The sequence below is a fragment of the Chiloscyllium plagiosum genome, chromosome 20 (assembly GCF_004010195.1).
Source record: "Chiloscyllium plagiosum isolate BGI_BamShark_2017 chromosome 20, ASM401019v2, whole genome shotgun sequence".
NCBI classification, from domain to species: Eukaryota; Metazoa; Chordata; class Chondrichthyes; order Orectolobiformes; family Hemiscylliidae; genus Chiloscyllium; species Chiloscyllium plagiosum.
The window spans coordinates 25,487,233-25,631,411 of NC_057729.1; the positions used below are offsets into that span (position 1 = coordinate 25,487,233).

The 144,179-nt window shown below is 38.9% G+C and overlaps 2 protein-coding genes across 6 annotated transcripts; both read left to right on the forward strand.

Annotated features, from left to right (window-relative positions):
* Nucleotides 1–2,331: 2,331 nt before the first annotated feature.
* Nucleotides 2,332–70,109, forward strand: hnf4a (hepatocyte nuclear factor 4, alpha). Its single transcript, XM_043710303.1, has 10 exons — nucleotides 2,332–2,574; nucleotides 26,899–27,073; nucleotides 35,131–35,225; nucleotides 49,302–49,408; nucleotides 54,216–54,371; nucleotides 58,449–58,536; nucleotides 58,672–58,824; nucleotides 59,890–60,126; nucleotides 63,952–64,074; nucleotides 65,201–70,109. The coding sequence occupies exons 1-10, from the start codon at nucleotides 2,460–2,462 to the stop codon at nucleotides 65,332–65,334; spliced, it is 1,383 nt and encodes a 460-aa protein (XP_043566238.1). The 5' UTR covers nucleotides 2,332–2,459; the 3' UTR covers nucleotides 65,335–70,109.
* Nucleotides 70,110–93,136: 23,027 nt separating this feature from the next.
* ttpal (tocopherol (alpha) transfer protein-like) lies at nucleotides 93,137–138,110 on the forward strand. Of its 5 annotated transcripts, XM_043710304.1 has the most exons (6): nucleotides 106,917–107,406; nucleotides 109,239–109,391; nucleotides 119,237–119,714; nucleotides 122,698–122,891; nucleotides 133,888–133,998; nucleotides 136,885–138,110. In XM_043710304.1, the coding sequence occupies exons 2-6, from the start codon at nucleotides 109,353–109,355 to the stop codon at nucleotides 137,161–137,163; spliced, it is 1,101 nt and encodes a 366-aa protein (XP_043566239.1). In that variant the 5' UTR covers nucleotides 106,917–107,406; nucleotides 109,239–109,352; the 3' UTR covers nucleotides 137,164–138,110. The 5 variants fall into 5 exon arrangements, with proteins under 5 accessions (XP_043566243.1, XP_043566244.1, XP_043566239.1 ...); XM_043710308.1 differs by lacking the exons at nucleotides 106,917–107,406; nucleotides 109,239–109,391 and adding an exon at nucleotides 93,137–93,219; XM_043710309.1 differs by lacking the exons at nucleotides 106,917–107,406; nucleotides 109,239–109,391 and adding an exon at nucleotides 106,107–106,125.
* Nucleotides 138,111–144,179: the final 6,069 nt, after the last annotated feature.

Genomic DNA, 144,179 nt, shown 5'->3' on the forward strand with positions numbered 1-144,179 from the left:
TGAGAATATTCCACACCGTCTCCGAGATGTCCTTGATCTTGGCACCAGAGCGGCAACACACCATCCTGATTTTTCGCTGCTGGCCACAGTCTGTCTGTGCCTCCGACTAGAGAGCCCCCTCACACAATTGATCGCTTCGAACCTAATGTACCCCTCATTACTTTAGAGCCATTCTTGGCACCAGAAACCTGGCTCTCTGTGCTATATTCGCTGAGAGTCTCTCACCCCCATACATTTTCCATACCAGTATACTTGTCTGAGATGGGGATAGCCACAAGAGACTCCTTCTCTACCCACCTACGTTTCCTAACTTTCCTGGAGATAGCCCTTCTACCTGAGTGTATCTGCAGCACCTTGCCCCAACTGCCATCCATCACACCCCCTGGCTCCTATAAATTCCTCATTGCCTCTAATTACTGTTCCAACCAATCCAAGCGATACAACAGGATTCACAGCCAAACACATTATCTGCAGACATAATCATCAGTAACATGGAAACTCTCCCTAATCTCCCACAACCGACAGGAAGAGCACATCACTCCACTCAAGGCCATCTTTGCACCTTAACAATCTGCAGATCCAGAAAATATGCTGCATGAGGTATCACGCAGAACTGTACACAACTCTCCAAATGTGGAATAATCAGAGCCTCCTATAACTATAGCAAAAATTCTTCCCCTTTCTGTTCAAATGGCTAGCCTTCTGGTTTTATTTGTGTCTGACTATTACATTTTAGTGATATCTGGTAGGCCACTAAATCACCCTAGACTTTTACTTTTCCTAATTTTTAATATTTAAAAAATATTCTGATCTAACCTACTTTGGTTCAAAATGGATTACATTACATTTAACTGCATTGAAATTCATCTGCCACAATTTTGCTCTCATTACTTACGTTTAATTGATTAAATTTCACCTTTGTGGACTGGTTTGTAAACTCACAGACTATAACAATGAAAATGAGAAGCAGACATGTTTTGAAGTCAGCTAACAATACATTATCCTAGGCAAAAAATTTCCTTCTGATGTTCGTCACAAATATTTGGAGCTGTTTGCAGATTTATACTTTAAATAATAAAATGAACAATACATAATAAAATAAAAATTCGAAATGGATTTACGAACATTGACACATCAGGGTGAAGATAAAATCCTTCAAATGGAGATAATTTGACTGAATGATAAAAAAAATTCTGCTTGGCAGTGATTGCACCATTAAAGTTGCAATCACAAAGCACTTCTGACAAATACATTCATAGCTGGAGGAACCTGCACTAGTTTTTAGGATGTGTGATTTCTTCAACTTGTCTAAACAGCATGTTTTAACAGTAGAACCAAAATAATTCCTACAAGATCATCTTTCTTCAGTTGTTCCATTACTGCATTCAGGTAGAGCAGAAGAATTTTTTTTCATTTTGGTTTGCAACAGGGTAGAAATACCTCAGCACCAAGTTAGTTACATGACAGAAACAATTTATCACTAAGACATTATGTCACATGGAAGTGGAAAACAACCACTGTAAGTCGGAAAAGGAAATCAAATGAATGTGCAATGGGTGGGATTGTTTGGATAGTTAACAAAAGCAAACAGCCACTGGAAGGCCAATTAAAATTTAGTCATTAATGATTACTGCAGAAGAGAGAAACTGTGCTGTTAAAGACATTGTTCCATGGCACATATTTCACTTACATAACCGCCACAACTCCTATTTACAGTTGGAAAGATATTCTATGAAATATCTGTATTGTGGAGACGTTTTTTTTAAGTTGCTTCACCAAAAACCATCTCAAGAGAATTCTGTAAACTCATTACATTGCAAGTTTATGGGAAATTTGTGTTCCAAGAAAGCAATAATAAACAGCTACATTGTTAGTTTTATTTCACATGCTCCATTTTGGCACAGCAACATAGGTTCTCTGAACTATGAGTAGTTTAAAATCATTGTTGTGTGTTAATAATACGGCACAAACTGTGTTTCAATGATTGCCAGCCACAGTAGAGCATTCCACCCAGGTATAGTACTTCAGAGTTTTGTTATGGGCTCGAAAGTAAATCTTTTTTTCTTGGTTTAACAATTCTACATGAAAGTAAGGATTGGCTGTGGAGAGCAAACAGTGATATAATAACATGTACTCAGCCCAATCATCTTTTGCTAACAATTATTAAGCAAACAGTAGCTGAGATCAGCAAACTGCATGTCATTAAATAATAAGCTGCCTCGGAAATCAGTGCTTTCTTTTTTTAAAAAAATGTATTGATAGGAGACGAGATTAAATATTAACATGAAAACCCCTCCACCCCTCATCAGCATATAGCTCCACTAGCTAGCACTTCATTTCAGTAAGATGCTTGTTAAACATCATAGCTGATAGAGATACTCAATGTAAGTCTGGTAGAGTGGTCGTCAACCTTCTGAGAAGTTCAGTGAAAAGGGGGATTGGTGGAGTTTTTGGTAACAATGCGCTTGTCGAAAGCTCTGATAGAAATGGACTTGCCAGATTACACTGCTGCCTTAGACCCTGCTTATACAACTCTGGAGTTTGAGAATATGCAAGTGTTAGCCATGGGTAATGGTGAGTTCCAAAGATTTTACTGTCAGACTACAGGGTTTAAAATGGATATGGTGTGTGATTTTCCAAACAAGAGTTTCATTTCACTTCTGCATAAATAGCAAATGCTGAAAACAAATATAAAATCTTTAGAATGTTTGTAACAGAAGCTGTACTTATTTTGGTGTGCCACACAGTCTAGATGATTTTTAAGCAATACACAAGTAAAAGGCTGTTTGATATTTTCACAAATATAACAAAGACTGTTTGGAAGTTAATTTGTTTTTGTGTTTTTAAAGCTGAGGAAGTCAAGACAGTCAAAATGCATTATTTGTACATTCAGATGTGTTAAAAATCACGTACAACGTATTTGTCCACTTGTACATTTTAATTAACAATCAATAGTGAGAGTTTTGCAACAAAACCATTATATAATAATTTTTAATTTCTAACATTAATTCTGAGAACTAACTTTTAGAATAGGATAAAATATTTATTTGAAAGTCATGTTACTTTTTCAAGTATTCTGCAAAAATGAGGTTGCTCCTTATAAAGTTGCTTTCGTTCACACTCATTATATTTCAAAATTATCCTTTTGCTTTCTGGTGAATTTATTATTGCCTCAGAATATGAGTAACTGGAATAGGTGGTGTTCTGCATTTTGTCAAATGCAGTAAAGATTATTTACAAGAGACACACTGGTTCATTCTGGTGTTGAAATGACAATCCAGCCTCCATTTTAACTACTACCTCATTTAAGAGAGAAAAATCAAACCTCAGTGAGGATAATTTTTACAAGTCATTTGGAATAATCTATGCGATAATAGATCTATAGTGGACCCTACTGACTTTAAATAATTATTGTAATTACCCTACTGACTTAAAAGCTCCATTGCAAGATGTTTAGAAGGATTTTTCAGTAAACAGAGAAGCCAATTTATGTACAAATGTTTATGGGAGCATCTCAGTTGGAAACTGTCCCTGTGTAATCAATTACCAAGATTAGAACACAATCCATTAGAAACTATCAATACTGCATAAATCATCAAGTAATGTTTACGGATAAAAGTAATCAATGTGGACTGAATTTCATGATATTTTTGCTGATATTGTTTTCTTAAATCATTTCTTAAAAACTATGAAATTCTAATTCCTCTCATTGTTTTAAGATACAGCAGTAATTAACAAGATTGACATTTATGATTGATCAGTAACCTGTGCAAATCACTTTGACAATAACAGTAAATTACTATTTAAAAATAAACCGAACCCAGGTCCTAAATCTAGGATGAATGCCACCTTTTAAGGTTAAAATAACTTTTGCTGTTATTTTTATTATTTAGGTGCTTCTATATTTTTGGTGGAAGATTTTTAAAAATATTTTTGGATGCAGTCAAATATGCCTTTAAATTCTCACAGATTGTTTGATGCCTTTGCTTGACTTAAATCTCTTCACCAGGTAGCTCAGTCTAGCTGAAAGCTGTAGGCAAGGTAATGCTACAGACTGCAGCATTTCTATGGCATGATAGAATGGCTTAAAAGATGTATAAACATTCTTTAAAAAAATACATTTTCACGTGCTAACAATATTCAAAATTCTCAACTAATTTAAAGGAATCAATTGAGAAAAGCTTTGAATCCTAAGCCTATTCTATTGAATAAAACAAATTAGGGAAATTTGTATAAATCATAATTTTATCCAGGAAAACTTTCAAATGATTCCAATTACCAGATTTAGCAAGCTAGCCCTTTAAGAACAGTATCCCATGTCACATGCCTAAATCTATTCTGTCATTTATCCATTCTACAATAGTTCTTTGTCAATAATGACAGTTAACATATCAAAAGGCTGCCCTCCTTCTCGTCTTCCCCTTTGTCTCCATAGCTTGACAATAAGACCTTTCCAAACAGAAGTTGATGTATATTGCACTCTTGTTTTGTGCATGAAACAATTGTATAGCATAATAAATTTAGCAGTGAATCAAATGTATCCTATCTGATGTTGGGTCCATTGCTGAATATGTCAGGCCCATTTTAGTGCATACCAGGCAGCTACCTAAAACAGGCAGTGGGTTCTATTAAATATGTTAATCGGTAATTTGTTGACCATTAAAGGATCCTTGTTTAACACACATTACCCAAACCCCTGCCACTTCCAGATTCAGAGATATTTAGATTGTTTGATGCATGCCAATGATGATTAAAGTAAAACTGATTGTTTCTGTCTCTGTAAGGCAGGAGGAATCTCACACAAATACTTTTCAATGGCTAGCTTGAAAATCTCAAAAATAAAGCAGCAAGTTTTTTTAGATGTAGGCAAGTTTCTGTTGCATTTTTATTTACAGTAAAAATTTCAAACTTTTTAAACTTTAAATAACACATTGGACATATGTATTTTAAAAAGTGTGCACTGCTCATGATGGGATTTGTATATCCCTTAACTTGCTTGGTGTTATAATTTGCATTTCTATAATGGAGTAATGTGCTCCCATTTCACTATGAATGGAAGTTTTACTAGCTGAAGAATGTTTAGATTCCACCTCAATGTTTATTCCATGAAAATGGTCATGGTGTTTTTGTGGCAAAAAAAAGAAAATTTAAGCATATAACTTTATATGCAATAATGTGGACCATTCTACTGCTACAAATATCAGAGTAACATTTTGCTACAAATTTCAATAATGGTGTTATTGTGTTTCAATATTTCTTGTCCATGTACTCACCTAAAGGATTTAGTTATGACTCTTGAACTTTGAAGTAGAATCATAAAGATTTGAAAAGAAAGGCGATAGGTTGCAAAAAATAGGGGAACATGCTGATCGATATAAATTAATCTGACCATAACTGTCACATTGCATATTCCGTCCACCTACAAATAAGGCAGTTTAAAAGATTTTTATCATGCCCCACCTTAAGTATTAGCTGAGTGGCTGGGATACAAGTTTACTGTATCCACCCAATCCATGGAATAACAAACAGTTGGATTTCACCAGCACACTGGAGATGAGCTGGGGAGCAGGTAGAAGTCATAAAATGGTTAGATATTGCAGGATTGCCTGCCCATTTTCTTCTCATCATTACGCCAATTTTCCAGCTCTCTCCAATGGCATCAAATGCAGCATTGTGGAGTTTGTAATGTATTTGAATATATAACAAAATGACCCCAACACAACACCACCTTAAAGCCATTTTTTAACATTTCTGTGGAATTTGAGAATAAATGAATTGTGTTCACAAACTACCATGCTTTTTCTCTTGATACTTGTTCCAATATGACCTTTCAAAATATGCCCTGTTGCTTTTGAGAACCACAGTTTTATTTTTCATTTCAATTTCTGTTCAGTCCTATACCTTTGCATTCCGAGCCGAACTAGTGACTCAGCAGCCTAACAGCTTTCTGATCATGGGAAACATAAATGTTATACTATACTGTAACTTTCAATTTAAAATGTCTGTTGTCAAAGAGTAAATATTGCAAGTACTGAAAAAAAGATTAGTTTCATGTTGTTTTTCATTTATGGAATATTCAAGGAAATATAAGAGTAATAGGCATGTGTAGAGAAAATCTCTGACATTGCCCATTTTGAATAATTTTATTCTCTTCCTAATAATTCTGAAATTTTGCACAAAGATCCCCATAATTTGATAAAAATGCCTGTCAGAGAAACCATGAAGGTTACTTGTTTCAGAAAGTCTGTTGGTGATGTTGGTGATGAAACAAGGGATAATACACATTACTGAAGCAAAGAATAATGCAGTATTCCGTGCCCTAATGATATTTCAGGCATACTGGAACACTAATTTTGCTAATGAGCCAAAATGTTGAAACTGTCCTCTTCCTAAGTTGCTTCGTTTTGAAAAGGAAGGAAAGTGTAGTACAAGTATTTTGAGTGGAGAAATTGCTCTTGTTGAATCTCCCTTTATTACAAATTTGTGTGATATGCAGGTGAGCAGTTTTGTCAATGTGACAATACTCTGGCTTCTGACCCTTTCTCTACAATTTTAAGTTTAATGCCACTTGGAAGGCAGTTAAATCTGATTTTTAATTTCTGCATCTAAAACCCATTAAAGGCAATGGTTAACAGGATGCAGTTATGCATATTATCCATGCTAATAAATTAACCTACACAACATAGATTTACTTTGATGCAAGAATGTCTTTCATTTGTATGTTATCTAGGCCTATTGTCAGTATTAAAAACCACAAAAAAAAATTAAGGTTGGATTCTTGTCAGATAATATGTTTCTCAATGGTTTAATGCAGGATTAATGCATGATAAAAATTATCAGGCTGTAGATATTATGAAGCTTTTCTCCAAGCATTTAAAACACAAAAGGTTTGTCAAGAATCTCTCGCAATATCAATTGTGATTTATTTCAGTTAGCCTTAAATATTGTGTTTTGAAATAGATTAAAAGTAGCTTTCAAAATGTTGCAAAAATTGGATTATAACTATTTGGATTCCAAGTATGTTAGATTTAATTATTAATATATTTATGAGATTTATTTTTGCTAATTTTCAAGTTATTCTGCACTGTTCGCTAGATAATTTTCCATCAAGTCTGATGAGAACATGGTAAAAATGTGACTGGAGATATTCTTTGCTATATTATCACCTCCTTGTCTTTCCTTCCACTACCCAGAACTTAGTCCTGTCAATAAAGATTATGCACAATTATATGTGGAAAGGCATTTGCCAATAATATGTAAACTGCGGCATTATACCCCTTAACATGCCTCTGAAATTGAACTCTCTGGGTACAATGTTCCACTCCCTGGAGATAGTAAGGGAGGAAATTGCTTTTTGCCAGCGGGCAAGGGAACTTTTGTAGCCAAGTACTAGCACTCTTGAGGCAGAACATCTTGACAGAGTCTCAGGGACATACTTTGGTATATTACTGACCCCAAGACTTATAGCTGGCTGGTAATTGGATAAAATACCACAATTTCTTCACCAGAGACGGGCTTGAATCAAGTAGGAACATGGGAGGAGTGCTTAGCCAAGCAGAGCAACTGTATTTATTGGCACATGTCCACCATTGATCAGTGGAATCTTTTTCTCATTAAAGTCCACTCCCAAGACTTGAGCAGATAATCTAGCCTGGTACTGCCCGAGTCTGAAGCCTCAGAACGGCTGCTCTCAGGTGTTGTGTTTAACCCTGGCACTGTCTGCCCTCTCAGCTGGGAATCAAAGTGTCTGTGGCACTGAAGATCAGAGGGGGAGTTCACGTGTCATCCCAGCCAATGTTCTTCACTCAACCAACCAAAGCAAATCAAATCACCTGGTAATTATCTCATGTATGACTTACAGTCTGCAAGATGGTTGTCACAGTTGGAATATCACAGCTGTTACACCCAGAAACCAAGTTGTTACAGTTCAAGATGGGATTACAAATTGTTAAGCTCCCCAGTAAGAGGGATGAACTGGCTCCCTTTCTTTATTCACCCTAAAACCTTGGTTACAGCAGGGATAATTTTAAAAGGATTCTTTCCCTTGTGGCTGATTTTCTTTGACATCCAAATGAACAAATATTTTAAAAGGAGTCACTTTAACCAGGTTTCTTTAATTAACAAAGAGCCAGTTTATTAATTACTAAACATGAGAAGAACTCATAATGCAACACATATACATTCAAAATAGATACAAGGTGAGTCCAAAAAAGTAAAAACAAACACAAACGCAAGCAGATCAGTCTTGAAATGTTCACAAACAGCAGATTCTTGGAAGGGAAAAATCATAAATGTGTCCATAGTTTGGTACATGAACCATAAGAATGGTTTGCTGTTAGGCAGGAAGTCATCAGCCTCTCATTATCTTTATAGTCACAAGAGATCACAGTCCATTTGATTCCACACCTTTTTCCCCCTTGACAAATGTTTTGAAGTTCCTTTTGCATCCACAGGTTTCATTTCCATAGGTGACATTCAGAGGATGTCTCTCTCTCTCTCTCCCTGTCCAGACAGCCACTTAACTTGCATAGAACAACTGTTTTTGACTATATCAGTCATCTTTTAAATTATAATTTTAAAATTTCTACTATACTTTGGCGCTCCTGATGCATGGTCATGAAAACATCATAGAATTTCATTGGCAGCAAAACACTGGAGGGTGATCAACTTTTTTCAGTGATTACTACTTATCAGAAAATGATTTGATTTGATTAAGTGAATATATCTCCTCACGTCTTAAGATCATTACAGTCTTAGTTCACACATGGACAAAAACGCTAAACTCGAGATGTGGAGGGACTGCCCTTGACTACTCACAAAAGCAGTGTCAATAGGAATCAAGGGGAAAACTCTTAGCTGTTTAGTCATACTTGGTTGTCATTGTTGGAGGTCAATTATCTCATTTCTAGGACACCGCTGTCGGACATGATGGGTGAGCCCTAAGCTATTCAAACACATTGCCATGAAGCAGGAAGGCAAAGGTTCATGGCTCTGATTTTTCATAAGGTTCATTCTTTGAATTAGTCAGGTTGAATTGAGTGAACTCAGTAAACTCACTTCAAGTCCAGTCGGTCAAACTGGACTGCACTTACAACTCAGAACATCTAACTTGGAAAAATAAAGATCTAAAACTTAAAGTTATTATTAACAATTCTGGTAAATAGATTTGGAAGGTATTTTTTTCTGCCATTTTAGTAGCTTTTTGTAATTTAAAATAATGGAGTTAAAATAGAATAGGATTGGATTTTCCTTGTAGTGCGGATAATAATGAAAAGGTCAAGGAATTATTGTCAGTATGTGAAAGCAAAGCAGAACCTCTATGTTGAGAAAAGATTTGAGTAGTTCCCTTATGCTTTAAATAGGAACTAGCGATTCATACCATTGAGCAGAAACTACCTTATTTATGTCCACTTGTATACCATTGTTAGCCCAACTAGCCTTACTTCTATACCACTTCCAATTCCCTTCTCCTTTGCTGAGAAACTTGGTGGCACAAATTCCTGACACAAAGTCAGCAATTACTTGGCAGCAGCAACCACTTTCATGGTCCTGTCATCCTCACTGTACAGGCAAGGAGGTGGACATTTTGCTAGGACTAGGCCAACATCAAACCTACAGCATGTAGATTAGATTAGATTACATTACAGCGTGGAAACAGGCCCTTCGGCCCAACAAGTCCACACCGACACGCCGAAGCGCAACCCACCCATGCCCCTACATTTACCCCTTACCTAACACTACGGGCAATTTAGTATGGCCAATTCACCTGACCTGCACATCTTTGGACTGTGGGAGGAAACCGGAGCACCCGGAGGAAACCCACGCAGACACGGGGAGAACGTGCAAACTCCACACAGTCAGTCGCCTGAGGCGGGAATTGTACCCAGGTCTCAGGCGCTGTGAGGCAGCAGTGCTAACCACTGTGCCACGGTGCTGCCCACTAGCAAACACAATGCATGTGCTTCAAGCAAATATTCATATCTGCTTTCTGAGTTGAAGTGGGACCACTGTCAGTCAGAAGGTATCTTCACACCCAGTCAAGGAACTCATCCAATTCCAGTCTGGGCTGGCCATGATCAGTCTAGCGCTTGGTCTTCCCCAAGTCCAGTAATCTGTGACCTTGTAGTCCAGGTATTGTGCCACAGTCATCCTAGGAGTTGGTTCATAATGGTGAGGGAGCTTATTAGGGGATAGACCATGGAGGCCTGTGAAAGCAGGAGGCTCATCTGGGGTTGAGATAAATGGACTGTATCACAAAGGGAACAAAACAGTGAAAGGTGCAATTTGAGATAAATTAGTGGGAGTACAACAGGGAACTGGGAATTTTTATTTTTATCTAAGCTTGTTGATTGCAGCCAGTGTGATCTATACTTCTCAGAATATTTTGCTAATACAGTTTTATGGCAATGTAGAAATTAGATTAGATTAGATTAGATTACCTACAGTGTGGAAACAGGCCCTTCGGCCCAACAAGTCCACACCGACGTGCCGAAGCGCAACCCACCCAGACCCATTCCCCTACATTTACCCCTTCACCTACCACTACCGGCAATTTAGCGTGGCCAATCCACCTAACCTGCACATTTTTGGATAGTGGGAGGAAACCGGAGCACCCGGAGGAAACCCACGCATGCACGGGGAGAATGTGCAAACTCCACACAGAGAGTCGCCTGAGGCGGGAATTGAACCCGGGTCTCTGGCGCTGTGAGGCAGCAGTGCTAACCACTGAGCCACCGTGCCGCCCCAAAATAAATATAAAAAGACATTTAAAAATTGAGAACTTTAAACTTCTTAAAACATGTTTTTAAAGATATTTATATGTTTTTAGAGATATTTATAAAAAACATCTGTAAAACAATGTAACAAGATTTGGCAATATTTTAAACTGATGTTAGGTATTTCTGAATGATACTTATAACTATATGTTGATGCTGCACTTTACACTGTAACCCATTGTAAAGAAGGACCTGTTTCTGCAATAAGAATATTCTATTAAAATTGGAAGCTTCGTTTGACATGAAATTTTAAAAACTCATAGTGAGCCTACATAGTTGCTACACTTTTCTTAATGGGTAATACACAGGTTTTGCGTAATATTCAGTATTTATACTTGTGTCCATTTATTTGTATAGTATTTAGGCCATGTGTCATTGCCCTGTACACTATTTGAGTCTGTAGGTTCAGAGTGTATTGCAAACAATGCCTTAACTCTTTCCAAACAAACTAACAAAAAAACTAAGCATATGCTTTATGCTGGAAACACTCTGCAGGATTTGGCAGAATCTGTGGAAAAAGAAAAATCTTAAATTTGAGTTCAATTGGTCTCTTCCTCGGAGCTAAAGCAAGGCAGAAATATGATGGGTTTACGCCATTGAAAGAGGTGAGAGGTGAGGACGAGAAAAAGGAAAGACCCGCGATAGGGCAGAAGGCAGGAGAGATTAAATGACAAAGTTGTCATGTAACGAAAGGTAATGATCATAGGTAAAAACAATGACTACAGATGCTGGAAACCAGATTCTGGATTAGTGGTGCTGGAAAAGCACAGCAGTTCAGACAGCATCCGAGGAGCAGTAAAATCAACGTTTTGGGCAAAAGCCCTTCATCAGGAATACAGGCAGAGAGCCTGAAGGGTGGGACAGTGCTGAGCTGGAAGTTTGGAACTAGGGTGAGGTGGGGGAAGGGGAAATGAGGAAACTGTTGAAGTCCACATTGATGCCCTGGGGTTGAAGTGTTCTGAGGCGGAAGATGAGGCGTTCTTCCTCCAGGCGTTGGGTGGTAGGGAGTGGCAGTGAAGGAGGCCCAGGACCTCCATGTCCTTGGCAGAGTGGGAGGGGGAGTTGAAATGTTGGGCCACAGGGCGGTGTGGTTGATTGGTGCGGGTGTCCCAGAGATGTTGATCTTAGTAAAGAGACAAAACTCTTGCCCTGTCTGAATGTGAAAAGCAGAATAATGAACTCTTCTGATCAAAAGTAAAAACATGAAAAACAACATTTAGATAAGTATGTGACAAAAATCATACCAGAAGTCAGATTTTGTGGTTTGAAATGATTTAGCATGAATCAAAATGAGAAAGACCCCGGTGTCACATCCTCGGTCAAAAATTTGGAATGGGAGTCAAAAAGCAAAGCAGGGTGAAAAATGACCACGTTCTACAAAATATGGAATGAACTGGTCGGAATTGACAGGCAGAAGTACCTGGTGCCCCTCCAACTACGAGAAAATAAGAGGTAGCCATCCACGTATACTATTAAGACTATTTGTTCCTAAGATAATATAACAACAGTATTTCTGCTCAATTACAATCCTACAATGAAGCAAGCTGCCAAAGGAAATCGGCACAGCTCCAACACTCAAAATCTTCAAGACCCATCTTTAGATTATTTCCATTTCATAGATGTCACTCTGTGGAGGTTATGGCATAGTTGTAATATCATTGGACTAGCAATCCAGAGTCCCAAACTAATGTTTTGGGGACATGGATTTAATCCAACTATGGCAGATAATGACATTAAGAGTTCTTGCCTTATGATGACCATATAATAATTGTCATTAAGACTGGGAAAGCAGCCTAAATAATCAAAGACCCCTCCCACCCTGGTTATATTCTCTTCCATCAGACAGAAGATACAAAAGTTTGAAAGCATGTTCCAGCAAATTTAAGAACGGATGGATCTCTCATATACTAGAGCTGATCTTTCTCTGTAGCTGTAACATTATATTTCACATTCTGTTCTATTACCCTGATTTACTTACATAAGGTATGATCTGTCTGCTTAGCATGCAAAACAATACTTTACACTGCATCTGGTACATATGACAATAATAAATCAAATCAAAATGAAGCCTCACGTCATCATGATTGACATATGCAAGGAAACCACCTGCAAGTAACTATGTCAATTTCCCTCAGCTGATGAATCAATACTTTTTCATGCTGATCACCACTCGGATGAAGTTCTGAGTTTGACAAGGATGTGGGGGACCTCAATGTCCGTAGTGAAGAGTGCCTGTGTGGCACCACTGCAAACCAAGCTGGTTGAGTGAAAAAGGACATAATTGTTACACTGCATCTGCTGCAGGTAGTGGGGGCACCAACCAGAATGAAAAGCTTACTTGAAAATCTCCATCTTCACCAATCGCCAATTCATCTGTTCGTGACAATGTTTGTAGGAGGAGCCACTGTACAGTCATTGTGGAGACAAAGTCCTGACTTTACACTAAAGATACCTTCCATCATGTTATGGGGTGCTACCACACCACTAAACAGGACGGAATTCAAATCAATATAATGTCAAAACTGGGCATCCATGGAGCACTGTGACCACCTCCAAAGGTCCCCAGCATCACTGATGCTAATCTTTAAACAATTTGATTCACTTGATGTGATAACAGGAAATGGCTGAAGATACTAAATACAATAAAGACGATGGCCCCAATAATATTCTATAATAGTCCTGAAGACATAGGAACATAGGACAGGAAGGAGTGTGTAATTCAGTTTGTTGAGCCTGCCACGTTATCAATACAGTCTTGGCTGATTGAAAACTTCAATGCCTTTTACCACAATCTTGTACACAATGGTAATCAAAAATCTTTCACTCTCTACCTTAAGCTTCCACAGCTCTCTGAGATAGATAATTCCAAAGGTTCACAACCCTCCAAGTAAAAATAAATCCTCTTTGTCTAGGAGAGTTTTTTGAAGATGTAACAAAGAAGATTGATGAGGGCAGAGGAATTGACATGATCAATATGGACTTCAGTGAGGCATTCGACAAGGTTCCTCACGGTAGACTGGTTAGCAATGTTAGATCACACAGAATAGGGGGAGTAATTTGGATGCAGAATTGGCTCACAGATACAAAGCGGATGGTAGTGGAGAGTTCCTTTTCAGACTGGATCCCTGTGACCAGTGGTGTACCACAAGGATTGGTTCTGGGACCACTGATCTTCGTTATTTATATAAATGATTTGGATGTAAATATAGGTGGTATGGTTAGTAAGTTTGCAGATGACACCAAAATTGGAGGTGAAGTGGACAGCAAAGAAGGTTACCTCAGAGTACAGAGATCTTGATCAGATGGGCCAAAGGTCTGAGGAATGGCAGATGGAGTTTAATTTAGTTAATGTGAGGTGCTGCATCTTGGAAAGGCAAATCAGGGCTGAACTCATACACTTAATGGTAAGGTCATGGGGAGTGTTGCTGAACAATCATGGTTGTTCAGAAAAGATTTCCAAGGATGTTGCCAGGATTGGAGAGTTTGAGCTGTAGGGAGCGGCTAAATAGGCTAGGGCTTTTTTTCCCTGGAGTGTCAGAGCCTGAGGGGTGACCTTAGAGAGAGTTATAAAATCATGCAAGGCACAGATAGGGTAAATAGACAAGGTCTTTTCCCTGGGGTGGGGGAGTCCAAAACCCAAGGGCACTGGTTTAACGTGAGAACGGAAAGATTAAAAAAGGACTTAAGGGACAAGTTTTTCACAAAGATGGTGCATGTATGGAATGAACTGCCAGAGGAAGTGGTACAATTACAACATTTAAAAGGCATCTGGATGGGTCTATGAATAGGAAGGGTTTAGAGTGATATGGGCTAAATGCTGGTAAATGGGACTAGATTGGGTTAGGATATCTGGTTGGCATGGACGAGTCGAACCAAAGGGTTTGTTTCCATGCTGTATGTCCCTATAGCTCTATGATTCTAGGACATAAGGGACATCCCCTTTACTTTTAAATTATACTCCCGGGTATTAGACTCCAATCGGGTGAAACATTTTATTTACATCCACTCTGTCTTTCCCTTTTAGTATTTTGTAAGTTTGAATGATATCATCTCGCATACTTCAAAACTCTGGAGAATCTAAGCTGAGTTTGTTCAATCTATCCTCACAGGACGAACCTGCCATCCCAAGAATTAGTCTGATGAACCTCTGTTGCACTCCATGTATGGCAATAATGTCTTTCCTGAGAAAAGGAGACCTAAACTGCACACATTGCTACAGGTGTAGTCTAATTAAATCCCTATAAAATTGAATCAAACTCTCACCACTCCTGTACTCAAATCCTCTTGCAATAAAAACTAACATTTTATTATCCTTATCTACCGTGCTGCCCGTAATAATCTGCATTTCTGTAACTCATACTAAAGTAAATAACCTCACATTTATCGACATTGTATTCCATTAGCCATTCATTAAGCCTGTCCAAATCATTCTAAAGCTGCTTTGCTTCTTCTTCATAATACATTTCAACTTAGCTTTGCATCATCCAAAATTTTGAAAATATTATATTTGACCCCAACTGCGAATCACTAGTACTCAAATCCTCTTGCAATAAAAGCTAACATTCTATTATCCATCCTAATAGCTTGCTGCAGCTGAATGTTAGTCTTCAGTGACTTATTGACAAGGAAACCTAGGTCCCTTTGTTCACCTACACTGTCTAACCTCTTACTATTTAAGTAATCATAGAATCCCTATGGTGCGGACACAGGCCATTTATCCCAACAAGCTCACACTGACTCTCCAAACAGCATCCCACCCAGATTCAATCCCCTACCCTATCCCTGTATTTCCCATGGCTAATCCACCTAACCTACACATCCCTGGACAATTCAGCATGACCAATCCACCTAACCTGCACATCTTTAAACCGGAGTACCTTCAGGAAACCCATACAGGGAAAATGTATAAACTCCACGCAGTCATCTGAGGCTGGAATTGAACCGGGGTTCCTGCTGCTGTGAGGTAGCAGTGCCAACCACTGAGCCATCATGCTGCCCGTAATAATCTGCATTTCTGTAACTCATACTAAAGTGGATAACCTCACATTTATCAACATTATGTTCCATTAGCCATTCATTAAGCCTGTCCAAATCATCCTGAGGCTGCTATGCTTCTTCTTCATAATACACATTTCAACTTAGCTTTGCATCGTCCAAAATTTTGAAAACATTATATTTAACCCCAACTGCGAATCACTAGATATTGTGAACAACTGGGGTCCAAGTACTGATCCTTGTGAGAGTCCACTAGTTGCAACCTGCCAACATGAGAATGTCCAATCAATTCTGACCCTAGATAACAGACAGAGAACAATTATTAATTCATGTCAGTAAGTTGAATCCCATAATTTTTCTAACCAGCTCTCTGTGGGGATTATAAAGGTCATCTGAAAATCTAAGTATAATATGTCCAATGGCTCTCCTTTGATCAATTTTGTTTGTAGCTTCTTCAAAAAGCTCTAATAAAGTCATCAAACACAATTTCCCATTTGCAAAACTATGTTAACTATACCCAATCAGATCATTATCAATCAGGTGTCCATCTATCCTATCCTTTCCAATAGATTCTAACATTTTTCTTACTACAGAAGTAAGGCTAACAGGTCTGTAGTTCCCTATTTTCTCCCTTGCTCCCTCCTTAAATAGTGAGGTGATATTTGCTCCCTTCCAATCTACAGAAATCATTCTAGAATCTCAAGAACTTTGGAAGATAAACACAAATGAATCAACTACTGCTATAGCCACCTTCTTCAATGGTACGTAGCCCTAGGACCCGTCATGTCCTTAATCAGGATGTTTCCGTTACAATACTGGCATCTACCCAGCAATGTGGAAAATTCCTCAAGTATGTTCTGCTGCAGAAAACAGGACAAATATAACCCATCAAATTACTGCTCCATTGACAGTGCTATCAAGCAGCATTTGCAAATTAATAAACAGCTCATTGTTGCTCAATTTGAGTTCTATAAGGGCCATTCAGATCTTAACCACTTTATAGCCTTGATTCAAATATAGACAAAAGAGTTAAACTCCCAGGATGGGGTCAGAGTGACTGCTTTTGATATCAAGATGCCCTTGAACTGCAGTCAATAGGAATCAGGAGGAAATATCTCTGTTGTTGAAGTTACATGGAGCACAAAAGAAAATAGTTGTGATTATTGGAGTTCAATTATCTTAGTCCAAGGTATCCAAGGTAACCTAGCTTAAACATCTTCAGCTATTTCATCAATTATCTTCCTTCCATCATAAAGTCAGAATTGGGCTTGTTCACTGATGATTGTAGAATTTTCAGCACCAACAACCAAAATAATCTTCCTTTGTATTTGGAATGATTCCATGTCATCAAACATTTCTGCACATATTGCACATTAGTAAGTGTTTGGACAGGATGTTGTGTTATGTCTCATTGCGAGTATGCCTTTAAGAGACATTCTTATAATATCATCACTATCTCATAGCTGTGACCTGAATGTATGAAGGTCTCATTCTGCATCTTCCTTTGGAACACTCGACTTATGACTCGAAGCTTAATGCTATATACCTGAGGAATGCAATGTTTGTACATGACAATAATTACTTGTAATGAGGATTTACTAGATTCTTCTATTATGACGCATAGTATAAGAATCGCTAAAGACAAACTCAAACCACAGGGTTTGAATTCACCCTTCAATGACTAGCCTTATTTAACTGTGATAGATACCATGTGCAAGTTTCAGGGCCCCAAGACCAAATAACAAGAACAAGTGGCCATTGTGTTCTGGAACTAGGCACCCATCATTGAATTAATAAACCCATACAGTACAGCTCCATGCTCCTAAAATATGTGTCCTAAAGGTATGCCTCTTCTCTATTTCAGAATAGCATTCCTAATACATCAGTGCAACATTTTTCCAATCTTCCACTGCAGACATCCTGTGGCCCCTCTATAGGAGATTACCATCTTAACTCAAGAGTAGTTTTATGGTTAGGCACATGACCCATTAGGAGATTACCAGCTTTGTGTTAACCCTGTTTCCAAGACCATAGAATCATAGAATTTTACAGTACAGAAGGAGGCCAGTCAACCCACTGTGTCTGTACCACTCCTGAAACAGCTACACAACTAATCCCATTCTCTAGTCCTATCTCTGTGCTCTCTAAACTCATCACTTTCAAATAGTTATCCAGCTCTCTTTTGAAAATTCCCATGAAATTCACCTCCACTACTCTCCCAGGCAACACATTCCAAATCTTAACTCTCCAAGGTGCCCAAAACTGAACACAATACTCCAAATGATTTTTAGAGGTGTAGCATCTCTTGCTTGCTTTTATGCTTTATGCCTCTATTATAAACTGAAGGATCCTATACATCTTCTTAACAAGTGTTTTAACTTGCCTGGTCACCTTCAGATAATCATGCACATGAACCCTAAAGTTCCCTTTGTTCTTGTATTTCTCTTAAAGTTGTACCCTTGACCTTGTATCGTCTCTCCATGTTTCTTTTACCAAAATGCATTTCCTCCCATTTCTCTGAATCTAATTTCATCTGCCAGGTGCCTGCTGATTTGGCCAACTTGTCAATGTCCCTCTGAACTTGGTCATCATCATCTTCACAATTCACTATTCTTCCTAACCTAATACCCTCTGCAAATTTAGACATTTTCCGTCAACATCTATTTCCAAATCAGTTATCTAAATCAGAAAATGCAAGCGTCCGAATACTGATCCCTGGGAACAATACTTTCAACTAGTCTCCAATCTGAATAATGCCCATCTATGCCTACCTTAAAAGAACTCAATCAAATTTGTCAGGCATGATCTATTCTTGACTATCCAGTATTAACTTATTTTTCACTCAGTATGTATTTACCTTATCCCACATTATGGTCTCCAACAGTTTCTCCATTATTGACATCACGCTGAAAGGTCTGTAGTTTCCTGGGTTAACCTTTATTCCTTTCTTAAATAATGGTGTCACAGTTGCAATCCTCCAGTCCTGAAAGGCAATTCCTGTGTTCAAGGAGGCCTATAAGATTAGATTAGATTACATTACAGTGTGGAAACAGGCCCTTCGGCCCAACAAGTCCACACCGACCCGCCGAAGCGTAACCCATTCCCCTACATTTACCCCTTCACCTAACACTACGGGCAATTTAGCATGGCCAATTCACCTAACCTGCACATTTTTGGATTGTGGGAGGAAACCGGAGCACCTGGAGGAAACCCACGCAGACATGGAGAGAATGTGCAAACTCCGCACAGAGTCGCCTGAGGCAGGAATTGAACCCAGGTCTCTGGCGCTGTGAGGCAGCAGTGCTAACCACTGCGCCACCATGCCGCCCCCAGTTTTTTTGTCAGCAGCTCTGCAATTTGCTCCTTTACCTCTCTTAGCAATCTAGAATGCAATGCATTTAGACTTGGCAGCTGCTCTACCTGAAATGCTGCCAGCCTATTTAGCACCTCTTCTTTATCTATCACTATGCTATTCAGGTGCTCAACCCTACATTTTCAACTCGACCGTTGTCACCATCTTTTAGTTTGCTAAAGACAGAAGCAAAGAATTCAATTAGTACTTCTGCCATAACTTTTGCTTCAGTGAGCAGCTTACTGTGCTAGTTTCTTAAGGGTCCCATTCTATCCTTAACTAATCTTTTACTATTAATGTATTCAAAGAACATTTACTATTTGACTTAGCGCAGCCTGTCATCCTTTCCTCATGTTTTCTCTTAGCCTTCCTTATTCTAGCCTTGGTTTCCCTCTTGCATTTGAGATACTCTTCCTGATTTTTATTACTATCATTATTCTGTTATGCATCATATGCCTCCTTTAGTTTCCTTACTTTCTCATCACTTTGCCTAGTCAGCCAGGTTAGGATGCTCCGTAGTTATTTCTCATATGATCTCCTTCTAACTTTTCCATTATTTCATTTTGCCCAAGTCTGTACTTTTCCAACCAGTTGTAGCAGGCTGAGGTGTATTCTTCCCTTCCTCTTTTAGCATTAAAATGCAATCTAAAGACAAACTTTTGTTGGTCTAACCAGATTTGTTTATCTTAAGGCAAAATATTTACCAGTGAGAGGAATATATGTTCTGTGGAATTTTATATTACATGTGGCTATTGAGTTATTGAGTATAGCACTGAATCCCCAAAGTAAAACAATGTTCCATGTTAAATACTGCTATTCTTCATCTTAACTAGTACAAAAAAGAATCACCATCACTTTTAGATTAGAAACATTCCTCAGGTAGTTATCAAGTGTTAAGTTTGTATTTTTAAAAAATATAACTGCAACTAGAACAACTGAAAGTATAACTATAAACCTCCTAGTATATATTACTGGCCTGGTGGATAAAAATGGATTCTTCATCAGGGAGAAAGAGGAGCTAGAGAAAGGGAAGATTAACAAAATTAGCTGAAAAATTTGGTTGAACAGTTATCTTAAATTAAAACAAATTTCTTTTATCAAAGCTATTTTCCTCTTGAAAATATTTAAATTGGTGATTCTTATGATTGTCACTCCACAAAATTACTTTATACAATCCTCACATTCAAAAGGATATTTATTTAATTGTAATTAAATTGCTTGCAAAATGTTGTACAGTTTTAGATTATAATTTCCCATATTTTCTTGATAATTTACATTTGGTTCCAAACTAATTTCATAATATGTAATGTAAAATGTATGTCTGACCAGCTTTCACTCTGAATAATTTTAGAATGGAACATAAGAGATTTTAAAGTCTTTGAAATTAGCAGTGTATGAGACAATGAAACAGGGAATTGTCTAACAAGAAATTTGACAGTTGAAATGGCAAGCCCACTTGCAGACGAATTACAAACTAACCTCTATATTTTGCAAATGTAGAAGAGAAAGATGCTTTTCACTGAAGTACATAATTAGTGGCAATGAATAGGCAGTGATTCAGAAAGAAAGTCACTGAATATGTTAACCTTTTAATGTGGTTAATATATTTAACATGACAGATAAGTCAATAAGAATCTAGTGGCAGGTGTTAGTTTTGTATCTCTCAGCCTAATTAGAATTGGGTTCAAGGAGATTTTCTTTTTCTCTTAACAGCTCTTATTTGCAGCTTATATTTGGACAGGGTTACTTCACTACTTTTCAGTACTTTTCACAATGTTGCGTACCCTCCATTAGTGATAACATGTTTTATTTACCAGGCTGCAAATTGCACTGGATTTCATTGCAGGCTTTATCTTAAATTTCTGCCTGTTTTATACACAAGGTGAAACCAGATGGATGGCAGGTGGTTCAAACATCCCAAGATACATACAAATGTAAGAAATAGGATAGGTAGATGGTAACGATGATAAAGAAGTTCAATAGATTATAATGGATGAAGCAAACCATATAGCCCATATTAATTCATTCATAGTGGGGCATACGGTAATCCTGATGAATTGATGAATTAGTATAATGTTTTTAAATTTATGCAATGGTTCTATGTTCAGTTCACTACCTAGATGTCTATTCCTAACATTGAACACTGACTGCATGAAGGGAAATAATCGTTATCAGTCTTGAAGTTATCTTTTCCTAGAAAAAAACCTTTCTTATTTTCCAACTTCTACAACTGAATTGAATATTCTGGACTTCTTCTTCTGTAACGTTAATTATCTTCTATACCGTAAACCAATTCCTCTTAGAGATTCCATTTCCAGCCTGAAATACCTAAGTCATTTAAAATTTCCTTAATGTGTTAAATGCCTGCTAATACAGATTAGTTTTCATTACATGTCCTTTATTCTTCATTGGCTTCTATCATGTGAATGTCATGGTGACCTAAAACTGAAAGTACTTTTCCAATGATAGCTGACCAGAATATTTTGTGTTTTGTTCACAACTTCTGCTAATGAAGTCTCTACCTTCTGTATTCAGTTCAGCATTCAATGGTATTCTTTCTACTGGTTTTGAATTATAGTCTGTACATTTCTGCACTAAATTTTATCTGCCAAGAATACTTTTCTTTCCAATTTTGAACAGCTTTCTCTAGTTCCTCCCAGTTTGGTCTGATCATCAAATCCAATTAAATGGCACTGAGGTTCTGAATATAGTCCTCAACTGTAATATCAATTAGACACAGTAAATACTTGAGGAACCCAATTAATATTTGCCTACACTGTTTCAGAACTCTTCTAATGAGCATTCATTGTTTCTCACCCTATAACAAATTCAGGAATATGTGAACTGTTAAAATTCCAGCCTAAACCGTCAAATTTACGTTTCAATCTGGCAGTAACTAATACTTTTTTTTAAATAGATAAAGATCCCAGGACTAAATGTAAGAAAAAAAATGCAAGATTCCATGGTTTTGAACAAACAAAAATAAATTTTACTTTGCCATGTTATAAAAGTAAAACAAAATGTTAAAGTTATGTTGGATTGCCTACATCACATGGATGAAAACAGTTCAAGAAGGCAGCCTAAGGGTTGTTAAGAAGGCATACGGTGTGTTAGCTTGTATTGGTAGAGGGATTGAGTTTCAGAGCCATGAAGTCATGCTGCAGCTGTACAAAACTCTGTTGCAGCTGCACTTGGAATATTGCATAAAGTTCTGTTTACCGCATTATAGTAAGGATGTGGAAGCTTTGAAAAGGGTTCAGAGGAGATTTACTAGGATGTTGCCTGGTATTATGAGGAAAGGCTGAGGGTCTGAGGCTGTTTTCATCAGAGAGAAGTTTGAGAAGTGACTTAATTGAGACATATTAGATAATCAGAGGGTTTGATAGGGTGGACAGTGAGAACCTTTTTCCTTGGATGGTGATGGCTAGCACAAGGGGACGTAGCTATAAATTGAGGGGTGAAAGATATAGGACAGATGTCAGAGGTCATTTCTTTACTCAGAGAGTAGTAGGGGCATGGAACACACTGCCTTCAACAATGGTAGACTTGCCAACTTTATGGGCATTTAAATGGTCATTGGATAAACATATGAATGAGAATGGAATAGTGTAGGATAGATAGGCTTCAGATTGGTTCCACAGGTCAATGCAATATCAAGGGCAGAAGGGCCTGTGCTGCACTGTTATGTTCTATGTTCTACCACCTTCTCAAGGGCAACTAGGGATGGACAATTAATGCTGGGCTAAACAGCGATGCCCACATTCCCTTGAGAACTTTTTAAAAATTCACAAAGCTATGTAATTTAAATGTTAGCATCCAGAATGAACATGAGATAACAGATAACAGATAAACTGGTCAACAAACTCACAAAGCACATCAAATAGCAAGTGTGATCAAGACAGATTCCATAGATTTCTCAACAAGCTCCCTCCCTCCCCCCAGACATTAGTAACTCCATGGGTTATCAAATCTCATAGGACTGCAGACTGCAGACTCCATGGGTTATCAAATCTCATGTAAAATTTACAAGAGATTCCAACTCTTCTCTTTCAAAGATATAGCTTTGGAGCTCCCTCCAAATCTGTTCCATCGTAGACTGGTTTGATGACTGCTCAGGTACTTATGGTTCACTCTCCCTAATGGGACTGCACTCTCTTGGATTCTGGAAACTGCACTCCTGCAGCTACTTCATGGGCACAATTCCAGTTTGTTCTCAGACAACTAACTTCTTCATCAAGTTGGCTCTGCCTCTGCATTTTTTTCAAAATCATGCTCATCTGCACCAAGAAAGTTTTGCTCTTGGGCTTCATTCACACCATTCTCTGTTGCATTAAATTCTGAGGCCCCACAGACCTCAGTGTTTTTTTTTGCTTCTGAGTCCTGGCCTCAGCACTTAGCTACACCGACTGGCTCCTTGGAATTCTTCTGCAGCCTTTTGTTCAGAGTTTGCTCAAGTCACTAGGTGAAAGCAAAGACTGCAGATGCTGGAGATCAGAGTCAAGATTAGAGTGGTGCTGGAAAAGCACAGCAGGTCATGCAGCATCCAGGGAGCAGGAAAATTGACGTTTCAGGCAGGAGCCCTTCATCAGGAATCCTTCCTGATGCCTTCCTGAAGAAGAGCTCCTGCCCGAAACTTCTATTTCCTGCTCTTTGGATGCTGCCTGACCGGCTGTGCTTTTCCAGCACCACTCTAATCTTGACTTTGCTCAAGTAACACCCATTTCAGATGCAGCCTTTAATCCCTGCCCCAAAGTACCTGACTGATAGTAACCTGAAAGACTTCTCCTTCAAATGCCTTCATCTAACTAAATAAAATTGACAGTTCAATAACCCTTGAATTGTTCTGAGCAACTTTTTAAAAACCTCAAAGCAAGCTCTGCCCTTAACTATAAGACAGAACTGAACATAGCAACTGCTGAAACTCCCTTTTCCTTGAATGTTGCAATATTCTCAGATCATTAGTGCACACGATAGACATTCTGTGTTGAACATGCTCAACTGCGCCATGCAAAATCAGTTTCTCATTCATCACAAAGATTTACACTAATCTTATGCCTTTGAATTTAACTAATAACTTTACAAAGGGGACTTTTTATAATGCCTTTGGAAGTCTCTACTACCAACATAGGTTGTTAATTCCTCAAAGTTTGGTTAGATATGATGATATGTGAATCTATGATGACACTATCGATAGGTTATTGTGCAGATGATTTTTAAGCTTCCACCCGATAATTTAATCCATTATTTTACACAGAATGGAGGCAAGGATAATTAGCATGCAGTGCCCATGATTGTAACCCTTCTTGAATATGCACATTTGACCTAACTCCAACCAAGTGATATCTCTCTAATATCGATTGACTCCTTCATAATGGCAGGCATGGCCTATCATTTCATTCCAGATTTCTATTAATGTCATAATACTGATCATAATTGTTTTTCTCACTTTTGAGCCAAGGTAACCTATCTTTGGCTTTATCTCATTGATATCAACATTGTGAATTTTACTTAAGTTAACTAATTGGAGTTCATGGTGAATACTTGTGACCGGTCAAGCACTGAATACAGGGGTGGAATTTTATAGCAGCTTCAGTGATGAGGACTATGGTGAGATGTGGTGGAAAATTGGCCTACAAATGCAGTATGGCCCATCTTGACATCAAGAGCATTCTTTGCATCATAGCTTATAACGTTCACAAACAGCCTGGTGGCATTCCCATTAGGCTGTGGCAAGTTGTTAAGTGACAGTGATTGTTGCTTGTTAAATATCTGGTTAATAGCCCAATTTGCCTCATTAATACTCCGCCTCCCATCTTGCCAATAAAACAATCTCAGTGTTAGAAAAACTCAACGAGTAAACCAGAGAGAATGTCTAATGGATTCAGTTTGCTGCTTGCTCTAACTGATCTCAAAACTGGAAACCAAGCATCAGCATCTTAAGACACATTCTGTGGGCATGAGCCACATGTACCCATGCCCTCAGAAGTGGCATTCAACATGTTTCATCCTCTAAGAACCCTCCTGGTCTACTGACTGGATGCTTCTGCACTCTAAAGCTGTACTTTAGAGCTCAACCAACAACTATCATTGTAATGCTGCAGCAAGGATGCAGTGCACTCAGCAAATAGGCTATCCAGCTGCTTCCAACGATCAACTAATAGTGGGTGGGGGATTTGCTATCTGCCTTCTGTTTTGGGTTTGCTTGTGAGCTTCTGGGGAGAAGTGCTATCCATTGTCCAAAAGTGCACATTGCCTGATTGAGGAAGCCAGCGTCAAGGAAGTGAAGGTGGTGGGAATACAAAGTACTATGCCCCTATCCTTCCATCCAACACTTCCCTTCCATGATTCCCAGCTCACAACCCCTTTCTTGACCTCACATCTTTAGTTGTGATCCTTCACTGACTCTGGGCCTCTGGTATGTGGATGAATGGCAGCTGCCACCACCTTCAGTGGCACTGATGTGAATGGAGAGCTTTCAAGCTATGGCTTCCTCCAAGTTTCTTAATCTTGAAAAGGTTCAATGCTAGCCACTGAACTAACTGATGTGCTCTTAATACAGTAAGCCTTTCCCAAAAACAAAAGTAGACATATGGGCTCTTGCTAATTCTCCAGAGACTCTTGATGCAATCATTAAATTCCACACTACAGACGTTATGAAGGCTTTGGAGAAGATAGAAAAAATATACAAAAATGGTTTCAGAGATGATTGACTTCAGTTATCTGGATGCTTTAGAGAATCTGTGGTTGTTCTCCTTCAAGACAGGAAGGTTGACAGGAGATTTGAGAGAAGTATTAAAATCATGAGGGGTCTAGAGAAAAGTAGATTGAGAGAAACTCCCATGAGCAGAAAATGTCAAGAAACAGTGGAAGCTGATTTAAATTGAATGGCAAAAAATCCAACGGTGGCACCAGGGAAATGTTTTACATGCAGCAAGTGTATACACCAACATGACAACAAACGTACACACAAATATGACAACTAGTGTACATCCAGACTTAGCAACACAGACAATACAGCCAGATAGCTTCCTTCTATGCTAGAACTATTCAATGGTTGCATAAATGACCATTCTAAATATTTAACTGCCTCCATCTTGTCCTCAATCATGTTCTATTTGCATCCTTTGTAAATTTTATTCTTCTCTGTCTGCTTACTGAATAAAATGTTCCTATTATGTTTTACCACTGTTGCTATAATTCTTTCTGAAGCATATTTTTTCATTCCATTAACCTTTTCAACTAAGTTCTGTATTTTCTTCTTTTTTTCTGTGAAAGAACCCTTTCCTCATTCTCTCTGCATGAGTTGTGAAGAGAAGTTCTTAGAAAGAAAATTGTTTAACACAAAAACTGATAGTACTCCACTCCATTAAAATACAGCCCATATTTTGTGTAATTTTATTCACATAATATTATAGAAGGGAAGCTTTTTCTTTGCAAGTAGTGATATAATTTGAAGTTACTCTAAGAAGAAAATGATTTGCAAGCATTAGGTTTCCATTCAAAACGCTCAGGTTCAAATCCCAAACTTGGTTACAACATCAAAAATAAATGATTTTTCAAGAACTGTTCTTCTCCTATTACTCTACTTCAGACCAGAATATATTGATTTTGATGGTGACAATCAACATATTCAAAGGACAGGCCACATTCCCTTCCAAATTGTAGAAGATCCAGTTTATAACTTATAAAATTATAAACTTTCCTTTTTTTCTTCTTTTTTTTAAACTGCATTTGAGCTTTATTCAGAAATACTGTATGTACTGCTCTTGTTCTTAGATACATCTCCAAGTGAAGCCACCAACATGAATTCTTCTAACAACATTGGGATCAGCGCTCTATGTGCAATTTGTGGTGATCGGGCTACAGGAAAGCATTATGGTGCATCCAGTTGTGATGGCTGCAAAGGGTTCTTCAGACGAAGTGTCCGAAAAAATCACATGTATTCCTGCAGGTAAAATTCTTCAAACTATTTCAGTACTTTGAGTGATTTATTTCTTATGCACCACACAAAGGTCTTGCAGCAAATTGGTCAGTGTTCACTGGCACTATAGACTAATATTGAAGAATGACAAAATGCAAAGAAGAGGAACTTGGTTCTTGTTGACTAATGCGACCTGCAAAATAACATTATTTCTTAATCATCCCCATGCATAGATATAATGACATGAAGACAATACCCCAAATGTAGCTTAACTTGACATATTGAAGTCAGTGTAATCAAACATTTGGACTATTTGGTTAGGTTGTATTACTAAAATTAACAAATTAGTTAAAGAGAATTTCAGGCCCTCAATTTAAATTATTCCAGGATAATTATATTCGGCAGTATACATAACTCAACTCCAATTTGTTGTAACATGATTATCTGGTTACTGTGCTTGGGAGAAAGACAGAAGTAATGAGAAATAGCTTACTTTTAAAATAAGCAACAACTCACATAATGAATGGAAAGTCCTTACAGGATGGAGGAATTTAAATAATCAGTATGCGTTGGTACCAGGGAGTTAAGAAAGAAAGATGTTCTAGATTTTTTAATATATTTCTTTGTTCATTCATGGGATGTGGGAGTCACAGACAGATTTATTATCCAACTTTCGTTTTCTGATTCTTTCATGACTTTGAATAAATATTGGGGCCTTGGGGTCTATAAGAATGGTGCTGGATGCCTTCTGCATCTGGCATAAATGTCAAAATATTCTGTCTGATGTTTGCAAAACTTCTTAATCTCTGAACTAAGGAGAGAAGGTTTGTTACAAGTGCATAATTACCAGGCGCACTGTATTATCTTGCTGTGATTCCTGCTATAGCCCTTCTCAAAGTCACAGCTAGAAGAACATGGGTAGCAGATGCTTTCAAATATTAACACCTCTACATTTTTCCCCAAGTCACAAACCATCCAGACGTGGACAAATACTCTGTGTTTTTTCATTATTTTTGAGTTAAAAACCTGGCACTCTCTATCAAACAGCGCGGTGGGAATCCCTAGGATAGCTCAGTTCCAATTTATGCCAGTCCAGGATTGTATGACTGGACTCACCACAACCATTGCTCCTTCATTGCCCATGCCAACTCACCTAGTATGCACTATGAGCAGACATTAGGACCAAGGCAGAAAAGAAAAATAATGTTCTAAGTCTGTAAAAAGAAATCACATTTAATGCATTTGAATTCTTTTGTTTCATTAAAGCCTCAGAAAAATAAATGTTTAATTCATATCCAAGTATTGGAATTACAGTCCCAAATCAAAGAGGCTAAAACAACTTGAAGCAGTTAATCAGGCTGAAATGGAAGGCACCCCACTATCATAATGGATCCTTGTGAAATCAGACATGCAGCGCTGATCCATTAATCTGTATTAATCCAGTAATAGAAATGTTTATGGAAAATCCCTTGACAGTTTGACAATTCTTTGGCAGTTCAGTAGTTCCACTGGGCTTATGCACTTCCTTGGCTCATTCCCACTTATTTTCAATAATCCAAAAGGGTGCCTCTTTGAACACATTAGGGACACATGACACTCTAAGGGCAACTGAACCACTTCTGAGGTTTACAGGAATCAGAATCACAGAGGCACCTCAGGTCTCCAAATGGATAGCCCAGTTGTTGAAACTCAATTAACTGAAACAAATTTGCTCTGCACACTTCTCGACTAAAATAGTGGAGATAGCAAAATCATAGAATCATACAATTTTTTTAGTGTGGAAACAAGCCATTTGGCCCATCAAGTCCACACAGACTGTCTGTAGAGCATCCCATCCAAACCCACTTCCTCCCCATCCTATCCCTGTAATCTGGCACTGTTTATCAAACAGCACTTCCCAAGACTAATCCACCCAACCTACACATCCCTGGACACTATGGGCAATTTAGCGCTACCAATCCAACCAACCTGTCTTTTTTTAGATTATGGGGGGAGTCCCAAGCACTCAGCTGAAATTCCAAACTGGGATTTGAATAGAGACAAGTGATCATTTAAATAGTCAGATGTGTCCACAAACCATGCATTTAGCCCAGGACATCCCCAAACCTACCCCTGCAAAATTGAAAGTGTTGCATTCAGGGACAGGATTTCCCATTTTCAGGATTATCACATTTTCACAGTGATGGGATGCCTTATGTTGCACATTAAATTTAAATAAATTCTAGGAAGTAAATTATGCATGTCAGAATTCTCTGAGGAATTTATGATATAAATTTCAGCAGGTTTACTAATTTCAGTTCAGTTTAGTTTTGAATTTGTGCATTGGAAGCTGTGAAGAGAATGCAAGGAAGCCATCATGAACTCGAGATCAGTTTAATGATTGAGCAATAAGGTAGAAGATAGAATAAAATGTAAATAGTGCAATTGTACATTTTACTAAAAAGAATGAAAAAGCAGATCAATGTTTTAAAAGACAGACTAGTAAATTTTGATATTCTGAGGGAGACAGGGATCATCAAGCAGGAAGTTAATACAAACAATTAAGAAAGCAATTCAGATATAACATTTCTTGGAAGGAGTTGATGTATAGCAGTTTGGAAGCCTTATCACAAATCTACAGGGTTTTTGAGAGACCTTGACTAGAGTATCATGCACAATTTTGATCTCTGAATCAATGGAAAGATATACCTGTCCATAGACAATGCCACCAATGTTTATGAGATTGATTCTTGGAATGAGAAGGTTATCTCAGAGGGACAGATTGAGTAGAAGGAGCCAATCTTTTCTAAGGTTCAGTATAAGAAGTGTAATCTCTTTGATACATATAAAACTCTTAGAAGGTTTAACAGGCTGTTTCCCCTGGCTAGAGAGTCTAAAACTAAGGATAATGGTCTCAGGAAAAAGGATCAGGCATTTAGAACTGAGATGAAAGAAATTAGTTTATTTAGAGGGTTATGAATCATTGGAATTCTCTATCCCAGAGGGTAATGGATAGCCAATAATTGATTAAATTTGAGGTGGAAACCAAGAGACGTTTGGGTATTAAAAGAATGAGAGATTAAAAGGATAGGGCAAGTGTAGTTTGGCTACGATCTTGTTGAATAGCAGACCAGGCTTGAGAATGGGCCATTGCTATCCCTAATGTTCTTATTCAACCAGTTATGATAACTAAATTATGAAAACAAAACACAGCAACATTCTGGCTGGAATTGCCCTGAAAAGAATTGCCCAATCCAAGATATTCAATGAGTTCAATGGAAAAGGAATTTTTGTTTTGTTTAGCTTCTGTGTTGGATGCCTGGTTATAGTGGAATGCTTCATCAGAAATTTGTAAAATTCAAATTCAAATTATTCCAAAAAGCTTTTTATTCCCCATACGAACAGAGCAATACTCACACCAATTCCACTACCTTAACTATTTTACACTACTAACTGGCAGGGTGCAAAGGTCAAAATGGATCTGAAATGGAGATTAAATCACAGGCCTATAAAAAATGTTCACCTCAAGAAATTTCCATTCACTCAAATGTAAATTTTCTTGCTTAAGGTTAACTGTGCAAGACATCAATTAACCTTTGAAGCAGTTACATTTTTCTGCCAAATGCAAAATGATCTTAAGCAGACTTCAGTGTTTGAGGAATGGCTTGATTCAAGTTAAGGTTACTATTAGCACCTAGTACCAGCCAAAGATGGCAACTTTGCTAAGAGTTTCCATTGATAAAACCTTTACGATATGTCTATGATATATAATAGTGGCTTATTTCAGCAACTAAATAGACTCTGCCATAGCAATTAAGGACTTTTACAAAGATTAGTTTCAGTTTTAAGAGAATTATGTCGACAAATTTCCTTCTTTGATCCCCAGTCTGTTAATGATTAGCACTAATTATTACTCTATAACAATTTTGCTACAGGGTAGTGAAATAAAGGTAGAACTCCATCTACTCAGCAAGTAGTTTGTACAGTCATAAATATGAAATTTCATTCAGAATCTCAGCCACAGAAATATACAAAAATACTCCACATTATTAAAATATAAAAGGGTATTAAACTGGTTTAACACAGACACAAAGGAAATTCCACATCAGTTCAAATTAAGACAATTCAGCATGGTTTCATTTTCTTCTTTCTTGCATTTGTAATGTGTATCATTGTTAAACATGCTTATTTAAATACGGTACCATCTAGTTCAAATTATTATACCAACAACTGGTTTTCCATGAACAATACAAGATAGTTTTGTAGGTCTGAATAGCAATTCATGTTTGCAATGGGAGAGTCAACCTTTGATTTGAGCAGAATGCTGTAAAAGTTCATCACTATAATTCAACAACAGTCAGGTTTGCAAGGCATCAGTGCTACATAGCTCACTGTTCATGTGTGCAGTCATTTTCTATATTTCATCATAATTATTAGTCTTTGGTGGCTATCCATCACGCACCTAATAGCAATTAAAGCTGCAACAAATTAAATAATTGAATTTAATGTCTTCTGGATTCTGCAGAACCGTTGAGTAAAACAATTGAAACTACAGCAATTTAGGTCACTTTAATAACTGACGGTTTCTTTCTCTGACTGCAATGAGAAGTAATTTTCCCCACAGCTGGGGAATTGCTGTGTTTTGCACTGAGTAACATGAATACTTGTTTGACTGCAGGCACGCATTATTGAATTAATTTATTTTAATATTCCCCACAGAGGGTTCAGCAAAGAGCAACATAACAGAATACTCAATCTTGCCATACACGAGAGGGATCATCATGGAGTAGGTTAAAATTACCTTTTTGGAGTAGTCTACTTTCATTCTTTTCTTGCAGTTCAGAGAATATGTTCACTTTTTTCGTTTTTCAATAGTACTTCATTCAGTTTGTTGGTAATCATGTTTAAACATTAACAACATCAGTCCATTCACCAACGTACATCACAACCAAGCTCCTTGCCTGACAGGGATTCTGAGGAAGGGTCACCTGACCCCCCAAAACGTTAACTCTGATTTATCCTCACAGAGGCTGCCAGACCTGCTGAGCTTTTCCAGCAACTTCTGTTTTTGTTTTTGTCTTTGCCTGACAGATTGGATTCTGGATAGAAACCATGATAAGGTAGGTTGAATATAAAAGGGTAAATTGTACTTCATTGTGGAAAAAAAATAGACCCGAGGGGTTGAATGACTTATTAATCCATATTTTCTTTACCTGCCATACTATCCTCCTTGCCTACAAGTATGATCACATTAGTAAAGGTGTAATGCAGATTTACAAAGATGCTCCCAGCATTGTAAAGTTTTAGCTTTGAAATAGATTGGGTATGCTGGGGTTATTTTATTTTAAACAGAGAAGACTGAAATCTAAGATGACTTAATAGAGGTAAGAAAATTGTGAGGGCCTGTAATAGCATGGATAAGACAGGCTTACTTCTCCAAGCAAAGATGTGAATAACTTGTCCAAGAACTTGTTGGTAGTAAGAGTTGAGGAGAAATACTTTCACCCTGAAGCAGTAGGTGTCTAGAACTCACTAACTGAAAGGGTGGTAGTGGCAGAAACTCTCATCACATTGAAGAAGTATTTGGATATGCACTTGAAGTGCCAGAGCCTAAGTGAACCAAGAGTTGGAAAATGGGATTATGTTGGATGGTTCTCTTGTAACCAGTTCAGACATGAAGGGCTAAAATATGACATTTACTTAACAGTTTGCCAAGTTACAACTGTGACTAAAGTTTTGTGCACTCTCTCATGCCACAGTCATGGTTGAATCAGTGTATGAATCTCAATCTGTTCGATTAAAATTAACATAATTAACAAAAAAAAATTAAAGGCAGGTCTTGCCGACTTCCAGCCAGATCTTACAAATGTTAAATATTTTGAAACAAAGCAAGGAAAGTGAAATTTGCTGCGGTTGTCTACATTACTGTTTTGTTAAAAGGGATTGTTGCTCACAGTAGCTTGTTAATGGGGAATGGATGAAAGGCAAAGGTCTAAAATATTAAATTTGAAACATGATTAGTTCTTTTTGTGTCTCAAGCATAAACCTTGGATTCAATGCATAAATTCCATCTTCCCTTTAAAGAATAACAATATTTCCAACAAAGAGCAAGTGGAGCCCTCTTGTGGTGTAGTGGTAGTGTCCCTAACCCTGGACAAAGAGGCTCAGGTTCTAATCCCACCTGTTCCAGAGGTGCATAGTAAAATCAGTGAACAGGTCGATTAGAAAAATAGATGAGAAAAACACAGAAAGTCCTGGAAGAACTCAGTAGATCTGGTAACATGTAAGGAGAGAGAAATGGAGTTTTTATTCGAATCCAGTATAACTCTTCTGCTGATTTAAAAGGAGGTGGAAAATGTTATGCTAGAGGGGGAGGAGGAGCAAGTGGAACAGATAGTGAGCTTACCCGGAACAAAAGACAAAGGCAGTGATAATAGTGATAAAGGAGATTATAGAGATTTAAATTAAGTTTAAATGTTAATGGTAAAAAGGAGAAAATGGGTCTAATCCACTGAGAGCAAAGCCGACAAGACATATACACCACACAGCCAGGAAGGGTAAGGATGTGAGAAAAACAGAATACAGAGGTCACATTCTGAAGTTGTGGAACTCAATATTGAGTCCTAGGGCATTTAAAGATTTGAAGTAGAAAATGAGGTAGTGTTCCTTGAACTTGCATTGAGCAGGCCTAGGACAGATGTGTTGGCACAGGAGGCAAGGTGGTTCATTGAAATAGCAATCACTGGAAATGGAAGGTCAGGGTTATTGTTGCAGAGAGAGTGGAAGTGTTCCGTAAAGAGATCATCTTGTTTACATTTGGTTGCACTATGTAAAGAAGACCGCATTGTGAGAAATAAACTAGTAGGCTAGATTGAATGAAGTACGAGTAAAATACTGCTTCACTTGGAAGCTGTGTTTAGGGCCTTAGACATTGAGGAGGGAGAAAATGAATGAGTAGGCATTACATCTTTTGTGATTGCATGGGACAGCACCATTGGGGGAAGTGATGAAGTGTTACGAGTGATGAAGGAGTGGACCAGGGTGTCTTGGAGGGAACAGTTCCTGTGAAATGCCATCAGTGGAGGGGAAGGGAAGGTGTATTTGGTGGTGGTACCCTGCTGGAGGTGGCAGATGTGGCAGAAGGGGATCTTTTAAATGCAGGGACTAGTGGGGTGGAAAGAAGGATAAGGGGAACTCAATCATTTTCTGGCAGGGATGGGAACGAGTGAGGGTAGAAGTCTGGGAAATAAGTTGGACCTGGTTGCGAGTTCTGTTAACCAATGTGGGAAAGGATTGTCATTGAAGAAAAAGGGGTCATATCAGAGGCACTCGAGTGAAAGATGGTATCATCAGAATAGATGAGATGGAGAAACTGGGAAAATAGAGTGGTGTCCTTGCAGGACGCAGGGTGTGAAGAAGCATAGTTGGGGCAGTTGTGGGAGTCAGTGAGTTTGTAGTAGAGTAATTGATACTTATATCAATTTTGTCAAGAAAGTAGCTTACACCTTCCTATTTAAGAACTATGAGTATAGACAGAAAAACTTTCAAATGGAAAATTTGTTCTGTAATTTACAGGAATGATTAAATCAGAAAGTGAGAATTCTTTTAGTTGAAAGATTTTAGTTTATTTCCATTCGTAATGTAATTTATTTTGAAAAGGATTAAACTTTTAACTTGTAATGAGCAACCACCACAAATAACAAGGTATATTTAATCTCTCAGCAGAGGTTCAGTGCTGAAGTTCTAACAAAGAACTGTGTCTCGCACAGCAAAATATTTCAAAGACACTTATGGAGCTATAATTCATGTCTTTGTAACCTTAGTGAGACAATAAAATAGAGTAATACATAGCAAAATGCTGCCTCTTCTCACATGCACCCTCCCATCCTCCACCCCATGTCACTCTGACCTACCTTTCCATTCTGTGCTGTTGAAAATGTTAGTGGACACTTGTTTCAATATCAGATTCTTCTATTTATAGCATGCTGATGTGGAGAAATACACAAGCTAAAGGTGTTTGTGTTTAACTGTAAAGAGTGTTTGAAGTCTCTCACTTCATCTATAAATACACTGTACTAACAATATGACCTTTTTGTGCTCTCTTCAAGGTTTAACAGACAATGCATTGTAGATAAGGACAAACGAAACCAATGTAGATACTGCAGATTAAAAAAGTGCTTCAGAGCAGGAATGAAAAAAGAAGGTAAGAAACTTGAGTAGAATAGGCTACATTGGCAATGGAGTCTTTACATCATATAGAAATGCTCTTGTGCTGGAAAGACATAACCAAAACCCAAATGAAATACTTTGGTGAGTCTTATTCCAAATAAGACCAGAATCTGTAGCATTTATGTAAGTTTGGTTTCTGGTTACTTCACATTCATTGGAACAATGGAAAAATGCTCCATTACATCACATAATACTATTTTTTTGAGAAAAATGAAGAGCAGAATAAACATTGGCACAGGTATTGCACTACTGCTTGAGATTACCCTAAAGGATTTATGTTGAATTTGCATCTGCAGCAAGACAGAAACATGGAGTTGGCAAATTTCTACTAAACGTGTTGCACAGCCTACAGGACCATACAATTATGCATTTCAGTGGACTTGCAGCTATAGGTTCAGCTAGTCTCAAGTAAAGGCACTAATGCAATAGTTGGATTAACATGGCATTGGAGACACTCTGAGACCAGTTGGAAATGGAGTCCATAGCCAAAGTCTGGATTCCTAATTTTATTCTCAGGGTTTCCAGTGTTCACCAAGGCCTTTTAAAGGTATGCTCTGGTTCAGGTCACAACCTCACATCATATATTCCTGAGCTGGCTGGTTCCATTGTCCTGCTCCTATATGATTTTCATGGAATTGTGTCAACCCTTCAAAGAGTTGTCATTTGCAGCGTCTTAAAGTTTTTGTGAAGTGTAAAAGGTCCTCCTTATCTTGTTTCATTTTATTAACTTTTGCCCAGGCACCTATTCGATTTCCATTTGAACCCCAAAGAAAATGTTATTTAATTGACTTCTCTGGCTTTTTGATCTTTTCTGCCAAGTGTACAGATTATTTACAAAAAAATAAAGAAGTTTCATGTATTACAATTTCCACTGTTGACAATTTAAAAGAGTCTAGTTGATTAGCAATATAATTGGCCTGGAATAAAAGGAATGTATTTAGCCATAGTGAAAATTAATGAAAGAATGATTTCCAAAGGTTTTCCCTACATGCCCCACTGTTCCTATAGTTCATTGATTCTATACAGAGTACAGTTGATGAGTGGAGGTGCCATAGCTTGGCATTAACGTTATGAGGAGGCATAGGGGTGGATAGGAATACCAACTTGGGGACATGAACTGTCATAGAGAGAGGGTTGGGGTGCTTAACTTAGCACAGAGGCATAGGCAATATGTGAGGAATAAAGGAGTGAAGGCTAAAGCAAAGTAGCTAACTTTAATTAAATAAATAAGGGATATTTTTCCACTGTGGTTACTGACTAACCTTGGAACCAGGGTCATCTGCTGGCTCAGAACGTACCCTCTCATGGACAAAATGGATCTTGAGGAGGCCAGACACTGGACACAGGACAAAAAGGCAAAAGTGATCCTGGAAAGTCTGAATAGGTTTGTCACCTTTGGGCTAACTTCCCAAGACATTGACTTGGGCATTTTAAACAGACCACCTTCGCACCTGGCAGACCATATAGCTGCCTCCAAACACTTTTGCAAGTCAGCCTGCCTGACTACAGCCTGTTCTGATACCATTTATGTAAATCCCCTCCTTGTCAGCACTTTCCCTTGAAGCAACTGGATCAAGTTGGAATTTTCTTGGCTCTCGCTACCTGCCTGAGGAGGATGAACATTCAGGTCAATATTCCAGAATGGGAATTAGATGAATGTGTGAAAGAAAGGTAGAGCTGTTTGGAAAGTGCTGGGCTGTGCAACTACTTGGATAGCTCTACCAAAGAGGTGGCATAAGCATAACAGGATGAATGGCTTCCTTCTGTATGCAGTACTGTATAGTTCAATGCCACATACCGACAAAAGCCTGATTCCAGTAGCCAACACAGATGCAATCATACATCAATGGAATGGGACCTTTTTTTCTGTTTATCTAGGTTTTATGTCATTATTTAACATGAACTGGATAGTAGCAAGAAAAATGTTTAAAGAAAAACAAGAATCGAAATACTGCCAAGACCCAGACTTCAGTTTTCAATGTGTCTTGATATGGATGACCACTTCTCTGGCCAGAAATAATCAGTTTCCTGAAGAAGGGCTTATGCCCGAAACGTCGATTCTCCTGTTCCCTGGATGCTGCCTGACCTGCTGCGCTTTTCCAGCAACACATTTTCAGCAGAAATAATCAGGACCCACTCTCAAGAAATGGACAATCAGAGCTTATAATGTGCAGTTCAAACACGACTTAAAAGAAGTACTTAGGGAAACAAGTATGGCAACCATTTTATCTAAATTATTGTAAGCTTTGAAGATTTCTTTAACTTGAACTCGTCACTCAGAGTTTGTTTAAATTTTCCAATTGTAAAATAAATTACTTTATTGACTTCTTTACCTTTACAACATTTCCTTTTAAAGTGACACAGTTGGGCCATTATCAGTTTCTTCTCTGCCAGGTTTCCCACCCTTCCAAATAGTACGCTGCTTTAAAGCAGCACAATTCACACTGCCAGTTCACTGTGCCCAGTCAGATAAGACCCAAACAAAAATATGATTCAGATCTTCAAAGGAGATTATTGGAAGGACAATCTACTTTGCTAATTGCTAATGTAAACTAGACACAAAAATATGCAAGACTTATGATATTTGACAACTTTTGTGTTTTTCAAGCTTATAGAGGTTTATAAACTCATGAGGGGCATGGGTAGTATAAATAGACAAGGTCTTTTCTCTGGGGTGGGTGAGTCCAGAACTATTGTCTTAGGTTTAGGGTGAGAGGGGAAACATTTAAAAGGGATCTAAGGGGCACCTTTTCCACACAGAGGGTGGTGTGTGTATGGAATGAGCTGCCAGAGGCTGGTACAATAGTAACATTTAAAAGGCATCTGTATGGGTATATGAATAGGAAGAGTTTAGAGGGATATGGCCCAAGTGCTGGGAAATGGGACTAGATTAGTTTAGGATGTCTGGTCAGCATGGATGAATAGGATTGAAGGGTCCATTCTCTTGTTGTACCTCTCTGTGACTATATGATTCTATACAAATAAGTAACAAATCCAAATGTGTACTGAATGGTAATCCAAAGCACTCTATATTCAACAAGAACATTAAGGATAACCCATCCCATCTGTACATCTTCCTACCCCCCTATTCATTCCACCCTCCCCTCCGACTATCACCTTCATCCCCACCTCCATCCACCTATTGCACTCTCAGCTACCTTGCCCCCAGCCCCACCCCTCCCATTTATCTCTCCACCGCCGAGACTCCCAGTCTCATTCCTGATGAAGGGCTTTTGCCTGAAACATCAAATTTTCCTGCTCCTCGGACGCTGCCTGACTTGCTGTGCTTTTCCAGCACCACACTCTTAACTCTAATCTCCAGCATCTGCAGTCCTCACTTTCGCCTCATAAGGATATCCTGGCTAGCAGAAGGATTGCATGTACAACAGTCCCATTGAGCAGTTGTTATTGTCACTAACTTGAAATAAAGAAAATATGTTTAAACTAGTCCAATAAATATCCAATTGAAAAGAGATTTTTTTAATAACCTTCTACTTCATACAGCTTGAGTTCAAACTATTCACAGAAATTATGCAAAAAGATATCTTGAATTTTCTCTGGCTTAAGAAAGCCAGAGCTCAAGAAGTACTGCGAGTAGAAAGAATAGTTGGAAAAAATTAAAACTGAACTTTGATTCTGGATTTAAAAAGAGCATTTTTTAAAAAAATATCTGGAGCCCTCAACTTCAGAAGTGATTATTTCACATGTCCCAGCCAGAAATTATCTTCCTCACTTTACTAACCTAGAGAAGACATCCAGGAGTATACAATTTTGTCACTGTATGAAAAAGGGATAATGGTGAATTGGCAATCCATTTTATATTTCTCTTGATTTATGTAATCATTGACTTCAATAGAGGCATTAGAATTAGCATTACTATCTAAGGTTACAGAAAAAAAAATGATTGAACGGTCTCATTCCTGATTAGCAGCAGTAGCTCTAAATTACCTTCATGGTGAAAAACATCTCCCATCTCTCATCAATTTTGCTAGCGCATGCAGAATAGATAATGATGGAAAGTATCAGAAAGCAGCTTGTGTGTCCATGAAATTATGATCCTGTAAGGAGTTAATACGTATAAAGTAAAGGAATGTAAATTAAATTCAGAGAAGGAGACTAACAGGAATAAATAAGAAGCATTTAGTCTGAGGCTTGGTTCTTTCACAAACCATACTTATCACAAGACCATAAGATACATGAGCGGATTTAGGTCATTTGGCCCATTAATCTGCTCTGCCATTCGAGCATGGCTGCTATTTTTCTGAAACTCACTCTCCTGACTTCTCTGCATAGCCCTTTATCCCCTTAATCATCAAGAACCTAGCCACCTCGGTCTTAAATGCACTTAATGACTTGACCTCCACAGCCTTCAGTGACAATGAGTTGCACAGTTTCACCACCCTCTGGTTGAAGAAATTCCTCTGCAGGTCAGTTCTAAAGGGCTGTCCCTTAACTCTGAGGTCCAAGTCTCTCCTACTAGTGGAAACAACTCCTTCATATCCACTATATCTATGTCTTTCAATATTCTGTAAGTTTCAATGAGATTCCCCTTCATCCTTGTAAGTACAGACCCAGAGGCCTCAACCACTCTTCACATGACAAGCCTTTCTTCCCCCAGTATTATTCTTGCAAACCTCCTCTGGGCTACCTCCAAGGCCGATGCATCCTTCCAGAGATATAGGGCCCAAAGATGCTAGTAATATTCCAAATGTGGTCTAACCAGAGCCTTGTACAGCCTTAGCTGTTCGTCCCCGCTCATTTTCAAGCTATCGCAGAATGAACACTAACATTCCTTCCTAACTGCCATCTGAACCTGCATGTTAACCTTAGAGAATCCTGAACTAGGTATCTTAAGTCATGGTCTTTATCCCACTTATTATATAACTGGAGAGCAGAAATTCTGCATAAATCCTTTCTTTTTTAGTCTTGTTCCCTCAATTTCTGGCATAGATTCAATGGGTTAAATTGTACCATTTTGTATTGTAATGACTCCAAGATCACGTACAACAGAATCTGTTTGTTACGCATAACCAATCAACAAATGTTATGCCGCATCACCTCAGCTCCATTTTTGAAGTACTAATTAATTTTACTTGGAATTTGACTCATATTTCTGTGGGTGAGGACAAAATTTAAATTGGACTTATGGTCCAATTTGGACCTTTTAGTCATTTGGGCGGCACGGTGGCACAGTGGTTAGCACTGCTGCCTCACAGCGCCAGAGACCCGGGTTCAATTCCTGCCTCAGGCGACTGACTGTGTGGAGTTTACACGTTCGCCCCATGTCTGCGTGGGTTTCCTCCGGGTCCTCCGGTTTCCTCCCACAGTCCAAAGATGTGCAGGTTAGATGAATTGGCCATGCTAAATTGCTAGTGTTAGGTAAGGGGTAAATGTAGGGGTATGGGTGGGTTGCGCTTCGGCGGGGCGGTGTGGACTTGTTGGGCCGAAGGGCCTGTTTCCACTCTGTAAGTAATCTAATCTAAATAATTTAAAACATGTGCCGTTTGGCTCACAATACCAATCAAATTGGCTGTTTATGTTTACCTTTTAGTCATTTCAATAGCTGGATCACTGAGCCAAAATCTCCAAATCTTCAACTGAATAAAAATTAGTTAGATGATGGTTACTAGTTTACCCAATGGTAACATGTGAGACACTTTTAAGTTGTTACCAGAATGACCTCCTCCTCTGTTGTGTCTATGTAGTTCAGTATGCACTGCTAAAGATCATTTGTGTACCTGTACACAGATGCTTCTCTTTAAAGCAATGCTGAGTGCTAACTTTTAAACATGTCCAACTCCTTTCAATCTTTTGCCAATATTTGCTAAATCTCAACCTAACTTAAATACAGATAAATTGTGAAATATGTTGGTCTATGAAGAAAACTAAATACTGTATCATTAGTGATTGTATCCTTCCCATAAACAAAATATTTTTATTATTGTCACTTCTAACCAAGGTCATGAAATGAACATATTTTGCTATAGTTGTAACCATGCACATACACATACACCGATGTATACACAAACATTTAAAATACATCAGCCTTTCAAATTGATCTCCATCTTCTAATCAATTTTCAGGTTGTCAAGAAGAAAATCTTCATCAGTTTTGATTATCTCTGGATTGTGCAATATTTCACCGAACTTTATTGACCTTAGCTCTTGCTCTTTGAATGATTCCTGACCTCAATGCAGTACTCAGTCTTTGATCTTCCCAAAAAGCTCAGATAACTCCTCTCTGACCTAAAAGTTGACTGCCTTATTCTTCACAACATCTCTAACCTTTCTACCAGATTCCTCTTGTTGTTAATGTTATAACAACATTGCTTTCATGGTATTCAAAGTGAAAAATGACATGATCCCTTCATCCAAGCTCCCCCATTTCCAATTCACATTTTTTCTGTCTCATCCACTTTCCATTATCTACACTGTACCCATTTCTTCATCGACACAGGCTCACTCTACAATCACTCCAATGCTACAAAATGGTCCCTGATATTACCAACTACATAGGAAGACCACCACTTCCAAGTTCCCCTTCAGCTGCAGACCATCTTAACTGGTAGATATATCAACAAATCTTCACTAATGCTGAGGCAAAAGCCTGGAATTTTTCTTGCCTAACAGCACTGTTGATATATCTACTGAAATAATCCCACGGACGCCAGTATCCCATCACCAAGACACTCTTTATTTACATGTGGAGAGTCCTTGACACTGACTCAGCTCCATCAGATTTAGCTCTCAGAGTGAACAGGATGTCTGACACTACTATTTTCACCTGTCTGCTAGGGTTCTCTGATTGGACCAGATTAACAGTCCCAATTAGGGAACTCATACTCTATGATGTTCATCTGACTGACCTCATTACAGTCATTACACCTTGGATAGTTGAACTGCTGTGGATTCAAAATAATTTACCACCAACTTCTCAAGAGCTACAAGATGCTGGATGCCCAGACATCCTATTAAATAATTCTTTAAAAATTAATCAATATTGATTCCATCACAACTGATTTCTGCTAAGTTTAAATGCATTGTACTTTAATGTACTGATCAACTTGAACAAGTATCCTTCCAGAAATCTGGTCTATGACTAAAACATTTTATTTTTTCTATGAAACATTGCTCACTGCGGACACAAATATCTTCTCAACTGCTGGGCACTTCAACTTTTCCAATGGTCTTCTCATTATGCTCTTCATCTTAAGGATTCCTAATCTATAATTTTCTCAAGCTTTAGCAGCCTGTGTCCTCACTTTACGCCTATACATTCAACATTCTTCCTGTGTCTGTGTGGGTTTTCTCCAGATGCTCCAGTTTCCTCCCACAGTCCAAAGACTTGCATGTTAGGTGGCTTGGCTATGGGAAATGCAGGGACTGGGTGGGATACTCTCTGGAGAGTTGGTGTGGACTCAATGGGGAAAATGGCCTACTTCCAAAGTGTAGGGATTCTATGATTCTAACCTGTTTTGCCACCTTAAGGCATCTGTGGACAACCATCCCAAGATCACTCTGTTCCTTTGAGCATCCTAGTGTCTTGCCATTCACTGAGTACTTCCTTGTCTTGCTCCTTCTTCCAAAGTACATCACCTCACATTTATCAGAGTTAAATTTCATCTGCCATTGATTTGCCCATCTGGCTAATTTCTTCTACTCACCTGGACCTAGCACCTCACTCTTCACTGTCAACCACCCAGCCAATCTTTGTGTCATCTGGAAAATTACTTAATATCCGACCCCCCTGCACATTCTAATCTACATCAGTAATGAATATCACAAACAATAAGTGACACAACACTGATCCCTGGGGAAATACCACTGTACACTGGGCTCCAGTCATGCAAACAGCATGAAGCCAATTTTGAATTCAACTTGCTAAGTTAACATGGATCACATGTGTGATTTTATTCTTTATAAGTTTCCCATATGGGAACTTGTCAAAGGCTTTGCTGAAATTCATATAAACTACATCAATTACCCTATTCTCATCCAAACACTTGGTCACCTCCTCAAATGTTCCACCAGATTTGTTAGGCATGACAAAGTCTCTCTGACAAAGTCATGCTGACAATCCCTGGCCAAATTGGTCTTGGTAACTGCAGATTAATTTTCTCTTTCAATATTTTCTCCAATAGTTCCCTGGTCTATCCCCATCCCATTTCTTGGAAAGTGAAACTATGTCAGCTGTTCTGAAGTCGTCTAGCACTTTCCCTATGCCAGAGATGATTTAAAGATTTGTGTCAGGGCTCCCATAATTTCCCCTCTCATCTCCCACAGCAGCCCAGGATCTCTTCTTTTATCTAAATGTGCAAAACTTTCAATGCTTCCTGGCTTCTTATATCAATCTGCTCAATAACTTCACAGTCCATCTTTTTGAATTCTATCCTTGCACCCTCCGTTTCCAGAGTATAGAATTGATTGGTCTATATTTAAAATTATACAAGGGAACTGGTGGATACCTATGAATGGTGTTACTTTGTTTGTAATTGTGTTTCACTAACAAACAGGAACTTGTCTAGAGAGAGAGAGAATTGTGAGTGTGCCACTTCCCACTTAATGGAGAAATTGAAATTGTTGAATATGTTAACCAGGAATCTAATGTCTGTTTACAGTCTAGAACGCATTCCAAAAATGAATTTGCAGTAAGTGTATGCACGTATTAGACCAAAACAAGCCTACTTGTAGCCTAACTTACAACCCTCAAATAAATTGTTTGAAAAGGGTTTTTGAGAAGTGGTTTATTTTTAAAATGCATTCCATGATTTGGAGCCAAGAGCACCAATATTCTCTTCCGTACCTTAAACTCTGCTGAACCCTGATCTGGTTCCTGTTGCAATTGCATCCAAGAGCACTCATTCCCCAGCTAGCACCACGTTCATTACAACTTCACCTACAAGCCATGTGAGCACATGAAATGTGGATCTGTAGCTAGCAGACTTTGATAAAATGACTTTTGAAGTCTCTGCAGTCTTTCTTGCATCCGGTTTCTACAAACCTTTCAGCTGCAAATCAATTTTTACACCTTGGTATTATTGTATCCCCTCGTCCAGCAGAAGCTAAAGAAATGAAAGTAAGACATCCCCAGTGTCTGTTGGAATCTTTTCCGAAATCTGTTAATATTAAATAGACTTTACTTGAGGTCCATGACCAGTTAGTGCTGAGCAAACATTCAGAAAGCAGCATTGTGTGACTGAACACAGTGTCTCCACTGATAAACCAATGCATAACCTTGAGAACTGCTTTTATGACAGTTGACTGCACTCCTATGTTTTTCTCATAAAAGTTATTCATTGTATCCAACTGATTACATTTTATACACATTATAGAGATGTACAACAATTCTGGATTTTGCAATTGATGTGTCATTAACCAATGCTATTTGTAAATACTCAAGATATTTTATAGAGCATACTATATGCCTCACTAATAACCTAGCTGTAACCTGACTAAAGGGCCCAAATTATACAAGAGAAAAATTTAAATAATTCATTGCTGTCATTTGAAGCCCAGTTTAAGTAGATATTTTATGTAGATTTTCTACACAAATGTTCATATGCCATTCGTCACTTTCATTTTGTTTCCGTTGCCAGCAATACCCATAATGGTGCCAATTATTCCTTTATCCGACAACACTGCTCAAATTACAGCCTGCATGCATCAGTGTTACAGATTTTCTAACGATCATTCAAAGTCTATTATTGCAAAATTTTGTGGCTTATGTATATTTAATGCCTGAAAGTTTTTACATGTTAATGAATAAGATTGTGAGGAATTTCCACAACTGAGGGTTTAGAGCTCAGCCAAAAAGCTTCTTGAAAGAAATGTCCTTTATAAAAGCATTTGTTATTGTGAGCATAACCAATGTAAACTATTACGCAAACAATGGCAGCAGGTTTGAATCACATTTAACCAATACATTCCTGAAAGATTTCCATTATTTATTTTTTAAAAATTGAAACTTTGTATCCTCTCCCAGAATTCTGCCAATAGTCCTCTTGGAAATTATGAGTGAGAAATTGGGCTTATTTGTCCCTGTTAAGGATGCCATGGGAGCTCCAAATGCTGTTCATTGCATGTGTGCACACTTGTGGAAAAGAGCCATGCTGGATTCCATATTGGGGCAAGCATTAAACTTCTGTTCAATAAATCTGCCAGAAATGTCACAACAGGTCAGTCAAGATCTCAATAAAGGTTCAACATTGATTGGTCCCTACAGTGCCATTTTTGGCCTCAATTTTCCTGCCAATGCTGGGCCATATTTTCATCATCAAGTGGAAAGTTCGACTTGGGAAATCAGCAGACCTAGCTCCTGGAAAAACAACCAATATGCAGGTTGAGCCCAACAGCTCTGGAATTAATTTTAAGATAACGATGGAGGCAGGAGAGTGCCAGTGTGGGCTGGCTAGAAAGCCCAGCTTGGTTCACTGAGGTTTTGTGTCATTCAGACCAGCTAGTACTCACCTTCAATGCCTTAACATACCCCATACTACCTCATACCTACAAGTCATCTCCATATCTCCATGATACCTCCATGACTTCTCGCACCCATCATCCCATCTCCATAGCTACCTTCCTAGTATCCAGGCCTCAGAAGTCATGTAGAAATGAAAAAAGTGAACCTTTAACAATCTAAGAAAGCTTTCACTCATGCACATTTAATACTGAAAAAGCTCATTCATGAAATATGCTCAAAGATTTTAAATCACCTCAAGGAATCAATCAGTTATCAAAATAAACTCTGGTTTGCCACACCGAAATCAGCTAATCCTGTAATAGTTTTTTTTTGGAATTGTTAATTAAAATCTGAATTCAGACTCCATTCACATAAATTAATGTCAAGATTTTGAAACTCACCTAAGCATTCATAGAGTGTTCAGCTGAAATAATAGTCAAGTTGAAGTATCGGGCAGGAACCCTTCATCAGGAAAGATGAAGGGCAGATGAAGGGCTCCTGCCCGAAACATCGATTTTCCTATTCTTAAGATGCTGCCTGACCTGCTGTGCTTTACCAGCACCACTCTAATCGTGACTCTGATCTCCAGCATCTGCAGTCCTCACTTTTGCCTCAGCTGAAATAATAACCCATGTAAAATATTAGCAATTAAATTTATTGAAATTGCAGGAAAAAATGGTAGTGAGTTGTTCCAAATTCCAATAAGTGCCTGTTAATTGATATATTTCAGCAATGGGCCATCGTTTATTTGAGTCATAGAGCACAAAAACAGACCATTCAGTCCAACCAGTCCAGGCTATGCCGACAGTTGTCACTTCCTTGTTATTGCTAAAGAGTTAGGGATTAAGCAAGTTTAGATCATAACAATTCAGCAGACCTTTCCCATACTGCAAGATAGATTACTCTTATTTCCTAAATTTGTGACTTCCACAATGAGAGTTAAGGCTCTTTGAACAGCAGAAACTGTGTCTGTTTAAACTCAGCACCAATCTTAAATGCTGAGTTTGAATGTATTGTCTGTGTATTTAAGGCTGCTCTCCTTCCCACAGCCAGAATAATTGACAGCTGCTGAAATGGGAGAGCAACACCTGCAAATGGATCCTGTGCACCATTGAAAAAATTTATTGGAATTGGATAACTCTAAAGTATAGCTCATTTCCTCTCTTTACCTCATGTAGCTAGAAACACTTTCAACAACATGTGCAACCCCAGTCCCCTCCAACCAGCACTATTTACAGGAACCATAAACCACTTACACGTATTAGATTAGGTTCCCTACAGTGTGGAAACAGGCCCTTCGGCCCAACAAATCCACACCGACCCTCCAAAGAGTAACCCACCCAGACCCGTTTCCCTCTGACTAATGCATCTAAAACTATGGGAAATGTATCATGGCCAATTCACCTGACCTACACATCTTTGGACTGTGGGAGGAAACCGGAGCATCCGGAGGAAACCCATGCAGACATGGGGAGAATGTGCAAACTCCACACAAACAGTCACCCAAGGCTGGAATCGAACCTGGGACCCTGGTGCTGTGAGGCAGCAGTTCTAGCCACCGTACCGCCCCTATTAGTTGATTATTTCTAGCTATTGCTACAAATCTACAAATGTTTGTTGCTTTTTGTAATAGTTTCATGTTTCAAAAATCAACAGAAAGAGCAAAGAGTGCCAGAGGACTTTTTATGGAGACGTAGGCTTCCACAAAAATCGGTTGCTCATGGGCGCACTAGTAAGCATTCCCTATGGAACACAGCATTACTTGGAGAATGAACAGAGACCATGCAAAAAAAGTACAGGCTGCTGAACAGAGAGGAGAAGGAAAGGAGAAGGATTCTCAGCAAGGAAATATATCCACTCAGGTTGTTTGAGGAGCAATTCTATGCCTGAACCTCAGTGAGGAACAATGTCTGAGATTTCATTGCTTCAGTAATCACTAAAATTTATCATTTGCGGTAGTTATAACTGAAACGCCAGATGAAGGCAACGACTGTATTGCCATTGTTAATGGTGGTGATTGTGTGACAGACTAGTATGTCTTGAGTGCTATCCAGGCTGAAGCCAGAGGTATTTCCAGAATACTGCAGTTTTCCATCTGCTGATGCATATGGGAGTTGTTGATGTTCCCTACTGTAAGAGAGCTAGCCACTTTTCTTTTGTGAGAAATAAGATGTTGCACACCTTCTATTGATTACAGGATTTTCCATGTTACAGTGCCATCGACTGTATAGAATTCACTTAGAAAGGGTCCCATGTCAACTCTACCTGAAACCTAAACTGAAAGGTTAGGTTAGGTTAGGTTAATAATTAATCTAAACTCTTCTTTAGTGCCTAAACACTGTGTAACCATAGGTTGGGAATCATGCAAGTTAATGCTTGGCAATTTGATAGACATCATGCACCACAATCATCAAGTTTGCTTTTGGGGTTGTCCAATTCATCCTCCAACAATTTTGGGTGGTTACAGGTGGCACTAATAGCCACAAATATCACATTTCAAATGGGAAGAAACTGGATGGTCTGAATTTTCCTCTGTATACCCAGTCCAAGTTGGGTAGGATAGCAGCAGATACAATATGAGTATGAGGCACAAGATTTACTGCCACTATTCTGGCCAAATCTTAGTTTCCGACCACTAGTCCCTGCAAGCGCTGGCTGCACTTTGCCCCTTTATGAAAATGACAGCACAGTCTAGGTTCTCAACCCATTTACTTCCTTTCTGCATTTCTTAATGCTGCTTCTCTACGCTCCTGTCAATAATTGCCAAGAGATCTTTGCAAAAGTCTTAAAGATTTTTGATGAGGGTTGCAATTTATCCAGACTCTGTTTCAGCTTGAACATTTATATTCTGAAAATTTCCATCAGAGCTAGGATCTTCCATAAACTATTTGTTTCTGCAGTTATCAGGCACCTCTAAGTGACATTCTATCCCCGCTTAAGCAACATTTCTGTACAAATTTCCTTCAAAGCCAACTGCAGGTCCCCACTTACTGGTAGGATTTCATCAGGACCCCTGGGCAGGCAGCACTGTTGATAGTGTTGAGAATAGATGAAAAATACATTTTTATCCTGTTGGAATAGGTAAAGGGATATTTAATCTCAAAAATTATTGATGAAAACTTTAAGGTTAGGCAGTATATGTAATTTGATGCTAATATGGAGCTGCCAATTTTCTAGTCATATCCAAGGACAATATTACTTCATAAACTTTGAGATCACTCATTAAGCATTTATATGAATGACCAAAGGTTCCCTTCCACTTTGTGATTAAACAATATTCAACCTCAGGCTTTTTATCATATATTATAAACCACTGGCAGATCATATAAAATATACTCTACAACCCAGTATCACCTAGTATGAGGATAGAAATATTCTGAAATATTTAACAGTCAAAATATTTATTTAATCTTTAATATGTTGTTCAACTTGATCATATTTAGACATACAATAATATACACATGACTTCAAATGCCAAACATTTTGATTTTTAAATCTAAACTTCAACATGTTTAATTGTTCCAAGGCAATATTATTTAAAATGTACACCTATAAAGTACAAATGCCTTGAATGTTATCATCTTCATTCTAGCTGTGCAGAATGAAAGAGACAGGATAAGTACGAGACGGTCCAGCTATGAGGACAGCAGTTTGCCTTCAATTAATGCACTCATACAAGCAGAGGTTCTTTCTCGTCAGGTACCGTAATCTTAGCTTATCTAGCTGTTATTTTATCAAATAAGTATCTTTTCCTATGAATAATTGTTGATATCTATGAAAAGAAAAGCAATGTATATGTTTATAGCACCATTCAAAACATTGGGATGTTCTAATGTGTGTTTTACAGCATATGAAGTGCAATTTGTTTAAACAGTATTCAGTATCTCAATGTAGGACACATGGCAGCTAATATATCCACAGCACAATCCAAGAAACAGTAAAATGATAATGACCAGGAAATATGTTTTTGCAATGCTTTTTGATAGTTAAATAATGAATACACCAGCAAGGATAAATTCCATGTTTTTCTTCAAAAGGTGAAATGTTCTTTTATATCAACCTGAGATTTCAGACGTCTTAGCCAAAAGGTGGCACCTGCATCGGTACAGTACTTCCTTTGTCCTGCACAGAAGTGGCAATCTAGCTTTTTATGCTCAAGCTTCTGGAATAGGATCTGTATCCACAACTTTCTGACTCAGCTGAATTTGGTGCCAACTGAGGTGCAATTGAAAAATATGTTTTGTAGCCAAAATCTCTATTTACTAACCAAAGAGTAAACACATAAGGTCTGCCTTCTTCTTTTGCTTAAACTGCTTTAATAAAGTGTACCACAAACATAAGTTTCTATATTTAAAGTCAATTCTTTAACAGAACAACAATGGAGCCATACTTCAATGTTTATCTGAAAATTTGGGAAAATCTGTTGCAGTTGTTTCTAATACAATGGCAATAGCTTTTGATGAATTCCATTCTCTTCATGAGTAAAACAAATGTTGGTTTCTATTTGATGCTTTGTTTATTTATTTGTTTTTAAAATTAGAACATAAGAACTATAAGAACTATGAACAAGAATGGGCAATTCAGCCTGCTCTGCCATTTAGTACAACCATGGCTGATCTCACCTCAGCCTCAGCTCCACTTTCCTATCCCATGCCTCATAACATTACTAATTAAAAATTTCCTCCTTAAATTTATTCAGTGTACAAGTATCTACTGTAATTCAGATAGTGAATCCCACAGATTCACAACCGTTTGAGAAAAGTAATTCCTCCTCATCCCTGTTTTAAATCTGTCACCCTTAGCCTAAAATGATGGCATCCATTCTACATTGCCTCACCAGAGGAAACATTCACTCTGTGTCTACCTTTTTAATCCCTTTTAGCATTTTATATACCTCAATTAGATCATAATAAATACTTTTCTGAAACCTAAATTGTAGAAAATAGAATTGTACTGTAAATTTCTATGGTAGCACATATTAAATCAAAGACATAAATATCACTATTATAAATCCTGCAGCTGAATGAACCATCCACCTATTTGTGCTGCAGCCAATATTAAATCAGAAGTTTTCCAAATATTCAACAAGATAATCTTTCCATTTATGTGGAGAAGAAGAATCTGCCTGTTTACAGTTACTCCTCCATCAGTATTTAGCAAGTATCCCTACAACTTTCTGAGTTATGCTTGTTCAACTGCTCACCTTTATTATAGCTGACGTAGCTTCACTGTTCTGCTCCGTCCATTGTTTCAGTTAGATGAGAAAAGATTCAGGAACAATGACTGTCATTGTCCTTAACATAACTGACTCCAATTGTTTACCAAATGAGTGACACATCTTTATGATTAATAAACTATACTTTTAGTATACTGGAAATTGAGACTGTTGTCTGCAAATAACAAAGTAGAACATGTTAGCAAATTAACAAATAGTGATGGGGAATTCAGTTTGACAATTTTAGGCAAAACTATCATGACTTTTTTTTTATTAGTGTCGATATAGCCATTCAAGATGGCTATTGATATAAGATTAACCAGATAAATAATCATTTACTTTTAAATTATTTCCTGAGGTCACTGGCTTGTGATTCATTTTAAGGCTTTTTGCACATGACGTATTTAAGTCAGCCTTAAATAACTGAGTGTTTAACCAATAAGTTATGTTCTGAGATTAAGTTTTGCCTGCTTTGAGTCCTTTGCAAAGCTTCCATCAATGTGGTATGTATCTTTCAAAGATAGGTAATTTGTAACAACTGTAATGCCATGCTTGAAAATGGAAAAAATGTTGAGAGTATTTATCTTTCAATCCCAAAGGTTGTAACCTGAGATTGTGCCACACAGTTTTATTAATTGGCTTTAAAGTGTTTTAACTTATATCAGTCATGATATTTTAAGTCCAAAAGCATTTTTTGGTTCTTGATAGGAAATATTAACAAAATAATTTTCAGACAATATAAGTGTTCCCAGTGGACTGTACTAAACCAAAACATGATCCTTTCTATCACATTATCTGACTCCCACTATAATAAACAATTATCCTGCATTTACAATAGTATTAATAACAGTTGTAAAATTTGAAGCTTTCTCTTCTGGACACTACGATTCTCCTGCTCCTCGGATGCTGCCTGACCTGCTGTGCTTTTCCAGCACAGCACTCTTGACCCTAATCTCCAGTATCTGCAGTCCTCACTTTCGCCTAGTAAGGTCTTCCTGGCTAGCAGAAGGATTGCATATACAACACATTGTTAGGGAATAAGCTGGGAAGGTGTTCAAGCTCCCCTCTCTCCACTACATATCCTTCCACCCAAAGCATGGCAGGGACACAGTTTATGCAGCCCACGTCTCAGAGGTCATGTGGAGTTGTGCTGAAGAGAAATAATACCCAACGGTAGGAATTTCCAAGACTTCAACTCCCTCATGCACAGCATTGTAAACACTTGGTTGAACGTGGCCTAACAGCAAAAATGATGACCGCTCAGAAGGAATGGAGGAACGTTTCTGTTCTTGGGTCCTATCAAAATTCCATTAAAATTCCAGCTCTGTGATCAAACACTGTAAAATGGAATATTAATTTAAGGAATTTTAACCAGTGGCATCAGCTACAAAAGTGGCTTTCCCATACTTTCTCCAAGGTACCAAAACTTCAAAGAGGATCCCTATTTGTGCCGAATAATCTCATTTGGAAATATAAGTAGTCATAAATAGCACAGAACTTGAGATTTGGTAAATAAAATACACCTTTTGTTGAAACTTCTAGTTTAGCATTCATCAGGTCGATTGTCAAGAGAAATATCAATATATGGAGAAGTCAACGTGTTTATACTCCATGAGAAGAGAATACTATTTAGCTGGCAAGTGGATGCTGATTTGCAGAGATGTTGCCATGAAGAATGCACCACTTTCATAATGACTGACAAGTTTAATTTGAGTTTAAACCCCAGCAGATTGACTTTAATTAGTCAGGAATTGCCCTGAGAAATGAACCAGAGAGCGACTGTTACCTGTGTTGCTGAGATGAAACAGATGCAATGTGTGTAGATATTCCTTCCATCTGAAATTTTTCAGCAATGAAAAAGACTCATCAATCCTTGAAAGTATATTGCATCATGCAATCATAAGGAATAACCTATCTGGTTCACTAATGTCCTTTAGGGAAGAAAATTACCATCCTCATTTGGTCTCGCCTCCATGTGATTCCAGACTCTCAGCAATACGGCTAACTCTGAACTACCTGCTGAGTAATTAGAGATGGGCAATAAATGCTGGCCGAGCCAGCAACACTCACATCCCGTGAATGAAGAAAGAAAAGCCAAAAATAATTCAGTAAAAAAACTGACATGGTTATAATTCTAAGCAGTAACTACCTAAAAACCAATTTAAAATATTTGAATTTGAGACAATTTCCTCTCCCCGCCCCTTTAACATTTTCATTGAAAAATCTCAAAAAAGAATAAACCTGCTGAGTATTAAGCCAATAGGAACCCAAACATTTCAGGCACAGTGACATTTCTTGCACATGCCAAGCTATTAATCAGTACTTTCTGCAGAAACCAAAACAGTTCTTCACGAATACAGAACAGACCTTCACACGGGAACCAAACAGAAATATTGCTTTAAGCAAGACCATAATCAGTTCTCAACTAACATTCAAAAAAAAAACTGCTGATAAAATATATTGAAAAGTACTATAATGTTTTCAATTATTCTAAAGATTTTAGAAAGCATTCCACTTCTTTTTGTTCAATAAAAAAGCCATAGTTCAGCAAATCAAATCTAATAGCAGTATCTTGACTCCCATTTTTAATCTCACCGTAATCATTATTACTAAAAGGCAAAGTCTTTTCCCTGAGGTCGGAACTAGAGGGCATAGGTTTAGGGTGAGAGGGGAAAGATATAAAAGAGACCTAAGGGGCAACCTTTTCACGCAGAGGTTGGTACATGTATGGAATGTGCTGCCAGAGAATGTGGTGGAGGCTGGTACAATTGCAACATTTAAGAGGCATTTGGATGGGTATATGAATAGGAGGGGTTTGGAGGGATATGGGCCAGGTGCTGGCAGGTGGGACTAGATTGGGTTGGGATATCTGGTCGGCATGGAAGAGTTGGACTGAAGGTTTTGTTTCCATGCTGTACATCTCTATGACTCTACATTATTTCTAAGAATGTGGTTTGCAGGTTCATAGTGACAGGGAGAAGAAACTCTCTCCATTTTTCATTAAAATGTTTTTCACTTTAAAATGTGGACTTTCCATAAATTGGGCTGCTTGTTTCTGGAAAGACAATAATTTGGATATAATTTATTAATACCCTTTCAAACTTTGTATTTAAACATTCCTAAGTGACAAACAATGGCTGTTCTTCATAGTGTTTATTAAGAAGGCAACCAGAAAGTTTTCACGTGAAATAATACAAATTGATATCAAGATAATATTTTGTTCATCCTGAAGAAAATCATAACATTGGGCTTAATATTTTAAATGGTCATTTTTATTCTCTGTGGTTCCAGATCTCATCTCCTGTTTCAGTGATAAACAGTGACATCAGGTCAAAAAAGATTGCAGTAATCAGTGATGTATGTGAGTCTATGAAACAGCAACTTTTGGTCTTGGTAGAGTGGGCTAAATATATACCAGCTTTCTGTGAGTTACCACTGGATGATCAGGTTTGTAATCCTTTTCATCAACTCAGTTTTATGCTTATTTTTAGTCAGATTTACAAAATGTTACAACTGAACAATGTTATGTTGGTGGTACTGACTTTTGCATCAGTTTATTGATTACGAACCTTGACTTTCTTCACTCAATTAATCATATTACAATCTTAGAATTTCTACAATGTGGAAAAAGGCATTCAGCCTAACAAGTCACCTCCCTACCATGCATTTCCCATGTCTAATCCACCTAACCTACACATCCCTGGACACTAAGGACAATTTAGCATGGCCAATCCACCTAACCTGCATATCTTTGGACTTTGGGAGGAACCAGAGCACCCGGATGAAACCCACACAGACACGGGGACAATGTGCAAACTCCACACACACAATTGCTCGAAGCTGGAATTCAACCTGGGTCCCTGATGCGGTGAGGCAGCAGTGCTAACCACGAAGTCACCATTCCACCATTGGTGGAAAAGCATTAATACTCAACCTTACATAAAGTCAAATAAAGACAAAATACTGGGGATGCTGGAAATCTGAAATCAGCACAGAGAATGCTGGAGAAACTCAGGTCTGTTAGAATCTGTGGCGAGAGACATTCTGAAGAAGAGCCATGCCAGACTTGAAATGTTAGCTCTGTTTCTCTTTCCACAGATCTTGTCAGATCTGCTGATTTTCTCCAGTATTTTCTGTTTGTTTCACTTAAAGTCGAGTCACCTGAGCTTCAACTGAATTTTGATTTAACTTATTAATAGCAGCAGAACTCACTTTTCCACACAAATGCAGAGCTGAACTGACAAAATATTTAATTCAAAGTTATATCTCAGGCGATGTGCTTTGTGTACAGGGGTTCCATGCAGGCTAGATTTACATCGAAAAAGAACTGAAAGATGTTTCAACTTCAGTAATGGTGACTAAAACAATGAACATAATAAGATGTGACCCATTGACGTAACAATTATACAACGGTGCAGCAAGAAATGGAATCACTAATCGATTACCTAAAACAAAAGGTGAATTTCCATGAGGGCTCTCCCATTGGTCTTTACTAACTTTAACAGAAACACCACAGAAATTCAATGACAATAATTACACAATTTTCCATGCCTCTATCAATAAAAAGAGATACAAGAAAAGTCCCCTAAAAGTTTATCCCCCGCGTTTGTGATTTTCATAAACACAGCATGAGAAGGTAGAGAGCAGAAGCATTCTTGTAGTGACAAAAGATATATCTGAAGCCAAGTTAATCCATATCATTCTTTCTGGCCTGCAATCAGACAGTTAAATACAAGGATTAAAGATGCTTTGGGATATCCCATGGAGGAAGAAATAATAGATATTTTGGAAGAATGTATGAGGAGAACAACATTACAATTATATTGCAAAGATGAAGTGATTTGAAATCAATGAAAAGCAAAATGCATAGAGTGCAAAGGACATAAGAAATAGGAACATAAGTAGGTCATTTGGCACTTCCGCTCAATAGGATTATAGTTGATGCAATATTTCTCATATCCACTTTCCTACATTCTCTGCAGAACACTAGACTCCCTTACTGATCAAGAAGTTACTTATCTTAGCCTTCAATATGCATAAAGTCTCTGCCTCACAGCTCTCTGGCAAGGAATTCCAAATACATTCCTTAATTCTGAGTCTATGTCCTCTGCTCCTAGACTCTCCCATGAGTAGAAACATCCTCTTAATATTTATTCTCTCCAGCTTCTTAAGAATCCTATATGTTTCAATCAGATCACTTCTCAGTCTTCTAAATTCCAATGAGTAGAGTTGTTAGAGTTCCAGATGTTACTGCATCTGAATATATTCAATGGAATTATAAGAGCTTAGAGGTTATGACGAAGCTATAGTAAATGCTTGACGGACGTTGATGGAGTGTCCTATTAATTTTAGGCTGACAATGCTTGATTTAGACCCCCTTCTCCCCTTTCCTCTCACTCCTGTGTCCCCACTAAGTTCCCAAATTCACTCACATATTTGTGGGGCAATGTTAGTTGCATGCTGAACTACTCTTTCACATTTACAGTTGGTTTTATAGTGACATTTGTAGAGGCTGAGGTACTTGAAGTTCCCCAGGTCAGGAAATAGAAAGGTTAGTGTGAATTAAGTTGAAGATTGGTCGAAATAGCCAAAAGGCAAGTTTACAATAATAAAATTATGGTCTCAGGTAATACTAAATCTATCATTGGTGCTCTTAATAGAAAACTCACTATGAAGGCAAAACTTTCCTCATTAACATTTTTTTTCCTTCGAGCTAATGTTTAAGCATTTTGTTGTTGTACACAACATTGTTTGTAGATTAACAGTTAACTTCATGCAAGTGTGAGAAACATTAACACTGGACAAATAAAGTATTAAGTCACTCATTGTTAAGCATATGATTTGTTGAGCACATCAGCATTTCTGTTCCAAAAAACTAGATAACACCAGTTTCCTGAAACATCTTTTTAACCTTTTCAGATAGTGCACCTGCTGGCTAGAAGGATCATTTTGTCACACTCCAACAATTCCACTCATGCATTAGACTTAATCCAATACTTTCAGGGTTTAGAAACACCTGAAGTTAGACTATTGCATTATACCTTCTGCCTTTTCATCTGTTCTTCAACTTTTTTTTCAGTTTAGATCTTTGTATTTATATCACAATTAACAAAAACAGTTAAGTTGATCACCTGAACATCCCGTAGATATGAATATGCACACAATTACATGCACTTCTGTGTCACTTCCCACTCTTAACTGATGAATAGTCTCATTCCCAAAATAACTGAAAGATAAAATTGATTTTGCTTTTCCTACTTAGCATATTTAGTCAGAAATATCATGCAGTAATTTCTCTTTTCCCATCTGGCCTGGATCCAGCAAGTTCAGGGCTGGATCAAAACTAGTAGCCATGCTTAGACAAAGAAGATCATGTAACTTTAAAAGTTGGGTCTGAATTACTTACTGGAAAAGAAAATCAGTCTTCAACAAAAATAAATCTGAATAGAGATGACTAAAGTATATTTCAACAATGTTAGATGTGCTGGAATGTGCAGTATTCTGCCCAGTTTTTAAATGAGATGGATAACTGCATTGTCAAACATTCCAATCTAACATGGTATGAAAAGGATATCTTAAAACAGGTGCTAAAGATGAAAACCCATGCTGAGTGAACACAAATGCTTTTGTCACAACAAATTCCTGCATCAGCTCATTCCTCAATCAGGAGAACAATTTACAGCATTGATCAAACTGAGCCGGTCCTTTGGGTGGAGCCAGCACTAGGAAGAAGCTCAAATTAGTACAGATTGTGCTGCAACAGATGCCCTATCTGTTCCCAAGAAGCCGAAGTGACAACATTTCAGCACAGGCTGTTCCAAGAGAGAGAGATTTTTTTAAAATTTCACTTTTAATAGAACGTCAAATTGAATATAGACTGGCATTAAGGGAAAAGTTAGCAAAGTTTATGGATTCATACCATATCACCGTACTATTTCATGGGATGTTGCATGTTGTACTTTCATGGAAAGATAAGCATAGAATTTGGCAATGCAGCAGTCCGAGCCTGTTCTGTTGTTCAATTAATGTGTCCCTGATCCATCGATGCGTCTTATTCCCTGATCCCCTTGAACTAGAAAATATTTTCCAACCTGAGCCTTGAAAATCTCAATTGACACCACATTCAAAGTCTTTTGAGAAAGAAAGTTCTAGATTTCTGCTATTAGTTGTGTGAAAAGTGCCTTTTTGATGTCACTCTGAATGGCCTAATTCTAACTTTAAAATGCCTAGATTAAAAACCTAGTGAGGAACTGCTCCTCGGATGCTGCCTGAATTGCTGTGCTCTTCCAGCACCACTAATCCAGAATCTGGTTTCCAGCATCTGCAGTCATTATTTTTACCTAAAAATCTAGTGAGCCAAAGACCATAAAATAATTTAAAGAGAAATTAATCACAGATTATATGTGCATTCAAGGAAGCTAATGAGATACTCAGGAACAAGGTTCACTAATTTTTTTTAGTAATCAACAATGCTGTTTATTAGGAATGAAGAGTGATTAATTGCCATGTGCTTTATGTGAATAGGTTGCCTTATTGCGAGCACATGCTGGGGAGCATTTACTGCTTGGGGCAGCAAAGCGTTCCATGATGTACAAAGATGTTCTGCTCTTAGGTAAAATTATTCATTTTGTTCACTTTATGTGAGTTATTGAATCTTTGAATTTCTTTATTAAACAAAAAATAAAGTCTGATCAAAATATTGAAAATATATCCCTAAAATCTATGTTGTTTGCTTTTATCTTGAAAGGCAATGACTACATCATTCCCCGCAATTGCCCAGAGCTGGAAATAAACCGTGTAGCAACTAGAATTCTGGATGAACTGGTGCAAACATTTCAGGAGCTTCAGATCGATGACAATGAATATGCCTGCCTGAAAGCAGTCGTTTTCTTTGATCCAGGTGGGAAGCAGGCATATGTCAGCATTATAGACCATTGCATGGATTAGCAACTATAAGGTGTTCAAACAAATGATATTTGTAAGGGACATTTGCAAATAATATTTGACTTGTCACAAACTGAGAAAATGATACTCCCCCAGTCCAGGGAAAAGACCTTTACCCTATCCATGCCCCTCATGATTTTATAAACCTCTCTAAGGTCACCTCTCAGCCTCTGATGCTCCACGGAAAACAGCCCTAGCCTATTCAGCCTCTCCCTATAGCTCAAATCCTCCAACCCTGGCATCATCTTTATAAATCTTTTCTGAACCCTTTCAAGTTTCACAACATCCTTCCCATAACAGGGAGACCAGAATTGCACACAATATTCCAAAAGTGGTCTAACCACTTTTGTGTCCTGTACAGCCACATCATGACTTCCCAATTCCTATACTCAATGCTCTGACGAATAAAGGAAAGCATGCCAAATGCATTCTTCACTATCCTATTTATCTGGGACTCCCCCTTTCAAGGAACTATGAACCTGCACTCCAAGGTCTCTTTGTTCAGTAACACTCCCCATTAAATGTATAAGTCCTGCTCTAATTCGCCTTTCCTGCATTTTTGGAGTGTGCCTCCCAAAGACACACTCAGAGTTACTCCCACTACCCTTGTCCAAGGTAGGCCTGCACTGCTAAAGCCATTGCGTGGGCTTTCACCTGATTGACACTTCAGGGCCTCAATAAGCCAAGAGCCATTGACCCTCAAAATCCACTCTCTTATAATTACAGCGAGCTCAGGAGAAGATTGGTACATGGCAGGAAGGCCATACATTTAGTTTACACTTCATCCCCTTACCTACCTTCAAATCCACCAATGATTGAGCATAAAATCCATGGCCATAATCATGTTGCATTAATGCAAATATCTTAACACACACAAAAATATATTGAAATAAATACCTAAGTTGAGGAAGATGCAAAAAAGTTATGTCAAGATAATATCTTCCTTTCATTTGTGAATTCAAGACCAAAAGATATGGTGAAATAATGCAATTTTAAAATAATGATTAACATCTGTTCACAGATGCCAAAGGACTCAGTAACCCTGCCAAAATCAAACGTATGCGGTTCCAGGTGCAAGTCAGTTTGGAGGACTATATTAATGACAGACAGTATGATTCTCGGGGTCGATTTGGAGAGCTGCTGCTACTGCTACCCACTCTACAGAGCATCACTTGGCAAATGATAGAACAAATCCAGTTTGTTAAACTCTTTGGAATGGCTAAAATTGATAACCTGCTTCAAGAGATGCTGCTGGGAGGTAAGGAAAGTTTAAATAAAATACGTCGCTGAGATTTACACAGCAGTTTTATGAAAGAAAACCTACACCAAAGATTAGGACAAGATTTCAATTGACATAAAAATAAAATATTTTTGATGCTGGAAATCTCAGATATAAACAGAAGATACAGGGAATAATCATGCCGGGCAATAGCTGTGGAGAGAAAAGTAGCTCTGTGACCTTTCAAATGAACTGGGAAGAGTTTTTAAATTATTCACCCATGAGATACTGCATTTATTGTTCATCCCTAATTGCCCAGAAGATAGTTAAGAGATATCCACCTTGTTCTGAGTCTGGAGTCACATGTACACCAGATCATAGAAAAGCAGCAAACTTCATTTACTAAAGGAAACTTGTGAACCAGATGGGTTTTCAGCAACAAATAACAGTTGTTATCTGATTATCCTTAGTCCACCTCTTTTATGTTCTAGATTTGAGTTTCAATTGCACCATTGGCTATGGTGAGATTCAAACATATGTCCTCTGAACATTAGCCTGAGGTTACCAGGCCAGTGACTTTACCACTAAACCACTACCTCTAACACATAAACAGAAGGGAAAGGATAGCAAAAACAATAACAGGGAAGACAGGAGAGATTAAATGACCAAAGGTTTCATGATACAAGTGGAAGTGGTGTAGTAAGGAGACAAAAAGAGAAACGAAAGATGTGGCTGGGAAGGTGTGAATGGCAGATTACTATATAGTTACCATCTGAAAGCAAAGGAAATAAGAGAGAAACAAATGAGAAGACTCTAAACCAACCAAGAAAACCAAAACAAAATCATAGCAGAGTTGACATTCTAATTTTATTTTAAACTTTATCTTGAGTTCTAAAGATTTGAAACTGACCTATCAAAAGGTGAGGTTCTGATTTGTGAGCTGTTGCTGAGCTTTGTTGGATCTCAGTGGCAGCAAAATCAGAGAGAATTCAAATGTAGGGTACCAAAGTAGGGTAACTTTTCACTTGGAACTTCAACAGTGAGACATCACTGTTACCAGCAAGTATCTGAAGAGTTACAAATGGTACTGAACGCAGTGCAGTCTTTCATGAACATTCCCACTCTGACCTCTTAATGGGGAGAGCTGAAAATGCTGGAAAAGCGCAGCAGTTCGGGCAGCATCTAAGGAGCATCCAAGGACCTCTTAATGGGGAGAATCCCATTGATAAAGCAGCTGAAGGTAGTTGGACTTAGAGTCTACAATGTCAATGCCCTGGGGCTGAGATGATTGGCCTCCACAACCTCACCTTTTCCTCAGTACGGAGAAAGTGAGGACTGCAGATGCTGGAGATCAGAGCTGAAAAATGTGTTGCTGGAAAAGCGCAGCAGGTCAGGCAGCATCCAAGGAGCAGGAGAATCGATGCTTATGCCCGAAACGTCGATTCTCCTGCTCCTTGGATGCTGCCTGACCTGCTGCGCCTTTCCAGCAAAACAATTTTCAGCTTTTTCCTCAGTATGACTTGCAACAGAGGAAATCTTTCCCCATTTCCATAGACCTCAATTTTTCTTGGGTCTCTTGGTATCACACCGGTTTAAATTCTACCCAAAGGCAGTTATTCTCAACTCTATCTGTAAGTCAACTCTTATTTATATTTGAACCAAAGCTGTAATAAGATCTAGAACCATATTGCCTTAACAAAATTAAAAATTAGTATTGATAAACATGTTAATGCTGTAAGTGCTACTTGACAGCACTGTCAATGACACCATCTATCGTTTTGCCAATGGTTAAGAGTGGCAATTGGCTAGATTGGATTTATCCTGCATTTTTTATTGGCCAATTTGGGCAATTTTCAACATTTCTGGATTGATATAACTGTACTTTAAAAATGTGACTAGTTTTGGCTCTCATTCTATAGCACAAATCTTATAGTGCTACAGCCTGAGTATTGTAAAAGTACATGGACTTTGGTGTATCAATTCTCTTTGGCCATTTCTTAATATCATGAGTAGTGGGTGATATTGTCTGAAGACCATTATCTGTCATGCTGGAGACCCCAGGACACTGAAATTAATCTTTCACATGGTACTAATAACTGAAGATATTTGCAGATGCTTCAGCTGTGCCTTTTGCACTGACAGTTTGGGCTCTACCATCATTGAGGATGTGGATATTTGTTGAGTTTTCATTGCTCACCAACATTCAGAACAAGATGAACAAGACTGCTGGGTTTTGATCTGATCTGTTGGTATCACTTAATTCTATGCACAACATGTTGCTCTGCCATTCTACACACAGGCATATGTTATAGATTCAGCATATTGGCATTTCATTTCAGACATGCTTTCTACTGCTTCTGGACAGCAGATGTATTGGAACACCACCATTTTCAAGTTCTCCACTGAGTCACACAACAACCTGAGTTTGAACCAGATCATTACTTTTTCACTGCCACTGGATCAAACCCTAGGACTCCCGTCTTCACAACATTATAGGTGTACCTACATTACAGGAATTGCAACAGTTCAGAAAGTGGTTCACCATCACCTTCTGTGTAATTAGGTCAACAAATGCTGATTTTGCCAGCAACCCCTGGAACCCATGAATTACTAAATAATATAACAAGGATCAACTTGTGAACAATATGTACAATATACTTGTACTGACCAGTGGATCTTATTGACTATGGCATCCTTGATTTGGGTTGTTAACCTGAGCTAATCAAGATGCCTGGACTGACAGATATAAACAGTGACGCAGTGGTTAGCACTGCTGCCTCACAGCGCCAAAGACCTGGGTTCAATTCCCACCTCAGGCGACTGACTGTGTGGAGGTTGCATGTTCTCCCAGTATCTGCATGGGTTTCCTCCGGATGCTCCGGTTTCCTCCCACAGTCCAAAGATGTGCAGGTCAGGTGAATTGGCCATGCTAAATTGCCCGTAGTGTTGGGTTTGGCGGTAAATGTAGGGGTATGGGTGGGTTGCGGGTCGGTGTGGACGTGTTGGGCCAAAGGGCCTGTTTCCACACTGTAAATAATCTAATCTAAATAGGAGATCAAACTGGCCACAAACAGGTCCATGGAGGGGGTCGTTAAGGCTGACTGCCTGCCCCTCTTCCGCAGTTATGTTAGAGCCCGGGTGTCCTTGGTGAAGGAGCACGCGGTGTCGACCAACACCCTGGAGTTGTTCAGGGAGAGGTGGGTGCCGCAGGGAGTGGAGTGCATTATTTCCCCCTCCAACTCTATTTTGATTTAATCCCTGCCCTCCTCTTCACTGTTTGATCACACAGCATTGCCCTTTTGTGAAGGGTACTGCTTGTCACTGGCCACTTGGGTGTTTCCTTTCTTCCTGGTGGTGGAAAATGAATAAAGATTCGTACACCTTGTGTCATTCACTGTGTCTCACACCTGCACACACACAACATGGGTGCTGGGGAAAATAAGCACTACCGCAGTTAGGCGGTAGTGTGGAAAAAAAAATAAACAGTGGCACAGTGGTTAGCACTGCTGCCTCACAGCCAGTGTAATGGGCACCTGTAAATAAAGGGTGTACTGTGCGTATATAAATGAAGGGTGACTTGGTGACTGGGTAATGGACTCTGTGAAGTTATTTCAATACTAAACATTCAATGCCGTGGATAGAGTGTTTGTGACCTTTGATGATGAGAAAGGAAAAGGTAAAAGTTAATATATTACATATTCTGTACTTGCAAGGAATGGTGTTGCAGGAAAGGGAGAGGTATGGTGGTCAATTTAAATTTCTACTCCTCTTTCACTGAAATTCAACAGGTAATCTGGAGAAGTTCCACAGAAGTTTAAGCAGTCTCTTTTTTTGCCAGATTCTCAAATATCCTTTATATTTCAGGTACTGCAAATGAGACGCCACACACACACCATTCACTACATCCTCATCTAGTCCAGGAGCACCTGGCAAGTAATGTGATAGTAGCCAGCACAATGCCTGCTCCAGTACAAAATGGGCAGATCTGTAAGTATTCAAAGTTGAAATTATAACTGGACAATCTGTAGAATTATTTTATATTTTATACTGCTCAAAATGTATTTTTCATATGTTTTAATATCAATTCTTTTCTAATTTAGTTTTTATGATTTGTTAAAAAACCAATTCCATCAGAAATGTTCATGAAAGGGATCTTTGTATGTATCCTCTTGAGCCACAGGTGAGGTCCCAGAAGAAGTTCTGCAAGGATCAGTGCTGGGATCTCTCTTGTTTGTAATATATATACAAATTATTTGGATGAAAACATAGGTGGTCTGTTTAGTACATTTACATACAACAGAAAAATTGATGGAGTTGTGGATAGTGAGGAAGATTATCAAAGGGTACAGCAGGATAGAGATAATTTGGAAAGTTGTGATGTGGAGGTGCCAGTGTTGGACTGGGGCGGACAAGGACAGAAGTGACACGACACCAGATTCTAGTCCAATAAGTTTATTTGAAATCACAAGCTTTCAGAGTGCTGCTTCTTTGTCAGGTGAAGCTGCACCATCACTGTTATTAAGCACCATACTTTAACCAACTGAGTTAACTTACCTGCAGTAATTACATTTTTAGCATGCTGTTGTTAGACAGCTAAGTTGTTAGACACTTCACCCAATCCACACTTGAGGGTACAGTAAGACAATAAGGACAATTGCTCTGATGTGTTTAACAGGGTTCATAATGGTTTATTACTTATCATTACTGTGACTTGACAACTTTTTAAAATATAGCAGTGGTTAGCACTGCTGCCTCACAGTGCCAGAGACCCGGGTTCAATTCCCGCCTTAGGCAACTGACTGTGTGGTGTTTGCATGTTCTCCCAGTGTCTGCGTGGGTTTCCTCCAGGTGCTCCGGTTTCCTCCCACAGTCCAAAGATGTGCAGGTCAGGTGAATTGGCCATACTAAATTGCCCCTTAAGGGGTAAGGGGTAAATGTAGGGGTATGGGTGGGTTGCGCTTCGGCGGGTCGGTGTGGACTTGTTGGGTCGAAGGGCCTGTTTCCACACTGTAAGTAATCTAATCTAATATATTTCTTTAATTTGTCTTATTTTTGATGTTGTCTTAAAAGAATTACTAACTTTTTTTCTCTTCCTTTTATATATGCACCACAGCCACACCTGAAACTCCATTACCTTCTCCACCTGGAGGTTCTGCATCAGAACCATACAAACTGGTAGCAGGTTCTGTATCAAAACCACCAACATCAGTTCCTCAGCAAACTATTCCAAAGCAAGAGGCAATTTAACAGATGGGAAACATCTCAGAGCAAAAGTCATCAGTAAAAAACTTGACAGATTTACCACCATGAGAGAACTGTTTCATGAGAACACAATTTTAATAAGAACTGTGTCCCATTTAAAAATATGACAGAGATGAATTCATAGATAAGCAAAAGATTAATGTTAATATGTGTTAAACTGTCATTGTAATATCATACCCCATTGGTATCCAAGAGACTGCTTTTCACTATAGAAAAAAAATGAATTAATTAATTTAATAATTTGGAATTCAAGATATATAATAGTCATTTCCTTCAACTTAATAGTTGATTTTAACTCTGGTTGCCTGGTGGTTATTTGCAGAGGAAGGGGATTATAATGATGGAGTATAAGACAGTAGAGGGTTTATAGCATGTATGGATGTTCCCTACTCACATCTTTACTCATCTGAGACACTGAAGAGCATCAGACAGCACCAGAACACAGCAGTCATGAAAAACATCACTTCACGAATTTAACTGGAACACTTAAGAGCCAACCATGGGATCTGGTGGGAATCAGTGAAAAGGCCAGGTCAAGTTTTTAAATTGAACTTGTTTGAACATTACGTATGGGTCCCCCAAGCTATATTCAAGTTATTGTGCCTTCTCGTTTGTGCTTTGGCTCTCGCTCTTAGTGCCATATCCCCATGAAACCATTCCACAATTTAACCTCAGAAATGATCCCTTTGAATCCTGAGGTTGTTTGGTTCCACCCTCCAACCTTGATGTCAGCCATGTCCACCAGATTGTAATTCAAAAAGAGGTCCGGTTGTTTAAACAATCTTAATTTCATGCTGAAGTCATCATGACAACCTCACACTTACCCTGCATCCTACCCACCACAGCATTCATCAAGTTAAAAGCAGCTTTTTCTGGTAAACTTATATGAATAAAGCATTTGTACTCGGCTCTCTTAAGTAATGTTCAGCATCTGACATATGGTCAGGATGCACAACCAACTGTGAACTAGATTTTGACATGAACTCAGGACTAATTTGCAATATTTTGACTCTGAGTGTGACGATTCGCAGTGCAATTTTCAGTGCACGCCTATGATGAGTAGACCTATGTTATTGAACTGTAAGCAATTTTAATATTTATGAATTGGTAGTCTTTGAATTTTTCTATAAATTCAGTTCGGATGTCCTTCCTTTCATTTAGTATTAGCAAAGGTTTGTGTACCATATTTTTAAATTCTCTTTTATACCATTTCAATTGTTGAAATTTAAGTAGATGTACATATGAAAAAAAAGATTTTATATGTTTAAAATGTTCAGTCTACTTAAACAATTTGTTTTCCTTGCTACAAATACAAAGTATTGACATTTGCTGATCCTGTAATTTCATCCAATGGTCTGAAAGTAAATTATAGTTATTCTTCATATACAAACAGATACAAGATTGTGTACAATACACACTAAATGTTAAATGTTTTAAATCAGCCTCACTTACCTGAACTTCCAGTAAGTGGATCCGACACCAAGATAGGACGTCCTGCTTTCAAATGCCACTTTCCCCCACACAGCAGCAGCGATGTATCATTTCATTTATTCTAGAGAGACACAAACCACACATGCATTAAAAACAGCCAGGACTAATAAACTGCCAATTTATGTTTTGTACATCACAATGGAAACTATTTATGAAAAGTAATTTTTATCAAAGTGAGGCTTAAGATGTCCTGGAGTTGTGAAATATGCTATATAATTGCATGTATTTTTATTTTTTGTATACCTTTAGGAGGCTATCTATGGGAACTCTCCTAACTGTTCCCCTTTCCTTTAGCAGGCAATCAGAGAAACCTCAGAAATACAGTTTAAGTGGGATTTTGGGCATACCCCGAAGCAAGTGGTTTTATGATCTCTTTAAGAGCACAGGCGATACTTCTGTTACTGTGGTTACAATATTCTCTTGCAGTACAAACCATTAACATGTGAGTTTTGCATATTATCATTATGTCACCAATTACATTAATGCATTAATAAATGCAAGTAGATTAACAAGAGTAAAAATATACCTTTTGAAAAACATGAAAAACAATTCTGTTGTATCTTCTCCACCAGACTTGTTACTTGGACCCATACAGGTTTGGGATGAGTAATTAAATATATATTTATGTACCTTTTTACCCAATTTTTCTGTCTTCAGCAAATTTCCCAATTATGCCTCCTACAGTCAAATCTAAATCATTAACTTTCACCATAATCAGCAAGGGGCCCAATATTGAGCCCTGTGGAACACTGCGAGAAACCACATTCTCAAAAGCATCCATCAACCACTATCCTTTGATTCCTGTTACTGAGCTAATTTTGGATCAAAATCAACACATTCCCATGTATCCCATGGGTTGTAATTTTTTCTAACTATATCTTGTGGGACCCTGTCAAATGCCACACTAAAATCTATGTATTCTGTGGCCATTGCAATCTTTCATCAATCTTCCTTGTTATTTCTTCAAAAAATTAAATTCAGCTAGTAAAACATGACCTTCCCTCAACAAACCTATGCTGACTGTCCCTGGTTAATCCATCCTTTTAGAATGCACTACCTCAGGAACATTTTGTTTAATATAAAGACCCTCTCATCAAATGATATTCAGGTTGTTTTTTTTTCTATAAACTGAACAGATTTGCTCTTTTCGGGAACCCATATTTGTTTAAAGTAAAAAAAAATTAAAAATATTAAAATGACCTGCTGAAAATGCCAGCAAAATGTAATTTTTTTGATATAATTCTTTGCTTTATCAGTCAATGGAATTACAAATATGCCCAAATATTGTTATTCTACTTACTGAAACTAAAAAAGCAAAGAATACTTTCTGACATTACAGCTAGATATTTTTGTTTTAAAAACATATTTATTTTGTGCCATTTTATTTAAACTAAGATGATTCTTTCTTTGTGTAAAAAAAAGCCTCTACTGCACTCTACTTTCCTTCTTGTGAAATAATTCTGGGGTAACATTTGGTCTATTTAATATACAGGGTTTTAATAGCACTGTGGCGAAATCTTTACTGCATTGTTAAGAATATATTTAAAAGACACCGGTTATAATAGAATAATGAATAGACTGTTTAAAATATTCTTGATTGAATATGTTACACTACTTTACAACATGTATTTTAAACAATTTATGGATTAAATGTTTGTAATGTAATCTAAGTGGTTTTATCCATCAAATACTGTACACAAAATCTTACCATGTTGCAAGTTGCCCATTGATGTTCTAGTATGCAAAGGCATGAACATCCTAAAAGATAGTGACCTGGCAAAGGCACAGTCATAGTTACCAAATCTGTAAATATAGATTTGGTACAGGAATGACTGAATGGCCTGAAGGTTATTGCTCTCTTGAACCCTCAGGGTCAATTGTCCAATCAAAGTCTGAAAATCCACTTTCAATATTTCAGCTCACGTGCCTCTGACAGTTAACTCTGAAATCACAAAGGAAAAGACTGGTGGAGGTTCAAACCAAAAATTCTACCAGGTGCCTAACACTCTAAGCTCAGTTGGCTGTCATGGGTTTAAACAACATGGGTTTAATTCCTGCCACTGGCTGAGGTTATCATGAAGGACTCTCCTTCTCAACCCTTTGCCTGAAGTGTGGTGGCCCTCAGATCAAACCACCACCAGTTGTCTCTCTTTCTAATGAGAGGACAGTCACATGGTGTAGTAGAACTATGGTGACTTTTTCGTATTCATTGGAAGTTTGGGTGCTGGTGTTCTCAGCCATTCAATAACAGATGTTTGAGCATCCTGTGTTCCAGTGCATTAAATAGAAATAGTCTTTCAATGAAGATTATTGATTGATAATGCCAGTTGGTTAACACATGGCCAAAATTCACAAGCTGAAAACTTGTGGTAATGTTAACATACAAAAATAAACAACCCATCATAAACCATAGCTTTCTGAAAAGTTAACATGATTTCATGTTATCCCAGGTGCAGGTTATTATCTCGAGCCTCAGAATTATCTTTAGGGTTGACAGCAATTCTCAATACCATTGTAAAAACATAGAACTTGAATATGTATGTTAATTTCCAAAATACACCATTCTCCGTCTTCTGATGTGTTGAACTTTAAATTTAGTTTAAAAATTGTCTTTTATACATCTTGTCTGATAATAATAATATGCATATTCTTACAAACCACTGTTCAGTTATCAAAAGGTTGATCTCCCACCCAGTATAGTGGCAAAACATATATTGACAAGGAGTTTGATTTTTATCTGCTTGTAGCAAAAGTGCCTATGATAAAACATTTATAGATTTGTAACTGTAGATTTTGCACTTCACATATGGAACTATTTTAGTGCTTACAGCATCTGGGTGTGGTTCTAGTGCTCAAAACTGCCGGAGGTTCTAAAAAAGAAAATAGTTCTTCATCTATCTGCAGCCAGGTAGCATTAAAGTGTACATAGAACAAATAATGACATTTGCTCTTAATTTATTGTAATATGGATATAATTTTTCATGGAACTGACATTATTTTTGTAAATCATATCACTGATTAATAGCAATTAAGATAATAACATAATTCTTTAGCACAACTGTACATTGCATATTTTATAATTTTTGTCCTTGCAATTTTCATTGTGTAAGGTATTTCTATTGATATTGATATTTCGTTGCAATGAAGACAGTTCCCTTAAGCCCCTAATGTACACTGCCACAGTCCTGAATACTGTAGTTATTAATGTATTGTTGTCATTCCTTTAAACCATGTAAAAACAGAAATAATAAATAAGATCTTTTTCTATATTTTTCACTGTTTCTATTTGCACTATATATCTTAATGGAGAGCTCAGCGATTAGACAGAACTACATTGGAAGTATATGACATGGCAAATATCACCAGCAAATAAAAAGATGTATTAAGTTATCAGACGTATTCTTCAGTAACTTCATTATTTTTATTGTGTAACATTAGAGAAAAAGTTGTTTTGGCTACTAGAAGAAAATCAATAGTTATAATTATCCAATCATATCCAATGGTGTAATATTCCTTTAATGGCAGACTTTGGAGATATAACATCAGTATTACTATCAATGATCTGTGTAAGTGCATTAGTACGTGAACTTTGTATCTTATGGTATTTCAATGTGTGGACACGTTCCTATTGAGGAGAAAGTGAGGATGGCAGATGCTGGAGATCAGAGTCAAAACGTGTGATGCTGGAAAAGCACAACCGGTCAGGCAGCATCCGAGGAGCAGGAGAGTCAATGGTGTGAGTGTAAGCTCTTCATCAGGAACGTGGGGGAGGCCCAAGGGGGAGGTTCTTCCTCCAAGTGTTGGGTGGCTAGAATCAGGTGAGGAGGCCCAGGACTGCACCTCCACACAAGTCATCTACTGTGTTCATTGCTCCCGGTGTTGATTCCTCTCCATTGGGGAGACAGTTCGCCAACTTATGGAATTTTTCAGAGAACATCTCTGGGACACACGCACCAATCAATCCCACCACCCTATAGCTGAACATTTCAACTCAAAGAACATGCAAATCCTGGGCCTCCTCCACACCAGATTCTAGCCACCCAACTCCTGGAGGAAGAATGCCTCATCTTTCAACCATATGGGATCAATATTGATTTTACCAGTTTTCTCATCTCCCCTTTCCCCACCTTATCACAGAACCCGCCAATTTGGCACCACCCTCTTGAACTGTACTACCTGTCCATCTTCCTTCCCACCTATCCGCCCCATTCTCCTCTCCAACCATCATCCCGACCTTCATCTACCTATCGCATTCCCAGCTACCATCCCCCCAATCCCACCTCCCTCCGATTTATCTCTCAGCCCCACATTCCTGATGAAGAGCTTATGCTCAAAAAATCCTGCTCCTCAGATGCTGCCTGACCGGCTATGCTTTTCCAGCACCACACTTTTAAACTTTCCTAATGAGATTAATTAGGACAATTTGACCTTGATGATCCCTATTAGTTTGCAACTTTATGATGTAGTATTGCATTATTAATGTCAATAAAAATTATCTTACCCAAAACTAAACTATACAATGTTTTGAAATTAAAAGCAATCATTCCCATTATTCATATCAAATCATTTTGAAATTTAGTGGAGACCTACTTTTCAAATGTTTATGGTTGGCAAAGTGCTACACCCAATTCACAAATAGAAAACTTGAGGTTACTGTTTTGTTTTCACTTTCTGGTCAGTAATCTAGCAGAGTAAATCATTCAGCCCTCATAGAATCTGTCTCATTTAGAGTAGGTTTTATAAAGTGCGAATGATCTACTGCTACTCAAACGATAAATATAAAGTTGGAATGCATGAGTTCTAACTTTGACTGGACCTACACTTAGACTCCCTCTGGAATAAGTCAATTTTGAATGGGTATACCCACCACTGGAAAGAGAAAATAATGAGCCCGGGGAAAGGTGTTCCCTTTAATCAGATGTACCATGTTCATGCTGACCATAGATTGGATAATTTAGGCCTTAGTGACAATAAGGGCATGTGACATAAATTTTGAGGGTTGTTTTATTCATCCAGCAACAGTAGAGCTCTGGAAATCTATGTATACAAATAAAAATAAAAATGTAAATAAAAAAAATACATTTCTCTTGGGCTGTGGTATCTAATCTTTTTAAGTACAAGATCACATTTTAAATTTAAATGCAGCCCAGGATCCATCTCTAAGAAACTACAGAAAAAAACAGCTTATTTTTAATGCTAAATAAATCTAAAACCAAATATATCTAGTAATTTGTTATGCTCTTTACTCACGATCTCAGTATGACATCAGAGACTGTACATTATCTACCAGTGCCGTGAAGTCTGAGTTGTAGTTTGAGTCTGTTAGTTTTACATAGTCCATCACATGGATATCTGTGAGTCGGGTGTGATACTTGGACCTGATTATCTTCATTCGGGAGACCACTGTCTCGTCGAGCTACATGGAATGAAAGTAAGATTGCACTTTAAAAATGATAGAAGCTGGTATTTGTCTCCATTTCTCAGACCCTAAAAATCAGTATCCTTCAATCTCACTTTCAGCTCAATCTCATTTTGCGTAGTAATTATGTCCATATCAATTCCTTTGCTTTGTAAATCACACACCCAATGGAATTTGGTAGCCAAACCAGCAATATCTACTTGTAGGGACGGGTTTGAAGGTTAGTTCTGTCACAGCTAATTCCTGAAATTAGAATGATGAATTCCTCTGCTAACTTCTTCAGGTGTGCACAGAGTCATTTTTCTTTTCCTTTGATTTTTTTTCTAGTACTTTCTCCAGACTCGGGCAGCATTTTATTTTTTAATTTGGAAGACCACTATCTAGTTGGAATTTACAGCACTAATGATAAGTGCTATATCTCCGTTCTTTCCTTGTAGTCCACGGTTCAGTTTGTTCAGCTTTGACATTATGTCTGTAGGGAACCCAAAGTCGAACAACCAAATGTTGTCTGACAGCTGACTACATACTTCATTTCTTGATTAAGAAGAGTGACAATTTCAAGCAACAGATTGTAACATTCTTTTCTAGAATCTTCCTTCATCTTCACCACCTCACATTAGCATGGAAGATTAGCTAACAATAGGCAGCATCAAGTTTATCAAATAAGGGTTTAAACAAGCAGTGCTAAATGACTCCTGCTCACAACAAATTTATAACCTCAACAACTTGCATTACATGAGAAAATTCTATTACCTTAATCATACAGAGGTAATTGACAAAAAAAGGGAAATCAGGATCAATTCTGCAAACTACAGCAAAGCCCACATTTGTGCAAGCATGTGTTTTCCATCAGTCATGGTGGAAATCAGTTTCTGAATTGGAGTGTTCTTCATAAGCATATACCTTTTGATTTTCTTGTAAACTCATCCCTTGTCCTCACACTTTGTTCCCTCTTTAAGAGTAAAAGGTTGAGAAGATCCTCTTTAGTTGTTATTAAGTTGTCTTTTAAACCCATATGCACGAAAACAATCAGTTGGTTGTGGAGGTCATGTTGATAGATTCATTGAACTGCAGTGAGAAGTATTCACAGTCCTTCAGGTCCTGCTGTGGCTGCTGAAAGGCATTTTCAGACTAAAATTCTTCTCCTTTGCCAGCATGGAAGCAGCAGGTGACATGCTCTGGATTGCTGTCATTATTTCTTCTTTGGTCTTAAAGTCTTTCGATAAAGAATCAGCGGCCACAGTCATTGCTTTTTAATTACTTTGCCACCCATGAATGATTTCTTGTGAATTGCCAGAAGATGGCAAATATGAAATGTTTCAGTGTTGAGTGTGTGTTGCTGGAAAAGCACAGCAGGTCAGGCAGCATCCAAGGAGCAGGATAATCAACGTTTCGGGCCGGAGCCCTTTATCGGGAAGCTTCAGTGCAGGCCTTAACTTGTGTTGCTGAATTTTTTTTAAAAATGACTGTTGAGTTTCCAAAACAGTATTTAGCTCATCAAATGTCTTGTACAAAGCATGATGTTCAAGGGGAAACTATCCTTGAAATCAGTTTGCATCCTAATATAATGTTTTCAAAGCTTCCTTTTTTAATTCATCAACATACTTTGTGACATATAAAGTGAACACTCCCATGTTTCCCAGCTGTGAACAGAAAAACATTTTACCTTTCCTGATGGAAGTTTGACATTTTTGATTTCTTTTTAACTTGTCCAGGTTCATTGCTCATTGTCATTGCTTCATCTTGTATTTGCGATGTTACTATGCTGCTGCTCACACTGCAGATTGGCCTCAGAATATGATTGGTTACTTTCAAGTGTGGAGGCATCAGATGTTACTGCTGTGGTCATGATTTGTTTCCAGGACCTTGGTCAGATGTTGCTTGATAGATTGGGGTGCAGCAGAATTCTTCATAATTTTTCTTCAGCCTGTGCAGACCTATTAGGTCTACAGAGAACAGGACTAGTTGAGCTGCTCTTGCAGACTGCTTGCATGGATATGATGGGCTGAATAGCCTCCTATGTTCCTAGTACTGCAATATACTTCACACGTCAGTTCTTAATATATTTCTTACTCATGTTTTTGCACTGCCACCACAAAAGTGAAGAGGTGATTGCCAAAGACTCTGCAATTTACCAGTTGATTACAATCTACATGTTGAAGATCACAGTTTCTGTGTTTCCATGTTCCATTTGAGGTTTCTATGAAGTTATAATAGATAAGTGGGAGACTTCCAAGAAAGAAACCAGAGTCAAAGAAAGAAATTGCTGGCATAACTCTCATCTGGCAGCATCTGTGAGAAGAAAGCAGAGTTAACATTTCGAGTTTGCCAGGAAGGGAGTTGCTAATTTAATTGAAAGAAAGCTTCCTGACTCACAATTAGCCACCACTTTAATCTTACCTCTGGCCAGCTCATTTTTCTGAATTCTCGGAAATTAATATGTTAAGAGAAATGAGACTGAGTTGGACCCAGTTAGTTAGCTTTTCACTTACCTGCCATACCCAGTCTATTTGATTCATCAACCTCTGTGATTGGACATCAATGACCCTTCTAATATCTCAAAATCCTTTCTGATTACCCCATCAACTCTTCCAAACTACACCCCTGACCAACCCTTGGTTCCTCTGTTCTGCTCCAAACCCACCATCCCATCCTCATTTTGTCTTTGGTTCTGTAGGATTCCCATCTTATCTTTAGCTTTGATCTTCTTCTCCATCAGTTCAGAGAAGGTTCACTCAACTGATATGTGGGATGGTGGGTAGTTATCTTCGGTGGCAAAGTTGGACAGGCTAGACTTGGGTCTATTGATGCTTAGAAGAATAGGAGGTAACCTTATTGAAACATACAAGATCCTGACAGTGGATGTTGAAAGGATGTTTCTCTGACTAGGAGCAACTAGAATTAGTTTAAAATTAAAGGATTTTAGACAGAGATGAGGAAAACTTTTATTCCTAGAGCATTGCAAAAGCAAAGTGATTGAATATTTTTAAGATGGATATAGATAAATTATTAACTAACAAGAGAGCCATGGAGATAGGTGTAAATGTGAAGTTGAAGCCATAATCAGACCAGCCATAATCTTACTAAATATCAGAGCTGGAACAAATGACCTATTTTTCCTCCCCATGTATATGTTTGCATGTTCACCACCACCTCCATGGCACCCCCAGCCACACCCAGTCCAAAACTTTTTGATGCCTCGCTCCTTCCTCTGTATTCTACACAGCAATTTAAAGATGGAGTGAAAATTGATGATAAGAATGGAAAAAGCTTAAGTAGAGTATAATTGACCAGTTAAGCCAAATGGCCTGTTTGTGTGCAATACCCATAGTTTCAAGATAAGATTTTGCTCCACTAGGCATCATTCTAGTTTTGGCATATATCCAGGCTATGCTTGAAATTTCCAACACTGATAATCAGAGTTGCCTTATCTGTTGTACATGCAGAAAATGTCAATGACCGAGCTAACATGCTTACACTGCATAACATTTATAACAAATGCCACATCGACAGAGTTAATGGAGCTTTTTTGTTTATGACATGATTAGCCAATTAAGTTTATTTTCACAATCTTGTCAGTAAATGTGACTATCTGGAACATCCTAAAATGTGCCTGCATTTAGATTAGATTACATGATTAGATTACATTACAGTGTGGAAACAGGCCCTTCGGCCCAACAAGTCCACACCGACCCGCTGAAGCGCAACCCACTCATACCCCTTACCTAACACTACGGGCAATTTAGCATGGCCAATTCACCTGACCTGCACATCTTTGGACTGTGGGAGGAAACCAGAGCACCCGGAGGAAACCCACGCAGACACGGGGAGAACGTGCAAACTCCACACAGTCAGTCGCTTGAGTCGGGAATTGAACCCGGGTCTCCGGTGCTGTGAGGCAACAGTGCTAACCACTGTGCCACCGTGCCACCCAGCGTGCTGCCCACTAAATCAGCATTTAGTTGCTGATACAATTGGTTCATCTTTTTCCAGTTTATTTTCCATTTATATGAATAAAAAGCTAATTCATGTTTGAAACAGATTTGGCAACTGCTTTTAAGAATCGGCTTTAACTTCTGCACAATGAAAACCAGCATTGTTTAACCTATTCTGAGAATGTATTCTTGCCATTCTAAGATATATTGCAGTTTCTAGATATTCATCAGTCACCACAAAATTAATGATCAACAGAGTCACACAGCACGGAAACAGACCCTTCGGTCCAACTAGTCCCTGCTGACCATAATCCCAAACTAAACTAGTTCCACCTGCCTGCACTTGGCCATATCCCTTCAAATTATTTCTTATTCATGTACTTATCCAACTGTCTTTTAAATGTTGTAACTGTACCCATATCCACCACTTCCTCTGGCAGTTTGTTCCACATACAAAGTGCAAAACTCTGTGTAAATGACATTGCTCCCTGTGTCATTTTTAAATCTTCCTCCTCTCACCTTAAAAAATGCCTTGTCTTGAAATCCTCCACCCTAGGGAAAAGACACCTGCCATTAACCTTATCCATACGCCCCATGATTTAAAAAAAATCTATAAAGTCACCTGTCAATCCCCATACTTCAATGAAAGAAGTCTCAGCCTATTCCAACCTCTCCCTATAACTCAAACCTTTCATTCCCAGCAACATCATGCAAAATCTTTTCTGAACCCTCTCCAGCTTAATAATATCTTTCCTATAATAGGGTGACCAAAACTGCACACAATACTCCAGAAAGGGCATCACCAACATTCTGCACAATCTCAACATGACGTCCCAACTCCTGCATTCAATGGTCTAAACAATGAAGGCAAACATGCTAAATGCCTTTGTAACCACCCTATCTACACGTGATGCAAACGTCAAAGAATTACGTACTGAACCCCTAGGTCCCTCTGCTCTACAACACTACCCATGGCTCTACTTTTAATTGTATATGCCCTGCCCTTGTTTGGTTTACCAAAATACAATATCTTACATTTATCCAAATTAAACTTCACCTGCCACTCCTCAGCTCAAACTTGCAGAATATTTTTTCCATAAGCAGAAAAGAACTACTCCAAAAAAAATGTTGTATTTTTGCTGAACTTTGTTTTATTTTATGGATGAACTAAGTTTACACCATAAAAAAAAAGAAAATATGATGCATATGAAAAACACAATTTATCTTCCATTCCAGACCACAAAAACAAGATTATTTATTTTGTTGTCCTATTCTTTCTCAAATACTTAGTTTTTCATCTTCCTCTTTTTATTCTGTCCCTATGGGCTGACTCTTATACGGGTTTGAGTGACATGGCCTATAGTGAAATATGCAGCAAATTCAGGTCACAAATGCAGCAGGCCCATCTCAACTTTGAGATTATCTCACTCCAGTTACTATGCTTTTTACAAGTGGCATGGTAAGATTCTCACTTGGCAGTGATGAATTGTTATTGATTATTAAACACCTTGAAAATACCACAACCTGCCTTCTTATTAATATTCAGACTCCCATCTTGCCAAACTCATCAGAAAAGCTAAACTTTGGTAAGATTCAAAAACCAAAGCTGATAATGAATCTGGCAGATTCCACTTATCACTTGCTCCAAACAATCTCCATTTTGGACACTGGGCACTAGCTGCAAAAAATTTTCATCTACAGACACTAACATCCAGCATCTGCCAACCCATCACAGCTATCAGGGGCATCTCTACCATACACTGGTAGACTGCTCACAAGACACAGGGTGCAGCACCAACTAGCATGGAGAAGGCTGCAGCAAGGACACTTTGCTTGTATCGACTAGGTCACGGAATAGACCACGCTATATCACCAGGTTGCTCGCTTGCTTTCTTAGCACTCTCCCATTTGTGCCTACCTGCATGTTCACACCATCCATGCCTTTCCACTGCGTTGCCACGCTGTGCCATGCCTGTCAATATGTTGGTACTTCAGGCAGAGCCGAGAACTGTCATTACTGCCATATTAAGGGGCTCTTCAGTGCATAAACACAGGCAGGCCTTGCTTATCAATGTTGGAATGTTTCAGCAGAGGGTTGGGGACATCTTATTATATGGCACACTGAAAAAAACGATCCAACGCCTCCAGCATGTGCCAGCTGCCTGTGCGACAGACATACTAGACAGTCATTCTATCAAATAAACATGTCATAAACTGGTAGGGAGACAGTCCTCAGTCCAGTTGGAGGTAGGGGAGGGGGTCTGTCTTGTCTGTCTGAGGGTCCCAGTACTATTAGCCACAGGCACTGTCTGCATACAGACACCAGAGGCTGTGCCAGGATCAACCATCAGTTTGGAACTTTCAAGACCAAGGATTAATCCCAGTACGGAACAGGAAATGTTTAGCAGTAAATCTTTTAAGGCCAGCGCAAGCAGAGGATATGCTGGGACAAGGAATATGACAGCATGCAATCTCAAGTTGAATGGGGGGAATTTGGATTGTATCAGAGAGCTTAATACACTACAAAAGTTGGGGATTACTGCCAGTGACCACCACCAGGGCCTGCACAGGGGCAGCATAAAGGAGCAAGGTGGGCATGACCAAGGTGTAATGGCAGGGAATTGGGGCAGCAAGGACAGTTGGAAATAAAGTTCAATGTCTTAGCTCTCCAGATTGTGGGGACAGATTGAAATGCGTTGTTGGCGTAGTGTGAGTTAATAGGGACAATGAAAGTTCTAAGGGAGGGGTATCTGGCAACCAGGATGTGCATAGTGCTGGCAGCATCCAGTGCAATCTGCATCCAGCCATCACTCTCCCTTCTCCAGTTGCGGCTCCTAGAAAATGGTTGGAACACATTTTCTTCACCTGAAGAAGGGTCTTTGGACCTGAAATGTTAACTCTGCTTTCTCTGCACAGATGCTGCCGGACCCGGTGAGTTTCTGCAGCAATATCTGTTTTTGCTTTTGGATCACTAGTCTAGTGGCATTAACACTACACAACCAGCTAGTAAGTGCTGTCCATCACTGCTGCCACCTGCTTCTGGATGGCTTGTTATACTTAGTACATTGTTATTTATTGTGTGCATGTGAATGCATGTTTCTTACTCAGAACAGCGACTACACTTCTAAAAGTACTTAACTGGCTGTAAAACGTTTTGAGATATCCTTGACATGGAGGTGCTGTTGTTGGACTGGGGTGGACAAAGTTAAAAATCAACAACACCAGGTTATAGTCAACAGGTTTATTTGGAAGTACAAGCTTTCGGAGCGCTGTTCCTTTGTCAGGTAGCTAGTGGAGCAGGATCATAGGATACAGAATTAATAATAAAAACATTAATGTATCATACAACTGATGAAATGTATTGAACAAACCTAGATTGTTGTTAAGTCTTAATCACTTAGAAGGAGTTGCAGGTTTTGATTCATTAATATGTAAATCCCAGAATTTCTTTCAAGTCACATTCCCAAGATAACTTAAGGTTTTATAAAAAAGGATGACATCTCCGCTCAGACAATTCATTAAAGACATGTGAGGTTACAATATGTCTGTATTCTGAGGCTGTCTGTCACAGTCTGACACTTTGATCTTTTACTATAAATGTTGTGTCCTAAGATCTTGTCCCACTAGCTATCTGATGAAGGAGAAGCACTTCGAAAGCTAGTGCTTTCAGATAAGCCTGTTGGACTATAACCTGGTGCGATTTTTTAACTTTGAGATATCCTGACATTGTGAAAGGTACAACATAAATGCAAGTCTTTCTTTTGCTTACCTAATGCCTTCTGCTTTATTCACTTCCACTTTCAGGATGCATCTCTTTCCTGGTTGCTAGACTGTTCGGTCTTTTTTTTTGCATTCAGTCAGTGGATCCTCCCTTCATATCTATGAATGAATCAAAATAAGCTTTTATGTACCCAAAATCTAAATTAATGCAAAAAACTGAAAGACAGCAGATAAACAGTTCAGTGCAAACAATACAAGTTTAAGTTTCAGGTATGGACCCTTGAAAAAGGGGTCTGACTGCTTTTGTTTTGCTTCTTTTCTTGCTACGGTTTTCCTTTTTGAAGTTTTTAAAAAACGTTTTTCTCCAACTTGTGAAGGGAGCTCAATCATGGAGACAGAGTGGTAGTGGCAGGGGCTAAATGCCCAGAGCAGGGACTTTGGCAGTCAGCCATGAGGTGGTTGGTGGACCCAGGCAAACTCTGGTGGTTGGCAGCATCATGGAAGTGGCTAGGGATCTGCAGCAGCACCAGATCAGGCTACAGTGGCCCGTTGTGAGGTGGCTAGTGAGCCTGGATGGTAGTCAGCAGTGAGAAGGGAGTGCAGTTGCGTGGGGATTGAGAAATGGAGCCCAGTGTGCAGAAAGATCAAACCCAGGGAGAGAACAAGTCCAGTGCAGAGAGAGACAAAGCCCATTGTAGGGAGAGAGATCAAACCCAGCGCTGGGAGAGATCGATCCTTAACAGGGATATCCCAGCACGGAGCAACTGCAGGATTGTAATTTGGAACTTTAAAGTTTATTTCTTATTTATTATATTAGACTAATAATATCCATAATGTTGAACTTTTAACTTATTTCTTTATTTTTCTACTTTTTACCTTAGATTTTGTACCTAGGTACACTGTACCTAAGATAGTGCTGTGAATGGCGACATTGTAAATTTTTCACTGTACTCCTGTACTTGAGTACACGTGACAATAAAACTTAATTCTAAATATTTAGACCTGTTAAGAAATGATGGATGTGTAAATAACTAAGGAAGTAAGCAAAAGGGAGGAGCTGGCAAAAACAGTCTTGAAAACAAGGATATTGCTGAGTCTGATGCTGTTGGGATCAGCGTTAGGACATAAGACGTGTCAGTATTTCTGGATGCAAGTTTTGTTTTAACCCAGTATAAGAAAGAGCCTTCTTGGAGTGGTTATAGGAATTTGTTTGCACTGGGTGAATTTTATGAAAACACAGGGTAAACATTGCTTTCGGTTTGAAGGATCAGGGGTTGATTTGATCTTTTCCTTAGAGGAAACATGAAGAGTTTGAAACTTTTTTGTTTTCAGTTTGCCGGCATCCTGATTGAGGTTAGGTGTATGAAACAATTTCTCCTAGATAAAGGAGTTAGTTCAGAAAGGTGAAGAAATAGATTACCTCAGCATGAGGGTTTAGTTTGAACATTCCCGTACCAGAACTTTGGATAGAACCTACAAGGGGTTATTTGAAGCTGAGAAAGTCTAAACTCAGTTGTTTGAATACTCGAGGAAGAAGCTATCAAACTCTCAAGACTGAGAATTGAAAGCAACAGTTGAATCAAACCTGATCAATGTAATAGAGAAGGGAATTCTCTCTGGTATTTGAGTATTGCAAAGTGATACTGGTGAAATAGATGTAACTTCATATTTTTGCTGTGTATTTTTAAATTTTTCAAATTATATTGTATGTAAATGTTTTGGTTTGTTCTATTTTACCTTCTTTCCTTCTACATAATAAATTTCTATGATATATTTAAAACAAATCTGTGTGTTACCTGCTTGTATTTCAGTGAAAGACCACACTGTTAAACAACTAAAAAAAACTAAATATGAGCTATCAAGCCAAATTTAAGTCTGAGATCTGACTAATCCAGTAATAACTTCAGCTGGGATCATAACAAGTGGGTGGAGCATTGTTCTCATTTACACAATTTGCATTCACTGCTATCCAAATGTGGCTGCTGAACCAAAATTGCACAGTCAATCACTCAAACATCATCATAATTCATGAAATGAACAGTACAGCTAGGGAGTTAAATAGTTGTTGTGTTGACTTTAATTTTCCAGAATACCCTAGATTTGGGAAAGTTTCCTTTAGATTGGAAAAGAGCAAACGTGACTCTTTTATTCCTGGTATGTGTGCATTTTCTTATAAGAAAAAGAGTTGATGACGCAACGCTTGCACCTGCTGGATTTTAGAAGGATAAGAAACAATTTGATTGAAACAGATGACATCCTGAGGGGTTTGATAGAGTGGATGTGGAGAGGATGTCTTCTCTTGTGTAAGAATCGAGAATAAGGCATCACAATTTAAAAATAAGGGACTGGATTTTTGACAAGTGACAGCATTGTGTAGATTGCTATTCCAGCCTTACTTTATTTAAGAATTAGAGAATCTCCACATTTCTTCAGAAATGAGCAGCCATGCTTCCATTCTGACAGCAGGGAGTAGTGTGTTCAGCGAATAGAGTATCCAGTGGGTAAGGTCCCAGGTAATCAGAGTGCCGAATGGGAAGGGGATAGGGCAATGGCTGGGTAGGATGCCAAGTGAGAAGGATGCCTTGTGCAAAGTGGGTATCCTGCCAGGGTGCAAGATGGCAAGGGGGCAAAGTAAGTGAAGCAACGTTTAGAGTAGATCAGGCTGAGTGGGAGAAATCAGGTCCAGAGTTGGATCGGGGAGGATGACTGTCAGGTCTGGGAGGTTTTGTTCCAGTTGCGTATAGATCAGTCAGATCCAGTGTTGTTGTGGGGTTTCAGTTGAAATCTGGTCAAAGGACAGAGTAAGATGCCAGGTAAGATCATGTCAGTTTTAGCAATGGGAGAGGGGGTGAAGTGGGGTTTCTGGTTGTTTCCAGCAGTGGAATGGGGGACATTGGGTACTGCAGCAGGCAGGGGAAGTGTTTCACATCAGGTCCAGTAGCAGGGGAAGCGAAGGTCAGGTCTTGGGGTGATGTTGGGTCAGCATTTGCAAGGTGTAATTGTTTTAGGGGAGGCATAGTTGTGGGGTGGGGTTATGAAGTAAGCATGGGTTTAGTTGAAGAGTTACTCAGGAGTTAGGTTATTTAATAATTAACTTTCCCTGACAAAATGTTTTACTTCATTTCATTGGAACGTTCCAAATTCTATTATTCAAATGGAGACTTCTGGACTAGGTGTGTTCTTTACACATAATGCTGCTCAATAATAACCTGCTCAGTGACACCCAGTTTGGGTTTTGACAGGGCCACCTCATCTCCTGATGTCATTGCAGCTTTGGTTTAAACAAGGATAAAAGAGCTGAATTCCAAAGGTGAGGTCAGACAGAGTGAATGGCCTTGACATCAGGCCTCACCTGACTAAGTATGGCATCAAGAAGCCCAACCAAAACTGAAGCCATTAGGCATAACAGGGAAAACATGACACAAAGTAAGGTTGTTGAAGGTGTTGAAAATCAGTCACCTCAGCTCCAGAATATTGTTGCAGGAGTTCCTTAGGACAGTTTCAGAGCCTCAACCATCTTCAGCTGATTCATCTGTGTCCTTTCTTCCAACCTAAGATCAGAAATGGGGATTTTCACTGATGAGTCCACAATGTTCAGCACCATTCACAATTCCTCAGAGACTGAAGCAGTCCATGGCCAAATGCAGAAAGATTTGGACAATATCCAGGCCTGGACTGAAAAGTGGGAAGTAACATTCATGTCACACAAATGTCAGGCAATGGTCATTAGATTAGATTACTTGCAGTGTGGAAACAGGCCCTTCGGCCCAACAACTTCACACCGACCCACCGAAGCCCAACCCACCCAAACCCATTCACCTACATTTGCCCCATCACCTAACACTACCGGCAATTTAGCATGGCCAATTCACCTAGCCTGCACATTTTTGGACTGTGGGAGGAAACCAGAGCATCCGGAGGAAACCCATACAGACACGGGGAGAATGTGCAAACTCCAAACACAGTCTCCTGAGGCGGGAATTGAACCTGGGTCTCTGGCGCTGTGAGGCAGCAGTGCTAACCACTGTGCCACCATTTGCTTCTGCCACCGTGCCGCCCCATGTCCAATAAGAAACGATCTTAACACCACTCCTTGGCAATTAAAGGTGTTACCATCTCTGAATCTTCCACTATCAACATCCTGAGGATTATAATTGACCAGAAACTGAACTGGACTGGCTATATAAATACATGACTACAAAAACTAGTCAGAAACTAGGAATCCTGCAGCCAGTAACTCACCTCCTGAGTAACCAAAGCCTGTCCACTATCTACAAAGCACAGGTCAAAGTGTGATGGAATACTCCCCACTTGCCTTGGTGCAGCTCTAACAACACTCAAGAAGCTTGACACCATCCAGGACAAAGCAGCTCTCCTGATTGGCAACACATCCACAAACATCCATTCGCACCACCATTATAAATGAGTAGTAGCAGTATGTACCATCTTCAGGATATGCTGCTGACATTCACTGAAAATTCTTAGACAGCACATTACAAACCCCCAACCACTTCCATCTAGAAGAACAAGGATAGCAGATACATGGAAACATCATCACCTCCAAGATCCTCTCTAAGCCATACACCATCCTGACTTGGAAATCTACCGCCGTTCCTTCAGTGCTGCTTGGTCAAAATCCTGAAATGTCCTCCCTAATTGAATTGTGAGTCTACCTGCAGTACATGGACTGCAGCAATTCAAGAAGGCATTTAAGGGCAACCATGGACAGGCAATAAATACTGCCCTAGCCAGTGATGATCACATTTCATGAGTGAATAAAATACAACTTTGAAAACCCACACCATTGCTACTTACACGGATTTATGGGCTTAACTATTCTGTTTCATATGGCCTGGAAGTTCACCTGAAAAACTCCTCCAAAGGTTAGTGAGCAATCTTTAGTCTGATTATTACCCAGATTCGAAATTTCAAGCCAATAGTGCAGACTAACCTCTACTGAGTAAAGTACTCTCATGCATAAAAATATACATTTTGTCAGTTCTTGACAGGCTTGCCACTTCTTTCACAATTTGACTGTTCAACAGGTTTATGCACCTTTTGGCACAATCTTCTCTGCTGTTACTAATCTCAAAGGATACCTGACCCATACCCTCTAAGGAAATCTTAAAGCTACTCCCCCACATCTCTACCTCCAAAGGATATCTGGTCTGTGCCAGGACCATGTCCATTGGGGTAACCTATCGCTCCAAAGGGTACCCTGGCTCCCCAAATGAACCCATAAATTTCAAACATACTCTGAGCATGTATACTATAGGTTCCATGCTACAGGGATGCCAAAAGCCCACTTCAAAAGAAGCAGCTAGAGATTTAGGTGGCCAGCTGTTTCAGTAAAACACGCATGTACAAAACCCAGCTTAATAACACTCTCGTTCTTGTGAAAATGGTAAGTACTGTGTGTGGAGCAGGCCTTATAATTTCTGGCTTTTTCTACAGTGCCAGAAAGCCCAGGTGTCAGGGTGAAAATTTGGACCTTTGCATGTATGTATACCTACGAGTCTACATGCAGCTTCTAGAGTCACAATGACAGACATTAGAGTAATGTCTTCCCTGCAGACATGGTCCACTAGTGATCTCCAGATAAAATAGGTAGCGGTTCTAGTGACTGCCATGGCTCAGGCTCAGACTTTGAGCCAATTCTTCACCCTGTCCAGTGAAATAGTGCACCTCACATGGAAAGAAAAGATAAGCTTGATGCAAAGTGCAAAGCAGGCAATAGAGATTCAGCAGCCAAGTTTTACATTACATTACAATTTTCTTTCCATAGAAACTAATTCTCTAGTCAGTTTCTTGCCTTTACAAAAGACCAATTTCTGCACCTGAGCTTCTGAAACAATATTGTTGACCAAGAATTAGTACCAATAATGCTGTGGTCATGTGAAATAAATAACATAATTTGTTCAAAATAACTCTTCACATCCCTCTCTGTTCCTTTTCTTTATATGATTTTGATGGGGATTAGCCTGTACCCAGAACCATAAAGGCAAGCAGCACAACCTTTGTGTTGCTTCTTCAGTTCAATGTAGCATTTGTCAAGTACACCCAACTAGTTTAAAGGAGAGCAGAGCAGCATACACTTCAATTAGCCTGTCTAATTTTTAGGTAGCTACACCTGCTAAATGGGGTTAAAAGAGCTGTATTCATTTTTCAGAAGCTGCTGTTCTTTAGCACAAGTGGCTTTAAAAAGGACATTAAATGGTGAAACACACAAAGGAGATCCTTGCATTCACGACAGAAGGTGTTAGCCCAGAGACTAAATCAGAAGCCATGCCTCCATTCAGGGTAATAATGGAGCTAAGGGAAAAGATACACCTTTCAAAATAGAATGGGAGATAGTGACCAGGGACGTCAATCCCAGATTGTGATCCCAAGGCCCTGGCAGCAATTCATTGACCTCATGCAGATGGTGAAGGTCAGTGAATGCATATTCATATGATGTTACCAACTGATTATGTCTCAGGACTCTGACCATCATCAATGCTTGACACCCCCAATTATTAGCAGTCTCCAGCAGTCAGGAATTAGGCTAACATTGGGGATACTCTATCTTTCCCTTACATTTCTTCCAATGGTGCCAACCTCACAGTCACCTCCACATACATTCCGTCATGCAGTTATAGCAGATACATCATGAAAGGTTATTAATATTCTTTTCTCTGTTTTTCAAGTCCAGGTTACACAGAGCAGAATCAGAACTAGAGGTACTCCAGCACCATCTAAGTCCACAGGAGTTGACTCTTGGATTATAAGGATGCTAATCACAGAGATGGCTGTATTTGATACAACTGAGTATTTTTAGGATGATTTTTTTTGCCATATGACCTTCCCTTCATGCCACCTCATCCGAATGTGGCATAAAGTGAGAGCTGCAGATGGTAGTGATTACGGACAATTTGACTTCCACTTCATCCCCACTCCCACATCCAAACTCTCTTCTCATGGTCTGCTTTCAGCTATGCAAGCAATGCCACTTGGTCAGCTATTTCAGCCTTAATAGGACAAGAACTGCAATTGCCCTGTGCAGAAAAAGGACTCACTTGATCTGACAGCCTCCAATTCAAATGTTAGCACAACATGTAGTCTAGGCGACATTGTAGGTTCAGGATCGGCACATTGTGTGTCACAGGGCACAAACAGCTGCAGTCAGATCAGCTGATAGGAAAGTTACTTGTTAATTCCCAAAAGGGTGCAGTCAGAGATGTGTTCTTCTAAGAGGACTCACATGAGAACTTCAATGGGGTCACCCATGAGGCAAAATTGGAGAGCGTTTACACTGAGAGTTACCTGATGATTTGGCATGCCTTCAACAGTTTGATGTCATTGTCAGTGTGCATGCAGGATCTACCTCCAGCATGGCACAAGGTATCATAAAAAGCTTGAACTTCAATATATATTTTCATTGATTGAAAATACTTTTAACATATCAGTAATTTACCAGGATAACAAATATCTTGCCTATGCTGTTATAAAGTGAGTTTGAAGCATTAAAGAACATAAAGACAACTTCCTAACAACATTTCTAAAGTTTCATTCATAGATCAAAGTTAGTAAATTGTTAACAGAAATGGCATAAAATCACTTTTCAAAACTTTTTCAACATTTTCACTGAAGTTATAATGGGAGGTTGGGAGATCCCATGGCAATGCTGCCTGAATAAACATGACTAGGAATTACTACTTGGAAGAAAATGGTCATGATGAACTGTAACAAAAACAGAAATTGCTGGCAAAACTCAGCAGGTCCAGCAGCATCTGTGGACAGAAAGCAGAGTTTACATTTAGAGTCCAATGACTCTTCATCAGAATGCATGATGAACAGCTGTTGGCCAGGGAACAGAAGTCTATTTGAATTTAGTCAACTTTTAAATATTATACAGTAAACAATTGCACCAGTAGATCGGGGCTGCTTTGATGTACTTCATAGATTCATAGAATTCCTACAGTGTGGAAACAGGCCATTTGGCCCAACAAGTCCACACTGATCCTCCGAAGAGTAACCCACCCAGACCCATTCCCCTACCCAGTTACTCTACATTTACCCTTGACTAATGCACCTAACCTATTCATCCCTGAACAATATGGGCAATTTAGCATGGCCAATTCACCTAAGCTACACATCTTTGGAGTGTGGGAGGAAACCAGAAATAATGAATGAAGTGGTGCAGAGCTTAGAGTCAAAGATATAACCCTTTATTCTTTCTACAGCATTAATGACTCTTAGGTAACATGTCTGAAAGAGTTATGATTGTAAGCCACAAGACTCAAATTTAATAAATTTAGCACTTTGCGAATTAACATTCGGAATTGATGGAAATTATCACAAATGTTGTTATTTTATTGTAAAATGTTGACCAATGTTGTAAAAAGCTTAAGAACATTTATCTGATCTGGCCTGCAGTCCAATATTATATAGTTAATCACAAATATTCTCAAGGTACCTAGTAAGAGGTTACATTGCCCATATTTTAAGAACAAATGATTTTAAAAACTTTAAGTCAGTGATAGATATTCCCCATCTGTCAACATGACTTTGTTAATGGGAGACCATTCCTCAGAAATTTGATTGAAGTTTTCGAGGAGGTGATCAGTGCATAGATGAGCAGAGTGCAATTGATGTAGTTTGTTTGAATTTCAGCAAAGTCAGTTCCACATGGGAGACTGATAATGTTGGTAAATGCACATGGTACCTCAGGTAACTTAGCAAGATGGATCCAAAATTGGCTTCACGATAAGAGACAGATAAGTTGTCTGTGTGACTGAAGGCTAGAATCTAGTGGCAAATCCTGGGGTTAATGCTGGATCCCTTACTGTTTGTGATATGTATAAATTATATAGATGAGGATGTGTGTGTCTGTGTATGTGTGTCTGGGGTGGGGGAGCTGGTAATGATTAGTAAGTTTGCAGATGACACAAAGATTGACCGGGTAATTAATATTGAGGAAGAAGGTTTTTGGTTGCAGGAAGATATAGATGATTTGGTCCAATGGGCAGATCAGTGGTAGATGGAATTTCACCCTGAAAAGTGTGAGGTGATGCTCTTTGGAACAAGTAGCAAAATAAGGGAACTCAATGAATGATGCGACAGTAGGGAGCTCAAAAGAACAGAGGGATCTTGGGACTCTTATACTCAGATCCCTGAACATGGCAAGGAAGGTTAATAAGGTGGTTAAGATGGCATATGAGACAACCAGAATCTATCCAATCTCTCTTGCTAAAATGTGTAGTCTCCCAGAGGATGATGTAAATATGAAATGCACTGCCTGGAAGGGAGCAGTGTCAGGAAACTTCATAACCTTTGAAGATATGTGGGCGGCAAGGTGGCACAGTGGTTAGCAGTGCTGCCTCACAGCGCCAGAGACCCGGGTTCAATTCCCGCCTCAGGCGACTGACTGTGTGGAGTTTGCACGTTCTCCCCATGTCTGCGTGGGTTTCCTCCGGGTGCTCCGGTTTCCTCCCACAGTCCAAAGATGTGCAGGTCAGGTGAATTGGCCATGCTAAATTGCCCGTAGTGTTAGGTAAGGGGTAAATGTAAGGGTATGGGTGGGTTACGCTTCGGCGGGTCGGTGTGGACTTGTTGGGCCGAAGGGCCTGTTTCCACACTGTAGTGTAATGTAAAAATGTAATCTAATGTAATGTAAAAAAAAGTTATGTAATCTAATGTAATCTAATCTAAAAAAAATGTAAAAAATGTGGATGAGCACTAAAATGTCAGAACATTCAAGGCTATGGTCCAAATGGAGGAAACTAGAATTAGTACGGATAGGTCAGTGCAGATCTGATAGGCCAATGTTATATGTTTCTATGGTTATATGACTACAAAAACGGTAAAACTTGGAAATGACGTATACTCTTCTGACTCACTTTGTATACCTGAATATAGATTTCAGTACAGCCAATAAATTAATGTCCCAGTTTCATTTTATTTTCCTTTCTGTTCCCTCAGTTGAGCCAAAATACATTATACCTAGGTTATATAAAGACAACTGTGAGTAAAAAAGTGTATTTAATGAAACCATTTTCTGGATTTCCAAAAAAAGCTGAGACGCCATATTTGATTGCAAGGAGTGTAATCATTTTAGATTACTCTATCAAATAAAAAGGGTTGGGTTGAGTGCAATTACAGTTGTAAACACCACCCACATGCAAAGAACCATAAAGTTTCTGATAAAATAGAGAGAGATGTCACATCGCTGAGGCAGATCTTTTCTGTGCCAGCGTGTATTGACCCATCAAGGCAAAGTTTATAATTTGAACAACAATCGCCATAATAAATCAAATCATAGATTCATACAGAATGAAATAAAGAGACTATTCAGTCCAACATCCCCATGCCAGATTGCCTCAAATCAAATCAAAATATTCCACAGCTCTACTCTTTAAAGCATTAGTTATGGTACTAAGTATTTTTTCACGTTGAAAATACTCCCAGAATTATTTTGCTTGGCTTCAAAGTCTTGTCTAAGTTTTGTGAATCTCAGACTTGAGATTGTGCAAGATTGCCTTGATTCTATTGCACAGTCCTAGCAAACAAGCACACATAAGCAACTTTTACATTCCTGCAATGAGTCTGATAGTTTTGCAGTCAGTGGCAGTTTTGCCATTTATGATTACTTTCCATGTAAGTAATTTTGCCACAAATCCTACTTTTAAAAAATCCATTTACAGGACATGGCATCACTGGTAAGATCAGCATTTATGTCCCATTTCTAATTTCAGAAGGTTATGGTGAACCATCTTTTTGAATGTAATTTATTCTGCCATTTTAGGGTGCAATTAATAGCCAGCCACACTGCTGTGGATGAGGACATTATATGCAGGCCAGACTCTATAAGAACAACAACTTTCTTTGAGGCTTTTATGACTGTTTTTATAGGTACTTTTCCTTCCTTAAATTTCAGATTTAGCTAACTGAATATAGCTGCTCGACTGGAATTTGAATCATTAATCCAGGTGTCTTATTCAGAGTCCAGTAATGTAACAATGCAACAGTAGCCATTATATTTCTACCTGTTCAGGTCCAACAGCAACTCTGCTGCTCCTGGTCTGCCATTACTTTACAGCTTGATGCTACTATATTGTTTTATATCATTACCCCAATAGACATTCCTTTTATTCAGTTGTCAGCTATCGAATTATATCCATGTACTAAAGTACCATTGAGTTGCTCATGGTCTTTGTTGTCACTGCATAACTGAATCCCACCAGTTCTGGTTCTCAAAAATGGAGTACTTCGAAAATGAACGTAGCCAGACAATGAATGCTTAATTTTATATCATTAAAATTTCTTTGCATGACCTCACCACCAGATAAAAGCATGAGCAGATGTGTCAGCTATCTTTGTTTGCCTGCATTTCAGAGCTTGTTTTCTTCTGGCTGTCCCTCCTTCTTGCTTGTAGTTTCTTTGTATGTTTTTGTGGGTGAGTAAGACAGACCAATAATGGATTCTTGGTAGATTACTATGAGAAAGATGTCTGCTTGATGACCAGCAAGGGTGTTGTAAGAAAAAAAGCTTTTTCATTCAGTGAGTATGGAATGCGCTGCCTGGAAGTGTAGTGGAGGCAAGTTAAGTTGGGGCATTCAAAAGGCCATTGTATGCTTATTTGAATAGGGGTAATGTGTATGGGTACAGGGAAAAAGCAGGAAACTGGCACTAGGTAATGATGGTCATTTGAAGAGCTAGTGCAGGTATGATGGGCTGAATGGTCTTCTTCTGCACCATAGCAATTCTGTGATTCTTGCTAACACTGCTCAATAGTGACAGCATTGTTGCTGTCCTCAGGTTACAATTCACTTGGTCTTGATTTTACCTAATGATCAAGAATGAGTTTTAATCTTCTATTCATACATGCAAATTATCACCCATCCTTAGGAATACAATGAAGAAAGAAAACAGTGACCCCAGCTGGAAATTGCCTCTTTTATTAGCATGTAATTACAGTGGCAGAATGGGCATATATACTAGGGTGACATTATTATTGACATAAAAAAATGTGCACATTCCTTAAAATTGTACAAGCTACTGCACTACCATCATCATCTGTTAGGGGGACTCAAAAGGAAGCTGTCTCAAGAACAATGTGGCCAATAACATTTACTTCTGCTTTGAAGCCAAAGGATATTTTTTATGCCGACAAATTGCATTCTGCTACACATTGCAGGATCTAAGTTTTAGCAGTGACACAAATTCATGGCTGGAAAAGGATGTTAGCACCTCTTCCCCAGAAAGCAGTGAAGGCAGAGCCAGAGAATACTTTTTAATGAAGAGGTAGAAAGGTTCTTGACTAACAAAGGAGTATTGAGGGTCTTTAGAAAAATGATTTAAGCCACAGTTACATCAGCTGTGATCTTACTAAATGGTGTGGAAGGCACGAAGGAGTTCCTGCTCATGAATCAATGGTCATTTGTGAGCACAACATCATTTGGAATCAATGTATGTGTGTGCGAATGTATCTCTATTTAGAAATTATTTATTTTCTATAGTTGGCCTTTGTAATATTATGCAAAAATCTCCAGTGTTAGAAATATATAGACAGAGCTTTGGAGTTTTAAAGACCTTTAAAAATAAACTAAATTGGGTCAGCAGAAGACTAAAGACCACAAGCAGGTGATGAGATCGACCTGTGAACAGTGAGTATTCCAGAGGCAACTACAAAGAAATGACTGTCCAGCAGGGAATATTGACTTAAACATTTTGCAGTTACAATCAAAGTAAATCTGAGACAATTAACCCGAAACCAAAGGAATCCAGCCGCAAGACTGTCTTCAAGCCTCCGGCCACACAGCCTATAGAAGATACTAATATCATTCAAAATCATTAGCACCTCTTCCAAGCATCAGAAATCCAATTAAGCCAATCAAGCCCACAAAGAAACATTGACAATGGGCCCAGAGACTGGCTCAGAGATTGGGGTGGCCCCACAGCTATAGGCCCTGACCTTACATCGGGGAATATAGAAATAGAAGACAAACACAGAGAGTGTGTCTGTAAAACAATGGCAAACCTCAACAAACGTCGTGACCAACCACGCCAAAAAGAAACTAAATCCAACAAAATTGGAAGTACCAACTAACCTGAGTGACACTACAAGTCCTCAGGCACAACTGAGGCAAAGACTAAACTCAATAAACCAGCAGAAGTAGAGAAAACCCAAGTGCTGACCCGATGCATCCAAAATGCACCTAACTGCATGAGCAGATTCAAACTAGCCTGAGCAGTCCCCTAACACATTCGGGATACGGAGAACCAGAACAACTGCATTTGACGAACCTCAAAACTGCAATAGGAGTGGTGAGCATAATCCTGAGACCCCAAAGCCAATTTAGTAGTGGGAGGCGGGTGGTATTTTGTGTTACTTTTCTTGTACTGTTCTATTATCTTTCTTGTGTTAGTGCGTTTGCTTTCTTGTAGTGCTAGGTTACTTTTCTCAATATCAATAAACATAGAGATTCTACGTTTGTTCACTGCCTTTTGATTACATCACGATTACTAAATTAGTGTCTAGAACTAGAGGCTGGGAGCGATTTAAACCACTTAGAAGCTGAAAGGGAAAACCGATGGAAAACCAGTATCGTAGCAGTCTCTAAATATAAGAAGTAAAATTTCTTTATCGTGATCATGAACTATGAAGAGTGAGGAAAGTCAGTCCTAAAATCCAGAATGTTAAGCAGGTTGTTTAGATGAGGGGAATTGTTGGAAGTTGCTTGATAAGCTTGTGGATTTTTTTTTCCCTAAACTTTGCTCTATGCTGAAATTGTGGAATAGGCCCTGTCTCATTGTTGTGGGGGCAGGGAACTGCCTTTAATTAACGCAGAAAGCAGGCATGGAATTCCACAGAATTTATTATTGAGCCAATTCACACCCTTTATCCCCAAGCCCACTGTAACACAATGGTGGTTCAAGAATTAAAAATGAGCCAATTGACACCCCTTTATCCCTGAACCCATTGTATTACAATGATTGTTCAAGAATTAAATCAGGAACCTACAGCTTTCCTGTACTTTCTGATGGTAGCCCAGAAATTGATGTTAAGTTTTGCCCTAGCCTCTTTGAGGGTTTTTTTTCGGTTTCCAGGTATTGTTAGGGAGCTGGCATCGGGTGTGGATGTTGGGGATTGGGTGCTGAAAACTACCCTTTTCCCTGGCCTCTGCCTCCGTTCCCACCTCCCCTCACTATTCCCATCCTGCCTTGACTCAGTTTTGGCATAGGGACTCCTGGGTGATCCTGGGCCTTGGGTTAGTACGTGAACAAATGAAAAATTGCTGGCCTCTACATATCTAGCAGCTCATTATGCTCAGGATTTCTGCTACCAGGATTCTGAAGACCTATTGATGGCCATGTTAGTGTTTGAATGTGGTCAGGCCACTTTGCTGGAACTAACAGGTGTACTCTGCCTATTCTCCCAGAGACCCGTTGTGTCAACTAAAGTCCAGCCCTAAATCAGCAATTTGACGGCTTTGTTGAGCAGTGGTTTGTGGTTGTCCATTGGCTGCATTTTACCAAAAAAAATAATTTTTACAATGTCTTAAAACTAAAACATGAAAGATTTTGAGCCAATCACCATGATTAACCATCAATGGGCATGTCAAAATGTTCTTCAACTGAAATTTTCCATTTATTATGGCAGTGTGCCACAGGAACATATTATTCATAGGTTAATATGTTTACTAGGGCTCATAAAATGCTTGTCTATCGGACACTGTCTAGTTTTCAATTCTACTTTATGTTGCTTTAGTCTGCCTACTCATAATAAACAGTCTATTATCAGTAATCAAACTATAAAAATCATTCTCCCAAAATAGCCTTATGAAAGATAATGTAGGCTTTCTCCCAGGTTGGCAGCAATAGGCATCCCAATAGTAATACTTTAGAAATTTCCCAGCACAACTCTCACAATGTAATATAACTGGGCTGAACAAAGCTCATCTTAATTTGCCACATACACAGTCTGGGTGTGGCAAATGGATTGGGACTATTACATAACGTTATAGCGATATATAATGATAACATTGTGGAAATCATTCAAAGAAGGAGATTTGCAACTTATTCTAAAAGTATGTGATGCAAACTTAATAACAATAATACTTCTGATTAATAATTTAAAGTGTTGTGGAAAAATCTCTCACACTTCATGCAATGCATGATATTATTACGGTTACCTTGTGTTAATCAAATTTATAAACTTTCTCAGAAGGAAAGGTAAATGAAGGTTAGGATTTACACTTCAAATAAAGACTTACATAGCATGTTGATCATCCCACTTACATCTCTACCAAATTCATATTGTGCCCATGTCCTAATGTACTTTTTCTCCATTCTTCTATTCAACCCATCCATCAGAGTATTTCAATGTTCTGCCAAATGCTGTAATACGTGGTCTATTAATCAGGGAGGGAACTAAAGTCTGTAAATTAGCATTCCTCAGATATAATGCTCAGAAACTTTGATGACCTTTGTTGTTAAATTTTAAAGACATCTGATCGGAACATGCAGAAAACACTGTCATCATGGGGTGATAAACTGTTAGCAAGCAAGTGTTCTTGTGGAAAATACTTTAAAAAGTATTTTATTACAGATGTTGTATATAAATATTTGCCAAACATAACTATCTGAAAGTCCTACAGAGCAAGATTACACTCTTGTTGATGAACAAATAGGTCAACTGAGAATAATTCAGAAATATTCAGTATATCAGGATTATCAGAAGTGTTTTTTTTATTGATTCATGTGATGCGAGTGTTACTTCTAAGACAACATTTATTGCCCATCCGTGATTGCCCAGAGTGCATTTAAGAGACAACCACTGTGGGTCAGGAATCACATGTAGGCCAGACCTGGTAAGGATGGCAGCTTGCTTCCCTAAAGGACATGAGTGAACCAGATGGGTTTTTTCCTGACAATCGACAATGGATTCATGATCATCAGTAGACTCTTAATTCCAGATTTTTATTGAATTCAAACTCCACTATCTACCACAGCAAGATTTGAACCTAGATCCCCTGCCATTAGCTGAATCTTTTGGATTAATAGTCTATGATAATACCACTAGGCCATCACCTCTCCATAATGGCATGTGATGACATGTTTTGCTCAGAGATCACATGAACTTAAGTTTGATTTGGAGTATCACTGAGGTTTGTAAAAGATTTAGCTACAGACACCATAACAGATGATTTAGGATACTCTGTACCCTCATAGTTCACAGAATCACAGAACTTCGGTGGAAGAATCACTTAAACATTAGTTCTGATTTCTCTCCACAGACGCTGCCAGACCTACTGAGCTTTTCCAGCAATTTCTGTTTTCATTCTATCCAGTCCACTCAAGATTTCCTGTGGGTCTTTTTCTTTTCAAGTAGGAGTCTCAACTTCTGCGATATATCCTCAAAACTGAAGTTTCTCATCCTTGGAATCATCTGGGTTCTCTCCAGTATATTCACATCATTCCCATAATGTGGCATGCAGAACTGTATACAATACTTCAGCTAAGGTCTAACAAGTGTCTTGTACAAATTCAATATCACCTTTTGCATTTGTACTCTATGCCCTGTTAATAAAACTAAGAATATTATCTGCTTTATTCAATCTTCAATAGTCTTGCACATATATATGTAGAACCCTCTACTCCTGTTCTTTCTACCAAAACCTTCAACTCAACCTGAAACTTACTTGTCACCTATCTGCACACTCCACTAATTTGTTGTCTTTTGTAGTTTTATAATGTCCTCTTCACAATTTACAATTCTTCCAAGTTTTGTGTCATCTGCAAACTTTGAATTTGTCTCCTGTACATTAATATACATCAGAAAAAAACAAGGGTTCCAATATCAATCACTACAATTTTCCTCCGGTCTGAAAAGTTCATCACATTCCTGATACCCGAAACATCGAATTCCCTGCTTCTTGGATGCTGCCTGACCTGTTGTGCTTTTCCAGTGCCATACTATTTGACTCCAGTCTGAAAATGTCCATTAGCCATTACAATTTTTCCTATCAAACAATTTTGCATTCACATTGCTATGGTACCTTTTATTCCATGACCTAAAAATTTCCCCACAAGTCTGATTTAATGGTTAAACTCCTAAGGGTACAACATAAAGCCTGAACAGAATTCAACATGCTTTCCATATGTATTTCTATCCTCCGACATACACATTGCTGTTAGTCCATTATCACTATTCACAACACATCATAAAAAGGTTGTTTCTCTTATGTAACTAGTTTGAGATTTAAAAATCACACAACACCAGGCTATGGTCCAACATGTTTATTTAGAAGCACCACCTTTCGGAGCACCGCTCCTTCATCAGGTCGTTGTCAGACCTGTTGGACTATAACTTGGTGTGTGTGATTTTTAACTTTGTCCACCCCAGTCCAATAGTCACTTCCAAGTCATAGTCTGAGAGTGACTGAGGTAACTTGAAATTTAACTTCTGGGGTTTACAGAGATCAATACAGCCAACATGTTCCACCTGCTGGAGGAACACAAAGTGAAAAGTGTTGTGTTTTTCTGATACTTCACGCTCACAAAACCAAGTATGATTCAAAGGCAAGTCTGTTTTGGTGATCAATGGGAACACCCTAGATACAAGGTACACAAATGTGTCACTGCAGTTTTGGCACAAATTTTGTTTTTCTACTGTGTACCTGATGACTAGTTTGTAAAATAGCATTAACGTATATTTCTCATTTTTTATTTGAATAATATTAGTGTAGAAGTTAGTCATGCTATATTATTACTTTTCAGACGTTCCACTTTTGGTCATTTTAAATTACCCAGAAAAAGAAAGAGATAGAATGGTCCGTGTGCACCTCTCTCAGGATAATCGCCTCCATTGTTACAGTACACAATCTCCTCCTTACGTTGGCAAATAACCAAACTTGAAAACAACATATTGATTTCAAAAATTTGAATTGATCAAGGTGTGATGGCCAGAGGGCACAAAGAGAAATCCTAAAGAAAACTGTATTCTCATCTGTATTTTTGTGTTGAAATTTTGTTTATTTTTAAAGTAAACATTGCTGAACTCATAAAATGGCCAAGGGTGATGATATTTCCAGACTTTCTGAAACTCATTCACATTTCAACTAAAGCTGACATTAAAAAAATTAGATTTGAACTGCTTTCAGTTACCTCTGGCCAAGAGAAAACATTGAGACACATTTTGCGCGCAATTCTGGTCTCCTCCCTATGGAAAAGATGTTGTGAAACTTGAAAGGGTTCAGAAAATATTTACAAGGGTGTTGCCAGTGTTGGAGGATTTGAGCTATCGGGAGAGGCTGAACAGGCTGTTTTCTCTGGAGCGTCGGAGACTGAGGGCAACCTTATAGGGGTTTACAAAATTATGAGGGGCATGGATAGGGTAAATAGACAAAGTCTTTTCCCTTGGGTGGAGCAGTCCAGAACTAGAGGGCATAGGTTTAGGGTGAGAGGGGAAAGATATAAAAGAGACCTAAGGGGCAACTTTTTCACACAGAAGGTGGTATTTGTATGGAATGAGCTGCCAGAGGAAGTGGTGGAGGCTGGTACAATTCCAACATTTAAGAGGCATTTGGATGGGTATATGAATAGGAAGGGTTTGGAGGAATATGGGCCGGCTGCTGAGCAGGTGGGACTCGATTGGGTTGGGATATCTGGTCGGCATGGACGGGCTGGACCGAAGGGTCTGTTTCCATGCTGTACATCTCTATGACTCTATGACTGATCATTCTTTAGTTACCTTAACTTTACAATGAAAACTCTAATGTATTTCTATACCTGAGTACACGTGACAATAAAAATCTAATTCCAATGGTGAAATAAATCTGAAGAAGGGCTCATGCCCGAAACGTCGATTCTCCTGCTCCTTAGATGCTGCCTGACCTGCTGCGCTTTTCCAGCAACACATTTTCAGCTCTGATCTCCAGCATCTGCAGTCCTCACTTTCTCCTTGAAGATTGTTAATTTAAAGGCAAACTATTCAACCAACATAGGTCATCAGCACGTTATCTATGTGTGTCTTTGTTCCATGACTCAAATCAGCTGGTTGAATTGCTTAAATCTACAATTCTGGGATTCTAAGTCAGCTACTGTCTTAAAGTCACAAGAAGAGCAGCTCCACATCTTAGCATCTTGAAGGCATGCTCTCCATTTCTCCCTCTTTCAAAAACTTTGTTTCCAGAGAGAATCTCAAACTTTATTTTTCGAACTAGCCTAAATTCTCCAAGTACAAGAGATATTGTTGCACATTCCACTGCTATCTATCTGCATCACAGCTCCCAGGAAAAGACCTGCTACAAGGTCAGTCAACTGACAGACTCCCAGTTGGACAGTGGCTTGCTGGACACTAGGTCACATAAGGTAATACCAACATATTTGATTTTTTTTAAAGCAATTTATCATTTGTAACTTGCTTCTTTCTCTTTTCTTTCTACCTTGTATGCTTGTGTGTGTGTGTAAATGAAGTAGAAAAGAAATTCTCCCCAATTTGAACCTTGGTTATCTGAACACTGATTGTCTGAATTTCGGATTATCTGAACAAGATCTCAAGGTTCCCATGCACACATAAATTTTGTTATCTGTATTGTTGCCCTGTATTGTTGATAATAAATCCTACCATTGATTTCATCTTAAAAGTTATTGTTGTAGGTTTATTCCAAAGCTTAGAACTGAGAAACAGGATTTGGCAAACACTTTTTGGTTCATCTAGGAAAGGGATAGGGGTTTACTCTGGTTGGCCTGTCCTGTAGTAGAATAGAACACATGCGATGGTGTCTGGGACATTGTCTGTAATGTACGATTCCATGAGTATAACCATGTTAGGTTAGTGTTTGACTAGTAAAGTGGCTTTTCCAATTTTGGCACAAGTCCTGCACATAAGTACAAAGAACTTTGCAGAGTCAATTGTTGCTGTTGCTGTTGCTCTTTCGGTGCTTAGGTTGATGCCAGATGGTCCACCTGGCTCCAATTCTTTGCTAGATTTTTGTAGCAGTTTCATACAATTGAGTGGTTTGTTAGGCTATTTTAGAGGGCAGTTAAGAGTCAACCACATTGTTATGAGTCGGTGGTCACATGTAGGTCAGTCCAGGTAAAGATGGCCGACTTCCTTCCCTGAAGGACATTAGTAAATTAGATATGTTTTAATGAAAACCCACATTAGTCAGACGATAATCATTGGGCTAGCTTTATAATTGCAGGTTTCATTGAATTAACATTTCACCATCTACCAGTGGTTTTCAAATGGACATCCCAGAACATTAGACTGGGTTTAGATTTATTTGTCCAGTGATATTACCACAACAGTATTGCCTTCCACTACATTGCATCACTAGTGTAAGATAAACATCAGTCACAATATTCAACAAAAAGAGTTACAATTTCTCTTCACTCCACTATTCAAGGTCTGCTTTCAGCACCTTGGTTTACAGGGAAATCCCTCCCTAAAATGTCTCTGTCACTCAAATCACCCTCTTTCAAAGAAACTTCATGATGATTTATCCTAATCCTTTTTTGACTTAATGTCCACTTCTTTTGGTTCTACTTCTGTGAATACTTCTGGGGCATTTTTCTATGTTAAAAGTGTTCCATGAATGTAAATTGCTGTTTTTTTGTTGTAGTGAAAAGTACCACCAAGCGAAGTCTTGGGTTTGATTTAGAAACCAGAAGCTTGCAATGCCGCAATTAATATTGACAACTAGTAAACATGAGGTTCATCTAAAGACCAAAATGAAAACAGAAAACTGTGTGACAATCATTCACAAACACAGTTGTGGATATTTAATATCCATATATGCACAATGTATGTATAAAGTTGAGGGTGTGGTGCTGGAAAAGCACAGCAGGTCAGGCAGCATCCGAGGAGCAGGAGAATTGACATGGGAATGAGGGGTTTATACCCAGAACATCGATTCTCCTGCTCCTCGAATGCTGCCTTACCGGCTGTGCTTTTCCAGCACCACACTCTCAACTCTGATCTCCAGCATCTGCAGTCCTCACTTTCTACCAATGTATGTATAAACGCATGTAACTTATGCACTGGTGATATGGGCCAACTATTGTTAAAAGATAGCCTATGGAAATACTCTTTGTTGTGGTAATAGTACTTGTTTGATAAAAATCCATATGATGTTTTAGTTCTTTAAATGTTTAAACATCATGCACAATTTCAAGTCAAGAATGCCAACACTGATGCAAAACTCTCACTGATATCTAGTAATTTAATCAAAAAATGGCCATCAGTGTGTGATAACAATTGATCATGGCTCTCTTTAACACTTTCCCTCCCTATTTTTCCTAATAAACCTGTTCAAAGATGTCATTACACACCTCTGGAGCAGTTTGGACTTAAACCCCGACCTCTCCATCCACAGCGCCACAAGAGAGCCCAAAGATGCTCTCAGCATTTGCGCAATACTTCCCCATACATTGCAGCTAAAAGTGAATGCTTGGGTCTGCCACATTTTGATGCATTGCTTTAAACCTTTAGTGTGTGCCATAATCTGTGATTTATTAATTATAATGTTTTAGTCTAAATATTGAGGCATCTCCAGGAAGAAACAAAGTTATAACTGTTTACAAATTAAATATTTCATCTCAATATTCAGTTTGTGAGCTATCATTTAATATTTTTAACAACTTACCTTCATTTATTATATTAAGAGTGATTTTGGTGCCTGATTTTCAATGGAGTAGAGAAATTCAATTAATTCACTACTAAGATGGAAAGAAGAATGCTATGATTATAACCACTCATCAGAGAGGAAGCAAAAATCAGAACAGATTCAATTAGATTAGATTACTTACAGTGTGGAAACAGGCCCTTCGGCCCAACAAGTCCACACCGCCCCGCCGAAGCGCAACCCACCCGTACCCCTACATTTACCCCTTATCTAACACTACGGGCAATTTAGCATGGCCAATTCACCTGACCTGCACATCTTTGGACTGTGGGAGGAAACCGGAGCACCTGGAGGAAACCCACGCAGACACGGGGAGAATGTGCAAACTCCACACAGTCAGTCGCCTGAGGTGGGAATTGAACCTAGGTCTCTGGCGCTGTGAGGCAGAAGTGCTAACCACTATGCCACCATGCCGCCCACTACAACATTGATAAAAAAATTAAGGATATGTTAAACATTAAAAAAAATTACAAAAAAATTGAGGACAGACAGAGCGAGCACTCATTTAGGGAACACAAAGAGCTGAAAGACTGGCTCAAAAGACACTTTGAAGAATGATTTTAATAACCCAGAATCAGGAAAGAAATCTGAAAGATGAAGGCAGAAATATGTCAAAAGCTAAGATGTGAGGCATAAGTCATCCCAAAGAAAAGGAAAATAAGGAACAAAGGCAGATATAAAACATATAAAATCAACCAACCTCAAGGAAAAAAAGAGAGAGATCCATTATTTTCATGGCATGCCTATAATTAAATGTCATTTTCATTTACAAGTTCGAATATTGTGAATTTTGCTCTAAACAGTCAGCTTAGATAACAGTACTGCGTTTTTAATTTTGGAAGCATTTCTTGCAGTTGGTAGGATTTCACAGCTCTAAGTAGGATGGACATGATGGTCCAAAAGACCTCAACCTTTGCTGTGTGAATTCAGAAGCACTGGAGAAACAGATTCTCAAAAAAATTGTTTCCATTTATAGCTCTGTGTGTAAAACAAGTGCACAGAATGCTTTTAAATGGCATAGACAGTATTAAGCAGATCCTCAACAACATGAATAAAATTAAGATGGTGCAAACTTCAGTGTTGAGCTCAGTGGATGTTACTATCCAGTACTGAGGATCTGAAATTAGAAGTAGTACTATTATAATAAAGCTCACATTCCTGTGTGGGAAATAGGAAATGTAGTTTTCTGCAGGTGATATAGAAATGTAATTGTTGTTAAGTGCTAGTGGAGTGTAATGTCTGTAGATGGGGAAGGGGTCAGACATTATACAAACGGTCCTGGAATTCTTATAGCATGTAGTATACTTAAGGCTAAGACTTTAATGAATATAGGAGATCTTTTAAAGAAGTAGTTTTAAAGAAAATAGTTTTAAGCTAGGAAATAACTATGGAGTGTTGTAGCTGACCACAAAAGAAGAAGTAAGGGTATTTTCACAATAAAGCTTATAGTAACAGAACAAGGAATGCAGTCATCCAAGGACACAAGGTAGAGGAATTGAGTTCCGGAGTCCTGAGGTCATGATGCAGTTGTATAAGACTCTGGTGCGGCCGCATCTGGAATATTGTGTGCAGTTTTGGTCGCCATACTATAGGAAGGATGTGGAGGCACTGGAACGGGTGCAGAGGAGGTTTACCAGGATGTTGCCTGGTATGAAAGGAAAATCGTATGAGGAAAGACTGAGGCACTTGGGGCTGTTTTCACTAGAGAAAAGAAGGTTTAGGGGTGACTTGATTGAGGTGTACAAGATGATTAGGGGGTTAGATAGGGTTGACAGTGTGAACCTTTTCCCGCGTATGGAGTCGGGTATTACAAGGGGGCATAGCTTTAAATTAAGGGGGGTAGATATTGGACTGAAGTTAGGGGTAGGTTCTTCACTCAGCGAGTTGTAAGTTCATGGAATGCCCTGCCAGTAGCAGTGGTGGACTCTCCCTCTTTATGGGCATTTAAGCGGGCATGGATAGATATATGGAGGATAGTGGGTTAGTATAGGTTAGGTGGACTTGGATCGGCGCAACATCGAGGGCCAAAGGGCCTGTACTGCGCTGTATTCTTCTATGTTCTATGTTCTATGACACGGACAGCCTGATACATAGATAAGAAAGAGAAAAACAAGTGAAGTAATTATCTTAAGGTTAGTCCAAATAAGGGAATGAAATGAAATAAATTATGATAGGGTAAGAATAGGGAAAAGGGATGTGAGCCTGCAACACACAAACTGTACAAAAATGATTGCATAACTGATATCTTTGTACTTTTTGCCAGGCTAGCGGGGTGCCCGGACTTGCAAGTTTGTAATAAATTGTCCTTGTTTCCATGGCTTTGTCTCCAGCTGATTTATAAGTAAGTTTTGTTTCTAACACCTGTAACAGACAGCCTCAGTGAACTTCCAGATTCAGCAATGGATGGTGAACTGAAAGATACTTTACTGTTACTTGTCCAGTCTGGCAGCCTAATAAGCATCAGTTGATGAAAAAAAATACCTTGACAGGAGCCACTTGCCTTGCTCGAAGGCTGCAGGTTAGGTTCCAATCAGTGTTAGAACTCTGTGACCCCCTCCTTGGTGAAAAAATTAAAACACTGCACTTGGCTTAGATCAGGTCAGAGAAGTGCTCTGTAAAGTTCCTGGTAGGTAAAATGATCTGCTAATAGCCTTCCTACTCCATTATGATGGCATAGGATGAGCTAGTGCCTAGGATGGGGAGTTTAAGTCAAAACAGTTTGTGGTGAGGAAGTCTGTTCCTTTGGTAACAAAGTGCTTTCCTCTCCCAGTTAGCTGAACTGCTAGAAGCAGTTCCAGATTGAGGTTAGTTTCTATCTCTCAACATATCAGGACCTGGGCTTGTGAATTTCCTTCACTACAATTCTAAGGATTGGCAGCTCAAAAACACTCTCAGATGTTTATAAAGGTTTCCAATTTGGAGTCACTTAATTATATATATTAACTTAAAGCACAAAAAGATGTACATTCCAAGATGTCTATCCGAGTGTTTATGCTTGTTTAGAATAATGTTGAGTCCATTATCTAAGGAAAGCTATGCTGGCATTGGAGACAGTCCGGGGAAGGTTCACTAGGCTGAGACCAGATATGGTGGGACTATCTTATGAGGAGAGGTTGAGTAGTTTATGCCAGTACTTATTGGAATTTATAAGAATAGGAGATGACTTTATTGAAACATATACTTTTCCTAGGGGACTCCAGAGAATAGATACAAAGAGGTTATGGGAAAGTCTAGGACAGAGGGCATAATCTCAGAATAAGGGTCGCACATTTAGGACAGAAATAAAGGATTTTTTCTCAACTGGTAGTGAATCTGGAATTCTTTACCACAACTGGGTCATTAAATTCAAGGCTGAGGTAGACAAAATTTTAATCAGTAAAGGAAACAAGAGTGATGGAAAAAGGCAGGAAAGTGGAGGTGGGGATTATCAGATCAGTCATGATCTTGCTGAATGGAAGAGCAGATATTTTGGACGAAATGGCCTACTTCTGTTCCGATATCATATGGTCTTTTATGATTAAGCCTCTTTCCAAATAATTGCACGTAACCTGATAAACACAATTTTTGTTCTGTTATTCATGGAATATGATCATCGCTGGCTGGGCCAATAATTATTACCCAAACTTAGTTGTCTTCAAGGTGATGGAGGTGACCTGCCTTCTTGAACCACCGCACTTCATATTTTGTGGTTACACCCACCGGGCTGTTTGGAAGGGACTTCCAAGATTTTGACCTAGTGACATTAAAGGAATGGCAATATATTTCCAAGTCAGAATGGTCAGTAACTTAAACAGGAATGTGCAGGTGATGGTGATCCTGTTTATCTGGTGCACTCATCATTTTAGATGGTAGTTCCGGTGGGTTTGGAAAGTGCTGTCTAAAGAGCCATTTTGTACATGGTACACACTGCTGCTACTGTACATTAGTGGTTCAGGGAATGTATAATTGTTGATGTGTCAATCTCGTGGGCTGCTTCATCCTGGACAACATCAAGCTTCTTGGGTTTTGTTGGAGCTTTTTTTTTGGTTTTGACATCCAAGCAAGTGGGAGGTATTCCAGCACATTCCTGATATGTAACTTGTAGATCAAGGACATGCTTTGGGAAGCTGGAAATGTGTTGCTGGAAAAGTGCAGCAGGTCAGGCAGAATCCAGGGAACAGGAGAATCGACGTTTCGGGCATAAGCCCTTCTTCAGGAATGAGGAAAGTTTGTCCAGCAGGCTAAGATAAAAGGTAGGGAGGAGGGACTTGGGGGAGGGGCGTCGGAAATGTGATAGGTGGAAAGAGGTCAAGGTGAGGGTGATAGGTCAGACGGGAGTGGGGGCGGAGAGGTCGGGAAGAAGATTGCAGGTTAGGAAGGCGGTGCTGAGTTCGATGGATTTGACTGAGACAAGGTGGGGGGAGGGGAAATACCTTGTCTCAGTCAAATCCGCAAGTAGCCGGCCTGTCTCCCCAATATAGAGGAGGCCACATTAGGTGCAGAGGATGCAATAGATGATGTGTGTGGAGGTGCAGGTGAACATGCTTTGGGAAGTCAAGAAGTGAGTTACTTATTGTAGTATTCCTATTCTTTGACCTAATCTTGTAGCTGCAGTATTTATATAGCTCATTCAGTTCAGTTTCTGGTCAATGATAACCCTATAATGTTGCTAGTGGATGTTTCACGATTGTAATGCTGTTGAATGTCAGGGGGTGATAGATTCTTCATTCTTTGCAATGATTTCTGTTTATAGGATGTTTTAATTAAATATCTCAAGGCACTTCATAGAAGCATTAAGAATCTTGCATCACAGTGGGTAATGTCCCTGCTTCTGAACCAATAGCTTCAATGGTTGCCTCCTTATCCAAACCATGAAGACTGAGGCAAGTGGGTCTGTGGGTCAGATCTGTCTTTGTTCAGAGAAGTCAAGATGAAGATATTCTACCTTGTATATTCTACAGGCTGCAACAGCGACGATACCAACTGTGATAACAGGCACATGACTTCTCAGAAGGAACAACTGAAGGAATAACATTTGTGAACGACTTGTACTGGTCTACTTTTTTGCATATTTCATTATGGAGCCATGCACATTCATTTCCAAGTATTGTTCCTTTGCAAAACTTATTTGTCTCTCTCAGTTTCACACTGCAGTTGTTAGTTTGCCAATACATCTATTCATGTGGCATATTACCTCCTTTAGATCAAATGGAAAGCAAAAAGACTCTAACCAACTGGATGATACTGGACTGAGTCAAACAGCCTTGGTTCCCCATTTTCAATAACAACAAAACAAATCTCAATCTTTTTTGATGTCCCTGTGATGTTTCACCAGGATAGCACATAGTAGGATCCGGATAATTGGTTTTCGATTCCAGGTTAACAACCCCATGTAACAACACACTTACTACAAATGAATAGAATTTGTGACTAACGTGTGGCATTTTGGTTTCGGTTTAGAAGGTGGATGCATTTCAAGGCAAACGGCGTCGCTCTTTTTAATAATAAATCTCATCCCTAAAATTTCTGGATAAGACGATGAGTAACAGCGCTGTGTGGACCATTATATTTTACGTCCTCACGCCTCATTATTCGGTTTTCATGTTGAGGGTTTGACGCCCACTCACTGGTGAGTGAGCTGATTTCTCAGCCTCGCTTGTTGCCTGCTAATGTTGCACATCTCTTGCCCTGCTGTTCACTGTTCGTGGATGAGCTGTTGGCGGCGCCGGAGCCCGCGGAGCTGCGGCTGGAGGTGAAGCAGCGCAGCCCCTTTTCCCAGTCTTTCAGTGTTCCTGTCCCGGCCGAGTTTCTGACCTTCATCCCGGCACCGCAGAGTGGGCAGGTTAGTGAGGAGCCTAGACTTCACTAGCAGCTATTTCCCTTTCCGCAAGGCAGACGCTGCAAACACTGACTGATTGTCCAGCTCGGCAGCTCACCTTTGTTACGTTGTTTTATTGTCACATTCTGAATCTGTTCTGAGCCGAGAATCAGATGCCAGGATTGAGCTCTTGTTTTATTGTTAGATATGCTGTACAGGCTTTTTGCAATGCAACTGTGTCTTGGAGTCTGTTCTCACTTCCTGGTTGTGGCCTGATTAGTATTTTTTTATTCAGAATATTATGACGGGTATTCACTGACTTGAAAACAGCTGACCCTTATCGGATAGCATATGTTGCCTGATTGGTGTTTCTTCTGTTAATGTAATCGCCTAATCTTCTCAAAGGCTAGTTAACACCGTCATGGATGTCAAAGGCCTAAAGCTACAACCTCTCAGATTTATGCCCAATCAGATTTCTGCGTATATCAATGATAAATTAACGAACAAATTAACCGTGACCAGCCCTCTAAAGGCTTACTATAACAAACCTTAAATAGAAACTCATGAAATGAAATTAAAATTTGTCGTTTGTTGGGGGTAGGGAGATTATTGCCACAGGAGCTGGATTGCACAATCAGTCACAGAAACATACCCAAGCATGGTATGTTTTTGTGGCACAGTGGTAATGCTCCTATCTCTGATCAAGTTGATTAGAAAATATCTCCCAGGCATGGTTCTCAGAATGGTCCTGAGGAAGGGTCACTTGTCCTGAAATATTAACACTGATTTCTGTCCACAAATGTTGCCAGGTCTGCTGAGCTTTTCCAGCAATTTCTGATTTGCAGTCTTATTCGGCCATTGACAATTGCCTGGACCTGTTAATGGCCACTTTGGCTAGGCCCAGGATCAGACTCATGAAGAGACATTCTGACAGAGGTCTTCAAAATCAAGAGTGGGCTGGAAAGTATGGATAAGGAAAAGGAACAAGGGCAAGTGGGCATAGATTTAAAGTGACCTGCAAACAAAGCAAGTGTGAAGTGAGGAAAAACTTTTTCACTCAGTGAGTAGTTACGATGTGGAAAGTACAAGAGAAGCAGGTTTGATAGAAGCTGGTTCAGTTGAAGCTTTCAAGAGGGAATTGGATGATTATTTGGCTATAATTATTGTGCAAGGCTATGGGTGAAGAAGCAGGAGATTGGCACTTGGTAAATGACACTCATTTTAGCAAGCTGGTGTAGGCATGATGGGCCAAATGAACTCCTTCTGCATCATAATACTTCTGTAATTCTGTGATCCCCGCCACGCCAAGTGACCAGAGATCAGGAACATGAGAATGAATTGCAACCAAAGTTGAAGAGCACTCAGACACACAATATGAGGGGCTGCAACATCATAAAAGTCCGTGAAACTACTTAACTTATGGTTGCAGTGTCCTGGTGCATGCAAGACCCACCAAACAAACTGTGTGGTAAAGGAGGGGACTCCTGGTTAGAGCACATCCCACTGAGGGTTCCCCACTACCTTTGGAATGCCACATGCATTCAGATGGTTGGCGAAGGTGTGGTATGAAGGGTGTGCTGCTGCAGTCAGTACAAGAAACCTGTCTGTGCACAGTGGAATAGCATGGAGGTAATTTCTATGATGCAGCTCAAATTGTAGGGCTGGGATTTTAGACTCATCTATGTGTCTGTGTCAAAAGCTACTCATTCTCTAATGGATTAAACAAGTTTTACTCTACTCAATTGTATTTCCCATCATCTTTAAGCATGTAGGACTCAATACAGTTGTATAACTATTAGTGTAATTTCTGTGTAATTTTCTCACTAGGAAATAATTTCAATCAATTCTTGCTCAAGTCCCACAGATATCAAGGCTGACAGTCCAGGGCACTACAGAGGGAGTGTACTTTCAGAGCTGCTGTCTTTCAGATGTGACGTTAAAGCTGAGTTCTTGTCTGCCCTCTCAGGTGGATGGGAATAATCCTGGGACACTGTTCTGAAGAAGAGCAGGTGTAAATATTAACCTAAAATTTGCTGGGTTAGCCCAAATGAAATGAAATAAGCATAAACATATAAAGTCTAATAATTATAAAGTCCTTGGCTTTGATGTGCTTTGTGTCTGAAAGAATGGGTTTGGATTTGAATCCTTTTTAATTCAACAGAAATAGACTGAACTGTCATGACAACTCTGAAAGGCTGGAGTATTTGTTTAAAACAGACCAGAACATAAGAGGTGATAATGTGGACTATTTATCACCTAAACAGAGAGTACTTGATCATAGAATTGTGCTGCGTAAGGTGCCAGCAATGTATTCTGAAGGTGTAGTTTAGCCACACCATTTCATGGATGATGGAATTGTCCCCAGTCACCTGGATGGGTGTAACTCTCCAACAAAGAGAGTTGAGAAGCTCCACAAAATTCAGAACAAAGCAGCCTGCTTGATTGGCACCCCATCTGCCACCTTAAAAATCATTCACTTCCACTCGTGGCGCTCAGTGGTATCAGTGTGCCCCATATACAAGATGCTTTATGGCAGCTTGTCAAGTCTTCTTTCACAGCACATTCTAAACCCATGACTTCTACCACCTAGAAGGGCAAAGGCAGTGGGAACAGAAGAACACCAGAATTTGCAAATTAACTGGCAAACCCCACCCCATTCTGACTTGGAGCCATATTGCTGTTTCTTCACTGTTGTCAAAATCCTAGAGCTCCCTTCTCAACAGCATGTACTGCAGCAAGTCAAGAAAGTGACTCACTACCAGTTGTTCAGCAGCAGTTTGGAATGGACAATAAATGTAGGCCGAGCCAGCAAAGCCTATTAACTGTGAAAGAGAAAACTAAATCTTTAGTCAATGTAAAGTCACTATCTTTTCAGGCTTATAAATCTTGAAAGGTAAACTGTGTTAAGTATAGATGAGTTAACAAATTTTTCCAACATAATGTCAGTAAGCCAGGGTAATTGTTGTTGGTCCCTGTCAGCAATTACATGCCTCTAGCCTCGATCTCATCAACCTAAGGCAGTCCTGAACACTGGTTGAGCGCAAATTCAACATCTTCCTCACAACTGTGCTATTACCGCAATCTCTTTCTCCCACCTTCCTCTACTACCTGACCCCCAGATTGCGTGACCTCCAAGCTCAGCTTCTTGTCTTGGTAAACTGTAAGGAAATTTTCAATAATCCATAACAACTAGTTACATGACATTTAAAGTACATGACAGTCTCCTGTGAGACACTGGGCTCAATTTAAAAGTATACATTACTATTAATGAAGCATTCTGGATAAAGACAACAAGGCTACGCATTTAAACCTGGCTAGCTCCTTACAGGACATCACTTTTAGACCCCAATGGGTGGAACAAATCATGTGATGCCTGTTAATCCTTTCAGATACCAACTGCTTGAAACAACATTCCCCACAAACTTTGTTTTTTGGTTATTAAATTCTTTATACATTTGATTCAAATACATTAAGTACACTTACTGTCACTCCATCACTTCCCAAGTCTCTGACTTAATAAACTAAGTCAATCCAGCAGTTTGACTGAGTTTCCTGATTGAATATGTATTGAACTGAGTGAATCATTGTTTAACCTTGTTCCAGAATTGGCAAGATTTTGATTTTAAACTCTGTGTTGTAGTTCGCTGCTCGTTGCTGATGAAGTTTCCATTCTTTCTGACAAACATTGTTGTCTATCCATGGGCCTGATTTGTGGGGTTAACAACCTTGGAAAGATAGGGAGCTGAGATTAAAGTCTTCTCTCAATCAGTGGTTCTGATGAGAAGCCACATTGTAATGCACTGGAGCAGTGCTTCAGTAGAACTGTGAAGTCTGTGTTCTTTTGACTGTTTGGACTCGCAGGTAGATAGGATAGTGAAGAAGGTATTTGGTATGCTTTCCTTTATTGGTCAGAGTATTGAGTACAGGAGTTGGGAGGTCATGTTGCAGCTGTGCAGGACATTGGTTAGGCCACTGTTGGAATATTGTGTGCAATTCTGGTCTCCTTCTTCTTATCAGAAAGATGTTGTGAAACCTGAAAGAGTTCAGAAAAGATTTACAAGGATGTTGCCAGGGTTGGAGGATTTGAGCTATAGGGAGAGGCTCGCACAGAGGGTGGGATGTGTATGGAATGAGCTGCCGGAGGAAGTGCTGGAAGCTAGTACAATTGCAACATTTAATAGGCATTTGGATGGGTATATGAATAGGAAGGGTTTGGAGGAATATGGGCCAAGCGCTGGCATGTGGGACTAGATTGGGTTGGGATATCTGGTCGGCATGGGAGGGCTGGACCGAAGGGTCTGTTTCCATGCTATAAATCTCTATGACTGTATAACTAGTGATCTGTTGAAATCCTAAAATGGTTACAAATTTCTCAAATATCTTTGACAATCTGGTCCATTATTGGATATAAGCACATCTGGGATTACATGAGTGACACATTTTTCAGGTGGCATCTTGACAACTGAACCTACAATGATGAAGGATCATACTTCACTATCATAACCGAATCTAATGCTGTCTTCGATATATCTTGTCACAATTATCATAGGAACAGAGAACAAAGGCCATTCAGCCTGTCAAGCCTGCTCTGCCATTCAGTATAATCATGAATACTTTAATGCATTTTCCTCACTCCCATTCCCATAACCCTTAATGTCATTGGTAATTAGAAATCTATCAATCTCTTCCTTAAAGCTAATCAAAGACTGAGCTTCCTGTGGTAGACAATTCCAAAGGTTAGTAAAAAAAATTCTCTCAGTACTAAATGACATCCCTCTTATTTTTGAATAATGTCCCCCATTCTAGACTCCCCAATCAGGGCAAACGTCTTATTGGCATCCACCCAGTCATTCCCTTCAATTATTTTGTAAATGCCAATTAGATCACCTCTTATTCTAGTCATAGAGCATGGAAACAGACCGTTCGGTCCAGCTTGTCCACGTTGACCATGTTTCAAAACTAATCTAGACTCACTTGCCTGCGTTTGACCCATATCCCTCTAAACCAGTCCTATTCATGTACTTATTCAAATATCCTTTAAATGTTGTAACTGTATCTGCATCCACAACTTCCTCTTCCATTCATGAACTACTCTCTCCGTTTTAAAAAAAATGTTGCCCCTCATTTCCTTTTTAAAGCTTATGACCTTTAGTTTTGAACTCCCCCACCCTCGAAAAAAGACCCATGCTATTCACCTTATCAATGCCTCTCATGATTTTATAAACCTCTATAAGGTCACTCAGTGGAAAAAAAACCTAGCATATCCAGCCTGTTTATATATCTCAAACCCTCCATTCTCAGTAACATCCTGGTGAATCTTTTTTGAACCCTCTCCAATTTAGTAAGATCCTTCCTATAGCAGGGCAATTAGAACTTCACACAGAAGAGGCCTCACCAACATCTTGTAAACCTCAATATAATGTTCCAACCCCTGTACTGAAAGGTCTGAGCAATGAAGACAAATGTGCTAAATGCTACCTTAATTATTTTGTCTACTTGTGACACAAATTTTTTAAAAAATGTACCTGAACCCTTGGTTGTCTCTGTTCAAAAATATTACTCAGGGCCTACTATTAACTGTAAATGTCCTGAACTTGTTTGTTTTACCAAAATGCAATAACTTGCATTTATCCAAACTCCAACCACTGCTCAGCCCATTGAATCAATTGATCAAGATCTCTTTCTAATCTTAGATAACCGTTTTTGTTGTCCACTACACCACCAATTTCAGGTTTCACAACATCTTTCCGATAAGAAGAAGGAGACCAGAATTGCACACAATATTCCAACAGTGGCCTTACCAATGTCCTGCACAGCCAATTTGGGTGTCATCCACAAACTGAATAACCATGCCTCCTATATTCTCATCCAAAGCATTTATATAAATGACAAAAAAAACAAATTCTTTAAAATTCTAGTGAATACCCAGTTAGCCAATATCTTTTCATAAGATAGTCCCACCATCCCAGCAATAAGTCAAGTGGACCTTTGTTGCACTCTCTCAATGACATAATGTATTTCTTGAGATAAGGAGATCAAAACTCCACGTAGTACTCAGATGCAGTCTACAATTGAAGCAAGACCTCATTACCCCTGTAATCAAATCCTCTTACATTAAAGGCCAACATTCCATTAGCCTTCCTAATAGCTTGCTACACCGGCATGTGAGCCTTAACTTATCTCTTACCACTTATAAAACATCTGCACATCTGTTTTTCTGCCAAAGTGGATAACCCGATATTTTACTACATTATATTCCATTTGCCATGTTCTAACCTACTCATTAAGCCTTTCTAAATCCTGAAGCTGTTTTACACCTTCCTAACATAATACCTTTCCATTCAGCTTTTCTCCTTTCTGCTTCTAATTTCGAAATATTACATTTTGCCTCCACCTCAAAAACCATTGAAATATGTTGTACCCTATTGCAGTCATAATGAGAATCACCCATTTATTTCCTGCTGTTTTCTGTCTGTTAGCCAATCATTAATCCGTAAACAGTATGTAACTTCTTATCCAAGGAACTTTGATTTTACAAACCTACCTCCTGTGAGGAACTGTAAAACTTCAACAAGGTTGTCAAACACAATTTCCCATTTGCAAATGTATGCTTTCTCTGCTGAATCAGGCAGGCATCTATCTCATTATATAATAGATTCTGTCATTGTTCCTCCCACTGATGTAAGATAACCAGGTACTTCCTGGTTTTCTTTCCCACTCTGTTAAATAGTGGGGTGACATTTACACATTCCTGATGAAGGGCTTGTGCCCAAAATGTTGACTTCCTTGCTCCTCGGATGCTGCCTGACCTGCTATGTTTTTCCAGCGCCACACTTTGACTCTTGACGCTTACTACCTTCCTATCTACAGGAACCATTCCAGAATTGATAGAATTTTGGAAGTTAATCACCGTTGCATCCAATGATCTCTGTAGCCAACTCCTTCAAGGCCCTGAGATATAGACCATCAGGTCCTGAAGATTTACCAACTTTCAGCTCCATTAGTTTTTGTAGCACTGTCTTTTTCCCAATGCTAAGTTGCTTAACTGTTCATTCTCCCTGGCACCTTGGATGCCTAGTTATGGGTGATTTCTGGTATTTTACATAGCAAAAACAAGCACAGTTTAATTATTTATTTAGCTGGCTTCTCTGCAGTATCTCTCTGTTTCCCATCACAATTTTTTCTGAGTTTGATTGTAATGGGCCCACATTCATGTTAGCCAATTGTTTCCATTTATTTACTTTTTCTGTTTCTTTTTGCGAGATTGCATTCTCCCCTTCCTTTTCAGTTCCTTGGTCTTCCATTGTTGTACTCCACAAGGCTTCCAATACTCAGAATTACTGCATTTCTGGAAATCTTACAGACCTTCTTTTTTGGTCTCATTCAATCCTTGAACATCCTTTGTCAGCTACGGTTGACTGACATTTTTTTGATGATTCTAACGTGTAACGCTCAAAACTATTCATTCCCCTTAGAATAAGTATGAGCTTACTCTGAAAACCCAGCAAGTTATTCCTGAAGGGAAAGTAGAGAAAACAAAGTCTTAAACACAAAAGAAACACCCAACTTTTACTTTAAAGATTGGTGATTGGGTATGGTTAATATTTCCAATCAGCTGCTTTCCCTGCAAACATGGCATCATGTTGCCATTATTCTCAGTACAGTTAAGCCAATCAATTTCTGTCTTATTTCCTCACCCACTCACTCTTCTTCTGGAGACTTCATTTCTGGGCACAAACCTACTTAAATCACCTCGTTCTATCTCTGCCCCAAACTCTCACTTTGACCCAATCTCCCAGTTATTCACTCTGTCTCAAGTTTACTCAAATTCACAACTGATCTTGGAGGAACCTTTTTGGGAGAGGTCACAGCACAGAAACAGATAAGTAGTTTTAAGTGTGGCCTTACAGTAAGTCTGCAGTAGTGAGTAGAGTGGGTTCTTTCTTGATTATATGTTTTATTGAGATATGTCTCTTGATTAAACTTAAAATATAAGCAATAAGTATTAAGTTAGCCTGGAGCAGTGTTTTGTAGAGGAACAAGACTGTGCTGTTTTCTGGGTCTGCAGATTGGAAGAAGCAAAAATGGCCCTTAGTAGAGTGATGTGCTCTTCTTGTCAGATGTGGGAGTTTAGGGAGAGTTTTTGTTATTGAGGATTATATCTGCAATAAATGCAGTTGGTTGTGAATCCTATCAGATCAAATGGATTGTTTGGAGACACAGTTAGAAGCAATGAGGAATTTACAAGAGCAAGGGGGTGTGATGGAACACAGTTGTAGGAAGGGAAAAAAGTCACAGATACATCACATAGATGGGTTAACTCAAGGAAAGGTAAGAGAGGTAGGCAGGTAATACAGGAATCTTCTGTGGCTATCCCCATTTCAAACAAGTTTGCTGTTTTGGAAAATGTAGGAGGTGATGGATTCTCAGGGGAATGTGGCACGAACAGCCAAGTTTCTGGTATTGAGACTGGCTGTAATGCAATGAAGGGTACGTCGGGTTACAAGAGATCAATTGTATTTGGGGACTCTCTAGTCCAAGGCACAGACAGACTTTTCTGTGGCGAGCAGCTAAAAAATCAGAATGGTGTGCTGCTTACCTGGTGCCAGGGGTGAGGATGTCTTAGAGAGGTTGCAGAATGTTCTCAACGGGGGAGAGGGGCCAGCAGGAGGTCATTGTACACATTGGAACCCGGAACCAATGACATAGGAAAAGAAAAGGATGCGATCCTGAAGGGAGAATATAGAGAGTGAGGCAGGAATTTAAAAAGGAGGTCCTCGAGAGTAGTAATACCTGCTCTACTCACGGTGCTACGAGCTAGTGAGGCTAGGAATAGGATGATAGAGGAGATGAATGCATGGCTGAAGAGCTGGGTGTATGGGAGAAGGATTCACATTTCTAGATCACTGGAATCTTCTGGGGTAGAAGTGACCTGTACAAGAAGTACACATTGCACCTGAATTGGAAGGGGACACATATATTCTGAAAAGGAGATTTGCTAGAGCTGCTTGGAAGGATTTAAACTCATAAAGTGGGAGGGTGGGGCATAGGGAGATAGTGAGTAAAGAGATTAATCTGAGACTAGTACAGTTGAGAAAAGAAGTGAGTCAAACAGTCAGGGCAGGCAAGGACAAAGCAGGGAACAAGTTAGGACTGATAAATTATTTCATTGCAATAGGCCTGATAGGGAAGGCAGATGAACTTAGGGCAGGGGTGGGATCATGGGGCTGAGTATCAGCAATTACAGAAACATGACTCAGAGGACTGGCAGCTTAATCTTCCAGGATACAAATGCTACAGGAAAGATAGAAAGGGAGGCAAGAGAAGAGGGGGAGTGGCATTTTTGATGAGAGATAGCGTTACAGCTGTGTTGAGGGAGATATTCCCGGAAATACATCCAGGGAAGTTATTTGGGTGGAACTGAGAAATAAGAAAGGGATGATCACCTTATTGGGATTGTATTATAGACCCCCAATAGTCAGAGGGAAATTGAGAAACAAACTTGTAAGGAGATCTCAGTTATCTGTAAGAATAATAAGGTGGTTATGGTAGGGGATTTTAACTTTCCAAACATAGACTGGGACTGCCATAGTGTTAAGGATTTAGATGGAAGGGAATTTGTTAAGTGTGTACAAGAAACTTTTCTGATTCAGTATGTGGATGTACCGACTAGAGAAGGTGAAAAACATGACCTACTCTTGGGAAATAAGGCAGGGCAGGTGACTGAGGTGTCAGTTGGGGGGTACTTTGGGGCCAGCGACCATAATTCTATTAGTTTTAAAATAGTGATGGAAAAGGATAGACCAGATCTAAAAGTTGAAGTTCTAAATTGGAGAAAGGCCAATTTTGACTGTATTAGGCAAGAACTTTCAAAAGCTGACTGGGGACAGATATTCACAGGTAAACGGATGGCTGGAAAATGGGAAGCCTTCAGAAATAGGATAACGAGAGTCTAGAGACAGTGGAGTGCCACAAGGATTGGTGCTGGGTCCACTACTTTTTCATCATTTATATAAATGATTTTGATGTGAGCATAAGGGGTATAGTTACTAAGTTTGCTGATGACACCAAAATTGGAGGTGTAGTGGACAGCAAAGAAGGTTACTTTGGATTACAATGGGATCTTGATCAGGTGGGCCAATTGGCTGAGGAGTGGCAGATGGAGTTTAATTCAGATAAATGCAAGGTGCTGCATTTTGGGAAAGCAAATATTCACAGGACTTATACACCTATGGAGTGTTGGCTGTACCAAGAGACCTTGGAGTGCAGGTTCATAGCTCCTTGAAATTGGAGTCGCAGGTAGATAGGATAGTGAAGAAGGCATTTGGTATGCTTTCCTTTATTGGTCAGTGTTGAGCACCAGAGTTGGGAGGTCATGTTGCGGCTGTACAGGGCATTGGTTCGGCCACTTTTGGAATATTGTGTGCAATTCTGATCTCCTTCCTATCGGAAAGATGTTGTGAAACTTGAAAGGGTAAGAAAATACTTACAAGGATGTTGCCAGGGTTGGAGGATTTGAGCTTTCTGGAGATGTTGAATAGGCTGGGGCAATTTTCCCTAGAGCAAAAGAGGCTGAGGGGTGACCTCATAGAGGTTTATAAAATCATGAGGGGCACAGATAGGGTAAATAGACAAGGTACAAGGTCTTTTCCCTGGGGTGGGTGACTCCAGATCTAGAAGGCATAGGTTTAGGGTGAGAGGGGAAAGGTATAAATGGGACCTATGGGGCAGCCTTTTCACGCAGAGGGTGGTGCATGTGTGGAATGAGCTGCCAGAGGAAGTGGTGGAGGCTAGTACAATTGCAACATTTAAAATGCATATGGATTGGTATATGAATAGGAAGGGTTAAAAGGGATATGGGCTGGGTGCTGGCAGGTGGGACAAGATAGGGTTGGCATGGACGATTTGGACCGAAGGGTCTGTTTCTGTGCTGTACATCTCTATGACTTTATGACTATATGAGATGAAGTTTCCCTCACACTGACCAACTCTGACTTACTCGAATTATGAGTCTGCCATTGAAAACCAGTACCATTGCACCAGGCCACTCTTGTACAATCTTGCTTTAGCAGACATGGAAGTGCTTGCCAGTGTCAGAACCTTTGGCATTTTCACTTTGGTTGCCACAACCCCAGCTATGCACCACTTTAAACACTGCAAGTCAGGACGGTAAGTGACTGTACTTTTGGAAAAGTCATATCTGTGAGAGGCATGTTGGCTCCATGTTTTACCAACAGGGACCTGGGAGTCCTGGTGGAGAGGAGGGTTATCCCCCTTCCCAAGGAGCACTAGAACTTTGCAGCCTGCTCCAAAGTTGCCTCTTGGATCAGTGTGTGTTCTCCAGTCCAAAGGAACATGCAGCAATGCCGCAAGAAAGTCCTTCTGTGTTCCACTAGACTAAGTGTCACCATCTCTGTGTCTCTGCCACCTCCTGCTCATTTCTCCTATTCTCACTGTTGCATTTGGTGTTTTCCCTCAATGACTCATCCACCTCATCCTCCCCAAACTACTAAATCTCCCTTCCCAGCCAGATATGTAGCATTGGATGTTATTGTGAGCAAGAGTGCCTGTCATAGATTAGGGTAAGTTGAATGCCTTGGATGCAATTAGGTCCTTTTGCTATTATTTAACAAAACAAAAGGAATTCAGGCTTGCTAACATTCCTGTAAAGTCAGTTCTCGAACATCTTGGTATGAAGGAAGTAATGACACAAAATGTCATCATTTTAAAAAATATATTGGTAGATGAGGGGTTTTATTTTTGTTAGTTAATGCATTATGCTGTTTCAATGGATAATGACGCATTGTAGATTGTAAACAAATAACTACTTTGATTATCCATTCTTTCCATTTAGCATTTTTTAATGGAAGCAGAATCTCACAAAGCACTGATGGCAGAAGAGAGTGCTTCCTGTGATGGCGATGCCCCTTCAATGCCACTAGAGCTTCAGTTACAAGCCTCCCCGAAAGCACAGCCATATGTGTGCACTTTGAGTCCACAACTGATTGCTAAGGCACAAGAAGAGCTTCAGGAGAAACCTGAATGGAGACTGCGTGATGTGCAGGCCCTCAGAGACATGATTTTAAAAGAACAACCAAACTTAAAAACACGTTTGGATGACCCCTTCTTATTGCGTTTTCTCAGAGCTCGCAAGTTTGATTATGACAGGGCACTGAAGCTTTTAGTGAATTACCATGCAAGCCAAAGGACTTGGCCAGAGGTGTTTACAAATTTGAGGCCGTCTGCAATAAAACATGTTCTAGATTCTGGATTTCTTACTGTTCTACCTTATCCGGATCCATTTGGTCGGTGTATCTTGGTAATTCGACCAGGTAAATAAACAGAATTGAACAAAATTCTTTTTGAAAAACATAACATAAGGTGTTAATATAAAATTGAAAGCTATCTCATTATCCAGGCTTAAATTTAATCAAAAAATCCAGACTGTGTGCAATGGTAGGATATGTACAAAGCTATTGGAGTTTCCTTTTTAATTCGTTTGGGATAAGGACATCATTAACTAGACCAGCATTTATTGTCTGTCTTATTTGTTCAGAGGTCGTTAAGAGTTACCCAAATTGTGACTACAGACCTACAACATGTAATAATACTACACTGGATTTTTTCCCTAACCAGATGGATTTTTACGACAGTCGACAGCTATGTGGTCACCTCTGTAAGCCAGCTCTGTATTCCTGATTTTATTGAATTCAAATTTCGCAGTCTGCCATGATGAGGTTCAAACCCTTGTCCTAGAATATTGGCTGTGGTTTTGGATTACAAATCCACTGACATTACCACTATGTCACTGCCTCCAATAGATTGAATAAGTTAGTATGATTCTAGTCCTATAAAAAAAATCTTCCTGCTGGACCAAAATAGTGCTCAGTGACACTTACATGCTGATGAAATATTTACATAATTAAAATCATAGGATTGTTAATTACAGATCGGCAGTATGCTTTGGGTAGCAATCATTGGTTATAGAGACATTGAGATGTACAGCACGGAAACAGACCCTTTGGTCCAACTTGTCCATGCTGACCAGATATCACAACCTAAGGTAGTCCCATTTACCAGCACTTGACCCATATCCCTCTAAACCCTTCCTATTCATATCCCCATCTAAATGCCTTTTAAATGTTGCAATTGTACCATCCTTCACCACTCCCTCTGGCAGCTTATTCCATACACGCACCACCCTCTGTATGAAAAGATTGCCCCTTTGGTCCCTTTTATATCTTTTCCCTCTCACCACTAACCTATGCCCTCTAGTTCTGGACTCCCCCACCCCAGGGAAAAGACTTTGCCTATTTATCCTATCCATGCCCCTCATGATTTTGTAAACCTCTGTGAGGTCATCCTCTCAGCCTTTGATTCTCCAGGGAAAACAGCCCCAGCCTATTCAACCTCTCCCTATAGCTCAAATCCTCCAACGCTGGTAACATCCTTGTAAATCTTTTCTGAACCCTTTCAAGTTTCACAACATCCTTCTGAGAGGAAGGAGACCAGAATTGCACACAATATTCCAACAGTGACCTAATCGATGTCTTGTACAGCCGCAACATGACCTCCCAACTCCTGTACTCAATACTCTGACCAATAAAAGAAAGCATACCAAATGCCGCCTTCACTATCCTATCCACCTGCGACTCCACTTTCAAGGAGCTGAGAACCTGCACTCCAAGGTCTCTTTGTTCAGCAACACTCCCTAGGACCTTACCATTAAATGTATAAGTCCTGCAAAGATTTGCTTTCCCAAAATGCAGCACCTTATATTTATCTGAATTAAACTCCATCTGCCACTCCTCAACCCATTGGCCCATCTGATCAAGGTTCTGTTGTAATCTGAGGTAACCTTCGGTGTCCACTACAATTCCAATTTTGGTGTCATCTGCAAACTTACTAACTATACCTCCTATGTTCATATCCAAATCATTTATATAAATGATGAAAATTGGTGGACCCATCACCAATCCTTGTGGCACTCCACTGGTCACAGGCCTCCAGTCTGAAAAACAACCCTCCACCACCACCCTCTGTCTTCTACCTTTGAGCCAGTTCTGTATCCAAATGGCTAGTTCCCCCTATATTCCATGAGATGTAACCTTGCTTACCAGTTTCCCATGGGGAACCTTGTCAAATGCCTTACTGAAGTCCATATAGATCACGTCCACTGCTCTGCCCTCGTCAATCCTTTATTACTTTTTCGAGTACTAAAATTTAAGTTGTATCGTACTATTGCTGACAATTAGCTGATACCATTCTACATTGTCTCCTCACCACTCAGCCATCTTTATTTTGGGAAGGCTGCATGTGTACTCTTATTTGTTATTTAACTCGGTTTTCAAGGCAGTAATTTACACGGACAAATGTTACATCTGTTATCAGAGACATTACTGACAATTGTACGCAATTGAGAATGCACAGTTTTAAACATTTTAGAAATCCAAAAACCATTTTTAAAAGATTTTCCCAGAGGAGCAATGAAGCTAAATATTTTTTATTAAATATATAGAACTGTATGACATTCTATACTTTATTTGTTTTCTGAACTTATGATCTGCTTTATGAAGGTTTATTTTTCCTCTCTCTTCCAAAAATTATCTTTTTAGTTATTTTTTAAGCTCACATTCCATTTCTGTGTTTCTCTTTGCATTCACCATTGTGTGAAGTCCTTGATACCTGACTGAAAAAGGTTACCAAAATATTTGGTCTTTACCTACGATCAAATTGAGGACCACCAGTAATCCCCATACAATAGTGAGGATTTTTTCTGTTTTAGTTTATGTAATTATTCAATTGTTTAAAAACAAGGAACGTGTACTCCTTTTGAATTGAGGAAGGTCCTGAAGACAGTGATTCTTGAGAACTGGCTGCAATAAGATAACATTTGGAGAACATAGCGCATATTTTATACCCACGTACTCATGTACATCCCTTCTAGATCTTTAAGGAATTCTGTGAAATATTCAAGAACTAATTATTTGCTTTTGGGCCTTTTTTATCATAAGAGTTAACAGCAAAGGGTTAACCTGACAAAAATATCATCTGAATTCAAATATAAGGTGACCCAGTACAGTCCTCGAAATATGTACATTTCCTGTTGAAGTGAATTGAAAATTAGAGATTTAGTTATCGTAAATTTTTAGATATTTTTCAATACTACCTTGCCATGAAGTTTTAATAGACAAATATTCATGGTTTGAGGTTTCTCAAGTTATATTATTGGCCAACAAAAAGGTTATTGTATTTTTAGGTGTAAGTTTAAAAACCCTTAAGCACACAGCTACTGAATGTTTCTTTATATTGTAGGAAAATGGAAAATCGGTGATTATCCCATTACAGAAAACATTCGTGCCATTTATATAACATTAGAGAAACTTGTTCGAGCAGAAGAAAATCAGGTGAATGGAATAGTAATCCTTGCAGACTACAGTGGAGTTACTTTGTCCCAAGCTGCACAACTTGGTCCATTCATGGCCAAAAAGGTCATTGGAATTCTTCAGGTAAATATAAAACTCCATTTTTTGTCACCTAACATTAAGCAGAGCTGATATCAACCCTGATGTGCCTCACCGATAGACTTTTACATTTTTTCTTTCTCTGTCAAAATGACATAAAATATGTAACCAATTCAAGAAATTAAATTGCACCACTGCAGTTCAATAGCAATTTGGGTCTAAAGATGCTGGTGCTATTTTTTATTTAAATTCTATCAAAGCTCAAAACAAAACATTCCAAATGAGTGCAATATAAAGTGAGATTCCTCGTGAATTTAAATCCAAGCGGTCCTAAAAGTAAAAATAAATTATTTACCTTATTGCTGCTATGTTTTCTAGAATTATTCACTTCCACATCTTCCAGGACCAACTACTAAATAAGGCTATTAATTTGTTTTCTATCTTCATGAGTCAATGTCCCTGATTTACGCTTTATAGTTATTGTTAACAATTTATTAGGATTCAATTTATCTGCACCCCCTAGAATAGGTATCTCTGAGGTACCTACTCTCCAGTGCAAAAATTGATGGTTTATTTAATGTCTCCTTGTGATAGAAGTGTCCTTTAGTGAATTAATCCATTCCACGTCTCTCCTCATTGACACACAATCTAGGCTTTAAATGCTTTTAATCTCATTATGGGGAGAAGATAGGAGATTGCTACTAAATTGAAATGCTTAGACAGTCAGTGCAGTTGTGAAGAGCTGAATGGCCTCCTGCACTGCAATAATTTTGTAATTTAGAACCTTTATTTTCAGTCCAATCTTAAACATATGTCAAATCTTCTTTCTGACACCAACGTACTTTACCATCCCATAATTGTTATATATATTAGGTCTGGTGTCTTTGCTCACTGGTGTAATTTCCTTAACCGTTTATGATAGAAAAATCAAAGGTCCGTTCTAGAGAATCCTATTGCTACTCCCACAATAGATGGCACAACTTATTCTTGGTGAACTTTAGCTATCTACAGAATTATGTTTAATGTTTGATCCCCTTATTTAATTAAAGGTTTCAACCCTAACCTTTGCATTATATTTCACCACTGTAATATCACTTATTTTTCTTCACAATGTTATATTTGTCTCGATTAGATTGCTGTACCTTAAACATCTTAAAATCATTTAATTCTCAAAACTTAAATTGCTCTTTCTACACACAGAACAAGTTCCATCATTGTAAATTTACCTCATCCTTACCACATACCCCACTCCCCTTCTGATCTAAGTACTTATTTTATCAAGCTTCTTGACATGTATGTTACCAGTATGAGACCATAAGACATGGAAGCAGGGATAAAAATTATCACCCCTCAAACCTGTTCTGCACTTCAGCATATGCAATTCAGTATAATCAGGAATGATCATCCACCTCAATGCCACTTTTGCACCCACTTCCCATGTCCATTAATCACATATTTGATCAAAATTCTGTCAACATCAGCCTGAAACATACTCAACAATAGAATAGCAGCAATTCTTTGGAGTGTAAAATTCCAACACTCTGAGTGAAGAAACGTGGCACCTCGGTCTTAAATGTTTATTTAACCCCTTATCCTGAAAGTCTGTTTCAATGTTCGAGAGAAAATAATCTATTTTGTCAAGGCTATTTAGAATCATATATGCTTTAATGAAATCATCATGCATTCTTCAAAACTGTGGAAACTATAGGCCCAACCAGAAACCAGACAAGTGAACTTTTGCTGTGTCACCTTCAGGCATGTGTATTTTTCCTTAAATTTAGAGACAAAACTGTACAATTCAGGTGTGGTCTTAGCAAAGCCCATACAATTTTAGCAGCACCTCCTTATTCATACTCCAATCACAACATACCATTTGCCTTCTAAATTGCTTGCTGTACCTGAATGCTAATTTTCTGTGTTCCAATATGAGTAAACCCAAGTCTCTCTGAACATCAATGTTCACACATCTTATAAATATTCTGCTTTTCCATTCTTATTCCCAAAGTGAGTAACCTCATATATCCCCATATTATTATTATTCTATCTACCATCTTGTGGGCTAAAATTTATCAATAATCAGCTATCAATTTTGGCAATTTTCATTTCTCTGTGAGCCCCAGGAAGATGTTTCATGCTATTCTCCAAAACACCCCTCATCTTCCCTCTTGCTAAATGTGAAAGTATTTGTCTTTGCTGGTATCTCCAAGGGTACCCGGCACTGCCATCATTTATAGAGCCCAGCAATGCAACAAGTCAAGTGCTGCCAGGCTGGAGTTGTCCTTCACTTCAGACATAGTGGGAAGGCAACCTTCTCAGCAACACTCCCTGTAAGCTGTGCACTGCCTCAATGTTCTGCTTACGGCAATTGGCATCAGCACACCGATCACTTCTGGTTCCAGAAGTCGCTTCTGCACACAGGTCTCAGAGGCCCATACAGCTACAAAGAAAATCAGAATGAACACTGCTTCTTGGGGCACATAGGTGGCACAGCTGACACTTCATTAAAAATACAACTGCACATTTTGTAAATGTATTGCTATTTAAGAACAAGCAGTATAGGTTGTCTTTTCTCTCATCCCACCTTAAAAGCCTGCCTATGCTTTCCTCCAATTCCCAGTGTAGCCTATAACTTAGTCACACCAACTAGTGAGTTTCAGTGTCTCCCTGTCAAGATCAAGATGGTTGTGAACTTAAATGACACCTCTTTCACCTCCCACAATAACACATGTCCTCCAATTCACTGTCATCTTTCCCCTACCTTCACATGTTGAGTTGCCCCCTTGACAATTATTGTTCCCTCTGTACCCCGGCATGCTTCCAGCAATCCGCACAATCGACTTCTCTAACTTCCCCACCACAACAGTAACCCCTGACACCCAGGATTGTGGCCTAACCAATCTGACCAACTTGGATGGACAGCCCCAGGTTTTTTTTGCATCTGGTTAATCAGTCCCTTTCCTTTGGTATATTGCCTTATCTTAACTCATAAACCGGAGGATAATCAACGTATAATCAGCTGCTACTTGAGGTCTGCATCAGTTATTTCACAGACCTGTACTCTTCAGGGATCCGCTATGGACACAGGGCAGCTCACATAATTGTGTGTTGCCCACACCATGAGTTTACTTTCTCATGTTGCTATTTCTGGACTTATAGCTGTAGTACGACTCACTTGCTGTTTGTTTTCAAAGAATTCCAATGACTTCTGTTTCTTTTACAAGAGTAACACAGCCTTGAAAACTGATGTGTTGCAACATACAAATTTAACGTCCATATTAAAAATGCAATTAAATGCAAGTTATAATTACCTTTTGTTAACCTTGACCCTGAAGGAGTAAAGAACCCACAAATGTACTAATTAGGATTAGGAGTAGGCCATTCTGCTTCACAAGCCAATTCCACTGTTTTATAAGATTGTGGCTGATCTGATTGTACCTCTTGCTACATTTTCCACTAAGGTAATTATAGTTTGCATTTAATTGCATATTTAATAGGGTCGTTAAATTTGTATGTTGCACCACATCAATTTTTAAAGCTGTGTTACTTTACTTTTATTCCCTCTACCCTTCAACGCCTTTGTAAATCAAGAATGTTTGAAATGTAGTTTAAATATTTGTGGAAGTTGTAAATATTTTTGAGCATGTTTGATAGGGACTTTGAAAGGATTGCGTGAATTGTAAAAGGAATAGAAATACTGGTCTGTGTGACCTGCTGATCATTGACAGGGAAATACTATCACCAAGAAGGAAGTTAACATAAGAAAACCATGTGTCAGACACAAAGGAAAGATGCAGACAAAGGAAAACTGTAGCAGAGGGGAGTAAAGAGAAAGCACACTTAGCAGTAGCTTTATGTATTTAGTTGAACAATCAGTATGTCAAAGACAGGCAGTCATCAATTAAACAAATTTGCTGCTAGTGTTTCAGTTTTGTAGGCTTTCGTAAATATGGCTAAGGAGGTCTACAGCAGTGTGCCATTCAAATTACATGTCTCTGTGGATCATGGATGGAATATGGTTGCCAATAAACCTGGTGAGATGAATCAATGCATGGAGAAGGAAAGAAATCCTATGTAGGAAACAGTAAACTAAAAATCGGAACTGCATATGGTACCAAATACCTGCAGGGAATGAATAAAATGCTTGTGGATTTGTAAGATATATTTAATTTTTATGTCTTATGGTTGTCACAATGGGATCATAATGCCACATAAGTTTCTTAAAGTGAGGTTTTTTTCAATTCATGGGGTGTGCATTTCACTGACCAGGCCAGCATTTATTGCTCATCCTTGAGAAGGTGGTGGTAAGCTGTCTTCTTGAACTGCGTAGTCCACATACTGTAGGTTGACCCACAATGCCCTCAAGGAGAAATTCGTGAAGGAATAGCAAAATATTTCCAAGTCAGGATGATGAGTAACTAGGAGGGGAATGTGCAGCTGGTGGGGTTCCTGTGTATCGGCTATCCTTCTCCTTCCAGATGGAAATGAGCGTGGGTTTGGAAGGTGTTGTCTAAGTAGGTTTGGTAAATTCTGCAGTGCATCTTGTAGATGGTAAACACTGCTGCTACTGAGCATCAGTGGTGGAGGGAGTGGATGTTTGTGGATATGGTGCCAATCAAGTGGGCTGCTTTGTTCTGGATGGTGTCAAGGTTCTCGAGTGTTGTCAGAGCTGCATCCATCCAGCCAAGTGGGAATATTCCATTACACTCCTGAGTTGTGCTCTTTCAGATGTTAGACAGGCTTTCCAAAGCCTGGAGGTTAGTTACTCATCACAATATTCCTAGATTCTGATCTGCTGTTGTAGCCACTATGTTTATGCAGCAAGTCCAGTTGAATTTCTGGCCAATGCTATCCAGTGGGACAGGACATATGCAAGGATGGTAATGGTGGTGTTTGCAACAATGTCTGTAAGGTATGATTCTGACTGGCAGGCTATTGCTTCACAAGTCTGTGCGACAGCTCTCCCAATTTTGGCAATATCCTCATACCTTATTAAGGTGGACTTTGCAGGGTCAACAGGGCTGTTTCTGCTATTGTCTTTTCTGGTGCCTAGGTCAAAGCCAGGTGATGTGTCCAGTTTCATTTCTTTGGGACTTTTTAGAGATTGATACAACTGAATGGATTGCTAGGCCATTTCAGAAGGCAGTTGAGAGTCGACCACACTGCTGTGGATCACATATAGGTCAACCAGATGAGGATGGCATATTTCCTTCCCTGAAGGACATTTATCACTAGATGTGTTTTTCTGACAATCAACAATGATTTCATGGTCATCAGCAGATTCTTAATTCCAGATGTCTTTTGAATTAAATAAATTCCTGTCTAATGATAATACAATTTGGCCTTTCCCTCCCAATATTTGATATTTGATCAGTCAGCTGTAATAGTGTCATCTTCCAGTTCTTTTTTTATTGCTGTCTGGCCATGTTGGCTGAAGCTAAGCATTTGGCTTTTCAAATGTTGATGATGCATCATAGCAACGTTGTTGTCCACAATAGGGATCTGCCTATTCTGTTAATGTCATTGTGTGGAAAGCACGTCACCATCTGAGTAATCTGTGTTTGATTAACAGAGCAATGATCCAATGAGAATAAAAGCAAAACCAAACACAGGAGAAAATTTAACAGGTTTCAGTTTCTTTTTTTCTCATCCTGATAATCACTAAGCAATGATTTCTGTGGAAATCACTGTTCTTTGGTTTTTGAATACTGGAAGTGCTCACCAAGAACAGTAATTTAAAAATCTTATAATGTTACTTAGAATGTTACAGCGCAGTACAGGCCCTTTGGCCCTTGATGTTGCGCTGCTCTGTGAAATCAATCTGAAGCCCACCTAGTCTACACTATTCCATTCTCATCCATATGCCTATCCAATGACCGTTTAAATGCTTGTAAAGTTGGCAAGTCTCCAACTGTTGCAGGCAGTGCATTCCATGCCCCTACTACTCTCTGAGTAAAGAAACTACCTCTGACCATCTGTCCTATATCTATCACCCCTTAATTTGAAGTTATGCCCCCTCGTGCTAGCCATCACCATCCAAGGAAAAAGGCTCTCACTGTCTAACCGATCTAACCCTCTGATTATCTTATGTCTCAATTAAGTCATCTCTCAATCTTCTAACAAAAATAGCCTCAAGTCCCTAACCTTTCCTCGTAAGATCTTCCCTCCATACCAGGCAACATCCTAGTAAATCTCCTCTAAATCCTTTCCAAAGCTTCCACCTCCTCCTATAATGTGGTGACCAGAACTGCACGCAATACTCCAAATATAGCCTCACCAGAGTTTTGTACAGCTGCAGCATGACCTCATGGTTCCAAAACTCAATCCCTTTACCAATAAAAGCTAACACACTGTGGTACTTATCTGAATTACTTGTTTCCCAAGACCTCTGATTATATTATAATTAAACAATAATAACATTACAGTAGCAAATTACATTGGTTTCAATTGATTTTCCTCTGGTTATTAAATAAATCTTCCAAAAATCTCTGCAGGATCTTAAATTTTTATCCGATTGGCAGGAGTAGCTATGAGAAAATATTCATGTAGTGTGTTTGGGATAGTTTCCTGGAACAATGCGTTATGGATCCATCCAGTGATCAGGCTATTTTAAATGTGGTGATGGGTAATGAGGTAGGTTTAGTAAGTAATGTCAGTGTAAAAGATCCCCTAGGAAACAGTGACAGTGGTAAAATTTAGCATTCAATTTGAGGGAGGAACTTGGGTTGGAAACAATTCTGCTAAATTTAAACCAGGGTTATTTACAAAGGAATGAGGGAAGAGCTAGCTGGAGTGAACTACGAAAGGAGTTTAGCAGCAAAGGTGGTTGAGGAACAACGTTAGATGTTTAAACAAATAGTTCCTGACTCAGAACAAAGGTATATTCTAGTGAGGAAGAAGGATCCTAGGAAGGGGCTAGGTTAACCAAGAAACTTAAGGATATTGTCAAATTAAAAGAAAAACATATAATGTGGCAAAGATTAGTAGTAAGCCACAGATGATTGGGAAAGTATTAAAATCCAACAAAAGATGACCATAAATTAATAGAACAAAGAACAAAGAAAATTTACAGCCCAGGAACAGGCCCTTTGACCCTCTAAGTCTGAGCCGATCCAAATGTACTGTCTAAACCTGTCAGTCAATTCCTAAGCATTGTATCCCTCTGCTCCCCACCTACTCATGCATCTGTCCAGACGCATCTTAAATTAATCTACCGTGCCTGCCTCTACCACCTCTGCTGGCAACTCATTCCAAATATCCACCACTCTCTGTGTGAAGTACTTGCCGCATGTATCCCCTCCCTTCAACTACAACTCTCTGTCTCCTGTTGCTCAACCAGTTCTTTATCCACCTAACTAGAACACCCTGCACACCATGTGACTTCACTTTCTCCATTAGTCTACAGTGGGGAACCTTACCAAATGCCTTACTAAAGTCCATGTATATGACATCAACAGCCTTTCCTTCATCTAACAAGTTGGTCACTTCCTTGAAGAACTCTATTAAGTTGGTAAGGCACAATCTCCCCCGCACAAAACCATGTTGCCTATCACTGATAAGCTAATTCTTCTCTAAATATAAATAGACCCTATCTCTCAGTACCCTCTCAAGCAACTTCCCCACCAACGTCAGGCTCACTGGTCTGTAGCTACCCAGAATATCTCTACTACCCTTCTTGTACAGGAGAACAACATGAGCAAACTTCCAGTCCTCCAGCACCTCACCTGTATTTAAGAATGCCACAAAGATATCTGTCAGGGCCCCAGTTATTTCCTCTCTCACCTCCCTTAGCAACCTGGGATAGACCCTATCCGGTCCTGGGGATTTGTTCACCTTAATAACCTCTAGCATACCCAACACATCTTCCCTACTTATGCCAGCGAGGTCCAGACTAATCAAACTTCTATCTCTAATCTCAAGATTCATCATGTTCTTCTCCTCAGTGAACACTGATGCAAAATAATCATTCAGAATCTCGCCCGTTCTCTCAGGTTCAGCACACAGCCTTCCTTCATTTTCTTTTAGTGGACTAATCCTTTCTCTAGTTACCTGCTTGCTTCTTATATAAGAATAAAATGCTTTGAGATTTTCCTTAGTGCTGCTTGCTAAAGCTATTTCATGACCCCTTTTAGCCCGTTTGATTCCTTGCTTAAGACTTGTCCTACTCTTTTGATATTCCTCCAGGGCCTGTTCTATTCTTAGCTGCCTTGACCTTATGTACGCTTCCCTTTTCCTCTTGGCTAATCGTACAATTTCTCCTGTCATCCACGGTTCACGAATCTTGCCCTTCCTATCCTTTGCCTTCAATGGGACATGCCTATCCTGCACTACCATTAACCTATCTTTGAAAGCCTCCCACATCTCAAATGTGGACTTCCCTTCAAATAGCTGTGTCCAATCCACATTTCAGAACTCTGCCTAATTTTGATATAATTGGCCTTGACCCAGTTTAGTACTCTTCCCTTAGGACCACTCTCTTCTTTATCTATGAGAATTGTGGTCACTGTTCCCAAAGAAATCCCCCACCACAACTTCTACCACTTGTCCTGGCTCATTCCCCAGTACCAGGTCCAATATGGCCCCTTCCTTCGTCGGACTATTGGCATACTGCTCTAGAAAACTCTGCTGGATGCTTCGTACAAATTCTACTCCATCCAGACCTTTGACGCCAGTCAATGCTGGGAAAATTAAAATCTCCCATCACCACTACCCTATTGCCTCTACATCTATTCATAATCTGTTTACCAATTTGTTCTTCTACCTCACGCTCACTGTTGGGAGGTCTGTAATACAGCCCCAACAATGTAACTGCACCCTTCTTATTTCTCAGCTCCACCCATAATGCCTCACTACCCAAGACCGCCATTGTGTCCTCCTTTAGCACAGACACGATATCGTCCCTGACCAGCAATGTAACTCCACCCCCCTTTTACTTCCCTCCCTATCCTGTCTGAAACATCTATATCCTGGAACATTTAGTTGCCAATCATCATGCCCTTCCTTCAACCAAGTCTCTAATGGCAATAATGTCATACTACCAGGCACCAATCCAAGCCCTAGGTTCATCTGCCTTACACACTATTTGCATTAAAGTAGATGCAGTTCAGGCCACCAGTTCTTTTGTGCTCACCTGCTCTCTGCCTACTCTTCCCTTTATTAATGCTATCTTCATAATTCTTACAGTCTCCAGTCTCCATCTCGCTGCCTACTTGTTTTCTCTTCTTGTTCCCAGTCCCCTTCCACATTAGTTTAAAACCTCCCCAACAGCAGTAGCAAAAACTCCCCCAAGGACATTGGTTCTGGTCTGTTTCAGATGTAGACTGTCCATTTTGTAATAGTCCCACTTCCCCAGAACCGCTCCCAATGTCCAGCAAATCTGAACCTCTCCTTCCTACACCATCTCTCAAGCCATGTGTTCATCCTGCCTATTTTTTCATTTCTATGCTGGCTAGCACATGGCACTGGTAGTAATCCCGAGATCACTACCTTTGAGGTCCTCCCCTTTAACTTCTCTCCTAGCTCCCTGAATTCTTCTTTCAGGACCTCATCTCGCTTTCTACTTATATCGTTGGTGCCTATATGCACGAAGATAACTGGCTGTTCATCCTCCCAAGAAAAAACTTGGAGGGTAAACTTGGAAGAATTAATTGAGGAGATAGCAAGCAGAATAGGGAAGTAGTGGATGTAATATGTTTTGATTTCCAGAAGGCATTTGATAAGGTACCACACAATAGAACATTTATTAGATAAGAGCCCATAAGTGCTAGAAGTAGCATATTTGGCTAACTAATAGAAGATAGAGTTGGGATAAAGGGGGCATTTTCAAGAGGCAACCTGCAACTAGTTGAGTGCCAAATGGATCGGTGCTCGGGCCACAGTTATTTACAATATGTTTTAATGACTTGAATGAGGAATTTGAATGTAGTATAGCCAAATTTGCAAACGACATAAAAATATTTGGAAGTGGTAAGGATAACACGAGGAGTCTGCAAACAGATATGGTCAGGTTGGGCAATGGGCAAAAACTTGGCAGATGGAGTATAATGAGAAATGTGACGTTATGCACTTTGGCAGGAAGAATAGCAGAACTGAATATTATTTAAATGGAGAAGACTGCAGAAGGCTACAGAAACAAAAGGATTTGTGAGTCCTTATGCATGAATTATAAAAAGCTAGCATCCAAGTTCTAGCAGGTAATAGGGAAAGCAAATGGAATGTTGGCCTTTAATTCAAAGGGATTGGGAGAATAAAAGGGATGTTTTGCTAAAGTTACACAGCTGGAATACTGTGAACAGTTTTGGGCCCCTTATCTAATGAAAAATATATTGGCATTGGAGGCATTCCATAGAAAGTTAGTGAGGCTGATAACTGGGAATGGAGGGACTATATTATGAAGAAAGGTTGATAATTATTCATAGGAGAGTTGACAGAGTAGATGCAGAGAGGTTGTTTTACCTTGCGTTCGAGTCTGGGACTGGAGGACGTATTCTCAGATAAGGGGACACACACTTAAGACAGAGATAAGACATTTCTTCTCTGATGGTAGTGAATCTGTGGAGACTTTACTGCAGAGGGTTGTCAAGACTGGATCATTAAACACATTCAAGGCTGACATAGACATTTTTAATCAGTACTTTTGGCGAAAGCGCAATTAAGCGTTATCAGGTTAGGCATTATCTAATTGAATGGTGGAGCAGACTGAATGGCATACTTCTGCTTCTACATCTTATGGTCTTATAATCGAAGATGTCTTTGTTCAATTATAAATTAATAAATGAATATGGCACAACACGTAAGCATCAAAGATCAGGAAATGTAGATGGACAATAAGTATATACTCTATATGCAAAATATTTCTTTCTATATTGTTTTTGAACTCTGGAAGATCTTCTGGTGCTATATAATATTTTTGGGTTGCATGTGCAGTGCTTTTAATCAATCATTCCTATAAAACATTGTTAAATATGAAAAATGAATAGAAATTGTTTTCATTTGCTACTTTTCGTAACTGTTGCAGCATTACACTTTTCACTTCTCTTCATAGGATGGATTTCCGATGAGAATAAAAACTGTCAATGTCATCAATGAACCCATAATTTTTAAGGGTATTTTTGCTATCATAAAACCATTTCTAAAGGAGAAGATGACAGAAAGGGTATGTACTTTAGTTTTCTTAGCACATTGTGATACACATTCAAATATACAATTGTGTACTAATGTAGAATTATCCTGTGTATATGAATATGAAGGGTTTGGAGGGGTATGGGCCAGGTGCTGGCAGGTGGGACTAATTGGGTTGGGGTATCTGGTTGACATTGATGAGTTGGACCGAAGGGTCTGTTTCCATGCTGTACATCTCTATGACTGCTATGTATGACTTTCATTTAGAGGCTTTGAATTGGACTACTACTTTTAGAAGTCCATTAGACCTTTGCTCCAAATCTTCCATATTACATTCTAAGCTATCAAAATAAATAGCATATTATATTGTTCAGCATTTTATATACAATGTTTTAAAATAGACTCCTAGCATCTGCAAATCAAAATACCTGCACATCTGGATTTGTTATATTTCATTGTATTTTCTCAATCATGGAGAATGCGCTAACTGGTAAAGTTGCTTTTGCACTTTTCCAGTAGTGTTTTGAACTATATTCTACTTCTAAACTCCCCGGAGGCTTAAGAAAGCAAAGATTACACATCACTCTCTACTATCTTAGACTTTACTTGAGTTCATCTTCATTTCCACTAAAGGAGCAAAATGTAATAAGTCAAATTTGTTTTATAACTAAATTGCAGATGGTAAAGAGGTTTACACAAATTAACTTTTTCACCCATTCTCTCAAATATTTCCTTTAATGTAAAACAAAAACAGTAAGTGCTGAAGAAGCTCAACACATCTGGCGCATCTATAGAGAGAGAAACTGAATTAACGATTCTAGTCCAGTGACTCTTCGTCAGAACTGAAATTAGTTCAGTTCTGATTTCGGGGTGGGTTTGGGGAAGAAGTGAATGAGTGAATCATGGTGCTAAGGGAGGGGGAGAGAGGGAAAAAGAAGGAGAGGCAAACAAAGGGCATGCTCATGATAAGTCAAGAGGGGGATAAAGGCAGAGTAGGATGCTAACAAGAAATGTGAATAGTTGAAAATGGATTGGCTGGGCTGTGTGACGATATGTGGCTTTAAGAGGTGTACTTTGTCTTTGTTTTAATGGAGAAAGGTTAAGACATTGGTACTGAGTGGTCTGTTCAAAGTTAATAAAGTAAATAGCTTGTAAATAGCTTGGAGTTGTTTTAAGTTGGAACAATAGCAACAGCCTTAATGGGTGAGGTCAAGCTTTCACAGAACCAGGATTTTTAGTTTTAGCTTTCTGTAATTGCTGGGGGTCTTGAAGCTGGATGTGAAAGCTCTTATTACTCTCTCTGTTAAAGCTACATGCTGGGTTCTCTTCCTGGGTTGCTAGAATTGCATGTGAGACAATCTATTTTACTGAATTTGCCTTTGCCAAGGGTGTCTTTATGGGATGTTAATATATTGGAACAGTTAATTAGTAGTGGTAGTTCATAGTCATAGAGTCATAGAGATGTATAGCACAGAAACAGAACCATTGGTGCAACCTGTCTATGCCGACCAGATATCCCAACCAAATCTAGTCCCACCTGCCAGCACCCTGCTCATATCCCTCCAAACCCTTCCTATTCATATACCTAATTAATATTATTTTGTTAAGCATTTTGATAGCTACAGTCAAGCCAATTTTCTTTTATTTTAATTTTGTCTGTACTTTAACTGTAGTGTGTGCTTAAAGTAGAGTAGTTTGACCAATCAAATCACATTTTGAATGCAACATCCTACACTTACCTTTTAAAATAAGAAAAAGTTAGGGTCCAGGCTATCTTATTTTCAGGGGTTTGGTCTGGTCCGTAACAGCTGGAGCAACACATATAAAATGGAGCCTCAGGATGTGATGATAGGTAACGAACATAGAGGGAGGGTGTTCAAGTTCTGAAATTATTAAACTCAGAATAATTATTAAATTATTGAATCTTGAAAGCTGTAAAGTACCTAAGCAGAAGATGGAGTCTTGAAGGCTGTAAATATAATCAACATAAATACCATCCTTTCCCAGCTGCATTCAGTTCTGATGAAGGGTCATTAGATTTGAACACGAACTGTGTTTGACTACAGAAACTGCCAGACCTGCTGAGTTTATTCAATTCTCTGTTTTTATTTCAGATTTCTTTGTGTCATTTTCCTTTTAAGATTCATTTGTATTACATTCATATTGCTGACAGACATTCAGACTTACATTGTACCTTTGTCAAATGGAGGATGTTAATCTGAAAATATATGACATAACCTTCATTTCATAGTTTATCCTTAATTTGATTTATTTTTTGAGATATATAAAAGAATTCCTGCACAACAGGTCACTAAGATTGCAACTAGTCTGCTTCAATGAAGATTTTGCTGTCAGATTATTTTCTGATGACATTTTGATCATTTAGTGCATTGGATAAGCAAGACTATAAGTGTTGGCTCCAGAGTTCTATTCTGCCCAACCAAATGCTACACTCCGTGTCTAAGTTTAGATCTGCTTGTGAGCTGTAAGTAAGAAACATTACACTGTCAGAATAAACAAGTAAGAATAAGTGGCAACTTGAATACCCATTTCAGCAGTTACCACTGTACAATTTTGGTCTAACATGATAACTTAAGTCATTTCTTGATTGTCCTATTCACATTATGGTGATTTCATCACTAAAGGTTTTTGAATTGGGCAATTATGCTGAGACTGAAGCCAAAAGTTTCATTAGGATGATACAATAAGAAAAAAAATTATAGAAGAAAGTTCGATCACTTTAAAAGGTGACATTTATTTTAGGCACTGTTTTTATGATTTCAGATACTTTTTATTGCAAGTTGTTATCTTACTGTTCAAAAGTATTTTGTTACAGATTTAAATTTTACCAGTGCTTGAGATTGGTATTATAGGTTTTTCTATATCAAAGATTTGAATATATTTTCCATCTTTTTTATAGTTTGTTCTTCATGGTTCAGATCTAAGCTCACTTCACAAAGATATTCCACCGAATACCCTTCCTCAAGAGTATGGAGGCACAATGGGAAAACTCAACACAACGGCCTGGACTGAGACTCTGCTGGCATTTGAGGATGAATTTGTAGCAGAATTTTGTCAGATACATACACCAACAGATAATTCATTGACACAATATGCAGTGGGGGCAAATGGTCAGTCAGGCCAACAGTGCGATGATTCCTTTCGAGGAGTGAGGTCACCACTGTATTACTGTTATTAATAAGACCCTTGCTTGACATTTCTGATGAGGAATTTTATTTTGGTGCTGGGGTATTCATTCAAAATAATGGTCTGCCCACTTTTAAAGTACTCCACAGTTTCTTCAATGTCTAAAGTTATATTGTCAGAAATGTCTGAATTGTACTTTTCCGATTTAAAGAAATTGAATATATATTCCTGACCTATGGCAGTAATTTTAAAGAGAGCAGCAGGCAAGTTTTTTGAGAAATTAGTTTATACAAAAGCTCAACTGTTAGCCAGTCAAAAATGTGCAAATTTGAACAGGTTTAATCTGACTGCTGTTATGCAATTATCTTGAGTTGGCAACACCAAAAATAGGAACATTAGGTTTCTAAGCTGAATGTTTCTCATCCAGAGAGAGAGGACAAGTCCTCGTTTTTAAGTGAAAATACTAGTCTCTTAACATAAATCTTTTGAATATTGATAAGATAGTCACATAATTTACATTGTTTAGCATTTGCAATGGCCACTATCTGGCAGTGCTAGGTTTTACAGAATAACAGAGCCAAAGTAAATGTTATAATTCAAAACATTAACTGCACACTTTGATATTGAAATGGTGCTGTGGACTTTAAACGGATGAGGAAACGAACAGTATTTATTATGAACAACTGCCTATCAGAAGTATACAGTAAACAGCATACAAAGAATGACAGATTCTTTTTAAATTAAGTCACAGGTATCTCTATTCATTATACAGTATAGTTAACTCAATTGGCCAGATGACTGGTTTGCAGTGTAGAGTGATGCAAACTGTGTGGGTTCAATTCCTGCACCAGCTGAGGATACCATAAAGGATTGCCCTTCTCAACGTCTCACTTGCCTAAGGTGTAGTGACTCTCATGTTAAACAACCGCCAGTTGCTGCTAACTAATGAGAGTGCAGACCAATGGTCTGGTAACTTTATTGTAACAGAAGTACTTTTACTTTTGCCCCTGGGTTTCAGATATAATTTGATACATTTAACCTAAAGAAAGCACAAGCAATACACACCTTGCACATTTTGGTAAATTCTTCTTACAAGAAGGTAGAATATATTGATATGCTCCCATTCTGCTAATGCATCATCCAATGTATGTGCATGTAGATTTTCAACTGAGTCAAATTGTTACATTTCTCACTCTCCCCTCTTTTTAAACAGCAGTATTTGTCAAAGAAAAGCATCAGAATCAAATAGATATATGCAGCACTGTAATTGGTCAGCACAGTTATTCAGATGCCTAATGTGCACCATTTGTAAGAAATTGGGATACGAACAACAGTTCCACTAATATGATTCATTGAAAACGTTTGACTTTTGCAGCTATTCTTCTCACAAGTTAACAGTACTGTGGAATTGTCAAATTGGGATTTAACTAATCTCAGCCATAGATTTTCAGTATTGAATATGGCATTGTAAAGGCCAAATTCCACTGATTTGCTTGTTTCTCATAAAGTCCTCCAAACAAGTCCTAAACTATTTAGTGTTACTGAGAGACACATGAATAAGTGATATATCATTGTGTTCTACTGAGAAGTTACTGTAATTATAAAACAAATTGCAAGGTCTTAATTTTGAGAATTATTACTATTATCCATTCAGATGAGATTTAATTCCCTTCAGTATGAGAATAGGCCCTTCGGCCCAACAAGTCCACAACGACCCTCTGAAGAGTAACCCAACCAGACCCCTACATTTACCCCTGACTAAGCGACCTAACACTATGGGTAGTTTAGCATAGCCAATTCACCTGACCTGCACATCTTTGGATTGTGGGAGGAAATCGAAGCACCCAGAGGAAATCCACACAGACATGGGGAGAATGTGCAGACTCCACACACAGTCCCCCGAGGTGGGAACTGAACCCGGGACTCTGGCACTGTGAGGCAGCAGTGCTAACCACTGAGCCTCCAATCTGCCCTTCAAAGCCACTTATTTCACCGAGTAATAATTGCAGAAATAATTTGTTGGTCAAAGATCAACTATGCTTACCCTACCCCTTCGGGTGGGGGGGGAAAGCGGGGAGAACCGGAAGAAGGTTTTAAGTGCAGGTCACAACTCCAGCATGGACCTACAACAATTCATAGGTCAAATTCATCCTACTATGTATTCCACTGGTGGAAATAATTAACTTGCCAGCAGGTTCATAGGAATTTAAAAGTCTCAGCATTGTTATGGGCATTTTCCAAGAAGAAGACAATGGATTTTCATATAGTTCCTGTTCCCTAGAGTACTGATGCTGCATTTGTCACGCCTTCAGGAACTGACCAGGTGAGGAATGGCTACTTCCTGCAAATAGTGGGTAGCTTGTTGCCAATTAAAAGGCCAATCAAGGCCATTTTCCAATTGGCCTGCAAGTCCTCTGTGGCACTGGGAGCATTGCAAATATTTTGAGTTGTCCTGATTTCATATCATTACAACAAGATCACTTTGATGATGCACTGCCACAGATGCCTTGCCCATCTGGCTAAAGGCTGCCCTAGGGTGGGATATACCCTCCACAGTGGTAGTCCAGCTGTGGTCATTTTTAATGTCAAATACATTAAAGTTGCTCATTCTTGAAGTATAATCTTGTGGCAGCTCCGTCCAGGCTAGAGGACTTCCTATTGGTCCTAATGCTTTTAGAGCCTGCCTACCATCCTGAATTGAACAGCAAACACACTTTCTGGTCACTAATTGGTCAATACAGCTAAAACCAATGTAGGTTACTGCTTCAAACACTGTAGGAATCAGGTGTTACTCTAGATCAAAATGTTGGCGATCCCAATCCAAATCCTGCCTAATTTCAAATTCAGTTTACCATTCTACTTGACAACCTTTTTATCATCTTATTCTAAAGAAATACGGGACTTTCTTTTGAAAATATTACTTTGCATTGTATCTTGCCACACAACTTGGCATTGGAAAACCCGGTTTAGATCTCTCAATATCAATGAGACCTACAAGCATTTTGCACAGAGTTCCAAAGATGCTCAGTTTCTCAAACCTACAATATGACTGTTCAGACTGTTTCTAAGATTAATTTAGTATCATTTAATAACACTTAGCCAAATCAAATTTAAAAACTGTTGTTTCAAATTTGCATAATTTAGGAAACAAACACTTTTCTGCTTTTATTGACAAAAGTGTCATTTTCGATGTAGATTTTCAGAAGTAAATCAATTGTGGACCTAATTATCATTTTTGACAGCAATCAACCTGCTTTCATATTACAGGAAAGCCACAGCAATGTTCCTTACTCTGGCTCAGGGTAAAAGATGATTGGTGACTGTTGGAGTCAGGGACTCTACCCCTGGGCAAAAACATCCAAGTTCAAGTCCCATGTGCTCTAGAGATCTCTCATGATATGTCTGAATAGGTCAATTAAAATAATTACTTTGGAATTGATAAGCAAGCTCCCTGTTCCTCCTATGATCTTAAGTGGGCACGAGACTTTAAATGGATACTTCTGTTGTTGATTCGATAGAGCAATCAGCATCTTTTGACATCCCATCACCATTACTTTGTGCCAAATCAGCAGTTTTGGAAGTACTATTCTCTTATTGTAGCTCTCAAACCTGGATGGCAAATACATAAGATATTTTACATATATATTTTTCAAAAAGAATATTTCACATTTTTGCTTAAAGCTTATGGTATTCTGTTTTCCACTCTACAACAGTAGTTTGTCAAGTATTTAAAATGGCAAGTTATTTTTTTAAAATATAGAGTTGTGAAAAGTACATATAACATTGTTGATGTCCATGACAGCTAATGAATAGCTCAACCATACCAAGTAGTTTCCAAGTTTCACTATGATCTGAACTGCACTGGGATGTCAGTAATTGGGCTGTAATTAACTTGAGTTAACAAGTTGAAAATCCGGGTTCTTGACCCTAATCATTAACAGCCAATTCTTGGATAGCATGCATGTGTATGTTGAGGGGTAATAATACTAAAACCAGTTATTATGACTCCCTGCACTCAAGTTGTGTTCTGATAATTCAGATAAGGTGTAGAAACATATCCTACAAAGAGGTCAACAACATTTTCAGGGAGAACACTGGATAAGGAAAAAGAATTTAAAGTTTTATATTTTGTCTTTTGTACCAGAGTTATTTGGCATAAGATGTGAACTTGTTAAGTTTTGGGTTAGACAGTTTTTTAAGTTACGTTCACAACAAAATACTCAGATCTCAATGCGCACTTAAAGATATAGTTCATTATTACTACTAGGACGTTTCTAAATTAATGTTACTCAGTAGAATATCTGTGTTAATTGTTACAACTGGCAATAAAATTTGTTTTGAAAATCTGTCTTTTTTGAATGAGGCAAGCAAATGTGTACACAAGGTATAAGCTATATTGTCAGATAAGCTTGCTCAATACAATCATGGTTGATATTTCCAGCTTAGATTTTATTTTCCCCACACATTCATATCCCTCGATTCCCTAAGAGACCAAAAATTAATTTATCATGGCTTTAAATATTTTCAGAGCTGAAAATGTGTTGCTGGAAAAGCGCAGGTCAGGCAGCTTCCTACTCCTTGGATGCTGCCTGACCTGCTGCGCTTTCCAGCAACACATTTTCAGCTCTGATCTCCAGCATCTGCAGTCCTCACTTTCTCCTTTAAACATTTTCAATAATGAAGCATCCACAATCCTCGAAAGTACAGAATTAGAGATTCACAAACGTCTGAGGGAAAAAAATCTACCAGTCATAAATTATCAGCCCCACATCCCGAGACTGTCAGCCATAATCTAGATTGCCCAGTCAGGAAAACAACCTCTCAATGGCTACCCCGTCAATCCCTCCACCATCTAAACTTAAACGAATATAGAATCTATTTACTCAGCTTCGTCATAGAACAATCCTCACATCCCAGGGACCAATCTCAAGTCATACAGTATGGAAACAGACCCAACTCGTAAATGTCAACCATGTCCCCAAACTAAACCAGTCCCACTTGTCAGCATTTGTCCCAAGTCCCTCCAGACATTTCCTATTCATGCATTTATTGAAGTGTCTTTTAAATGCTGTAACTGTACCTGCATTCATGGCAGTTCATTCCACATATGAACCAGTTTTTTTTTTAAAAAAAGAGATGCCCCAAATATCCTTTATAAAACTTTCTCCTCTTGCCTTAAAAATACACCTAGCTTGAAATGTCCTACCCTCAGGAAAAGATCTTTATCATTCATCTTATCTATGCTCATGATATTATAAATATCTGTACATTCACCACTCAACCTCCTATACTCCAATGAAAAATGTACCAGCCCATTTATGTATCTTGAACCTTCCATTCCCAGCAAAATCCTGGTAATTCTTTTTTGAACCCTCTCCAATTTAATACTATCCTTCCTATAGCAGGATGACCAGAACTGCAGAGAGTACAGAAGAGGCCTCACCAATGTCCTGTACAACCTTAACATTACAACCCAACTTTAGTAAAGGTTTGTTGTTCAATCTTCAATGCAAGTATTTGACAACCAAACCAAAGCCCTGCATTAACATAACAATGTAGTGTCCTTCCTCATCCGTATGTGAGGATACTAGTGAGAGAGGGTCATGTCTTTTTGTGGCTAGTTGGCCACATAGGGATGAGGAAGGTCACCACTTTGACTGGGACAACACATCAATCCTAGGACAAGCCAAACAAAGAAACGCATGAGAATTCATAGAAGCATGGCATTCCAACTGGAACTCAATGTGTTTGTTGATAGAGTTAGACCCCATCTACCACCCCCTGATAAAAGGAATACGAAGTGACTTCACCACAAGAAGTGACATCACCAACCCCAAACATATAAATAGAAAGCAACAATTTTCAGCATTGCTTCACCTAAGGCCCACTGAAGATGTTACCTAGTAAGGTAACGAAACATTTGGAAGTGAACCTTCCAGCTCAGCGAGCAAACCCACATCCAAAATGTTTTGTGAATAAGTTTGAAGGATTGTGGATACCTGGGTTGTTTTATTTAAATAATGTCATTGAAAGGAGCTTTTTTTTGAAAACAATGTATTTTTTGCTCATTTCTGGTGATAATTGCTTGTTTACAGATCACACCCCCCAAATAATATTTTGGTGAATCCTGACTATCCTCTTGAATAACTAGAAAGACTCCTTGTACTTTCCTGAGCAAGCTGTCTCTGCCAGTAAACCAGCAAACAACAGCCATTAGAACATCTCAAAATCTATCCTTTAAAAACATAAGTGCACTAGCCAAGATAGTTTTCTGTCAAACTGAATTTCTGCAGAGAGAAATATTTTATTGTCCACACCTTCGCCCATCCTACTTTAAATAAACCTCATACTGGTAGAGGGGCATAACACACATTTTCTTATTACAAAATGTGTTAATCAAATTTGTATTTTCACTGAATAAGTTATTTTCAAATATATCAATAATATTAAACAAAGAAAACTGGCGCATGGATAATTTAAATCAAGTATAATAAAGTTGCTATAATAGGAATGAAGAAAGAATTAAATTTACATCATGGCCTATGCATTAGTGGGACTAAAGACAGTGCCACACCTCCAGCCTCAGTCACAACATAAGTACACATACTTAATTATTTGTAGAAAAGTACATCCAAGGTACTTCTGCAGTGTTCAAAAAAGGTATTCATAATGATAGGACAACAGTGCAATACACATGAAATAAAATATGCAGCACAATCATAAACACATCTCATTAAAATGACATATTATAATGCCAAAGATAATGGTGAGCTACCTTTTTGAACTGTTGTGGCCTGGTCTGTAAATATTTCATTACTGTTGAATTAACAACTTTTATGCGTTTTTTTTAACATTCAATTCCCTTGCCTAATAAACATCTATGTACCTAAGCTTATTAACACCACCTGCAAACTTAATCCAGTACGAAGTATTTTCTCAATTAGTATTTTATGAGCAGATTAATAATTTAATCACTGCATACACAAGACTTCTAAGTGTGGTAAAAATAAATTATAAAGTAAGGGAAATGAAGAGTTTGACTCAATTGGGCACCTCGGAAGAGGGGCA

Excerpts from the sequence above, each read along its gene's own strand:
- hnf4a (XM_043710303.1), top strand. The coding sequence starts at position 2,460 with ATGCGCTTGTCGAAAGCTCTGATAGAAATGGACTTGCCAGATTACACT. Across the intron at positions 49,409-54,215 it reads CAGAGGTTCTTTCTCGTCAG|ATCTCATCTCCTGTTTCAGT; the intron begins GTACCGTAATCT and ends CTGTGGTTCCAG. Across the intron at positions 58,537-58,671 it reads CAAAGATGTTCTGCTCTTAG|GCAATGACTACATCATTCCC; the intron begins GTAAAATTATTC and ends TTATCTTGAAAG.
- ttpal (XM_043710304.1), top strand. The coding sequence starts at position 109,353 with ATGGGAATAATCCTGGGACACTGTTCTGAAGAAGAGCAG. Across the intron at positions 109,392-119,236 it reads ACTGTTCTGAAGAAGAGCAG|CATTTTTTAATGGAAGCAGA; the intron begins GTGTAAATATTA and ends CTTTCCATTTAG. Across the intron at positions 133,999-136,884 it reads AGGAGAAGATGACAGAAAGG|TTTGTTCTTCATGGTTCAGA; the intron begins GTATGTACTTTA and ends TCTTTTTTATAG.